Genomic DNA, 130,014 nt, shown 5'->3' with positions numbered 1-130,014 from the left:
TGACCAAAGCGGTTTCTGTGCTGTAGCCAGGCCTCAATCTGGACTGAAAGGAATCCAGATAATCGGCTACATCCAAGGACCGTCGGAGCTGAGAGGCTACCACTTTCTCAACAACCTTCCCAATAAAGGGGAGGTTGGAGACTGGACGGTAGTTATTCAAAATGGCTGGATCCAGTGATGGCTTCTTCAGGAGGGGTCTTCAATGCCGGTGGAAAGAAGCCCTCCCGAAGAGAGGCATTCACCATCGCCTGGATCCAGCTCCATGTCACCTCCTTGCTGTTCATGACCAGCCAGGAGAGGCACGGGTCCAGTACACATGTGGCGGCACTCACTGCTCCCATGGCCTTGTCCACTTCATCAGGAGCAACAAGTTGAAAGTCAGTCCAGAGATGTTGTTCAAGACCTTCCCCCAGTATCCTGGCTGGCTCTGCGCAATTGGAGTCCAGGTCCATCCGAAGCCGAGCAACTTTGTCCACGAGGAACTGGACATATTCCCCTGCTCTACCTTGTAGGGGGTTATCCGCAACCCTCCCATTTAGGAGGGAGCGGGTCACCCTAAACAAGGCGGCAGGGCGTGACTCAGCGGACGCTATCAGAGGGGCAATATAGGTGTTCTTGGCTGTTCGTATTGCCGAGAGGTATGGTCCGATGCAAGCTTTTAATAGTGCTCGGTCTGACTAGGATTTACTGGACCTCCAGCGGCGCTCTAGGCATCTCTTTTGGCGCTTCATCTCCCGGAGGTCCTCGGTAAACCAAGGGGCCCTCCTGGATCCACTGCCGCGGATCGGCCGTAAAGGTGCAATCCGGTGGAGAGCCTCAGACGCTGCCTAGTTCCAGGTAGCAACTAAGGTCTCCACCGGACTGCGGGCGAGAGTATCAGGCATAACACCAAGCGCTGTCTGGAAACCCTGAGGATCCATAAGACGCCTGGGGTGGAACCACCTAATCAGTTCCTCCTCCCTACAGCGGGGGATTGGTCTCCGAAAGTCGAGCCTCAGTAGGAAGTGGTCCGACCATGACAGGGGCAAGATCTCACTACCCCTCAAACCAAGATAACAGCTCCACTGCTCCGAGAGAAATACGAGGTCGAGTGTGTGACCCGCTGAGTGAGTCGGACCCTGGATTACTTGGGTCAAGCCCATGGCTGTCATGAAAGCCATGAACTCCTGCGCTCCATCAGAGTGTTCGCCAAGCAAAGGAAGATTAAAGTCCCCCAGTATCATAAGTCTGGGGAACTCAACTGCCAGCTCAGCTACTGACTCCAGGAGCGAGGGGAGGGCTGTCATCACACTGTTGGGAGGCAGGTATGTTAACAACAAGCCCACTTGACCCGCAAGGTCCAACTTCACCAGCAAGGACTCACACCCGACAAACTCCGGAGCAGGGATCCTACAAGGAACTAAAGACTGCCGGATAACAATGGCCATTCCCCCGCCTCTTCTCTGGGATCGTGGTTGATGAAGCACCTGAAAACCCTCTGGGCACATTTTGGTGAGGGGGACTCCTCCCTCCGGGCCCAGCCAGGTTGCAGTAATACATGCCAGGTCTGCCCCCTCGTCTACAATTAGGTCCTGGACGAGGGGAGCCTTGTGAACCACAGACCTGGCATTTAGCAACAGCAACCTGAGACCAGGGTCCTGACTACTCACGCCATCTGGCCTTGGAGTGGAACTCACAGGGCCGGAAGGAGGGATCCCTCTGACATAGGGAACCCTCCTTCCCCGGTAATGGCTCGCCCTGAAGTTCCCGCCATATCTGCCCCTCCCCAGTATGACCCCAATATTCCGGCCCACTCCCGCATCTATGGTCCCTCCACCCTCTCCCCCGGCCGCCGAATTCACCGGCAGGCCCTTCGACACACATATCCAAGGGCTGGAACCAAGCCTGGGTCCCCCTAACACTTCTGCCAAAGCACTCAGTGCAGGAGGTACCCAGCTAAACTCCCGGCCCACCACACATACCCATACATACAATCAGTCAATCCCCACAGTACAAGCTATCTTTGGGCATATTTATTTATTTGATAAATTTATTTGCTGCCTATCTTGCTGCAGGGCTATGCTAGGTAGCTTACAACAGTAAAAACAAAAAAATGAAAAGAAGTGTAAGCCTAACGGTAGAAAAAAGTGAAACAATCAAATAAACAATGAAAACACAGTAATATAAGATTTAAAAAATGGGAGGGAGAAAGCAGGGCATACAGGGGAGGAGAGGTTTAGGTTTTAGGTTTATTAGATTGGGTTAGGTGGGTTTGCTATCAATCTAGTAGCCACTTTCAGTGTGTAATGTTATGCATGGGGAACAGACGAGAAGCCACATTCCAACAATGCTGGACTTTAAACCAACATCCAGTTTCCGGCCGACATCTCCTTTTAAGGGAAGCTCTCAGCCAATTAACAAATAACTTTAAAACACATCCCGGACTGGGCATATCCCTCAGCTGGAGATGAAGAAGAGCAAAGTGGACTCAATAACAGGTGCTTCATTCTGCACTGGACTCGACCCTTCCAATACCAATTCCCTGCATTGTCATCCCTCTTGCTCTTCTGGATCTCCACCCCAGTTCGCTTTTTCCAGCCCCCTAGCAACGGTCCCCTTCCTGACTTGAAGCTGGTCAATATATCGGTGCCACTGTCATCCATCCTCAAGCTCCACCCAATATGAAGAGGGACCCGTGACTTCTGTGGTATGTGCAGGCACCCATAGAGATTGACCAGTATTATTTTGGGCATATACTCAGTCACCTTGCTCAAATGTTCTGATTGTATTTTCCCAGTCTGAAAGGGTTTCTATCAAATAATCAGGATGTATTCTATCTAAGTTTGATCTCTGGTGGCAACCCATAAGTAATTCGGCTGGGCTCCTACCGGTGGCTACACAGGGAGTGATGTGTTGGTTGAACAAATACTTATTATGTTTCTCCTGATAGTCCTCGGGGCCCATCTAGGTCAATGCCTCTTTTGTCGTTCACACCATTCGTTCTGCCTGTCCATTACTTGCAGGGTGAAATGGCGCAACGAAGGCATGATGTATTCCTTGATTTGATAGTAATACCTCAAATGCAGTTGCCATAAATTGAGGCCCATTGTCCGATACCAACATGTCCGGCAACCCATGTGTTGCAAACATTTTGTTTAATACTCTGGTAACAGCATCTGTCATAGTTGACCTCAACATGGCCACCTCCAGCCATTTGGAATACGCATCGACAACAATTAGAAAAGACATTCCATTTATTGGCCCTGCAAAATCAATGTGAATTCTAGACCAGGGGCCTTTCAGTGTTTCCAAGTCCCATGGTGGTGCTGAAGGAGGTGCTGGTCAATTCCTGGCATGATTGGCACAATGCTACCCACTCCACGATATATCTATCTATATTTGGCCACCACAGATAGCTATGAGCCAATGCCTTCATCTTTACAATCCCAGGGTGGCCTTCATGTAAAGTCTCTAGCAGTGATTTCCTTAGCCTTGAGGGCATCACTATCCGGTCCCCCCAGAACTGGCAACCCTTTTGCACAGAAAGTTCATACTGACTTGCACAGAATGGCTTAAACTCTACACTTCCTGTCTCTTTAGCCTATCCCTCCACACCCAGTTTAACACTTGCATAACCGTTTGATCTTTTCTTGACTGGTTTGCCACTTCCACAGCTATAACCAGTTTTGATGCTCCTGGAGCTGGATCCTCCACTAGATTTGGTGGGAAATGGCTTAGGCCATCAGCATGGCCCAGTTCCATGCCAGGTTGATTATAAGTCTGTACTTATATGCTGCTAAAAACTCCATCCAGCATGTCATCCTTGGGGACAGGACCTGTGGTTTTTGCCGTCCCCTGCAATTAGTCAATTATGATCTGTTACTAAATCAAATTTCCTTCCATAAACATATTCATGAAATCTCTTAATACTGGCAACTGCAGCCAACGCCTCTTTATCAAGTTGGCTATAGTTCCTCTCAGCTGATGATAGCATCCTAGAAAAGAACGCTATTGGAGCTTCATGATTGTCTGGAAGGTGATGACCTAAAACTCCCCCAACTCCAAATGGAGATACATCACACATCAGGACTAATGGCAGGTGTTCATTATATTGGACTAGGACAATCTCCGAGGAAATTAATTTTTTCACCTCCACAAATGTGGCCGCTTCTCTGTATCCCCAAACCTGCAGAGCCTTTTTTCCTAACAGCTGGTGTAGTGGTTCGGCCGCAGATGCCTTCTGTCACAAAAACACATTATAGAAATTGAGGAGTTCCAAGAAGGCCTGAAGTTCCATCTTATTCTTTGGTGTTGGCGCAGAATGTATTGCTTGTACTTTCTCTTTAGTAGGGTGCAATCCAGACACATCAACCAAGTAACCCAGAAACTCGATTTGATTTACTGCTACTTTACACTTTTTTTCCTTTACCTTTAGCCCAGCCTCTTGGAATCTTTGTAACACTAGTTGCAGTCATTCAAATAGTTCAGATATACTGGCAGCAGATATGAACATGTCATTAAAGTTGGGGAAAACTTCAGGGATGCCGTGTAACAACTGTTCGATCAGGCTTTGGAACAAACCTGGGCCATGCTTACCCCAAACTGTAGGTGACGACAACAGAATGTGCCCGATGCATTATAATAGTTTGGGCTTCTGCAGTGGCATCGTCCATGGGGAGTTGTTGGTTAGCTTGGGCCAGATCTAACTTTGCAAAAATCTTACCTTCCCTCAGCAAATGTAATAGGTGCTGCACCACTGGTAGCAGATATGCATTCTGTTGAAGAGCCCTATTCAAAGTACATTTATAATCAGCACAAATCCGGACTGACCCGTCTGGTTTCACTGGTGTCATGATCGGGGTTTCCCACTTGGTGTGGTCCACCAGTTCCAGTATGCCTTATTGAATCAATTTATTCAGTTGTTCGTCAACCTTGGCTTTAATGCAAACGGCACTCTTCTTGGTTTCATTCTTATTGGTGCCACTTTAGGGTCCAAACTGGGTACCCCTATATTCTCCCAATTTCCCATCAAACACATCGGCGAACTCTTTACTCAACTCTCTGATGGTCTCTCCCAGAATTTTGTGAACCCCAGTAATACCTAACCCCAAGGCCGCAAACCAATCCAGTCCCAGGAGGTTAGGCAGTGAGCCTTCTACGACAACCAATTGAAGTGGCACAGAGAAATCTTTATATTCTACGTGGAATGTTCCACTTCCTTTGATAGGGATATTATTTCCCTGATAATCTCTCAAACGGATAAAGCTTCGCGTAAGCTTCCGCTCAGCTCTGTGTGGCCACAATCTTTGAGGGATCTGCTAGGATACAATTGTTGTTGCTGACTTCCATCTGGCAGGGCAATCCTGCAATATGGATGGTAATGTAATTTTACTACTTGCCAGAAACCCAGTTTGATTGCTATTAGTATTTTTATGACGCCACGTAGCTCTCGGATGGTTTCCGCCACAACCTATGCATGAGGAGGACAGCCTCTGATCCTTGGTCACTCTGCGATCCTTGTTGGCTTCCCTCAACCGATGGATGTCAGTGTGATTATCTTCCTCATCTTTAGTGTCCCCCTGCAATTCTGTCTCTCCCCCATGGACAGTTGCCCCCCTTCTAGCCATCTGGCGGCTGCCTGACTTCTGTATCTCTTTAGTTGATCTTTTCGATGATTCAGTGGCTTGTACCTCCTCTACTGCTGTTTGTAGTGTTAATGTTGGTTTTGCCAGTAATTGTCTCTGTAACCGAACATCCCGAACTCCACAGACCAATCTGTCTCGAAAGGCATCGTGTAAATTGCTAAATTCGCAGTAGATAGCTCCCTTCCGGAGGGCCACCATATAACAGCTGATAGACTCACCCTCCGCCTGGTCCCTATGGTAAAAAGCATGTCTCCTAACAATTCAAGATGGTCGGGGGGGCATAATGTTCCCGCAGTTTACCCAATAATATGTTCCAAGGAACCGTCTGAAGGGGTTGGGGCGCAATGAGGGCCCTTGCTGTCTCAAACACTTCTTTTCCACATATGCTCAAAAAAAGTGCTCGTTTGCAATTATCTGCGATATTTGTATAGTCATTAGCTTCTAATATACAGTCAAAAAGGATTAAGTAAGAATCCCACATCTATGTTTCAGGATCAAACGTTGCAAATTGTGGTGGGTTAGCTATTATCTTTCCAAAATGAAACAGTCGCCACTCACACGTGCCTCTTAATTTTTGTGGCCTCTCAATTAGCCGTTCTCAATGTTGGCTCCAAGCCGAGGAATCCCACCTTTGTCACCAATGCAATGTTGTGCGTGGCAAACAGATGAGGAGCCACATTCCAACAATGCTGTTTATTCAAGATAAGAGCATATTATGAACCAACATCCAGTTTACGGCCGACAGCTCCTTTTAAGGGAAGCTCTCAGCCAATTAACCAATAAATTTAAAATACATCCCGCACATGCATAGGAAAAGCCTCTGCTCATGCCTGCGTGGACATAACAGTATTTCCTCATTGGATCCCCAGGCCATTTGGCAGAGTCAGGTCTTCAACCTCTTGTGGAAGGATAGGAGGGTGGGGACAAATCTCACCATGGGAGGGTACCATGTTCCAGGAAGTGGGTTTTAGGGCAGATTCTCTTCTGGATCCCAACAATCAGAGTTCTTTGACTGACAGGATCCATAGCAGGCCATATGATGTAGAGATGCACACTGGTGGTTAAGGGCTTGAATAATCTATGAGTATAGCTTTCCTGTTTAGCTGCTTCATAGCCCCTTGCTAATGTTTTCAGGCTGTTTGTCCTAATGTGAAAGAGGAAAAAGGGATTATAATCTGTGGGTTTCCTTATTTTGGTAAGCCTCTCTGCCACCTCTTTCATCTTTGCATGTTGGAGACAATATACATCCCTTGGTAGATTGTCTGATCTACAAATTGCTGATTCTGTTCCTCTGAAAAGTGAGTCACCTATTCACACCTTTTTTATTTGGGGAAGTTTGAATCTTGTCCTGTCACTGGAATATTTGATGAAGTCTCTTCTCCGGTTGTCTGCATGTTTCCTTCCAGCAGGGGAGCATATGAAATCGACTGCTCCACTCTAGCAGGGCTGGACTGAACGGAAACATCAGAACAGAAATCGGGAAAAGATTTCCAATTCAAATTAGTCTTTCTTGCTTTAGTGCACATTAACAACAGTATTTGAACAAGCATCTTTTTATTTAAAAAAAGCCTCAGATGCAGAACTTTGACGTTTCAGCATTTAAAGGAGCAAATTCAATATTTTGACATTTGGATTTTGAACATATTCACATTTAAATGGGACCTAGGTGTTATGGTTTGCAGGTGAGAATTGTCAATAAACAACAACCTTGACCCAGCTATAAATATAGAAGGAGAGGCAAACAGAGAAGTTCAGAAGCAAGGGGGGGGGGGGGAGAAAGGAGGCAGCAGAAGGAATGGACCTCCAGAGAAAGTAATGGGGAAAAGAACTACTTCAAAAGGAGTAAGATCGCCACCTGCTGGCTGTTAAATGTAGCAACAGAGAAGAAAAATAGGTAAGTAGAAGAACATGATATTTAAGAAGAAATCGTCAATGTATACTAGATAGTAATAAAGAACGATGTTGTAAAGTGTAGATAGAGTTCCTCAAAGTGGTCAATATTAACTCCCAATGGCTCAGTGGAACTATCTTATTATTTGTAGCGCTATTATTTAAAGTAATATTTATTACATTATTTAATTATGAGTACAGTATCCCAAAACTTTCTCATACCATCAAAAACCTTAATAAAGCAGGATTCCAATTCACAGAATGGTTTACACTATGTACATTGCAGCAAATATGACAGTATGCTTTCACAGATCTCTAAATGAAATATATGGTAACAGTTTCTTAAACTTGTACATTGAAATAAACACTGAACAGGTTCTAAAGTTAGAAGTATTTAAAATATTTAAATACATATTAAAAATACTTAAAGAATTAAAGTGTGGCTTTATAATCTCCCTCTCTCTTTCTCATTATGTACTAATGAACATATTAAATAAGATATAGAATTCTTTATTGGCCAAGTGTGGACACTTTATTGGACACACAAGGAATTTGTCTTTGGTGTATATACTCTCAGTGTGCATAAGGAGAATAAAATACATTCATCAAGAATAGAAAGATACAGCACTTAGTGATAGTCAAGGTTACTAATAAGCGATCACATTGTATTAGGAAACAATTAAAAACAATATAAATTGTAAGATACAAGCAATATGGTTATAGTCATAAGTTGGAAGAGATAGATACTAGTAAGGAAGACAAAAATAATAGTAATACAGTCTTAGTAAATTATTTGACAGTGTTGTGGGAATTAGATAAGTAGAATGATGGCATTCGGGGAAAAACTGTCCTTTTGTCTAGTTGTTCTGGTGTGCAGTGCAATATAGCGTCATTTTAAGGGTAGAAATTGAAACAATTTATGTCCAGGATGTGAGGGGTCTTTGGATATTTTCACAGCCCGCATTTTGACTCATATATTATACAGATCCTCAATGGAAGGCAGGTTGGTAGCAATTGTTTTTTCCGCAGTTCTAATTATCCATTGAAGTCTGTGTTTGTCTTGTTTGGTTGCAGAGTCAAACTAGACAATTATGGTGGTGCAGATGACAGACTCAATAATTCCTCTATAGAACTGAATCAGCAGCTCTTTGGGCAGTTTGAACTTTCTGAGTTGGCGCAGAAAAAACATTCTTTGTTGTGTTTTTTTGATGATGTTTTTGATGTTAAGTGTCCATTTTAAGTCTTGAGATATGATAGAACCTAGAAACTTGAAGGACTCTACTGTTGATACTGTGTTATCTAAGAGGTGGTAGTATAGGAGGTAGTAGTATAGGAGATTTTCTTCTGAAATTCAACACCATTTCTACAGTTTTGTATGTTTAGTTCAAGATTGTTCTGGTTCAGTGGTGGGGGTTCAAACATTTTTTACTATCGGTTCTTTGAGTGGACTTTGTGCGCATGGTGTGGCTTTGTGGGTGTGGAAGGATACTGCAAAATCCCATTCCCTCCCCACCCCACTAACCTGCTTCCCAGCTCCATTCTCCTGTTCAGGGCAAGAAAAGAAGATCAGCTGGGAGACTGGGAGGCAGTGGGGGCGGGGCCAGCCTATTTGCCGGTTCTCCAAACTATTCAAAATTTCCGCTACCAGGTCTCCAGAACCGGTCAGAACTAGCTGAATACCACCTCTGTTCTGATTGTACCACAAGGCTAGTTGTTCAACCTCCCGTCTGTATGAATAAGATATCTCGTCTTTCAAACATGGATCAATCAGAAAGACTAGGGTTGAACTTAGCACAATTTAATATCAAACATTTACAATAAAATGCCTTGAAATTTGTTTTAATGAAAAGCTTATTTATTAACAGTGCATTAGTGAATGAATTGATGGTCTCAAATTAATGGGATTTAGTAAATTAAGATTGCAATAGTTCTACTTATGCTTGGATCCAACTCTTTATTAATTAGCATAGTTCCCAAGGTTATCTGGCTTTGACGTACTTATTTTTGATAATTGTTGAACTCAAACAGAAACTGAACTTGCTAAGTACTTGTCACAGCAGCTAATTTGTCCTTTATTACTTCTGAAACATTTGAGAACAGCTTATGGCTGATTGATAACTTATCATGGATTTTCTTTGTTATTTTCTTAACAAAACTTTAAAAATCACTCAACTTCTTTTGTTTTCTTTTTTAAAAGCAAGGGCACAGTTTTAAATCTAATTTAAAAATTGCCCTTCTATCCTACACAGCAAAACAAATGTAGATTTTTGGTATGAATCATATAGGTAGCCAAAAGTAAACAAAAAAATCACTAGAGGGCAGTTATTGGGAAGAGAAAGCTAGGGACACAACAGTAATAACTCTGCACATAATTTCTGGATCAATATTGACCCTGTACATCATGAAGTGGGTGATTCTGACACTGATGTATCTCCATCTATCAGAGGGAGTGGAGGGTGTGTGTGTTTCAATCAATTGTGATAGGACTAAGGATCTATCAAGGTTGGCTAACTGAGGACAATTTCATGGCAAAGTTATAATCTTATTTTTTAATCTTATGTCAAAAATTAAAGCATAAGGCTTTGTGAATGTATTTCCTCTATTTCACAAAGTTCCTTGTTTTAATAGCAACTAGAAAGTTTTGACATTAGCAATTTTCAGTGATAATGTAGAGGTGATCAAAAAGGAGGCAAGAGTAACACAGAAAGGATAAGGAATATATGCTTCTAGCTGATCCTGAAGGAGGTGTTTTTTGTATTCTGTGCAAAAGAAAAGAAAATCCCTCTAGGACACTCCTCCACCCACCCCCCACCCCCGGAAAGAAAAAAGGGATGCTGGAGGAAGGAAGGAGGAATCTTTCAAGAAAATGTGAAGAGAAAAGGCATGTTGGAGTAATTCCTGAAGAAATAAATGGTCCATCCTGCTCTGAAATGCTACTGAATCTGAACTGGCATTTCTTATTAACTAATAACAAATGTTTGTGAATATTAAAAAATACAGATTCATAACCCCCCCCTTTTTTTTTAAAAAAAAGATGATTTTTGTGACTTAGGAAATAAATGAACTCATTAATTAGTTGTTGAACTCAACAAAGATAAGGTATAATTTAACATCTCATTTATGAGGTAAGATTTTCCAAGCTGACAGTGTCCAGATGTGTTAAACAACAGTTCCCATCTTTCCTAATCAGCCACTGGTTGTTAGCTTTCAGAAAAATGAATTGAATAAGCGTTGCATGCATTGATGTCACTGGAACATCCTTTTTGTTTTCATTATACCAGTAATGGGTTTCCCCCTTCCTTTGACACTCCAACTGAACTATTGTTTCTATTTCTGATATTATATGAATAGTCAGATTGACAGACTGGTAACAGAGAATATCAAAGATGGATTTAATTTCCATAATACAATTTGTTCTATTTAAAAATGATGTGTTCCTGGATATGCATTGAATTATTTCCCCAGTAGATCTTTTTGAACAACAGTTATTGTAGAACTGAGAGTGAGATCATGCTCATAAAGAAAGGTTGTAAGAAAATAATTTCCCCAGAATATTAAAAAATAGAAATCATATAATTATATAAATAAACTGACTTTATAAATCTTCCCTGAATGTTTAAGGCTCTCACTTTTTAATCCCTTCAGAAAGAACTCCAGAGCTAAAAGTCTGTAGCGATTCTCAATCATCTAGGTCATGGTTGTCCCAAAGGTGCTTTTTCAGGAGGCAACTGGACTTTCTTGTTTTTCTTTGAAGATGTTTTGCTTCTTATCCAAGAAGCTCCTGTGAGAGCTGAAGAAGCTTCTTGGATGAGAAGCAAAATGTCTTCAAAGAAAAACAAGAAAGTCCAGTTGCCTCCTGAAAAAGCACCTTTGGAACAACTCCAGAGCTAGTTTGCTGTTCATCTGTTTCTGTAATTGAAAACTTTAGCATATTTATTTTGTAAAGGAAATCAAGCTTCACTGTTCTTTAGAAGGACTGAAGCTCAAATACTGTGGCCACCCAATGAGAATTGAAATCTCATTGGAAAAGACACTGACGTTGGCAAAGATTTAAGACAAAAGGAGAAGGGGACGGCAAAGGATTAGATGGCATGAGAGTGTCATTGACACAATGAACATGAATTTTGGCAAATTTCGGGAGACAGTGATCCATGGAATTGTGAAGAAGCAATTGAACAACAACAAAAGTAAATAACACATTTACTTTTTTTTTGTCCCTCCCTCCCTCCCAGCAATTATTTTTGGATATCCAGTAAGAAGAAATTATACAAATCCGTTTCCTGGTTCAATACTTGTAAACCTCCTTTAGGAAATAAATCATCCATCTATTCCATTTCATGTCCATGTCTTCGTCCATTTTATTGCTTACAAGGGTTAAAACTCCTTCAAAGTAATTAAAAAATTATCCATTGCAGCTTGTCCTTGATGTATAAATTGATTACTTACAACAGGATTTGTCCATTTTATAAAGCAGTTTATCTATTTCCCCCTCCAAAAAAATAGGCAATAGAAAGCACAGTAACTTCTGTTATGGAATTCTGCTCCCTTCTTTTCTTATCAGAAAATGTCAAAAACAAACACTGGTTTGGTTTGGTTGGTTGGTTTGGTTTATTGGATTTATATGCCACCCTTCTCCCAAGGACTCAGGGTGGCATACAACATTAAAAAAACACATATTACAAGTTAAAAAAATTAACTATTTTCTTATTATATCAAACTATAATTCCAAATCAGTCTGGACCCTTAAACCCATATTTATTTTATCATATTCATTAGATTTGTATCCTGCTTTTATTACTTTATTAACATTTAATTTTTAATTAACTTTCTGAAATCCATATTCTGGGCATTCTTTTGCTGTTTAATCAAAAAATTCATCTGTTCCAAAGGTTCTTAAAATCAAATTTGTACCATCTTCCTCTAAGGGCGAAGGGGACTCATCCAATGAATATAGAAAAATCTTGCTGATCTGAAAGGTCTTTGTCTGTCCAATAGAACAACAACAATAATAAAAAGAAATCCAAAAAGTGATTAGGAAATGAGGCTTGGTAGAGGCTCATGTCCATCAAAGGCTGTGTTGCAGGGATGAGCTTGGTAGCATCCTAACTCCCAACTGCTCATAAGCTACCCACAAAATAGAGGTGGGTTTCTACCAGTTCACATCGGTTTGGGTGAACCGGTAGTAGTAATTTGGCCTTGGTCGCAGAACCTGCAGCAACCCAGGCTGGCCACGCCCGTGAACCAGTTCCCCAGTCACCATTGCTGGCATGTTTTTTAGTAGTTTTTCATGTTCTTTGCGCATGTGCAGAACAATTTACAGTAAACTGTGCATGCATGCCCAGTGCACATCTGGTGTGTGCACATGCGAAGCAAAACCGGTAGCAATGCTGGTAGGAACCCACCCCTGCCACAGAATGACAATTTCTGTAGTCTACTCAAGAAAATTGGTTATCTGGAAATGTGAATCATCTCAACAATCTCTCCTCCCTTTGGAGAGCTTTTCCTGGACTGGATCCTGCACCAGGAGTAATTTCCTTGCAAATACAATCTTGTAATTCAGTGGGATGTCAGCTCACCATGGGCTCAGTGGAAGTCATTGTGTAGTATACTAATCTATGATTACTAAAGAAAAATGTGGAAATCTAGAATAGTAGTTCAGCTTATGTTTCTCACAGATAAATGAAACATGAAAAATGTTTTTATAAAATATATGAAGGACTAGCAGAAAATGTGAATTGGAAACATCTCTGGCACATTGCTCCAGTTAAGAATCTGGGGTTCTTTTATGTCCACAACTGGGAATGGAAGGATGAATTGACACAGTTATGTTCTGGAATATCAACTTTCATGCAGGACAGAACCATCATGCAGTTTTCCAAGGTTCAACAAAAAATTTAGCAAGCATAAACTAAGAATTCTAAAACGTAATTCAATCAAAAGTAACATTGTCCAACCTTACTAGAGCAACTGGTCCTTACTAGAGCAACTGGGATTATTCATTCATTTTCCATTAGCTCTTAAAACAATGGGAGCAGCTTCCAAGGAAATTGATTATAGTTTTTTCCATTTTGATATATTACCATGTATTATCTTTGCTAGTAGGTAATGCTTTGTGAAGCCAAATTCTATTTGTTTTTTATTTAACATCAAGGGCAAAAATTCAACTGAAAGTAATTCAAACAGGGGAAAATTAATTCCTATTATCCATAAGAAAAGGTATGTTGGCATTGGCTTAGTATAATAAGATTAAAGAGAGAGATAAGGGGCACAAGAACAAAGAGATTAAATAGCCGAGAACAGTTGCCTTGGATATAAAAGTGGAGTCACCGTAGCCTAGCTGTTGGCAAAAGTTTTTGATTCCCTGAGATAATTCCCCAAGAAGCAAAGTATCATGAAGTGGTTGATCCTGGCATTAGTTTATGTCCACCTGTCAGAAGGTTTTCATAGGTGAGTCTCTCAGCTAAAACCATACATTAAATGAAAATAGAATTGAAACAATCTAAAGCACATCGCTTTTAGTCAAAAAATAATGGCAAAATTATGTTTTTACCATTCCATGGGAAGGTTTAGTATTCCTGCTTCTTCACTTATTCACTTGTTTGTGTAGCACTTGGTTGATGGGATATTATTCTAACAAAAATATTAAAAGTATACAGATACAATAGTTGTGATAGTGAAGGATATTCTGGCTCTCTTTCTTGGTATGTAGAATCATTCTGAAGAAAGGAAAATCCATTCGTGAAAATATGAGAGAGAAGGGAGTGTTGGAAGAATTTTTGGAAAAATACCATATTGATCCTGGATTAAAATATCAGTTTAATAAATTCAGTGCTACGTATGAACCAATGACCAATTATTTGGACGTGAGTATTTAAACCACAGAAATCTGTATTTTCCTTTCCTTCATCTGACTTTGTAACTCTAGCATTTAAATTTATTATTGGCACATTGTGATAGCTCTTCTCAGAACCAATCAATAGGATGTTATTTATGTATAATGAAGTATCACTTAATTATTTCATCTTTCCTTTCTCCTATGAGCAATTATAAATTGACTTCTGATGCCTGAGCTCAGGAAAGAACTCAATCCATTTATTTATTTAAGTCAATTTTGATGCTACCTGATTATTCAGCAACATATTTTTCAGATTAATATTTTTTGCTGGATATTATTTTTTCTGATTATTATTCAGCAAAAATAGTTTTCTGTATTTTTTTATGTGACACATGCCAATCACAAACATGTGGTTGTACCACTGTTTCTGACAATAATACCCAGATATGCCTATCTTGTTAAAGAGTAACTTAATGTAATATGTATTTGGGATAGTTTTTTTTTACTATGACTGGTGAGCATTCTGGGTTAGGGTTGCAATTTCTCTTTATTGATTTACTCCAATTGAATAAAAGACAGCAACCAGGCAAATAGTCTGTGCATAACTTACTCTGAAAGAAGTGAGATAGTCTACAACTGGAATAATAAAACCATTTATTTCTGGGTAAGTCACATTAGGGACGCGGTGGCTCGTGGTTAAGATGCTGAGCTTGTTGATCAGAAAGGTCGGCAGTTTGGCGGTTTGAATCCCTAGTGCCGCATAATTGAGTGAGCTCTCATTACTTGTCTCAGCTTCTGCCAACCTAGCAGTTCAAAAGCACATAAAAATGCAAGTAGAAAAATAGGAACCACCTTTGGTGGGAAGGTAACAGTCTTCCATGCGTCTTCAGCGTTTAGTCATGCCGGCCGCATGACCACGAAGATGGCTCTTCGGCTTTGTAATGGAGATGAGCACCACCTCCTAGAGTTGGGAACGACTAGCACATATGTGTAGGGGGAATCTTTACCTTGGATCCAAACACTATGTTTGATAGTAACAAGAAAACTTGGTTTAAAGCATCATACAGTACAGTGTACACTCTTCAATGAACACGTAACCAAAGTTTGGTTTATTTGTCCATTTTATATTCACTAAAAAGATAAATAACCCTTCAGATTTTAAAATGTTTTTTCTCTTTTTCATGGAGAATGGGCAATGTGAGACTAGAAAAAAAAACCTGTTTCCTAGGGCTGCCAAGATTTGGGCTGCAAAAATCTGGAGACTGTTAGACAGCCAAAAACACTGCACTGTGCCTCTTTGCTGTCATGTTGTAGTCATCTGAATGTTTGTAGCCCTAGAACAGGTTCTTCAGAGATACTTTTGAGGTCCCACTAGATGGCAACATTTCAGAGAAGTGACTGGAGGATGTCTCTCCTATTTGATCTCAAAGATGGGCAGGTACTGCCAGGGAGCGATAGTACCTTACTTATTTATGGTAGTTACCAGTACTCCAAAGTTTTTGTGAAACCTGTCTCACAAATATTTTCATTTGACAGTCTTTTTATTTTGGAAAAATAACCATTGGGACTCCACCACAAGATTTTCTTGTTGTTTTGGATACTGGCTCTGGTGTTCTGTGGGTACCTTCTACATATTGCACAACAAAGGCCTGTGGTGAGTAGTCTACTCCCTTGTTGAATGTTTGCTTCTAGAGAAAATATTTATTTTTATAAATATAAACCAAATATATTTCCCCTTATTTTAAACCATTTATACCTTGTCCATTGGTAAGGAACCCTTTTGGGGTTGCAGATCAGTGGTGGGATTCAATTTTTTTTACTACCAGTTCTGTGGGTGTGGCTTTGTGGGTGTGGCTTTGTGGGCATGGCAGGGGAAGGTTACTGCAAAATCCCCTTTCCCTCCCCACCCCACCCCGCTGCTTTCCAGCTCTGTTCTCCTGTTCAGGGCAACAAAAAAAGATCGGCTGGGAGGCAGTGGAAATGGGGCTAGCCTATTTGCCGGTTCGCCAAGCTACTCAAAATTTCCTCCATTGGGGTGGGAAGAAGGCGGGGCTTAGCAGTGAGAAGATGGAGTTTCAGGCTACTCCTGAAATTCCTCTATACCGAAGGATTTTTGGATGGGTTCTTTGAACTCTAGCTGTCCCGTAGTAGACGACAGTGAAGGTGAGGAGAGACCCAGGACCTCAGAGACACCCGCAAGTCTCTGGGGGGGGTATTAACTCCTCGTGCCAATTCCTTTTTGGATTAGCTGCGTGCTAACTGAAACTGCAGGTTGCCCCTAAGAATGGTAGAAGTGATGTCATCTGGTAAGCTGATTTTATTATCCAAGAGAGACTGTTCGCGTTAAAAACTTAAGATAACTGAAACCAAAGAACAGGAAAACTTAGCGGCGAATTGGCTTTTTTAATGGATTTATGGCTGGTGGTTACTTTACTTCTTAAATGCTTCAAGAAATTCCTCGACATCCTCCCCCCTCTGAATCTCCCTAAGTGGATCGTAAAATTTATTTTCTACTAATTAGTCCGTCACGATTCGACACTTTTATTACTTTATTACTTCGCTTTGTTTACGATCAAATAAGATTGCACAGCCTGTAAGAAACTAAGAAGTCTGTGGAAAAAAAAAAAAGAGCTTGCAATTTTTAACTGCGACACATCATGGCGTCCCAAAATACCTCTAAGATTTCATTTCAGATACTTTTTTCTGCATGCAGAGGACTCTTTGATTCTTATCAAAGACTGGAAAGAAAATTGGATCATCTGATTTTAAAATATGAAGCAAAAACTGAGATCGTTGAATGTTTAAATGCTCCTGAAATACAAACGGAAAATGTGAGAAATGGTGTCTGGTCTATCTCAGAGGAAGAAAGGAGGGGGGGAGCTATAAAGAAGACTCATTTAAAAAGACAGAGTGCAGGAGGAATGGAAAATCCACCCTTGAGAATTAAAGTTAATTTGGAGAATTTTGCAAGCCTAGGACAACATTATTATTTCATCACTGACATTCAGAGCCCAAAGGTGCCAAAATATCTTTGTCTGGATTTGCTTATGAAAACATTTGGTAAATTTATCCAACACGTGGCAATTGGCTGGAGAAGATCTTGCTATTGGAGAGACACTGGCTGATAGATGGAAGAACGTAATTTAAAATCTAGCTAAATCTGATTACCTTAATGTGTAATAGATATAGCTGAATAATGACTGATATGGATAGTAATATATATAATTTGGAACTGGCTGATAGATTGAAGAATACAATTGAAAACTAGTTAAACCTAATTGCTTTTTCTTGTAACAGATATAGTTGAATAATAATTGATATTGATAGTAATGTATATAATGTGGAGTTGATATGACAACTAACAATTGGAAGATTATACATAAAGAGTATTAACTACAATAATTATCACTATTAAAAAACTAAATAAAATACATACAATTAAATGTTAATCAACACTGGGAAAATGTTATGATATATGATATAATTAAATATTATGGATGTCCAGCTAAAATAGGATATGAGGATTTGATGATAATAGAGGATTTTACAAATAAGTAAATGAATTGTCAGCATGTGTTATGGATTAATTATGTAATGCATAGCTAAGGATGAAGGATGTTTAAATAACCATAGGTAATTAAAACTGGAGGTATAATGATGTTGATATGGTAAATATTCGAGTTAAGATATTTGAATTAATATGAGTTAATGGAAGAGAAGCACCAAAGCATGTTGTAACCAGTTGATATACTTCTTTTTTTTCTCATGATAGACACCTGTGTTTTGTTTTGTTTTCCTGCCTTGTCTCTTGTCGTTTTTGTCTATTTTTATATATATATATATATTTATTTTAATTTTTATTTTTTATCTGTCCTTTCTTTCTTTTTTTCCCTTTTTTTTTCCCTCTCCCACCGGTGTGGGCAGGGATTGTTCAAGATTATTTCTTTCATCAATATTTCTAAATAATAATTACAGTTAAATGAAAATGGATATATAATAATGTTTTAGTTAATATGAGTTATATTGGTTGACTGTGGAGGAGATGTACCAAAACTTATCTGTAATTGATTGATACATTTTCTACAGATGTAAAGAAAGATGTGTACCTGTTTTAAACTAAAATTAAAAAACATTTATTAAAAAAAAATTCCTCCATTGGTTCTCCAGAACATGCCAGAACTGGCTGAATACCACCTGTGTTGCAGACCCCCAACTCAGCCTTCTAGTCAGTGAGTGGATCACTGAAGGGAGGGGAGCTGAACATTTGGGCTCTTCCCCCCCCCCACCGTTTTAGGTGGTTTGAGGGGGTAAAGTTAGGAATTAAACAATTTTACCTGATTATGGTCTTACCTGCACCCTTATCTTTGTTTAAAAATAAAACAAAAATAGTTGGTAGCTACAGTACAGTATTGGATTTTCCATTTCATAACTGCGTATTTCATTTGCCAGGGCAAAAATGACAATCAGATTATCAGGGAAAAACAATCAAAATTCTAAGTGTGTGACTGGCTCAAAATGATTAGAGCCATGATCAGCTCTAGACATAAAAGTTTTTCACAGGAAGTGCACTTCCTAATACCTTGGGGGATTATTTTAAAATGCTGAAGATTGTCATGTTGCCCATAGTTCTGCTTTGATTTGGGTCTACAAAAGAGGATAAGAAACAACCTTATTAGTACAGGTCAAGATGTCCTCTCTTGACCTGTACTAATAAGGTTGTTTCTTATCCTTGTCTTTTTGAAAAAAATGCCTCTTTCAAACTCTTTCTACCACCCTACCATTTCAGTGTGAGCAATTATTTTGATGTGGACTTTTCCTACAACATGAGAGAATGAAAAAGTGTGGGTTAGTAGTGAAGTAAAGTGTAGATCTGTTGTGATTTAAGTATAAGGAAAAATATATTTCACTATACATAGAGCAAAGCTTCTATTTTTTCTTGTTTTCTTATAGAAAAGCACAGTGTGTTTAACCCAAGACTGTCATCTACTTATTACAGCAATAACGAACAAACTTACAACCTGAGATATGGATCTGGTAGCTTGAGTATAATGCTAGGTTATGATACTGTGCAGGTGAGTGGATTTTAACCAAATTGTTAATTTCTTAACTATGCAACACTGATTAATTCATTAGAATTAGCTCTTATTATTTACATTTACATTTATTTAGGGGGGCAATGCATAAAATAAGCATTAAAATGACCATAAGTCTAAAGAGAATAAACATAATGGAAGTAAATTGGTATCATAATAAAAGCTACAGAAACAGTGTTCTGATTAAAATAACATACTAATCTAACACTGAAGGTCCAACATTAGATTAACCATCACACATATAATCAGGGTATCTCTTATCAGCATCTGCAGGGGAGTAAGAAAAAAAAAGGCAATATAACAGAACTGCAGCAAGCAAAGCCCTGCCCTTTTCGTATTTGTGATCAGCAACAAAAACACAACATCTTGATTCTTTCATCACTTTCCATAGACAATTCTGTTTTCACATATGGATAACCTCAACTTTTAGCAAGCCACTACTGCCCTTGCTGGACAGTGGCAAGCTATTCTCATGCTATTGCAAAGGAAATGATATGGAAGTCACCAGAAATCAAGCTTGACTAAGACATTATGCTCACCATACTGTATATCTTTATTATAGAATCACAGAATCATTATCTTTATGATAAAGATATGCAAATTTCAAGAGAAAGTGCAGAGTTGTTTCAATGCTATGAACTACAAGTGAAATCCATTTTTCAATCTTCTCTTTCAGATCCAGAATATTATAGTTCAAAACCAAGAGTTTGGATTGAGTGTGGAGGAACCCAACTATCCCTTCTACTATAGCGACTTTGATGGGATTTTGGGTTTGACCAATCCTACTCCAAATACCATGGGATCAAACACACTCTTGCATCAGATGATGAGTCAAAACCAGATTTCTGAACCCATTTTTAGCTTTTACTTCTCACGGTAAGATTAACCGCATTATATTTGTGCCATAGCATGTAAGTATAATTATGGTTTTCTTCCAGAATGAGTTACCTGGAATACAGCAATTTACTTGTATTCCATGGCTCAATCCCATCATCACAAATATATTCAAGTTCAACATTCCAGCAATGAATGATATTGAAAGAGAGGGGAAGCATCAGGATAAGAAAGAGGTTTAAAATTATTTTTTAATTAAATCATTGCTGATTTAAAAACCTATGTTGTTAAGTGCAAGCAACCAGAACAGGTTCCAGGGTTTAAGTCAAGAAGTTTGTTTACTGTTGATTCACCAATTCTACAGAGATCCCCACCTTTTCTTGGGAAAGCCTGATTTAATCCTACATGTTTAATCTCATACTCTTCCCCTCCACCCCATAGAGTCCAAGGTGTAGAGTGTATCTCTTAACTCCTCCTATTGGGACCTCCCTCATTTCAGCTGTTGATTCCACCACATGTACTAAGGATTACTTTAGTCGCAGTATGAGTATAAGAAGAAGATTTGTACCCTCATTTGCACCTCTAATTATATTCTTATCTCACAATTAGAATTGTGAAAAGTTGAATTTTCACCTTTAAAAACCTGATTCTTAGTGGAGTGGGCGGTTAAGTGAAGGGCGTGCATGTCAATGGGGGAACCTGAGATGGGTGGCTATTCAGCATTAATGCACAACAATGTGTACTCAGTTTGCTTCTTTGTTATTTTGTAATTTTATTCAATAACTGTTTTTTTTTAAACTTTCTGGCCATATTTCATGGTGAAAATGATCCTAGGACAGAGGTGAAATCCTCCCAGTTTGGCTCGATTTGGCCTGATTCAGCCGAACCGGCAGAGGCAATTGGCATCAGTTCTCTGAACCAGTGCAAAAATTCCTGATGGTCCCACCTACGTCCACCTGGTCACCCTGTTGTCACTCACCTCTTCCGGCCGCTTGACCTGCCCACCCAATCCGAACGTTTCTCCCTTCGTCCACAGCAGAGCTGCTGCAGCCTGTCCCTTTAAGGTAGACCCATGGAGTGAGGGGGATGGGGGGGGACCATAAAGGAAGCAGCAGCTCTGCTGTGACCAGAGGGAAAAACGTTTGGATTGTCTCTACCACAGAATTCAATGTTAAATGTAGCAGAGACAATCCAAACGTTTCTCCCTCCAATCACAGTGGAGTGGCTGCTCCCTTTATGCCCCCAGCCCCTCCCTCCCAGGGACTATTTTAAAGGGACAGGCTGCAGCAGCTCTGCTGTGAATGGAGGGAGAAACATTCAGATTGTCTCTGTTTTACATTCAATATTAAATGCAGCATTCACTAATGAGTGACATCGAGTTGACCATGCCCACTCAGTCACTGGACCCCACTACCAAGCCATGCCCACAGAACCGGTAGTAAAAAAAATTGAATTTCACCACTGTCCTAGGGTTATTTACTCTATACAAAAAGATCACAAGCAGATGAGACGCTATATCTAAAACTCTTTCTTTTGCCCATTTTTTTCTCTTTCCTCTCAGCCAACCAACTGTTCAGTATGGAGGAGAACTTATATTGGGAGGCACTGACCCCCAGATGTACACTGGGGAAATTACCTGGGCCCCTGTGACTGAACAGGCTTACTGGCAGATTGGTATAGAAGAGTAAGTGATATTTTTTTCTTCCTGATTTGTATCTGATTCCATTTTATTTGAATGAGCTGCTTCTTCACCCTTTATAAATGATGGAAAGATAGTCCTCTCACCTGTTGGTTAGGTGTATTAGAGTTTTGGCAGAACTGATTAATCCAATACTTATTTGCTACTTCTAAATATGTTTGTGGCAAGGAAAACAGGCCTTCTGCTGCCTAGGGTACAAATTTGGAAAACAGATGGGTATATCACTTCTCACCATCCACCCATCCAGCTAGCTAGCCAGTCAGCCAACTCCTCAATTGGCAAGTACTGTATCTGCCATCCTTGGGCGGAGTGCAGATCACTATAAAACATACCGGTATTGTAACAATAGCAATAGCACTTAAACTTATATATTGCTTGACAGTGCTTTACACCCCTCTCTAAGCGGTTTACAGAGTCAGCATATTGCCTGCAACAATCTGGGTCCTCATTTTACTGACCTCAGAAGGATGGAAGGCTAAGTCAACCTTGAGCCGGTCAGAATTGAACTGCTGACAGTTGGCAGAATTAGCTTGCAATACTGCATTCCAACCACTGCCTCATCATAGCTCTTATTGTAAATATAAAACCAACAAACAGTCCAATGAGCAAGAATCAGTCAGCAGCAATAATAATAGTAACAATATTCATAATATCAAATCATCTTAATAAATCTAATTATATAATGAGTAGTATTATAGTTTTATTTCTAAGAATAATAAAATATTTTAAAATAACTCATTAAAAAAAGGGTTCATAGTTGAAAAGAATGAGATGTAAATGTCAAGTGAGTCTCTTATTAGGGAAATTTTAAACTATTACTGCATTCAGAGGTCTAGTAAGTTTAAATAAGAAATAAAGAAAAAGAAAAGAAAATATTGCTTTAAATATCAATAACAAATAAGTAATTGTTTTTCCAAGAACATGGAATGCCTTATGAGTGTTGGCTTACATTTATGGAAAAAAAATGATAAAAACCCATTAGCAATACAATCCTAACATGTTTGGTCAGAAGAAAATGCTACTGAATTTAGCAACTATACTGCTGAACAAATATGTTAAATAACCTAATTTGCTGTGGAGTATGCAATCTGTCTAGAAGATACATTCTTTCACACATGAATCTATCTAATGTTTGAAGCTCATTCATTTTGCTTTTTTGTTGTTATTACATTTGCTGGTAATTGGCTTCCAAAATTTCTAATAGAGATCTTTCCAAGAATCACTTGCAATATTCATGCCTATTTGCTTCTATAAATACAGCAGAATCAGAGGTGGGTTACTGCCGGTTGGGTTTGGTTTGGTTGAGCCGGTAGTGGTGATTTGGCCTGGGTCACAGAATTGGCAGTGACCCAGGCTGGCCACACCCCCAAACTGGTTCCCCGGTCTCTTCTGTCATTGCCAGCATGTTTCTGCACATGCACAGAACAATTAACAGTCAACTACACATGCACAAGGAACACATGGTGGGCACGAGTGAAGTGAACCAGTACCAGCCGGTACAGGAACTCACCCCTGAGCAGAATGTTTAGTGGACATACTAATTGTAAAATATTGAGCAATATTTATGCAATATTCATGGTCATAACTATGGTGCCAATATTTATGGGTAATCCTCCATGAAGATGCACTTCTGCATTTAAGTGTCCCACTGATTCTTAGGCATATGTAATAGTCTTGATCAGCCTTCCTCAAATTCATGCCTTCCACAATTGTTGGACTTTACAATCCTGAATCATCATAGCCTTTGTGGGTTAGCCAGTTGGTAATGGCTAACAGTAACAGAGTTGTAAGGTATCTTGGAAGTCATCTAGTCCAATCCCCTGCTCACGCATGAGACCTGTGCTAGGGACTTGAATCGCCAAACTGCCGACATTTCTGATCAATAAGCTCAGTGTCTTAGCCACTGACCCACCTGACCCACCCGAGCTGTATGTAGATTAAGAATCCATAGGCTTTTATTTATTTTACCAATTGTAGTCTGCTTTAGGTGTTTGCAATGGTTTTAGTAATATTCGGTGTTCTCATTATTTCTATAGATTTGCTATTGGCAACAAGGCTACTGGCTGGTGCAGTGAAGGCTGCCAGGGCATTGTAGACACGGGAACAGTTTTGCTAACTATCCCACAACAATATTTAACGGATTTCCTTCAGGCTGTAAATGCTGCTAATGATGGTTCAGTAAGTAGAGGAAAGAATCTTGAACAAATTTTGTGATTGTTCAGGGAACTGTTACCATTACGAATAGAGAAATCTATTAATTTTGATTTCATGCAGTTCCTCATTTTCTTATTCTTATGTTTGTTTTGGCTGATTTTCACAAAAGGATATGAACTTGTTTTAGGTTGTTAAAACATCTACGTGAACTATATGCATTTTGGAGTATGTACTCCAAAATAACAGGGGGTTGGAGTGTTGCATTCTATTCCTTACGACATACCTTTTTGTGCACACTTGAACATGGTTGGGCTACAACAATATAGAATACAATTTTTAAAATTGCAAAAAAAAGTTTTGCTAGCAAGTAAGCTCAGAAGTATAAAATTTAAGCCTACTCAAAAGAATGCAAAAATAATTATTTTTTCTGTCACTCTAGTGGCCATAAATAATCTGAATATCATTTTATTGACCCAAAGACATTTTGCACAGCTTAACAGCAAGTTTGACAGACTAAAGAAAAGAGATAAAGGTTTATAATGCTGCTGTAACCTGGCCAACCTCTCTTATTGCCTCAATTTAACCTTCCCTTACATTTGTTTTTTCACAGTATATCGTGGACTGCAACAATGTCCAGAATATGCCTACCATTACCTTTTTCATTAATGGTTCCCAGTTCCCACTTCCTCCTTCTGCTTATGTCTCCAATGTAAGTGTGCTTTTCTAAATTCTATGTACATAGGAAACCAGTTCATTTTAAGATTAATTGATGTTCCATACCTCAATAGTAATGTCATGTAGAAACAGCATTATGCTGATGCTACTTTATTTATAATGGAAATATGTCCCTTAATGTGGAGCTATCAGATCTGTAATACTCCTTGTATAATTCAGCCAGAATATTTGCAGATGACACAGATGGCTGCTCTTGAAGAATTTGCTGCATATTGAAGCACATATAATATGGATTTTGTACCATGTCCTTTCAAGCAAAATTATAGAAAATTATACTCCTACGCAATTGCATAATAACACGGAGAACTTAAGTTAGACAATGTTTTTATGTCGTGTAGTTTAATCACAATCCAAATCCAGATTCCAGTAAAATATGATTGTTGTTCCTTCTTTTCTGCAAAAAGGGCACAATCTAAAGCAATTTGTTTCTTTTACAGAACAATGGCCGCTGTTCACTTGCAATTGAGCCAACATATGTGCCTTCCTCAACTGGGCAGCCTCTATGGATCCTGGGTGATGTCTTCCTTAAAGAGTATTATTCTATTTTTGACATGGGAAACAATAGGGTTGGTTTGGCAGCATCAGCCTAAATGAATTCGAATTTTATTTCTGGATTAATGGAACTGATTTCTGGATTCCAACAAAATATTTCAAACTAAATTTGTACAGCAAATTGTATGTTTCTCAACTGAAACTCAATCTTAGCCCCTTTACATAAGGTTTGTTCATGTAAGATCCATTGCTACAAAGAAATAAATTGTACCAAGACAAACTTGTGTTTGTAATATTCATTCTTTAACAATGTATATACTTTGGATTTCCTTCCACACTATATTGTTTTTTGTCCACAATGAAATTTCATCCTTTTCACAGTTGTTTTTTGTAGTAAGAAAAAAAATGGGAAAAGCTGGTTCAAAATATGGGAAAATGAAAATGGAAAATAATATGTCCTAACTGCAAAATGTCATAATTGAGATAAAGCATTTTGGTGATGAAAGTTTTTTCTAGAAGTATTTTTACCAGGATGAAACAAGTTTTGCAATACTGCCACCTAATGGACTTTGGTCCATTTATTGGATCAGTCAGAAGTTTGAATATTTCAGATATGAACCTTTTCTTCCTTGTCCCAAGCGTGTTTTTTCAAAAGGCAACTGGACTTTGTTTTTCATTGAAGACATTTGCTTTTCATCCCAGAAGCTTCTTCAGTTTTGACTGAATGGTAGAGGATGGAAGGATTTATACTCCTTGTAATCATCTGGTCATTAGCACTCCTTCTGAGACTGTTGAGGCCACCTGAAGGTTTGTTTATCTATGCCCTCAGGATCACCTGAATAGTGCAAATGGGCAGAATTGGGCAGAATGGGACAACTTGTCTCGGCCATGCTGTGGGACAGCTCACTGTGAGACAATTCCACAATTCCATTTACTTATTTAAAATAATTTTAAAAGTTATTTTAATTTTTGTCATTCACTTTGTCCCTCCTTTGACATCTTTTCTTTAATCATTATATTGAATATTTGATAGTACTGTAATTCTTGTTCCGTAGCAAGATGAGTTGGCCATGGTAAGTTGCTCCAAGGTGAATTGGTCGCAGCAAGTTGGCTATGATGAGATGGCCATGGTGAATTGGTCATGGTGAGTTAGCTGTGGTGAGTTGTCATAGATCCTTCTTGCTGAAAGAACTGTATTGTAATCAGGAGATATGTAGATGGTGTCATATCCCTCCTCCCCTGTTGAGAGAGGGCTGTTCAATTTTAATGTAGATGCTTTGACCCCTCTTTCAAACCAGTGGCCTCTCTATCCAGAATTTGGACTGTGCTGATTTCAAAAGAATGCCCTTTTGTCTTTCAAATGCAGGTGGACTGCTGAATCTTGTCTTGATGGGTTTGTTCTCCTGTGTTGTGCCATGTGTTTATGAAGTGATTGTTTTGTTTCTCCAATGTTAAGATTACAGATCTGTACATTGTCTCACTGCATTGAAATGCATGTCTCACTGCATTGAAATGCATGTCTCACTGCATTGTAATGCATATATAAGTGATATATACTGTAAGACTAAATGTTATTGCTATTCATACCCTATATATCCCAAAGCTTGTTCAAAAGAGGTGCCACATAATCTAATAGAACAGAAACAAAAGTAGAAAGGGTTTTTTTTTAATAAAAAGGGATACTTCTGGAATATTTGCAATTGATTACATTATTTTGGTAATATTTTCTGCATTCTTTAATTGATATTACTTATTCTCAGCTCTGTGATTTTCTTATTAGCTTATTTAAGTTATTCCAGTTTGGTTTCCAATTTGAGCCTGACACCTCCCTTGTATATTTCTGTATGTTGTTAAACAATGCTTGCAAAGTAAAGCAGACATGGCACAATTCTCCTAAGCTTCAGTAATTGGCACCTTGATATCTTTATGTACCTTAGACATTTTATTAGAAACAATATTACCACACCTATTCATTTTGTTTCATTGAGACATATTTTTGTAAATGGCATCCAAAACTTTATTGTAACACATAAAATATAGGGAGTCTATTAGAACAGCTGCAGTACTGAAATATATTTTCATACACTCGACCACTTAATTGAGATCTTTCTTTTCAGGATATCATCAACTTGTTTATTCTATTACTTTATTGAGGCCTTAAGGGTGAATTATATATCAACATGCTGATGGATGAACAAATATTTTCAATCAAATTGTAATTGGTCAATCAGTGTATTTTGGGTTGGAAATCTGTAGATTAAAAACTTTAGTGAAATGAAAAATGTACTTCCCCTTTCTTATAGGGCATATTCATATGATATAGGAAGTGCTATCTCATTAGCATTTTCTCACTTAAAATACCTTCTAAGGTCACCAACCGTTGTTACCGTTGTTACATCAAAATACAGTAATGAGGAAAGACTTTCTATCATTTCAAAACAGCTGGATGATCCTATAAAAAGAGTACAAGTCTCTAAGTGTGAAATGTCCAATGAAGAAAAATATCAGTACATATGGTAAAAACACACACAATAATTATTTAAAACATTTATTTTTAATTTTGCTGCCTAATTGTTAGATGGGCACATTTAATGTTGAAAGATGTAAAAAATAACTGCTTATCTGCTGAAGCCTAAATTCTTGTTAGAAACATCATTTTATTGTTGTATACCATATAACATTGGGCTCGATGCAGAGGAACTGATGATTGGATTATTGAAATGAAAAGAACATAAGATTACTATGCCTCTATATTTCCCTGAATATGGTCTAAGTTTACACAAGCTGTAATAGATGAAGCCAGAAAGAAAATTATTCTGAAATGTCTGGGACTGGAGACTTCAAATAGAGGGGAGCAATGAATAGCATTTGCAACATCAGGGGAGAAATGGAAGTAATGCTGGGAAACTTCTGTGCCTGGGAAACAGCATCACTCCTGTTTTCTCTGCCTTATACATAAAAGAGAGAGGGAATAATCAGATAGAGAAGCTGGTAATCAGGAAGCGCTAAAAGATATAATTTTATTTGTTTGGTCTAGGGCTTCTTGATATTGTTTCCTTTTAAGAGTAACATTTGTTGAAAGGAGATTATTTACACTTAGGTTTAAGTGGCGGAGACTTATTTCATATGGGAAACACTGGTTTTTATAGATACAGTCTTCTGATTTCATACCATAAACACTGGCTTAGTGGTTTAGGCTTGCATGAGTAAATCTTAATAGTTGAGATTGAAGCAGGATCACCCATGTAGTTAATGGAAAGTGTTATGGATTTATAGCGAAGTTAGTGTACCACCCATGTGTTCTTCTAGATCAGGGGTGTCAAACAGGCAGCCCATGGACTGAATGCTTCATGTGCAGGCTACACCCATCTGAGCTCCATGAAGGGAAAAAATGTCACGTTACGTTACATGATGGCAACGTGACACAAGTTTGACATCCGTGTTCTAGATGTATAGATATGTCTTAAGGCAAAGACACTTCTGCATAGCCACCAGCCTCCTTCTTCTTATCCTCTGCAGTATCTTCACACAATTGGATGAGCATCTTGGCTGAATTCTATCTTCCCATATTGTTGGCCATACCCCAACCTCAATTATTCCTCCTCCTTGCAATATTTATTGTTAAAAGCAACTAATTGGTTATGGCAAAGGGTAATGATAAAACTATCCCCTCCACCACACAAACATTAAGGAGGATTCAGATAGTAGCATGGCACCATGTGGCCTTTCCATCTACTGCAAAGGGGGAAATCCTAGGAACCTTGACAAAACACCTTCAAAGGAATTGCTGCAAAATAGCCATTATTGGTTTTTTTTTTTGTTGGAGCAGGAGGTGAACCAGTAGTTAATCGGCTCAGTTTCCCAAGTTCCCTGAAAGCTTCATAACATCATGGGGCTAAGAGGGGTTTTACAAATCTGATTCGGCTTCTCCCTTTGCATGTAGAAGGGGCTCACAGTAAGATCATCAGGTACTTAGAGGAAGGGGCTCATGATTCACAAGGAGGTCAGTATATGACCACCCATCTGTACCTAGACATGTTAAATCTCAATCCTTTGGATTAAAGGAAGGGTGATTCAAGTGCTTTAAGGAAAGATACAACTGATTTACAAGAAATTCATGAGTCACCTGCAGATTCAATACTATTTATGTGGATTTAAGTACATGGCATGTTACTATAAACAGATGTTGATAAGTATCAGACACTATTCATAAGCACTATATATTATACTTATAGTATACAAGTAACTAACCAAACTTCCCCTGTGAGCATAGCAGAGTACATTATATAAAATCTCTACCCCATTGATTTCACCAGATTCCTCAGATTAAATAAAGGACCAACCTCTAATGGGTAGAGATTTCTATTTCTACAATCAAAGTCACAATCAGAACTGACATTCAGCCAGTTCTGACCAGTTCTGGCGAACCAGTAGCGGAAATTTTGAGAAGTTCAGAGAACCGGCAAATACCATCTCTGGTTGGCTCTGCCCCTATCTATTGGCTGCCTCCTGAGGCAGAGCTGATTGGCTGGGTCTTCTGTTGCCCTGCACAGGAGAACGGAGCTGGAAAGCAGGTTAGTGGAGTGGGGAGGGAATGGGTATTTTGCAGTATCCTTCCCCTGCCACGCCCACCAAGCCACACCACGTCCACAGAACCAGTAGTAAAAAAATTGAATCCCATCACTGGTCACAATGGTAAATTTTGCATGCTACAGTATAAGACAGCCATATTCATATTTTTGTTTTGTTCAAAGCTAATAAAAGGCAAATCATGAGAACAACCCTCCCTTATTTGTTCAGAATCTCTCTTTCTTGAAACTATCCAACTCTTAAGAGTTTATGCTAATTTTTTGGGGAGTAATACAGCTGAAATCAATGGGCATTCCTCTGAGCATACAAGTATAGATTTGCATTGTTAAATTAACAATCTTGTCATGACTGGATTCAACTTATATGTATAGATATTCTTACATTTGGCCATTTTATGTATTAATATTCAGAATATCAACTTTCTTTCAGTAGCTCATGTTCTCTTTCTTATACTATCCATTCTCCCATTCTTCCAAAAATCCATTTCCAGTTTTCAAACTCATGCCCATAATAAAAAATAATATAAGTGTAACATATAGAACCTAAGTAAAGTAAACTGACTGTCCTTCTCAATTAAAAGCAAAGGCCTAAATCTGAAGTCCCCTTTAAGCTTGATAACACTTTTTCTTGCTTCCCAGCCGTGCCTCCCCCCATTAGCTCAGTAATCAGTCAACTCTAGACCAAAGAATTGAATTTTTTATTCTTTATTGGCCAAGTGTGATTGGACACAAAATTTGTCTTTGGTGCATATGCTCTCAGTGTACATAAGGATAATAAAATACATTAATCAAGAATAAAAAAGTACAACATTTAGTGATAGTCAAGGTTACTAATAAGCTATCAAATTGTACTAGGAAACAAGCAAAAACAATATAAAAAACAATTGTGTTTTTTAAAGAATCAATGGATTTTCCCTCTCATTTTAAAAATGTGAGTTATTCCTATTAAATAATTATATTATGTATTTTAAGAGATTGAAGGCATAACAACATTTTAGCTAAGGTGACCAGATGTCCCGATTTCCCATGTCCCGGGGCGTTTTAAAAAAGTCGCGATTTTCTGGCTTCATGTTGAAAGCCCAGTGGCTTAAGAAATCCTAACCGGGGCAAGACAAAAGACACTCTGTCTAACCTCTCTCTCTCTCTGTCTCAGTACTTTCATTGAAGATATTAAAACTTTAAAGCAAGAAAACGGACCCCCCCGCCCCTTTTACTCACTTTTATAAGAAAAGATGACCCAGTACCATAGAGCTCCAGGAAATACTTGGCTAGAGAGATAGCGAGTGTTCCTTCCTGGATTTTCCGGAGGGGAGGGGCATGGAGGTTGGAGGTCGGCTCGTGTGGAAAAAATGGTGGCAAAGTTTCTTTGAAAAATATTTCCCTGACTAATTTCACCATTTTAATTTGCTCAGTTCTTTGTATTAACATCTACATTATTCTAGATTGACTTGGAGTTCCTGCCTGCTGGTAAGTGAGCTGGGTTTTTTTCTTTTATTTTTTTAATGTATTTTAAAATAATATTTTATTTATTGTGCATAGGATTATTTAAAATAGTTTTATTCTGTTTGGATTCTTTTTTTAAATTGTCTTAGACTATTTAAAAAAAGATTCTATCCAAAATAAATGGAAGTGAAACCATTTTTAAAAATTCTATGCACAATACTTTGAAATGTTTTACTTCAATTTATTCTGTGTGGATTCTTTTTTTAAATTGTCTTAGACTATTTAAAAAAAGATTCTATACAAAATAAAAATACCAGCTGCAGTTATTCACTTAAGAACTGTGGCAAGAAAGGTGATATAGTGACCAAAGTTACAATGGCATTGAAAAAAGTGACTGATGACCATTTTTCACACTTAGCGACCATTTTCACACTTAGCGACCGTTGTAGCATCCTCATGGTCACACGATCAAAATTTTGATGTTTGGCAACAGATTCGTATTTATGACGGTTTCAGTGTTCTGGGGGTCATATAATCACCTTTTGACAAAGTCAAATGGGGAAACCAGATTCAGTTATGTTACTAACTTATCAGCTGCAGTTATTCACTTAAGAACTGTGGCAAGAAAGGTGGTATAATGGGCTTAGTGACCAAAGTTACAATAGCATTGAAAAAGTGACTGATGACCACTTTTCACACTTAGTGACCATTTTCACAGTTAGCGACCGTTGCAGCATCCTCATGGTCACACGATCAAAATTTTGATGTTTGGCAACAGATTCGTATTTATGATGGTTTCAGTGTCCTGGGGTCAGATAATCACTTTTTGACAAAGTCAAATGGGGAAACCAGATTCACTTTGTCACTAACTTATCAGCTGCAGTTATTCACTTAAGAACTGTGGCAAGAAAGGTGGTATAATGGGCTTAGTGACCAAAGTTACAATGGCATTGAAAAAAGTGACTGATGACCATTTTTCACACTTAGCGACCATTTTCACACTTAGCGACCGTTGCAGCATCCTCATGGTCACATGATCAAAATTTTGATGTTTGGCAACAGTTACAATTTACATCTGTAAATTGTAGTTATGTTGAAATAAAAAAAATATTATAATACTATTTTTGCATTGTATGAAAATTTTTGTTACTCCGTATAAATTTTTTAAATCAACACCCCCCCCCCCCCTCAAAGCTGTCCCTCTTTACCAATCTGAAAATCTGGTCACCTTAATTTTAGCCCAATGTTGGAAGGATTTAATGTCATTGTTTGTAAACTCGAACAAGATGCTATTATGAAAAGTGTTACCTTATATGCAAGAAAGAACCAATAGTAGAAATCCAGGATGATGCTTAGAAAACGGAATAGGCGAATAATAATAATAAAAAAGAACTCCAAAGGCTATGAATTTTCTGAGAACAGCTCAAATTTAAGGCGGGAACTCTCTGAACTACAATTCCCAGCGATCCACGCAAGAGGGGCGGAGCCAGAAATGGTTGAGTGCTGCCCTCTTTTGGGTATGCCTAGGAAGTTGAGAAACGAGAAGGTGACAGTAAATGAGGGGGACAGAGAGCTGACAATTAGGGGTCCCGGGACGGCGGCGAAAGTTGTAGAAGGAAACTTCTGCAACAGGTGGACTACTTGCTGCCAAGAGGAGCGGTCCAAGGGGAGCCGAGCAGCAGACGAGACCAAAACTTAAGTGAGTTGGCGAAGCGGCTTGGCGGTAGCGGCGGGCTTACTTTTTCTCCCTTAAGAGATTTCAGCGGTTTCCTGACCTTCACGGCAGGGTGAGTAAGGAGGGTGGGAAACATTTCAGACGGGCCGGGCAGAAAGGCTGAACACTTTGCAGTGCCTCTAGCCGGTGTTAACCGGGGCCGGCAAAAGTAACAGTAACCCTTGCCGCCGCTGTCTCTACCCCCCCCCCCCACATCCGCTGGTTGGGGCGGCAGCGATGGGTCCGGCGCCTGGTTTGACCCGAAAGCCAGCAGGTGCAAGAGGGCGAAGGGAAAGAGGATGCAGCGTAGGGGGCAAAACCTCAAGCGGTTCCCGAGAGTCGGGGGAAACGGCGGGGGGGGGGGGAACGGCGGACGAACCAGCGGACTAGGCGGAAAGCCTCGAACTCGGCGGGGCGTCCCCTGCTTCGCCTCTGGTGAGCGGCTCCCGAGCAACTTCAGGGAGGGCCGATAGACCCGGAGCTTGGAGTCCTACCACTCAGCACTTGGGGTCACGCGTGGCGACAGGGAGTCGGGGTGGATGGGTGGGAAGGAAACCCGGGAAAGAAAGTTCCTTGGACCTCCCTCCTCTCCGTTTCCCCCCCCCCCTTCCCCCAGGCGGCGAGAGTTGCACTTCCGAGCCGGTGGCAGAGCCGCAGAGCAATTGAGGAGGAGGGAAAAGCCGAGAGCGGCTGACTTCGCCCGCTGCCAGGCGGCGGAGGCGGAGAAGGGTGGGCGCTCAAATAAGAGAAAGGAGGAAGCGGGGCTTGGAGGTGGGGCTGGCCCGCCTCGCCTTCTCCGCAGCGCCGCCAGGAGATTACAGGGATCCAAGGAAGCTTTACATAACTGTTACTTCAGAAAGTGGGGAATTTCGGCGGAGGCTACCGAAGTTCCGGTAGTTTTGCTCTAGCCGGCAGGAATAGGAGGATTCCTGCCTCGATTCCCCCCTGGGCTTCGTCCCGTTCGCTGCCTTCAAGAGACGAATCCCGAAAAGAGGCGAATTTATTTCTTTCGGCTTGTGAAACGGAAGTTCCCGAGGAGAAGTGCTGGAAGGCTTCTCGTTAGCGATAATTGACGTTTATTATTGTCCTGACAAAGTCTCGGGGAGTTCCCACGTGCTTTAGAGGTGTGAAAAAAAAAATGCCGGCCTCGTCATCCAGCGCCCGGCCTGCCTCAGGCGCTCTTGGATAGTTAGGGCTGTTTTAGGTGTAATTGCCTCGTGCTGGGGAAGCTCTACCATGTGCCCTGCTCCCCAAACCTGCCGATGAGTAAACAGAATATAAGTCTTTCCTAGTGTGGGAAGGAAGGTCCCAGTTTCTCTTGCAGACACCCGCTTTAGTGCTTTCTAGCAATGGTGGTTGTACTGGAAATGTAGCTGCTTGGAGGTTTTGTTTTCCAAGGGAGTTTACAAATTTGTACAAGGGAGGGGGAAAAAATGACTGGGCGGCAAACTTCTATCAGAACTTTATTGTATCAAAAATATCCTGGCAGATCAAAGTTAAGATCTAGGAATCGCATACTTGGGCTGCAAAAAAGATGTGATCATCATCACTAGTAGCCAAAAAAAAAAGTATCTTAGAACATTATTGCCATCTTCTAGTTTACTGTATTTATGCAGCTCTGATGCAATATATTTATTAAAAGCGTTTCCATGAACTTTCTAATAGCAGTAAATTTAATGAAGGTGTGAATGTATTTATAGCTTTGGTGCTAATATAAGTTGTAATTTATTGCTGCTGCAGTGCTTTAATGCTCTGCATAATCCTTAGATTTCTGAGAAGTACTGTACTCAGAATATTTTGTTAATGCCTGTTACTTTGAGGCTTGCACATTTTTTCTTAATGAACATAGGGGGGGGGGGGGGGAAGAAACCCTGAACAGATGGTAGCTCTGTGGACGCATTTTACTGTTGGTTGTGCTTTTAATTTCCTCTACCATATTTGTTTAACTTCATGCATGGCTACTTCCACCACCCGTATGGGGGCTGGAAAGACAGGTCTCTGCCTGATTTTTCTTGAGTCTATTGCTTTCCTTTTCTGTTTACAGATGCTATATATGCAGGTCACACAGTACTGGATAAGCAGATGCAAGTAACATGTCCTTTGGAGAAGAATTAAAACAAAACACGGAGTCCTGAGGATTCCTAGGGCTTGCTACCAAGATATACCACATATACAACCTCCATGGCCATAAAATCATCTGCTGAGGAGTAGCTGGGATTTTATGGCTAGTAGAGGCTAATCTCAAATTGTATCTTCTCAACATATGCATAGTGGGTCTAGTTTCTGTACTTTTGTAAGAAATGTGACTTACAGGTGGGAGAGTTGAGTAATCTTTATGGCCATCATTGACTAGTTTGGACGTGAAACCTCTGCAAAGCTGGGATTTGATTGTTTTGGTCTGTCCCTTGTTGGAGCATCTTCATTCAGAAAATAAAGCTGCTTGGGAGTGTCCATGTAGAGTTTTCTGAGTAGCTGGCAAGACTTACATCTAGGAAACATGCCTGTTTCAGTCTGGATAGCATAGATTTTTGGAATTGGAGGTGTATGTCTCCAGTTCCTATTCTCGCTAGATATATTTTTCATCTTTTACAAACACGGAATGAAAACAAGCTCTCTTAAAAGCTAAGACCTACAGCCTGTTTTGTCCATTGTGTTCTGGGAAATTTTCTAGTGTTGGCTTCTCTGTGTATATTAGAAGTGATAAATGTTTGCCAAGGATGGAGTTTTTTTCAAAGGCAGTTTTAAAAAAAAGTAATTATAAAACTAATTTTTAAAAGTTAAGTTTACATTCAGTGGTGTTAGAAAATAATTGGCAGGAATATGCAAATTCAATGATTTTAAATTTGGGCCACACATTTAATTAAGTCATGGTTTAACTATGGTTTACCGAATCTATCATAGTGGCTGCCATTATGCAGTATGTTGAAAAACTTGCTAAAGTGAACAGACTTCGGAAAATCCCATTCCTTAGTGAAGCTTTGTTGTTGTTAGTTGCAAAGTCGTGTCCGACCCACCCAACCCTTTGGACAACGTTCCTCTAGGCCTTCCTCTCCTCTACCATCCTCTAGAATTAAGCTCACGTCTACTACTTCGGTGACTCCATCCAGCCACCTCGTTCTCTGTCATCCCTTTCTTCTTTTGTCCTCAATCTTTCCCAACATTAGGCTCTTCTCCAGTGAGTCCTTCCTTCTCATTAGGTGGCCAAGGTATTTGAGTTTTATCTTAAGGATCTGGCCTTCTAAAGAGCAGTCAGGGTTGATCTCTTCTAGGTTTGATCGCCTTGCAGTCCAAGGGACTTGCAGGAGTCTTCTCCAGCACCATAGTTCAAAAGCCTTAATTGTTTGGCACTCAGCCTTGCTTATGGTCCAACTTTCATTACAACTTACATTGCAACTGGAAAAACCATAGCCTTGACTATGTGCACTTTTGTTGGCAGGGTAATGTCTTTGCCTTTTAATATGGTGTCTAGATTTGCCATAGCTTTCCTTCCCAGGAGTCTTTTAATTTCTTGGCTTCAGTCCTTATCTGCGGTGATCTTGGAGCCCAGGAAAATAAAATATATCACTCCATTTCTTCCCCATCTATTTGCCAGGAATTGAGAGGTGGAACTGCCAAGTCTGAGCATGGCTCTTGTATTTTTAAAATCCTGTTCAATGTATTAAGCAAAAAGCAGCCAAGCTATATTACTACATAAATTATTAATATTTTAATCATGATTTAACATTGTGTTTATTTAGTAAACTCTGTTTAAACAAACTGTAGCTTGGCATGAAGCTAGCACTGCCCAATTGTTGTACCAAAGAGAAATCCATCTGATGCCCCTGTTATTTTTCCACATTACAGAAAAAGCTGAATGGTTTAAAAACTAAAAAATGGCTTATTTTTCCTCTTACTCACAATGTCTAGATTACCATATTTTTTGGAGTATAAGATGCACAGGAGTATAAAACACACCAAGATTTTGAAGAGGCAAATTTAAAAAAAAGTTTTTACATGCTGTAGACCTCCCAAAAATGGCCTGTTTTTTGTGAAAATGGCTCCTTTTTTGTCAAAAAATGTATGCATAGCCTTTAGGAGGCTTATAGTGTGCTTCTGGGGCTGGGGGGGGGGGCAGAAACGAGCAAAAAATGTCCTGTTTTTTACTCATTTTTGCCCTCCCCACCCCTCAGGAGCACTCTGGAAGCCTCCTAAAGACTATGTATGGCCATTTTTGCAAAGTGGGTGGGGTTTTGGTAGGCTAAAAATGAATACAGATTCAGTGTATGACGAACCCAGATTTTCACCCTCTTTTTTTAGTTGAAAAAAGTACATCTTATATTCTGAAAAATACGGTAAGTGGTGAAAAAAATGTGACCTTTTCTTTGTGACCTTTGGAAGCATATAGTATGAAAAAATGCTAGAGTGAACACACCTTTCATCAGCTTTGCATTTAAGGGCTCCTTAGATCCCCATAGGTAGCTAGGAAGTGTATTCAAGTGAAGCATGAACTGATATGGTATAACAAGTAGATAGATAGCTCATCATCGGTTCTTGCTTGCTCATCAAACTGGAAGGAGCTGTCGGTTTTGCATATGGCACAACATTGAGAGAAAGAGTCAACAGTTAAACACTGAGAAATATATCTCAATTAACTAGAAAATAGCAGAATTAAATGTAACAGAGAGAAATTCAATTTTTTCACTTAGGAAACAGGTTTACCAGAATATGGTACATGGTATTTTGCTTGATAATACAATAGTCCTTTGGGAAAAAATATTGGAATAATTTATTTGCAAACTGAATATAAACCAGCAATATAATATGATTATGGAAGGGACAAATGAAATTTTAGGTTGCATCAGGGGAAGTATAGTTTCCAAATTACAGAACATAATCCCATGATTTTATTTTACTTTGGTGAGATCCCATCTTGAATATTCCGTGCATCTCTGGACCACATACTTTAAAAAATGTTCAGACTGGAACAAGTTCAGAAACAAGCAGTAAGAATGATTAGGAGACAGGAACCAAATCCCATGAAGAGACATTGAAAGAACTGAAGATTCTTAGCTTTGAGAAGACCCATTAGAGGAAATTTGATATACATCTTCAAATGTTTGAAAAAAATGTGGGGTTGGAGTTTTATGGGGGTGGGATTTTGATTAAAGTTGGGTATGGGCCAGTTGCAGAGGTTTGAAAAGGCTGATTTGTTGTGTATTTCTTTGCTAGATTTATATCTCATATTTTTTATGAGTTCAAGCTAGCTTACATAGGGGTCATCCTCCATTATTATTCCCACAGCAGTAAAAGGCTGGGCTAAGAGAGATTGATTGACTTAAAGTAACCCAATGAATTTCCATTGATGAGACAGACTTGAGCCTGGATTTTCACTCCTAATCCAGCACTGTATTCACTACATCACAGTGGCTCTCTTATTATACATATATTGTGGTATGACCAACAAAATGTTGAGTTGCTAAACAATCTGCAGTTAAAAACAGAGTGGGATTTAATTATAGTATTGAAAAAAATGTTTAGAATTAAAGTATTTTCCTCTTTGTCACCAGTAGAAATAGTATTTCTTACATAACTGAAATAAAATGGGACAACTAGTGGAATTTAGAATGGATGCGTGAATATATTCATTATTCTTTATTTGGTGTTATTTCACAACTTGATATTAAACATAGAGACTTTTTAAAAAAATACATATTATTGAACAACCTTGGTATTCTTTTCTGTTGACTTAATGTATATTTATTTATATGTAATATATAAAGGTTACATGATTCATGAGCCACATTTTATGTGACCAAAGCAACTATTCATGCTATCTTGGTATCAAAGAAGAAGTATCTAATTATTACAAGGAGAACAAGAGGAGATGACTTTAAATGTTGACTCACTAAATGATAGGTAATTGGCAGAGTTAATTTGATCTCCCAAAATAAAACTTGCTATTACTTGTGTTAAAGCACTACTGCAATAAGCCCAGGGGTATATTATCCATCCCAGAAGTATTCGCTGTGCCACCAATATAATTTTATGCAACGATTATTCAAATACAGCACAATATTGTCACCACATGCTAGAACTTTGACTCATTCTGTGCCTTATCCTATTATGGCTTGTGAATCCCTCTTTCTTTGGTGCATCAGTTTTTTCATCTTGGTTAACATTCTCTGCCATGGACTAAAATAGTTTTAAAAGAAATTATTGTAGATGTGCACTTATATTAAATTTAATGTTACATTCTATTTTCAGAATTTGGTGGTGAGCCTTGCTTTTTATCTAACCAAAACATCACCCCCTGACTAAAGAAAAATGTTGGCATATTTTCAGAAGCAGATGTTCTCAACAAATAAAAAAGGAAAGATTTAAGCAATAAGTGATGTTGAGGGGCAAGCCTGCCCAATAAGAAGTGAACTTTGCCCATGGACAAGGAATACTGACTGTCTGCTAGGAGAGTGAAAAATGGGAAACAATTGAGTATTTTGGAAGAAAATATTTGGTTAATTTTATGTATTTATTAGACTTTACGTCATTTTAAAATACATTTATGAGGCTTCTCAACTCCAAAAAATTTAGTGCAGTGTGCAAGAATAAAAACAGGAAAGAAAACAACCCAATCAGCAAAAAATGATCAGCCCAGAGGGGAAAACCCCATATTCTTTTAACACTATCATATCCTTGAGCCCCTCCTCCCCATCCAAAGTCTAGGCAAAGAGCCAATTCTTAAGGGCATATCTATAGGACAAAGTATGGAGACCATCCAAACCTTTGGGGAGGGGATATTGTTCCAGAGGGGAGGTGTCATAACAAAACAGATATAAAAAGGAATATTGTTTATTGCCTGTACTGTGGTATTCTGAACCAATTGCAGTTTCTGAGTAGTCTTTAGGGCAGTGCCATGTAGACTACATTGTAAAGTCCATGCACAAAGTATGAGTGACCACGAGTGATCCCAGGAATAGGCTCAAATGGTACACAAGATGAATTTGTGCAAAGCCCCTCTTGGCCACAATTATTTTTTGAGCAGGAGCTGAAAGTACAGGAGGACTCCCAGATTATGCACCATTTCCAAGTGGAGAAGTTCAATCTCACCCAAAACTAAAGGTCAAGGGCTCCAGATCCAAGTGCCCCAACACAGCAGCTGCACTGGCTACCTGTTGGTCTCCGGGTGCGCTTCAGGGTACTGATGACCACCTTTAAAGCACTCCATGGTAGTGGATCTGGGTACTTGAGAGACCGCCTTCTGCCGATCACCTCCCTACGACCAATTAGATCGCACAGACTGGGCCTCCTCCGAATCCCATCTGCCAGTCAATGCCGACTGGCGACCACACGGAGGAGAGCCTTTTCTGTTGCAGCTCCGACCCTGTGGAACGATCTCCCCGTTGAGATCCGTACCCTCACCACCATCCAGACCTTCCGCGCAGCCCTCAAGATCTGGCTCTCCCAGCAGGCCTGGGGATAGGTTTCCAATTCACCCGCCCGAGTGTTTGATTGCTGAACGAAAGTTGTGTTTTTACTATTTTTCTTTGTTCACATTTTGTTTTGTTTTTTTGACACTGCACCCCCCTCCCTTGTGGTTGTAAGTCGCCCTGAGTCCCCTCAGGGAAAAGGGCGGCCTATAAATCCCAATAAACTCATAAACTCATAAACTCAGTCTTGCTAAGGTTGAGCCTGAGTCTGCCCCCTCCTCCTATTTATGCTTCAGCAATCTCCAGGCATTGGGACAAGACTTTGGGGACATCACTTGGTCAATTTGGGATTGAAATATATACCGTAGCTAGCTATCATCACAGTACTGTACCAGTTGACAGATGACCACACCCGGTGATCTCATGTAGATGTTAAAAGGAGGTTTAAAAACATTAAACATTCTGGTACCTTATAGATCAGGGGCTTTGGGTTTGATCTTTCCTTCTTGTCAGTACTGACTGCAAAAACAAAGGAGGAGAAAAGAACAGGGCAGAATACTCTCGTCAGACTAGTAGACAATCCAGAAGGAATAATAGTAGTAATAATAAATTCCTTGTGGTAAGGAAAACATTACACAGTCGATTTGAGGGAAAAGTGAATAAAGAGATAAAAATAACATTTGGCATACAATTTGGAACATTAAAAAAAGAAACAGAAGGCTCAATTTTTGGCTGCTCAGGAGCAAGCTATTCAAACTAATGCAATCAAGGGCAGAATGGAAAAATCAAATGATTCAAAATACAGATTGTACAAAGAGGCAGAAGAAACAATAGATCACACTCTGGAACATCTGTAAAAATTACAATGTGTCAGTAAATGAAAAATTGGTGCGAAATAGAGTTGAAAATGAGCAGGTTTGTTTGTTTGACTTGTATGCCGCCCATCTCTGCTAGAGGTTTACAAACATTAAAAGACAGAACATCTAAACAATAAATAATAAATTGTGGGATTTCCAAATATAAACTGATAAGTAAGACCTACCAGATTTAACTGAAAAGAATAAAGTGCAGATCATTGATGTAGTAATATCAGGGGATCATAGACTGAAGAGAAAGAAGACCAGAAAGTATCAAGTATCCACACTGGGATATTTTGATGCAGCCTCACTTGTACCTTTCATTCCATAAATTCACCGTGCCATAAAACACACCAAATTGTTGGAGAATATCCTTTCTATTTTGTGAAACTCTTTCCATTGTTTCACTGTGAATGTTGCTTTTAAAAAAATCTGTTGTGTATTCCTGATACGTGCAAATATTTGCCTTCCACTTTCAATATATGGATATTGAGATACTTTCCGAATGACACTGGATGGCCCAAATCCAGGAATTCTTATCTGCAGGAAGCTGTAGGAGGGTGCAAATGTAATTTTATTTTCCCCTTTCTTTCCATGCATCCATAGTTATATCTTAATGTGTTATATGATACTTAAAAAACAGACTGGTTTCATTCTGCAGTGTAGATTTGTTAAATAAATTGTTCTTTGGAAATAAAAAAGATACTCAAATGTTTTGATTTCCTTCCCAGAACCCAGAATGATTAGTATTTATATGTGAACAATATTCTTGGCTACATTTACTAAAACTTTCTTTTAAAAAATCAAATTTTTAATGATCATTTGTAATATAAATTAGTACCAAAGTGGAAAACAGATGATTTCAAGGGGGGGGGACCTTGATTTTCTAATAAATACTCCCTCTTGTCATAATTTCTCTACTATCAACAAAATTACCAAGTGTTGATAATTATTATTTTAGTACTTGACAACTAGCAATTTCCTTCAGACTTGTGACTCTATGTGGTTTTGATCTCACTTTTGAACTTTGTGACATCATTCAATCAAAAAATGTACAGTATATGTACAAACCAACTGGTCTATATGCCATGTGAAAATATGCTTCCATTGTCTAGATTCACACAGCTCACTAAGCCATAAATCAGGTTTACAAATCACATCACTGTGTTCACAAGTGGAGCAAATCAATTTAAGGATGCACAATTTAAGGAAAAGGCGGTCCAGGATTGTTGTAATCCTGTAACGTTGATATTGTAGCAGGATTTCTTTCTACAGAATCCTTTTAAAGTACAATATCTGGTCAAGGACTAGAATGGCAATTGTCTCTCGCCACTCAGATTGTACAAACTTTAGAATTTTTTAGTGCTGAGCAGGCTTTGGTGAAGCCTAATGATTTTTGTTCGTTGCTTTAATGGCATTAGCTGAGTTTTCCAGAGTTGCCTAGCAGCTGTATAGTGCATTTGGCACAAAGCCTACTGGGTGAACGGCTGACCGAGACATGGACATCATGTTTTAGAGTAATTGACTTTAAGCTCTCTTTTAGATTGGATAGACAAGCTTTTTCTCCGGCAAAGCTTTGAACTGTTTAATGGACATGGTAGTGAGGTTCCACTGACATTAGGTGTGTATTTATTGATTTTATGCGATTTGACACTGCGCCTTTCGAAAGTGACTTTGGATGGCTCAAAGTGTATTTCCTCTGTGTGTATGTAGATGGTTCAAAATCCAGGATATTATAGTAGCGATTTCTTATGATTCAGGTTTCTCAGCAGATTTTCCATCTGTTTATTGATAAACTATCAAAAGTCTTGTTTGCAGAATTAAGGTAACATGGGAGTTTTTGCAGATATTTATCTTGAGAAAGGGACATATGCTTTCTCTTAGAGCAAATTATTTTAAGGTGTTTTAATTAGCAAAAGGATATACTTTCTTAGATCCTACAGGGCTCGTCTATGAAATTGTCTATGAAAAGCCTCCTTTTATAGAAGATCTGTATTTTGCACTATTGAAGGAGGACTGATAAGGTATCTGCAGACCCCAAATCCTGGGAATAAACTATTTCAACTCCTCCCCTTGGGACAGTGCTATAAGCCTTTGCGGGCCAAAACAACTAGACACCCGACAGTTCCCGCCCCCAGACTCTCTCTCTGCTAAATACCTAATTCTTGAAGTACTGTCTAGGTGTATTATTCAAGTAGTATGGCTGTAGCATTATTATTTATCCTTCTGACTCCGATGATGATGATGATGATGATGATGATGTTGTTATTGTTGTTGTTGTTGTTAATCTTTGGTGAGATTCACAGCCTTTGGGGCTCGTTGGTAACTCAACAGCTCGAATCCTAACCAAGGACCTAGGAACTGTTAAGGTAACATCGGAGGATATAAGCTGTCCCAGGTAGGGTGGTTTTTTGTAGAGTCAGAATGTTCAAGTCCGATAAATTTAGAATTTCCAAATAGCGAAGTAGCTCTTTAGGTATTGCTCCAAGGGCTCCAATTACAATCGGGACAACACTTGATTGCTTTTTCCACAGTCACTCAACTTTAATTTGCAAGTCCCGGTACTTTGTGATTTTTTCTTGCTGTTTATCTTCAATTCGTGCATCTCCAGATATTGCAATGTCAACGAACCATACTTTTTTCTTTTCAACTATTGTTATGTCAGGTGTGTTGTGGGCCAAGTGCCTGTCAATCTGAATTCTGAAGTCCCACAAGATCTTGATTTTCTCATTCTCTAAAATCTTCTGAACCTAATGTTCCCAGTGGTTTTTGCTGTACTCAAATCCAAACTTTTGGCACAATTTCCAGTGAATGATCTTAGCAATGCGGTCATGGCGTTGTAGGTAGTCAGTTTGTGAAATTTTACTGCATCCACTGATCAAGTGGTCGACTGTCTCATCTTTCTCATTACAGAGGCTACATTTGCTGTTGGTGGTAACATGTTGAATTTTTGCCTTCATGCAGTTTGTTCTTGAGCTGCCAAAATAAAGCCTTCTGTTTCTTTTTTCTGTGCTCCTGATCTTAACCAGTTCCAAGTTAGCTTTTGGTCAGCTTTGCCTTCAATACTTTTCAAGTATTGGCTATGCATAGCTTTGTTTTTCCAATTTTCAGCTCGCTTCTCAATTACTTCTTTCTTATATTAAGCTTTTGACTTAGTTTTCTTTAAAAGGCCTCCTTTATTTACTTCCTTAATCAGTGGTTCTTCACTTTTCTGGATGTAATCATTCAAGCTGTGTTTTTCTTCTTCCACAGTCTGTTTTACTTGTAGGAGTCCTCGACCACCCTCTTGGTAGATATAATCAGTCAACATCACTTTTAGGGTGCAAAGCATGATTCATTGTCATAAGCTTCCTTGTTTTTCTGTCCAAATTGTCCAACTCCATCTGGGTCCAGTCAATTATTCCTGCAGAGTATCGAATCACAGGTATAGCACAGGTATTTTTGGCTTTTATGATGTTTCCTCCATTCAATTTGGACTGTAATATCTTGCAAATTCATCGAATGTACTTGGCTGAAGTTAATTCCTTGGCTTTATTATGCATTAAGTCAGAGGCCTCTAAAATCCCCAAGTACTTGTAGCCTTCTTCTGGTTTTAGTGCCTTTATCATTTCTTCATTCTCAAGTTCTATTCCATCATCTTCTATGACCTTGCCTGCTTTGGTTGCCATTGTTACACATTTGTCAATTCCAAACTGCATACCAATGTCTTGGCTAAATTCTTTTGTGCTTTCAATTAATAAATTCAGTTCAGCTTTTGTTTTACCAAACAGCTTCAAATCATCCATGTACACCAAGTGCGAGATTTTCAGTCCTTTCTTTGCAAGTTCGTATCCATAGTTCATCTTCTTCCAAATGATTGTCAGTGGTAGCATTGAGAGTATAAAAAGTAGAGGTGAAAGGGAATCACCCTGGAAAATGCCTCGTTTAATTTCAACTTTACCCAGTACTTCTTCATTAGCTATAAGCTTCGTTTTCCAGAGATTCATTGCAGTTTCCATGAATTTTTGTATGTTGCTGCTGATGCCAAAGATTTTCAGGCATTTCTTGATCCAGCTATGGGGAACTGAATCAAATGCTTTCTTATAGTCTATCCAAGCCATGAACAGGTTGGTTTGTCTTTTCTTTGAATTCTTTAGGATTAGTTTGTCCATCAGCATTTGGTCCTTTGTTCCTCTTGAATTTTTGCAGCATCCTTTCTGTTCTACAGGAAGCAAGTTATTTCTTTCCAAGTATCCATAAATTTGGTTTGCAATGATACCAGTAAGGAGCTTGTATGTTGTTGGCAAACAGATGATTGGCCTATAGTTTCCAGGATCCTTTCCTTTTTCTTTATCTTTTTAGATCAAAGATGTCCTTCCAGTTGTCACCCATTCATCATTTTCAGGTGTTTTTAAGATCTGGTTCATTTGGGCTGCCAATCTTTTGTGCACACTTGTAAGTGCCTTTAACCAGAAGCCATGTAACTCATCTGGTCCAGGTGCACTCCAGTTCTTCACATTTCTTGACTGTCTTTGCACCATTTCTTTTGTTATTTTCACATCTTCCATTTTATGCACTTTAATAGAATCCTCAATCTGTTTGATCCATTTTGCATTTCTGTTGTGCTTCTTGTTGTTTTTCTACAAATTCTTCCAGAATTTCAAAGCTTTCTCTTTATCAGGCTTTTCATTTGTTGTTACTCCATCTCCACTTTCTAAGCTCTTATAAAACTGGTGCTGATTTGCTCTGAACTGTGAGTTTTCCTTGAATTGAGTTACTCGGTTTTCATATCTTTTAATCTTTTCAACAATGGCAACAACCCTCTGCTTCAGCTCTTCAATTACTATCACAATCTCTTTATTCTCCAAATTGTAACTTGCTTCCAGGCTGCTTTTCACCTGCTTGTTCTTTAGCTGACCTTGCCTTAGGTTCTTCAAGTTGCTAAAGTCTCCACGAAATTTTTTGATCTTCAATTCCAACCAAATTTTCCATTTAGGCTTCCTTTTCTTGCCTCTTTGGTTCTTTTGTATTTTCAAACCCAATTCTTGGTGGTTATGAAGGCTGCTGCATACATCAGCTGGTTTGTTTCAGCTAATGGTTTGAATGGTTTGCACAGCCTCATTGACCTTTTTTAGTACATTTCTCAATTCTTTTCAGTTCACTTGGTTCAGCTTTGGCAAACGTGTTCTTTCAGCATCTTCCCTTTGATGCTTTATTTTCTCAGCTAATTGAGCAATATCTGTTGGTGTTTGTTCTTCAGTGCTTCCTTGTTCTTTATCTTCATCCATTTCAGCATCTTCTTCCTCCCTTTCTTCCTCAGTTTGCTTTTGAGTCTGCAAATCATTCTTGATGTTACTCTTCTTTGTTGGTATACTTAGACCATTAGTTGCTTTCTCTTCGATTCCTATTAATTCTGCTGTAGTGAAAATTTTTTGGCTTAGAATTACATGTCGTTGGTCCATTAGCCTTTGTTCACTGATATTACAGCCCGTGTGGTTTACGTTCCAAATATGATACATTTGTTTTTGAAATCCACGTTTTGCTGGCTCAGACTGATAGTAAGCTTTCATAATAGAGATGTTTTCTTCCCTAGTAAAGATTTTTCGCTTTTTCACTTTTTCTTCCAGTAGCTTGTCAGCTCCATGCCCTGGTTGCCTAGCAGAGGGAGCTGAGCCTTGTAGCTCATTTTGCGCAGAATGCCCAGGAGCCATAGCATTCAACGGAACCCTTGTTAATCCGGGCAATGGTTCAGCTGGCATAAATTTCATTTTTGAAATTTGTCTGGCCCTTCACCTGGCCCTTCACCTAAGACCTGTCTGATATGGTTGTAGCTGTTCAGCATATCCCTTAGGATCATTAGAGCACACAAGCCCCACCACCATGACAAGGTAAAGCTCCTCAGAGGGGATTATTATTATTATTATTATTATTATCATCATCATCATCATCATCATCATCATCATCATCATCATTATTCTATTGCTTTGCATGCACACTGAGAGCTTCTGCACTGAAGCCAAATTACTTCTGTATCTAATCACTCTTGGCCAAATGAAGTATTCTATATTCTAATATATTCTACTATTCTATATATAATGATGAAAAAGAGATAAACCTTTCTGGCTAATAGCATGCTTGGTTTCTAATCTGAACAAAATGCAAGAAGAGAAGTAGATTCATTTAGTGATGGCTTGAAGTTATGACCTCACTGAAAAAAGTAACTTGCAACTGATCTTTGCACTTACACCTGTCACAACATCCTTGCAGTCATGAGATCAAAATTCAGGCACTTGGCAACCAGCATATGTGTGCAACAGTTGTATCATCTGGAGTGGTGGTGGTGGTAGGGGTCATGTGATTGTCATTTGTAACTTTCCCAGCTGGCTTTAGACAAGTAAAGACAATGGGGGGGGGGGAACAAGATAACACTTATGTCATAAGCCATAAAATTGGTTGCAACTGGCTTAATGACTGTCTTGTTTAATGTTGGTCCTCCCAGGTAAACCAGACAGAAACACTGCTAGATGAGCTGATTTCACTTTATTGTAAGCCTACATTAACAGAATCTTTCAGGTCTGAAGGTACGAATTTCCCAACCTTACTTTTAATTGCTTGATCAATTAGAGCAGAACATTCCTAAGTTTCTTTCTCCGGCCATTAAACCACTGGGAAACACTCCCCCCCTCTCTTGTCTGATTGTTTCCTAGGCAGCATCTCTTCTCCTCATTCTCCAAGGTCATCCACCCATTCCATTACACTGACAGACGGAAATTCCAATTTAACATATATTGTTATAAAACAGAATGCTTCCACGCATTTCGGCAGCCCATTTCTGATGAACTATCAAATTAACAACTGCTGCCAACAGATTAACAACAGATTTTAACAAATGGGTTACTTCTCCTTACAATACAATGAAAGAAGATGGGAAAGTAGATCACTTACCTTCCTGCTAATATGCAAAAGGAAAACTTACGGAACTCTTACATGTGAGGTAATCTGTAGAATCAAAATTGGGACAATGGGGCAAACCCAAGAGAGCCTTTGGTTTGCCCCATTGAGGAAATAATCATCTCATTTTCTTATGATGCTGTATTGTAGAGGTATACCATTTTAAATGAAAAGTGTATTGTATTTTAAAGAGGAAGGTGATGGCTATATTTTCCATACATCAATTGAGAGACAGTTTGGTGTAATAGTGAAAGACATTAGTCCGGAAACTGTAAGCACTTAAGAAAGGAAAAAGATGATTAATAAAAGCCAGCATATAATAGTCACAAATAGGTTATGCCAGACAAATTTTACTGCTTTTGGAGAGGACATTTACTAAATTAGAAGCCCAAGGGAATTCTGTGGGTACAGTGCGCTTTGACTTTGGTAAGACATTTGATAAAACTGGCCATAACCTCCTTCTGGGTAAAATGGGACAAATGCAGTTAGTTGAACATCTGTAGCCAGCACTTGGTCCTTAATATCTAGAAGGAAGGAGTTATATAGTAGGGTTCTTTGAGGTTTTGTCTTGGGCCCAGAATGCCAAGATTTTCATAAATGTCTTGAATAGGAGGATGCTCATTGAATTTGCAGGCAACACAAAACTTGGGGGATTCTAAAACTTCAGAAGATAGACTCAAGATTCAAAAGAATCTTGATAGACTTTAACATTTGGCCCTATTCTACAATATGCAGGTCAGTAATGAAAAATGTAAAGGTAAGGAAAGTCAGATGCAAGTGCATGAAATATGGCGCACTTGGCTTAGCAACAGTACTTATGATAAGGATTTAGTGTCCTGATGGAACACAGATTAAGCAGGAACTACAGCATACTGCAAGTGTAATCTTGCCGTGTTACCAGGCAATGCAAGCTTAAGCTTTATCAATAGAGATATATTGAGAAGTGATAGTTCTGTGTTGCACAGGTTCATCCAATTCCAGTTGCCATAGTTCAAGAAGAATGCTGAAGAAGAGTGGAGAAAGAGTGCAGAAAATAGCAGCAAAGATAATGAGAATCTCGGAAGAACAGTTAAAGGAACAGGGCACACATAACTTAAAAAAATAAAATAAAAGGAGAGACATGATAGTGGCCTTCCGAATCAATGAGTGGAAGCTTTACCAAACTCAAAATAAGGAAGAAGTTTTTGGCTGTTTGAACAATTTGTGAAAACTTCCTGTTTCCTAGAGATATGGGTGATCCATTACTTGAGATTTGCTGAAGTCCTGAAAGTTTGTTCCAACACTATGATTCTGTGATTTCAGATGACAGAGCCTCAAGCTATGATTCTGTATACTAAGCTAGGGCTTAAGCATAATTCATATTTGATATGATTCCTGATATGTATGGAAAGTATGCTATTTCCATAGACATTGTTGAAAAAGTAAGGATTTGTTTAATGTACTACATTGTTCTACCCTAATTTTGTGCAGGGAAAAATCAAAAGAATCATTTCCCTAAATTCTCCAGTGATAGGATGAACTGTTCAACAATTCATTGGCCAATCAGTAAACAGGTTTTGTTCATATGTGTGCTTATTTAACTTAACATATTTTTTATTTATTCTGTCACTACTGCAAATGGCAGCAACAGAAAACTCACTGGCATATTGTGAAGAATAAAAAATGGAAACCAACTCCTTAGGTATTGCAATTTTTGTGGGTCACAGAAGGAAGTGATGAAAAGGACAGAATAATAGCAGTAGACTTATATACCGCTTCATAGGCCTTCCAGGCCTCTCTAAGCGGTTTACAGAGAGTCAGCATATTGCCCCCAACAATCTGGGTCCTCATTTTACCCACCTCGGAAGGATGGAAGGCTGAGTCAACCCTGAGCCGATGGGATTTGAACCGCTGACCTGCTGATCTAGCAGTAGCCTGCAGTGCTGCATTTAACCACTGCGCCACCTTGGCTCATAGAATAATAGCAATAAATCTTTTTATTTGTATATTATATCTCACAGTACAAGGTTAGGCCCTGAGCGGAAGCATTTTCTCATTACATGTATGCTTTTACATTCAACTCAGATGATTGAAGGGGAAACAGATGGACTGAAAAGGGAAATACCCTGTGTATCAGGCCAGCAGATAGTGAGATAGAGAATAAGCCACCAACATCCTACTTTGATGTTTCTCTGCTGTCATATTTACAGAATGTCTTCTTTGAAAACAGCTCTTATTTCACTATTAAATGACTGAGAGCACTTTATTATCAGTGTAATGTACTCTCAGTATTCTCTATCAGTTAGCAGCTTGGCTGCTATCATTTTACTAAGTTTCTGAACATTCTTCAACTATAGCCTTATAGAAAGCTCATGTCCTAGAACTTTGTAGGATCCCTCAAACATTGTGGTTTCTGGAAATCTATGCCTTTTCTGGCAACTTAGCATGGATAACTGACTCAGGGGCAGCCACATCTGGTGCTCCAGACATAACTGAGCAAACGAACTACTTGCCATTCTTATTGTTTGGGAAACCATGCACAAATACAAGCCAAAGATTGCTCCCATAATTCCTCTCTCAATGCAATTCTGAAAGTCATGCCAGAACTTTGCTTCCCTACTAATAGTAGATTTATTTGTTTCAATTTAACATCATGTTCATGTTAACTGTTCAAGGGAAATGCCTATATTCTTGGAGTTAGATGCAAAAAGCAGTAATGCTATAAGTCATCCACAGGCTCCTCACCCCTCACTCAAGAACTAGATGACTTCTCACAACTGTTGCATATATCTACAGAAGACAACCTAAATCCCCTTCAAAGGTTTTTACCATCTTGTTTTCCAAGACTTAGGGAATGTTTCAACCCTTCTTTCTAATGTAAAGTTATCTATTTTCCTCAAGGGAGTAATCAGGGAATCATTCCCCCAACTCTCTGTCATAGGAGATAAGATGTTACCTTCTGAGATACCATAGGTTAATGGCTTAAATATTAAACATTACATAAACATTAGCCAGTTTGGTCCAGTGGTTAAGGCACCAGCCTAGAATGCAGGAAATCATGAGTTCAAGTCCTGCCTTAGCCATGAAAGCAAAGCTGGGTGCCAGTTACTCCCTCTCAATCCAATTCAACTCTCAGGTTGTTTTGTGGAGAAAATAGGAGGAGAAAGATGGGTATGTTCCTCGCCTTGAGTTATTTATAAAAATAATAAAGGTAGGGTACAAATTAATTAAATAAAATAATGCACTAATAAGTAAATAAGTAACTGAAAAGGGTCTGATAGGAAGGACGGCAACCCCTAAAAAACAGTGCCTCCTATCCTCAGTCAGAAAGATCCTGTGATTGATAATATTGAAAGGTATTGAGAGACCAAAAAGAATTAGCATGATTTTTGGAGAATTTAGTTCCCACTTTGGTCAACCATTAACACAGCCAAAGAAGACTCAAGCTTATACAGTTCAAATCAAATCAAGGGAAAATTAAGCAGGTTTACTAAGAGTAAAACTGGCAATTACAATTATAAATTTTACAGAATTGGACTCTTCATATGTCATGAAATTGATTTGAAAACAGAGATTCTTAGCATACGTTATTGAAACGTGCAGCTAAGTAGCCCAGTATATCTACCAATCTAACTGCAATCCTCTAATTCTATGCTCTTTAAGTACTTCCAAAAATGAAAGAATAGAAGTAGCTACCGTATTTACAAAAAGCAGTTTTGCATTTCTTCCTGGGAACATCCATGCAAAAAGAAGAAAATTGTCTCACACTCAAGCCTCAAGCAAGCAGGCATCATATTCAAAGCATCAGGAGAAGAGGAGTGGGTGGAAAAGGAAAAAATATATTGTCAGCTTGAAAACATTTTCCTCATCCTAAATCAGTCTGTTCCACATGTATCATTTCTCCTACACAATTGCTCACTTAAAGCAAAGTGAGGCTAAATTTCATGTTACATGAAAACACAAAGCAAGTGGCTATCTTTTTGTTTATACATTTGTTATGTTTACAAGCATACTTAACCTGGTTAACACTATTTTGAGTCATAACAAACAAGCTGGTTTCCTATACTACCTGCTAAATCACAACAAAAGAGCCCTAATAAAGTTTAACACAGATTAAGTGTGGCATGCTGTGCAAATATATCTGCTGGGTATTTCATTGACATGGGTAAGTGTGCTATGTGTCTATAAGAGCAAATTCTTCTACATTCCTAGCACCAATAGATGGACTACCATGAGATGTGGTGTTGGTTACCAACTTGGCTTTCTTCAAAAAAAGAATAGAACAAATGTATGGAAGTCATGTGGATTAACAGCTATTAGCCTAGGTGACAGCATGGCTGCAGAGAGACTAATGGGCTTCTTTGTGCAATTGGTTGGCCTCTGTGAGAACAGACTGCTGGAATAGATAGGCCAAGACGCTGATGCAGCAGGGCACTGCTTGTGCCCTTCCTTCCTTCCTTCCTTCCTTCCTTCCTTCCTTCCTTCCTTCCTTCCTTCCTTCCTTCCTTCCTCCCTCCCTCCCTCCCTCCCTCCCTTCCTTCCTTCCTTCCTGTCATTTGGAGGATTACAGCATATGTTACTACTTGCATGCAAAAAAGCAACAAAAGAGCTACATGCACATGTATGCATTACAGAGTTTAATTATTTTGAATTATCATAATATAGTTATACTATGGATTAATGGTTTAATAAAGGTTAAGAGTGGAATGCAGATAGAGCAATGTATGGAATTTAAAAAGTCAAGGCCACTAGCAATTTGGACCTGCAAATAATCATGTTTTCTTTTTAATTTTTGCCAGACTCTATAGCTCAGTTATAGGAGGTTACTAATTTGGTCTGTCCTTGACACCTAAGTGGGAATATAAAGTTGTCTCATTGTGAATATGAAATATTCTGCATTTGTAAGGTAGCCCACAAATTTCCCAAACTCAAACAGCAGAGTTCTGGGACTCCTCTAGATGCAACCTCCCCAAAATGCAATGTGAATTACACTAAGGAAAAAAAATCAGCCAGTTTAGTTGTACTTTCCTTGCCTACAAACTATGCAAAGCTCAATCCAGTCATGTCTGTGAAGTGAATGGCAATTCATGATGCCAAGTAAAAAATATGTGTAGCAAACATGGCCAAAAATAGAGGAAAGTTGTATTCTTTTCCAAACATTACCACATAATTGCTATACTACTTCAAACGTCTTCCCTCTATTTTCTTTCCATAAATTTTAGTTCAAATTTCTCTCATCATCCCAATATTCTAAAACAGTTTATATTAAACTTTGTAAATCTGCGGCTATTCACCCCAGTCACTTACAACATATTCCAGCAGCACTTAGTCAATGAAGTTATATAAATCTCATATTATTGTTGTTGTTGTTGTTGTTGTCATCATCATCATCATCATCATCATCATCACAATTGTATCACAGCGGCTAGTTGTTTTGGCGGATTTGGCATTGATTACTAGTCGGGCCCCACCCAGGGGCCTAGGACATCGTCATGTATTTTCGTAATATGCATGTGGATCCGACAAAGGCAGCTTTTTGCATTTGACTGATGATGATTTTGTCAATTTTTAACTGTTTTAAATGTAGTTCCAGTGCTTTTGGAATAGCACCCAGTGTGCCGATTACCACTGGAATTACCACTGCTGGTTTGTGCCATAATCGTTGAATTTCGATTTTTAAGTCCTGGTATTTCATAATTTTTTTCATGTTCCTTCTCGTTGACCCTGCTATCACCTGGTATTGCGATGTCTATGATTGTAACCTTATTTTTCTCAACCAGTGTGATGTCTGGTGTATTATTATTATTGTTGTTGTTGTTGTTACATCAGAAAAATGATGATACTGAAGGAAACTATAAGTCTAAAATGAACACATTGCTCTAGCAATTATTTTCTGGGAACTAGTTATTCTAGTATTCTGGAAAGAAACTCAAAATTCATTGATTTTCAGCCCGTTTTATTTTGACAACCCCTTTCTTACAATCCCAAGGTCAGAAATTTAGGATAAATCCCATTAATTTAAATTTTGGTGCATTCTTAAATGTTCCTATTCACCACAACTTTTCATTGTGAATATAAACCCTATTCACCACAACTTTTCATTGTGAATATAAACCCTAGGAAATGTCCATTTCTGCAATGTTTGGGATTTGGCCTAAGTTCTTCTGATGTATATTTGCATCAGAAATGCATATGAAATATTTGAACACTTTGAACACTTTTTGCTGAATACTGTTGTAGAAAGAAATATTGTAAATTTTGGAGTTAGGAAATCATTACAGAGTCCTTGATGCTCTCTGAGCTTGTCCCCCCCCCACTTTGCAGTCATTCATTACCTCACTAGGTAACATCATCAGTGCTGGTGAGTATGGGTTTGATCCCTGTTGATATACAATAGTTTGCCCTGATGTAAACATCTGCAAGCAAACAGCCAAACTCAGAGAAAACTCCACAGTTCAACGCCCGAGATACATATACTCTGTGTCCCCGTCCCCCCATGTCTTGTGCTAATCACATTGGATTTAGCATACTCCACAGTTCCTGATCCACAATCTCTACATCTTTCCATTTAAGATTGGCTCTAGGTTTTCTTTGGTTTTCCTCTTCTATTAGGCAATCATTATTAATAAGAAACTAAATTGGGGCACAAACCTTTTCAGCAATTTTATTTTTTAATATGTCAGTTAGATTGCAGAATCACTGCATATTTTATCATCTAACAACCAACAGAATACAAGCAAATTCTATTCAGCTGATTAAACTGCTGTTCAGTATCTGTTAAATAGTAGACTGTTTAAAGTTACACAGAAGCCTTAGGATATTTTCCATAATACTTAATTCATTTATATCCAACATCAGAATCACAGAATTTATTTTATAAGTTGAAGAAAAAACAGGAGATATTTTCTGCTACATTATCCAGCTGCAGGAATACACACCTTCTCTTCTTCTGCCTCCATACTCTTAGAAGACAGCTTTTGTGGCATCATCAGCAACTGAACCTATTGTTGCTTCATTCTTTTCACATTCTTTAAATTGATTGTCTGTGATTTGGGGGAGACAGAAGGGTCAAGTGCTTATACCAATAATAGGGCATGTTATACACATCCGAAGGCAAGGAAATTTTGTAAAACCTCAACCACAAATCTCTGTGGATCTAATTTCCTCCCATCCTTGAGACAAGAGCCTTAATTTGAGACCCACTGTCTCCATGACTTTCCTCTTGCTGTGACTCAGGAACAAGAGCAGCAGGATTGCTGTCCTCACAATAATGACATTTCTCTACACTGCTGCTGTCAGAGGAGGAGTGAAAAGCATGGGAAGACATTCTTCTCTGCTGTCTGTCCCTCTTCATCCATGGGCTGAGCATGGATCATTTGCTTCCTTTACTGGCTAGAAAGCAGGATTATGGCCCCAACAGTAGCAGCAGCAGGTCATCACCATCACCACATGGGAACTAAATACAGATCCCTCCAGGGCTGATGGCTGACTGTAGCTGTTGTGGTTGAGAGGCGTGATACTGTTCTCCAGCAAGTGCAGAGGGTAAGAGAAGGTGCAGTGAGTAATAAAGGAAAAGCAATGGATTCAACACTGTGCTGTGAGAGACAGAAGAAACTGAGAAGACCTCCTTCCCTGACCTTCATTCCGCTGACAGAATTGCAGCTTGGCCTGGATGCTTGGCTATGGGGTACAGACAGAAACGCAAATGCGAGAAGGAAGACGTGGGATAGGAAGGAGGCTGAGGTTGGTGTGATGGAAGGTGTGGATTGTGCAGAAGTTACGGGTTGTGGAAGGTATTCCATGAGGATGGTTTCTGAACAAATGAAAAAGAAAAGAATAATTTGTCAAAGGGTATTGGCTCTTTGGCAGCCCAGCCAAAAGTGTTCATGGAGGTATAGACATAGCAGGATGTAGGAAGTTAACACCCACCCCTCTCCTAGAAAAATGAAATATTCTAGGAAATATTAAAAAGGCAGAATATTATATTTTCCCTAAGGAGAAACATGTTTCTAAAGACAAATTCAGAGCCTCATCTCCCTGGCCCCCACCAGCATATATTTTGGTGCCAACCTATCTACAAGACAAAGGCTGGGCCAGCTTATCTATGACACAAAAGACATGGCCCTCAGAACATGATAGGATTAGCCCTCACTCAAGATCCAAACCAGGACAAAGCCATTAAGCCATAATAGGAATTGACCAAAGCCTCTTCATTACATCAGCACCCAGCAAGATTCAACCAGGCCTGGGAGTCTGACAAACAATCAGAATGCATTTCTTACACAGGAAGAGGAAGCTCCAAAGTGAGGCCCAAGAGTGGGTATAAATCTATCTCCCTTTCTCACCCATGTGCTCTTTTTGCCCAGGACCTTAAAACCATGTGGTCATGTCCACCATTAAACCATCTTTCCAAGCAGCCTCCATGTTTCCAGTGTCTTTCTTCCCACTTGGAACTGAACCCAGATGGACATTTCTTCCAACAAGGACGAGAGGGCAACATTTCTTTAGTGAGTCAACTACAGGTCATTGGCCTCCCTGAGATGACTCCTTTGTGCAGCACAAAAGGTTTATGCAGCATACTGACTTTTGTTTTCTGATGGAAAAAGTTTCTTTCCATATTTTTTAAAAGTCAGGGGCCATCTTAGAGCAAAGAGGCTATTAAATGAGCCTAGGTTATCAATAGGAAAGAACCAGATGATGGTAGCAGAGGGTAGCAAAGTTGAAGCCCACAGAAATTTTGAAAAGGACATATAAATAAACTTTCTGTCTAAAAGTGAGTTTTGTGAATTATGTATAGTAAAAATGTACCTTGTGTGCATTCATGTACTTTTGTTTTTTCACATTAATTAAAAAAAAAACCTAGTGATTGAGTCATTGGGTTAGAGAATTGCTCAGCTTCCTAAATCAATTAAAAAATCCTAATAAATCTTCCTCTACTACAATGTTGTTTAACTGTCTGGTTCAGGAAAATGTTTGACCGGGGATAGTTTTTCATATTGTGGTTGCTGAAAAAAGCCCATCCCTTTTGCAGCTGTGCTGGTTTTCCAGTGAAAATGGTGATTGCTGATTGAATATTATGGTATCACTAATGAACACAGAAATTAAGAAAGAAAGGCAGTTGCACTTGGCAAATGCATGTCTAGGCAAAGAAGAGCAAGTGGTGCTTGTAAAGCCACTACATTGTGGCAGTTTTTCTTTGAGCTGCTTTTTATGTCATGCTCAATAAGGCATTGTTAGATAAACTATGACTTTGTGCGGTGCACAAACCAGTTCAATGAATAAAATGGATCCCTCCAGTGCTCGCATTCCTGTGTAATAACCTAAAGACTTTTTTATATGCCTATAATTCTCAGTTACACTGACCATTGGCTTCCTAGAGCAGAGGTGTCAAACTCACATCACGGCGGCATCATGTGACATATCAGGACTCCCCCCCCCTTCACTAAACCGGGCATGGCGTGACCAGCAACTGATGCATCCAGCCCGCAGGCCAGGAGTTTTGCAGCCCTGTCCTAGAGGATTATGGGAATGGTAGTCCAATACTTCAGAGCGGCACAAGGTTGGGGAAAGCTTCTTATGCTGTGGCATTAACACAAGACAGATTCACACATTGCATTGATTGGTTTTTAATCTACCTTGTTGTATGAAGCCAGCCAATCTGGTTATATGGCTTACAATGATTTAAATCCAGATACATTTAGAATTGACTATAGCTTAGTCATAGTATTTTGCAACAAAAATAATCTTCACTCAGAACTTCACTTCTGTACTCACATATGCACAAACTGCACTGCTTCTTTATTGTAATCCTTTGTAAATAGTAATAAATGTCACTGACTAACCTCTGTGCTCCAGATATGTCTGGATCAGTTCCTATCTTTATTCACCCTCTGACATGCACCTATAAATTTATTATGTCATAGACTTTATGGAGCTGAATATTATGTGAAGTAAAGCTTTCCTTGATTTGCTGGATTAAAGTAAAATGTTATTTTAGTGTTTGACCTATGTAAGACCCTCTTTCTTTTCCTTGATAAAGGATTGTAATGTAAATATTTGGAGAGAAAGATGAGAATGAACTTTAGTTGCTCTGAAACATGATAGTAATTTATCTGTAAACCTCATGAAATTTTTTAGAAGATGTAAATGTATCAAAGTAGTGGTCAGTAGAATTCTTGTTATATTATTTTTTTAGAAACCTATTGGCAGTTGTTACTTGTAAATGTATAGTCATGAGAAGAGGTCATGAAGAGCAAAGGAGAAGTGCTTGTGAGTTTGATTTGAGCAACAGTCGAGGTCTTATTCGGAAGTTAAGTCACAGTCTGTTCTTTTCACTTGTTTATTATTGGGAATGAAGGACAGCTGCAGCCCCTGAACACAAGGGAGATTAATACAGTCACTGAAATAATTATATAATGGTAGCCCTCCCAGTAGAGAACTGCATATTTAAAAATATACTGCCTAGAACTGTGTGGCATACTTGCCAAATAAACCAGGAGAAACAAAGAGACAGTCTATAATTTCCGAGAGTCTAATTTCTCCCAAGTAAGTTTTTAAAATGGTTTGTATACTTGTGAATTTAGTATTGGTATAGAACTAGTATGAATGGTCTTTCAAGAAACTGAATGCAAGACAAAATAGTACTATAAGTTGAGGAATATATTACACTGCAAATGTTAAGGAAGTTTACTTAGTAGTACTTTATAAGAAATGATAATTTCAATTCATTTCTGATTATTATAATTATGTGATCAAATATTCTTATATTTTCAGTTCATTTTCCTGGCCCATGGGATGTGGTTGAAACCTGGAATCGTCATTTTTAAATTCTAATGCTGCTATATATAACTCCTTATTTTCTAAGCCATATCTGATGAGTGGACATACATTTCATGGCATATGCAAGTGGGGATATTATTTCCTCTTGCAGCTTTGTATGTGTAACAAAATTCAATTCTGCACTTTTGTGGTATTTGTAAATTTAAAAGAGAATTGTAATAAAGGAGTTGGATTTATATTTGAAGCTGCCTTAAAGTCAACACTGAACCTGCAAAAAGAGGAGTACCAATTGCCCATGTAGACTGTAAGGATTGGAAGGACTACTATGTAAGAGGCAGAACCAGTGGTGGGTTCCGAATCCCAGTGCAAGAGGGCCCGGCGTTCACCACATGAACGTGTGCAGTGCGCGCATGCATACTTACTGTCTGCGATGCTCCGTGACGCCTCCATGACGCTCCAGCTGCTTGGCGGAGCGTCACGCAGGCGTTGTATGATCCGTGCGCGGAAGCCCTAAAGAGCTCAAATACAAGTAAAGATGGCAGATGGGCCCTCTGGAGCACCATACCGGAATGGTACCCGGTGCTCCCGTCAGGCACCAGTACACCTTTACCGGGGTGTACCGGTCATAACCCACCACTGGGCAGAACTCTAGAGAATACATCCATCAACTAGCAGTCAGAAGACATGATGAAACTCACTAATCTTACATCACATGGACAGAATCCAATATAGTTTCAAATAGAAAACTGTAAGTATCCGAGATCAAGGTAAATCCAAAAATACTAGAGAAATCCTGGAAACTTGGCATTCAGATAAAGCAGCTATTAACAGGTCTATAGAGATAAACAACATTTACACACCATTCAAGAGAGACAATAAAAAAGCTAAAAAGGAAACAAAAAGACCAGAACACCTTCTCACCAACTATCGACACCCAGGTAAGCAGGAATTAACATTAGAAAAACAAGTAGGAAATAATGCTCTAATCAAGGGACTATCAACTCAGACAATCAAGCAGTAAATTACAAGGAATTATCTAGGAGAAAGGCACCCCCACCAATACTGACAGGACAAGCCAATATAAACAAAGAACCTGTGCATATATCTACTGCCTTCTAGTACTAAATATGTTACCTAGTTGGGTAATGAAACATCTGCAGGAAAACAACCAAACTCAGAAGCACCAAGAACTCCACAGTAAAAGAAACTGTTTCCCCACTCAAGATGCTACCTCCCCCAATAAGTGATAACAAGTAAAGCTGGCTCCATCATTTAACTCTCTGAGTCCAGCACCATTCCCGAGGCCACAGGCTAGGCTAGCTGCAGGGTTTCTGACATATAGTAATGATATATTACAGTTGGTTAACTGGAATGGTCAACCACTGTCTTTACTGTATGCAACCAGAGGTTCTGTGCATATAAACACTAAGCAACATTTTTTTGTGTGTGTGATCAGGAGTACAAAAAGTTGCTTGAAAAAACATTAAATCTGGCAGGCTTCTGTTGTACGTAGAAAATAACGTTCTTATGCTTTACTGATTTTCTTTCCTAATTTAATTGTAATTTCTACAATTAAAGCAATCTGATGAATTTGCCCCAGAGAAAGCATGTATGCATGCATGCATGAATGAATGAGGTAGTAGTAAAATTTAGTCTTCAGTATGGAAGAGGGAATCATGTACTTAAATGGTACAGCACATTGATTAGAAAGAAAAGAGATATTAAGTTATATGCGGTGCTCAACCTGATTAACACTACTATGATATTGGAGTCCACAAGTGACTTTTGATAAAGCAGAGTAACTTGCGTAAGTCACTTCTATGTATAGAAATTATTTTGTCCTAATTTGAGAAAGACAGGAAAATTGTTGTGGACATTCATGCAAAAATCCAAACACAGGATTATTCAAGAGCTGGCACAAAGTGTCACTTTAGTTGAATAAATACATGCTTAAAACTGCATCCAGTTTTGGTCACCAGGAGGTAAAAAAGATGTTGAGACTTTAGAAATAGTGCAGAGAAGAGCAACATAGATGATTAGGGAACCAGAGGCCAAAACATATGAAGAGCAGTTGCAGGAACTGGGTATGTCTAATTTAATGAAAAGAAAGCCTAGGGGTACATGATAGCAGTGTCCTGATATCTCAGGAGTTGCCACAAAGAAGAGGGAGTCAAGCTATTCTCCAAAGCACCTGAGGGCAGAACAAGAAGTAATGGGTGGAAACTAATCAAGGAGAGAAGCAACTTAGAACTAAGGAGGAATTTCCTGACAACAATTAATCAGTGGAACAACTTGCCTCCAGAAGTTGTGAATGCTCCAACACTGGACGTTTTTAAGAAGTGATTAAACCTTTTGTCTGAAGACGTGTAGGGTTTCCTGCCTAAACAAGGGGTTGAACTAAAAGACCTGCCTTTCCAGCTCCTATGCTATGCTATGCTATGCTATGCTATTCTATGCTATTCTATTTTATTCTATTCTATCCCTGTCTAGTCTAGTCTTTTAGACTTGATTTATTTATCTAGGTAAAGATAAAGATTCCCCTCACACATATGTGCTAGTTGTTCCCAACTCTAGGGGGCAGTGCTCATCTCCATTTCAAAGCCGAAGAGCCAGACGTCTGAAGACGTCTCCATGGTCATATGGCCGGCATGACTAAATGCCAAAGGTTCAAGGAACACTGTTGTCTTCCAAATTCAAATTCAAATTCAAATTTAATGAATTTATATGCCGCCCAATCCCGAAGGACTCCGGGCAGAAATCTTACAGAAATACATCAAAGATAAAAATTAAAAGAAGAGAGAAGAAAAGCAGATTAAAAAAAACACTTCATGCACTCAATCTAGGCGGGCTGGACCTCATTCCTGAGGTCAACAGCCCCAGGCCTGCTGGAAAAGCCAGGTTTTAGTAGCCTTTCGGAAGGCCGAGAGAGTGGGAAGGGTCCGGATCTCTGGGGGTAGATCGTTCCATAGGGACGGAGCAGCTACAGAGAAGGCCCTCCCCCGAGGAGTGGCCAGATGACATTTTCTGGTTGACGGCACCCGGAGAAGGCCCATCCTGTGTGATCTTATAGGCCATTGGGAGGTATGTGGCAGAAGATGGTCTCGCAGATATCCGGGTCCTAGGCCATGTAGGGCTTTAAAGGTGATAACCAGTACCTTGAAGCGCGTTCGGAGACCGATAGGGAGCCAGTGCAGCTTGCGGAGAATAGGTGTAACATGGGTGTATCTCAGTACACCCAGTATCGCTCGCGCGGCTGCATTCTGGACCAGTTGTAGTCTCCAAACACTTTTCAGGGGCAGCCCCATGTAGAGCGCATTACAGTAGTCAAGTCTTGAGGTGACAAGGGCATGAGTGACCATTTGAAGTGCCTCCCGGTCCAGGTAGGGCCGCAACTGGTGCACCAGGCGAACCTGGGCAAAAGCCCCCCTAGTCACAGCTGAGAAGTGATGTTCTAATGTCAGCTGTGGGTCCAGGAGGACACCCAAGTTGTGGACCTTCTCTGAGGGGTGTAAAGTTTCACCCCCCAGGCTTAGAGATGGAATATCTGGACTGTCCTTGGGGGGCAACATCCATAGCCACTCGGTCTTGTCAGGATTGAGTGCAAGCTTGTTCACTCCCATCCAGGCCCTGACAGCTTCCAGGCACTGGCACATCACTTCCACCACTACACTGAGTTGGCACGGGGCAGAGAGATACAGCTGGGTATCATTCGCATATTGGTGATATTTAATCCCATGCCGGCGAATGATCTCACCCAGTGGTTTCATTTAGATATTAAATAGGAGGGGGGACAAGACCGAGCCCTGCGGCACCCCATATTTAAGGGGCCTAGGGGTCAACCTCTGTCCTCCAACCAATACCGACTGCGACCTGCCCGAGAGGTAAGAGGAGAACCACCATAAGACGGTGCCTCCCACTCCCACCTCTTCCAGCCGTCGCATACCATGGTCGATGGTATCAAAGGCCTCTGAGAGGTCAAGGAGCACCAGGATAGAGGAATGTCCTCTATCCCTGGCCCGCCAGAGATCATCAGTCAGCGCGACCAAAGTGGTTTCGGTGCAATAACCAGGCCTGAAACCAGACTGAAAGGGATCTAGATAATCTGCTTCATCCAAGGTCCGTCGGAGTTGAAAGGCCACCACCTTCTCAACAACCTTCCCTAAAAAAGGGAGGTTGGAGACTGGACGATAGTTTTTGAGGATAGCTGGGTCCAGAGAAGGCTTCTTAAGGAGGGGTCTTACCACCGCTTCCTTCAAAGGTTGCGGGAAAGATCCCTCCTGCAGAGAGGTGTTCGCGATCCTCTGGAGCCAGCCTCGAGACCAACCAGGAGGGACACGGGTCCAGCAAACAGGTGGAGGCACTTATCGCTCCCATGGCCTTGTCCACTTCCTCAGGGGTGACAAGCTGGAACTCACTCCAAGAAATCTGATCAAGGCCTTCCCTCGGCATCTCCGCTGGTACTGTCCAATCTCCACTGGTACTTCCCACCAAAGATGGTTCCTATTTTTCTATTTTCATTTTTACATGCTTTCGAACTGCTAGGTTGGCAGAAGCTGAGACAAGTAATGGGAGCTCACTCCATTATGCGGCACTAGGGATTTGAACCGTTGACCTTTCTGATCCACAAGCTAAGCGTCTTAGCCACTGAGCCACTGTGTCCCTCATTTTTTTAATTTACACTAGTTTTAATATTAAATAGAAAGGGTTTTGCTACTTGTGCCAGCCTTTGCCAAAGAGGAAGCTAATAAAACTTCCATACATTCTTGTGTGCTTTGTGAAGTCTCAGGTCATCTCTTTGTTAAGGATGCTGCTATTCAATTTTCTGGGTTTGCAATTAACACGTATATTTCTGCAGACAAATTGTTTTTTTGTATCAGTAGAATAGTTTTAACTTCTGGTACTAGAAAGCTCATTATATTTTGTTTTTAATTGCATCTTGGATAATCTATTATTCTATTTATTGTTCTTTGAATCAGAGTTTTGTCTAAATTAGAAATATCAAAGTGGCTAACAATGAAATATGGATAAAATAATGAAGTTAAATGATTAAGAAACATAAACTAAATATATTAAAAAACAGTAACATTAACATATTTAAGTTTATTTCAGCAAGATAACAAATGTGAAAAGCTTTTCTCTATAGAAACATTTTTGACTATGGGCAAAAGAATAAAACAGGGATATGAAGGTAGCTTGGGTTAGGGTTAGGGTTAGGGTTAGGGAACTGTCTCTAATTTTCTACTTATGCCAGCATCTAATGCCTCAAATATAGATGAGTCTTTATCCTCACCAAATATAACACGTTACCATGAATTTCTGCAATAGCTTCCTTATACATGCACTAAAAAAAGAATCTGTCGGCCTTATTCTTCTGCATTGTCCTTTCTATTCATCTTAGTCTAAGAATTTATTTACACTGTCTTTTATCCAATTATCATGGACAGCTGCATGACAAATATCCTATTCTTCTCCTTGAATATGTGAATACTATAATCACATCTAGCAAACTTGCACAATTCAATGCAGTTGATATAGCAATTAGTTATAAGATTGTTTAGTCTTGTACTATAAATCGAAGTCTTTAAATGTTTTGTTCGTTTTACATAATAATAGTAGAATAATAATATATCATTGGTGATTAACTACATTGCTTCCTTTTATACTTCTTTTGATTGTACAGATACTCCTCATTTAGCAGCCCCACTTCAGACTGGTAACTCAATTGTTAAACAAAGTGGTTACTAAGTATTTATGATCTTACTTCAGCTTTCTTTCTGCTTTACAGACTTGAGAAGGTAATAAATGTGAGGATTGATTGTAAAGTTACTTTCTCATCACCATAAATGCAAATGGTTGCTAAATGAGGTAGTCAGTAATCAAGAACTACCTATATTGTACGGTTTGTTTTGGTCAACTGCATAATTAGTCTAAGTCTAACTGCTATTGCTAATTATTTATTATTATTATACAATTGTATCACAGTGGCCAGTTGTTTCGCCAGATTTGGCATTGATTACTAGTCGGCCCCCACCTAGGGGCCTAGGACGTCGTAAAGTATTTTCGTAATATGCATGCAGATCCAAGTAGTGCGGCTTTTTGCATTTGACTGATGGTGATTTTGTCAATTTTTAACTGTTTTAAATGTAATTCCAGTGCTTTTGGAATAGCACCTAGTGTGCCAATTACCACTGGAATTACCACTGCTGGTTTGTGCCATAATCGTTGAATTTCTATTTTTAAGTCCTGGTATTTCGTGATTTTTTCATGTTCCTTCTCAGCGACCCTGCTATCACCTGGTATTGCGATGTCTATGAGTGTGACCTTATTTTTCTCAACCAGTGTGATGTCTGGTGTATTATGCACCAGTATTTTGTCCGTTTGTATACGGAAATCCCACAAGATCTTGACCATCTGATTTTCAGTGACTTTTTCAGGCTGATGTTCCAACCAGTTTGTTGCTGTTTTAATATTATAATTTTTGCACAAATTCCAATGGATCATTTGTGCTACTGAATTGTGCCGCAATTTATAATCAGTCTGCACAATTTTTTTACAGCAGCTGAGTATGTGATCAACAGTTTCATCAGCTTCTTTGCAAAGTCTGCATTTCGCATCATCAGAGGATTTTTCGATTTTGGTCTTAATGGCATTTGTGCGGATAGCTTGTTCTTGTGCAGCCAGGATTAGTGACTCTGTTTGTTTCTTTAATGTACCTGCTGTTAACCATAACCATGTTTTTTCACTGTCCACTTTATCTCCCCCCCCCCCAGAAATTGGCCATGCAATGCTTTGTTCTGCCAACTCTCCATTCTTGATTTTATCACATCTTTTCTGTACTCTTGTTTCGTCTGTTGGACCTTCAATAGATTTTTGTTCTTTACTTCGATTAATAGATGTTCTTGACTTTCTTTTAAATAATCAGCCAGTGCATGTTTTTCTTCTTCAACTATTTGCTTCACTTGTAATAATCCTCTGCCACCTGATTTTCAGGGCAGGTATAGTCTATTAGTATCACCACGTGGATGTAAACTGTAGTGCATTGTCATTAGTTTCCTGGTTTTTCGGTCCAAAATGTCCAAATCAGCTTGTGTCCAGTTAACTATACCAGCTGTGTATCTTATAACTGGTATTGCCCAGGTATTTATGGCCTTGATTGTATTTCCACCATTCAATTTAGATTTCAAAATTTTCCTAACTCTGTTGGTGTATTCTCCCCTGACAATAGTTTTTACTTCTCCATGCTTGATGTTATCCAACTGCAGAATGCCTAAATATTTGTAGGCTTCATTTTCATTAGTTGGCCATTGGGCATTTCAATTCCCTCACATGTAGTGATTTTGCCCCTTTTTATGGATACAGTGGCGCATTTTTCCATGCCAAACTGCATTGAAATATTGGTGCTGAATACTTGGACTGTGTTTGTCAGTGATTGGATTTCTATTTCTGACTTTCCATAGTTTCAAATCATACATATATAATAAATGAGAAATTTTTTCAGCTTCTTTGGCTGTTTGGTAGCCTAATTTCATTTTTTTTAAAGATTACTGATAATGGGATCATTGCGATGATGAAGAGAAGAGGTGAAAGTGAATCACCCTGGAAAATTCCTCACTTGATATTAACCATTCCATAGGTCTCATTCCCTACTGCCAACTCAGTTCTCCACTGTTTCATCGCCTTTTCAGTAAAAAATATTACGCCTTTTTTGCTAATGCCAGTTGTTTCTAAGCATTTTATGATCCAACTATGTGGCAATGAGTCGAATGCCTTTTTGTAATCAATCCAGACCATATTCAAGTTCGTTTTTCTGTTCTTACAATTTTCTAATATCATTTTATCAATTAGGAGCTGATCTTTTGTGCCCCTGCTCCTTCTTTTGTTGCCTTTTTGCTCTACTGGCAAGATGTTATTTGTTTCCAAATAATCCATAATGTTATCTGCAATAATGCCTGTGAGTAATTTGAAGGTTGTTGGCAAGCATGTTATTGGTCTGTAGTTTTCAGGTATTGTTCCTTTAGTTGCATCCTTCTGAATCAAGTATGTTTTTCCAGTTGTCAACCATTCATCAATTTGACCATTTTGTAAAATTTCATTCAGTTGCCTGGCCAATATTGCATGTAAACCAGTCAGATATTTGAGCCAGAAACCATGTAATTGGTCCTTTCCAGGTGATGTCCAATTCTTTACTTTTTTTATTCGATTTTTGACCATCTCAGTTGTTATTTCTAATACTTGCATTTGCTTGTTGCCAACGCTTTTCTCAAAGTCATGTATCCAATTTGCTTCCTTATTGTAGTCCTTTGCATTTTCCCACAGTTCTTTCCAGAATTCAACTGTGGTCTGCTTTTCTGGTTTTTCACTTTTGGTGTCACCATTCACATTAAGACTTTGATAAAATGCCGTTGGTCTGATCGAAATTGCTGATTTTGTTTATATTGGATGATTCGTGCCTCATTATCTTTCAATTTTTCTAGCTGTTGCTGTTATCTGCTGTTTTACAATCTCTACAGCTTCATTGATGTTTCTTGTATCCAATCTATATCTTCTGATTAGGTGATCTATGATTTTGCTGTTTTTAAGCCATTGCTCATGCATGTTCTTTAAGTTGCTAGCATCTGCCCTTAATTTTTTGACTTTTTGTTCTAATCGGATTTTCCACTTTGGCTTTGATGCTTTTTCCATTGTGCGACTAGGTGCTTTGATTTTAATGCCTAGTTCTTTAGTGACTATTACAGCTGCACTGTACATTAACTAATTCATTTCCAAGATGGATCCCGGTTTGATTGTTGAAAGCACCACATTAACCATTTTCATAATAGGGGCCAAAATTTTCTTAGGCACAGTTTTTAATGATGGTAAACGTTGCCTTTCTTCATTAGACAGAAAATGCTCCATGATCTTGTTCTTCAATTCTTTTTGTTTTTGAGTTAGTTCATCAGTTGGTTCAATGATATCTGGTTCTGGTGGTAGTGTTGTTATTTCCTCCCCGACATCTTCTTCTGGGAGTTCTACTACAATGTCTTTAGTTGTGCCTTGAGTATTGGTTGTTTCCGCTTGTGATGTTGTTTTTTTATTTTTGCAAATTGCCTGAATTTCCTCAAGTTCAACTTCACTAAACACTTTATTCCGTATAATAAATCACCTTTGATCTGCTAGCCATTGTTCACTAACATTTGAATCTGGATATTGTTGTTTCCATAATTCATACATTCGCTTTAAATAGCCTCTTTTTTCTGGCTCTGAGTTGTAATAACAGGCCATTATGGCACGATTTTCATCTGCACTATTGGCTGGTCCACTTGTAGCCCACTTGTCGACGGATGCCCAGGGATCTCAACATCCACCGCGGCCCTTGTTAACCCGCACGATGACCGGTATAGAACTGGGATAAGCAGAAGTTTGATACTGTTAAAGGTGTTGTTGCAGGAGGGAAAGCTGCCTTTTGCAATTGACTGATAGTGATTTTGTCAATGCTGATGATTTTGAGGTGTGCTCCAGATGTTTTTGGGTTGCATAAAATTTGCTTTCCTTTGCCACAATTGTTTTTCTGTTTGCAAATATTTGTATTTTGTGATTATTCCCTTAGTTCTTTGTGTTCTATTTTGCTGGCTTATTATTATATACATAACAATGTGAATTCACAGATGGCTGTTCTTTAACTGGTATTTTATTTTTTTGTATCCTGTCGTTATTATTTTTACAAATAACTCAAAAGTATTGGTCTTCATATACATCAAGTTTTCTCAATAAACCTAGGGAGTTATAATGTATTGGCATAGTATATATCAGACTTGTGGCCTTTTGTAATTGATTTTATCAATGCACAGATTTTCTAAGTGCCATTCAAGATTCTACAGCAGTTTTTAACTCTGTTGCTACAGAGTAGTAATATGTAGTAATATATTGCACTACAATATGTAGAGTCTTCAGATTGGAATGGCATATAAATATGAATAAGTAAATTATGACATGTTTGAGAGACCAAAAACATGAACTGGATTGACATTGTTTTTTTTTAATTTCAAGAATATTTTGTAAAATCCTTTTGTGCCATGATACACTTGGCAACATTGCTCAGCATGTACAGTTGGAATAGTTAGCATGTTGGTGCTGCCAGGAAACCAAAGTCTGGAGAAAGCTCAGATGATGGTGTAAAATGACTACAGCTGTGTCACAAGTGGATGAACTCAGGACTTTGTTTTGGTTTTGGAACAGGAATTTTTAACTCTGTTACATCTATTTTAGGATTACTTTTCAATTTTCATCTATTTTCCACTTTAAAAGGTAGGAGAATAAAATCAGGCAGTGTAGTCAAAGACGATTCTTTGAACTGTAAAAAAAGATAGAGGGACAAAGTTTGGGCTTATAATCAGTAATGTAAAATGTTTTTCTTTTAATTCCTTTGTCCCTTCTTCGTATTCTTCCCAAATCCCCCCTCCCCCGGAATTCCCAAGTATTCCCTAGTATTTCAGTTAAAAACATTCATGTAACTTGAATTATACATTGTTGATTGTTGTTGAAAAGCTCTTAAAGTTTTTAAAGTTTGTTAAAATAAAAAATCGTCAGTGAAAACATTAACATTGAATGAATGAAACAAACACATGCTATGTAGGTAGTAATCAGGAATGTGAAGAATGTCATAGGATTAACCAATGCATCAATTGTTTTCTGTGGAAAATCATGTTGGTAGTCTCTCAAATGAGCCCGTCCACTTTATTTGGAGTTATCATTCAGGATCTGCCACCTACCCAGAGTGGTAATGTTTTCACTGTACTAAATATCTCAGCTTCTTCAAACTGTGGTATTTGAAGCATGGAAGGAAAAACATTTGGCCTCTGACCCATTTACTTGTTAACAACACAACAGCCTACATCGCTGGAATGCCTGGGCTAAAACATTCTCACAGTTGAGTTGCTTATGGGCAGTGCTGTACAACTCTTGCTATTATTTGCAGCTATCCTCTGGTCTGTAAAACTGCAAAACTGTTGCAGAGGTTATTAATAGTTTTCTTCTCCTCTTTGAGCCAAGGGAGTAATTTTCTACCAGTCATCATATCTAGTTATCATTGTATATCTCAACCTGGCTGAAACTTCATGGAAGAATTCTATTGTGTACTCTTGGGCTTAATAAAGATTCCAATAACCTCAGTTGCTCCATAGTTACTTTTAGAATGATTTCATGGGGGGGGGGGGGGGAATCAGGTACAGTTAAAAAAAAAGTCCATGACCAAGAATTAGTATACCACTGTCACTCTGTTCTGCAAAGCCCAATGACAAGACAGTGAGAATGGAGATCAAATCATAACATTCTTTTTAACTTAAAGTACTCTGAAAGCTGTACTGTTTCAGAAACATAGACTACTTCACCTATGGCAAGCCCATTCTCCATAGTGAGGGGGGAGGAGTATCCAGGATGGGTGTTGACTTTGTCCTCTCATGATTGGATGAGTCAGATAAGCTCTTTGGGTAACGCCCCCTGGCCAGCAGGACTACCCATTCTTCTGACTCATCTCCTCAAGGAAAAGTTGCACTACTCAGTAACTCCAGTAATTTACAAAGGAGTAAGGAAAATAAACTTGGATCCGGCGAATCCTGCCTCCCTTCATCGAACACAGCCTCCTCCTGCAAGGACTGGACTGCCACAAGCCCCCTGGGGCGGCACGCTGCCCTGGCCACTGAGTGAGACGGAGTCACTCAGGGAGGACAATTGCCGGGCAGGCAGGAGGAGAGGGCAATATGCTTCCTAGAAGCAGCCCTTAATGCAGAGGCTAATCAGGAGCAGAAGCGCTCCTCTGCTCCCCTCGGGTTGAGCCACGAAGCTGGCTAAAATACCCTGGAACACCTGTGCTGGCAGCCGACAAGGTGAGAGCCGGAAAGGCTTAAAAAGAGCTGCGGAAGACAGGGGAGAGAGCTGCAGCCATGGCAAGCCTGCAAAGGCAAAAGCCATTTCCATGTGCTCCAGCAAGGAGGAGCCGTTTGAATTTGGAGCCGGGGCCATCTTGAAACCACATGGTCCAAGATGGCTGCCCCCAGCAGCTCAGAGCCTCAACTCTCAGCCCTCCAGCCACAACCGGAGGCTTGTGGAGCCCTTGAAAGGTGAGAAACCATCGCAGAGGCATTAGCCAAGGGCGGGGGATGCAGCAAAGGGCCAACAGGAGGCTTGTTAAGGGAGTTAGAGGCAGGCGGTGGATCCCCCCCCCCTACTTCCTAGATGAATCAAGACTGCACGGAAACCCCCCCCCCAACCTGAGAACTCCTCACCTCCCAGAGGAGGATTCCCTTCGGCTTGGTGCTTCAGAAATCCTGCCTAAAAGCCCGTTCTCTCCCTTTCTAACTGCATAGTAACAGGAAAAGCCCCCCCCCACCCTTAAGGACACTCTCCTTTAAGGAGGAGAAAGAGTCTTGGCGAGAATGCCATCAGAAAAAGGCTTCCAGCAAGAGCTGTGTTTTTTGGGGGGGGCTAAGTCTCCTTCACCCTTAAGAAAATTCTCCTTGAGTAGGAGAAGGAGGGGGGAGGGGCGGGAAGTCCCTGAGTAGGAGGCAAAACAAAAGCTGTTTTTTGTGGCTAAGTTCTGAGGGCGGGGCGATGGCAATTGCCTTGCAAAACCATTTGGAAAGAAGGGGGGAGGGGCCCCACGTGGCAAGCCAAGGAAGAGTATTCAGCCCCCAGGGAGAGACAGAAGAACCTCCAATCAGGTTAGAGATTACCCCCCTCCCCCAAGGCTTTCCAAGGGTGGGGGTGAATAGGCAAAGAGCAAATGCTATACAATACAATACTATGCAATACAATAGCAGAAGGGGCAGGAACCTGGTAGGTCTTCTAGCCCAACCCCTCGCCTAAGCAGAAATTCCTACACCATTTCAGACAAATGGCTATCATTACTAGTCAGCCCTGTAGCTCAATGGTTAACAGCTGACTCTGTAAACCACTTAGAGAGGGCTGAAAGACCTATGAAGCAGTATATAATTCTAACTGCTATTGCTATTACCATCCAACAGCTGCTTAAAAATCTTCCACTGTTGGGGCATTCACAACGTCCGGAGGCAGGTTGTTCCACTGATTAATTGTCTAACTGTCAGGAAATTTCTCCCCAGTTCTAAGTTGCTTCTCTCCTTATTAGATTCCACCCATTACTTCTAATTCTGCACTCAGATGCCTTGGAGGATAATCAGGTTGCCTCTTCCCTGTGGCAACCCCTGAGATATTGGAACACTACTATCACGTCTCCACTAGTCTTTCCTTTCAGTAAACTAGACCTGCCACAATTCCTGCAACCGTTCTTCATAGGCCTTAGCCTCCAGCCTGATCCCTCTGTTGCTCTTCTCTGCACTCTCCCTAGAACCCCCACATCCTTTCTACATCATGGTGACCAAATTGAATGCAGAATTCCAATCTGGCCTTTCCAAGGCCTTATAAGGTGGAATGAACACTTCACGGGAGCTTGATTCTATTCCTCTGTTTATGCAGCCAAAAACTGTGTTAGGTTTTCTGGCAGCTATTGCACACCGCTGGCTCATATTAAAGGGTGGTCCACCAGGACTCCAAGATCCCCTTCACAGTTACTACTGTGGAGCAAGGTATTCTGTACCTGTGCACTTCACCTTCGTTGCCTAAAGGTAGAACCTTACCTCTTTGAATCCCATTTCCCTAAGTAGTGCCCAATGCTCAAGGGTACCAAGATCCTTCTGTATCTTTAGCCTGTATTCTGAAGTGTTGGCTATTCCTGCCAGCTTGGGGTCACCTGCTAACCTGATGACCCCCCCCCCCCATCAGCATTTAACAAACAGAGAGCTAACAGTCATTCTGGCTCCTTCTCATGACCGCTTGAGATAACAGCAGTTCTTAAAGAAACAGTACTACTATCATGGCATTTATTTTGCTATCCCAAATGTTAGCTTACACACCTAACACCCTCATTCAAATCACTGATGAAGATGTTGAAGAGTACTGGGCTCAACCTGAGCCTTGGGGGACTCACTGCCCTCTTCCCTCCATGAAGAGGCAGTCCCATTGAGGAGTATAGGTGTGTGCACCAGTTACCAAGGCACCTGGTGTGACTAGGTCTAATCCTCAGTCTTCTACTTTATCTAGTAGTAGGTTATGGTCTACCTTATCAGGACTTGCTGAAGTCCAAGTTAACTATATCAATGGCATTCCTATGGTCCACTAGGGTTGTCACCGTAATCTAAGAAGATTTGTAGATTTAGATTTATTGAACATTTATAGGCCGCCCTTTTCCCTGAGGGGACTCAGGGCGGCTTACAACAATGGGGGAAGGGAGTGCAAAACAAGACATAAAAGAAACGTGAATAAAAAATTAACTATAAAACACAACATTCATTATGGCTAGTCTAGTATGATCTGTTTTTGACAAACCCATGTTGGCTTTGGGCTCTCGAGCCGGTTTTCTCACTTTCTGAAGGGGGGGAATCACATCAGCAATTCTATAGTGGTTCTCCGGTACTCCAGGAGCTCTGATAGATATAGTTTCAGTTGTTTGGAGATCTCATCCGCCAGCTCCTTCAGATCCCTGGGGTGTAACCCGGTCCTGGGAATTGGACCTTGCCTAAGATAGACAGGTTACCATTTCTTCCCTATCTCATCTTGGGTCCCTAATCTGAATTTGGGGTGCTGTTTTTGATAGGTTGGATAGTTTATCCCTGCTGGTAAAGACAGATGCCAAGCACGAGTTAAATAGTTCGGCTCTACCCCTGCTGCCTGTCACCTTCGGGCCACTTTCTCCCAGCAAGGGACCAATTGTTTCCTTAATCTTTCTTGGTTTTATCAGGCGGGAAGATGCCCTCCCTTTTTGTATTTCATTTTATTATTATTATTGTTGTTGTGATTCTTGTTATTATTATTATTTTACCTTTGTGGCAGGCCTTATTGTGAGCCTTAGCCTCCCTCTCTTCATCGTTACACACACTCTAGTGGCCGCCCATTAAACTCCATCGGTGTTTACATTCAGAATATCTCTGCGCTAATCCTAGCCATAGAATCATAGCACCCTTATGGCCGGGGGGGGAAAAAAGGGTCAGATAGGCTGGTCCCCATGCCAGAACCCACCACAAACTCAGAATGGGATGCCCGACTATGAGAGATCGCAGAAGCACCTCAGATAGCCTATGAATTTAGACAACTTTCGCTGAGGGCAGAACATATAGCAGGGGTGGGATACATCAGAGCCGACTGGCTCAGCCGGACCAAGGGGACAGTTTGGAGCGGAAGCTGCAGCCAGCAATCTTCAAGGAAATGGCAGAGTGCTTCGGACACCCGGAGATCGACTTATCCGCCACGCCCTCAACGCTCAGCTCCTGAGGGTCATCTCCAGGTACCAGACATGGGGGGGGGCAGAAGGGGCGGACGATCTGCGAAGCCCCTGGACCAGGGGTTGTCGGTATGCCTTCCGCCCTTACCCCTGATCCCCAGGGTCATATGGGAAACCCTTCGGGAGGGGGCAGAAGGGGTTCTCTTGGTGCCTCTCTGGCCCCGGAGACTGTGGTTGCAGAGCTCCAGTCGCCTTCAACGGAGAGGCCATGGAGATTCCCCCTGGAGGGAATATCCCTTAACCAGGGGTCGCTGGAGCACCCAGACCGTCAATGGCTCCAGCTGACCGCTTAGCTCTTGGAACGGAGCATCCTGGGGAAAGACCCTCCCCCCCCCAGGGTGATGCAGACTATCCAGACTGCCCGCACACCTTCCACAGAGCGTATATATGGCTCCATGTGGCAGGCCTCTGCCTCATGGTGTAATTCCCTGGGGCACAATCCTAGCCAGGCCTCAGTGCCTCAGATCCTGGACCTCTTCCAGGCAGGCCGGGACAGAGGGTTAGCTTCTAACACAATTAGGAGACAGGTCCCAGACTTCTCGCCAGTTGTCCTGCGTGGCAGGAACCAGAGCTCGACTCACCTTCCTGTGGTCAGACAATTCCTCAAGGGGGCTTCCAACCCCAAACCGCACGCAGCGTTCAAGTACCATTCCTGGGACTTACACAGGGTAGGGGACGCTCCAATAGGTGCTCCATCTGAGCCTTTACGAACAGCTTCCCTTAAGTTCCTGATTCTCACGGTGGCCTTTCTGGTGGCCATCCCCCCCCGCCAGGCAGATATATGAACTGCAAGCTCTCCACCGGGGAGGGTCTCTGCTTCCCCCACTAAGACAGAGTGGGGTTACGCCCTTCATCCCAAGGTGGGCTTCTGCTTCCATCAAACCCAGGAACTGATTTGCCCAACTTCTGTCCAGACGGGGGGGAAAGAAGGGGCTCACTCTGGGCATAAGGAGGGCCCTGAGGATTATCTCAGGAGAACCAGGCCAGTCAGGAAATCCGAAGCTCTGTTTGTTTCCTTCCAATAGGGGCCTGGGTAACAGGGTGACTTCCACCACAATAGGTAGGTGGTTGCAAACCTGCGTTGCCACTGCATACCAATCACAGGGCTTTCAGACACCAATCATATCACAGCTCACTCCACGCGGAGCGCAGCCACATCCAGGGCCTGGGCCACGCAGACAGCCCTGGCCGGAATCTGCAGGGCAGCCACGTGGGCTTCCCCCTCTCCCTTTGCTAGGAACCATAAACTGGACTCTTTTACCCCGCAGGGCAAAAGCCTCTTGGACGCAGGGCCTCTTGGACGCAGGGCGTTGCAGGTGGTTCACAGGGCGGAGCCCACGCCTCAACTGGCACAAGCGGGGGACATGGGGCCTCTGGGGTCTCCCTCCCTAGGGACGTGCAGGCTTTGGTACGTCCCATCCTGGATACTCCTCCCCCCTCACTATGGAGAAAGGGCGTTGGTACTTACCTGATACGCCTCTTCTCATAGTGGGGGGAGGAGTATCCAGTCCCTCCCTGACTATGTTTGTATGACTAAGTTTTATGTTCACAGTTTTATGAAGTTATATAAATATTGATGTTGAAGACGATAAAAGCTAAGAACTGAATTAAGAGTCTGGAGTGAATGGTGCAACGAGTCGGATGGAGCTCTTCGTCAAAAGAATGGGTAGTCCTGCTGGCCAGGGGGCGTTACCCAAAGAGCTTATCTGACTCATCCAATCATGAGAGGACAAAGTCAACACCCATCCTGGATACTCCTCCCCCCACTATGAGAAGAGGCGTATCAGGTAAGTACCAACGCCCTTTTTCATTGCTATCATTTTAATTTATTTTACTGAGAAGATTTATAAAATACATTTTAAACTAAGCATTACAAATAAAATATAGCCAAACAGTAAAAGAAACCCAAACAACCTCTCCTCCAGATATGTTTAAATTACTGTGTTGTTATAGTGTATTTTAATTTATCTTGCCCTATTTGTTAATTTGTTCATTTATTGCATTTACATCTGACAGCTCCAGGTTTACAGATGGTGTCCCCTAATTTACCTGCAGAGTAATGATTGTAGACTAAGAGAAAGTTAACTAAATTAATCTAAGAGAGGTTCATCGTGGTCTAAAGCTGATATCTTAACCGCTATACCTGTATCGTTCTTAATTAGGTAGATCTGTATCTCTAACAAAGGAAGAGCTAAATAATTACTTCACTTAAGTGTTTGTAAAGAACTACAAATAGCCCTTCAATGGTGTGGAATAAATACTTTTAAGTAGAATGAAAATAAATAATAAATAAATCTGTCTGCTGTTAAAAGGAAAGCTGCTTAATTGTTAAAAACAAAGTAGCAAACAGATTGCATTGGTTGGGTTTTAATAAAAGATTTGCTGTATGGATGGATTGGCATAGTCTCTTATATGTTCCTCATGAGAAAATGAAACTAGCTACAAGCCTGAAACAAGTCTGTAATTCTTCTGTTTAGAGAAAATTCCAGTGTATACTGAGGTATAGTTGGAGTCCACAGAATCAATTCCATGCCACTACAGCAGGAATTTTTTTTGGGAAGCGGTAGAACATTATATGCTTCTACCTATATGCTCAGATATCCTCTTCCAGGTACTAGTGATCTTATAAAATAGCTACTTTCCATTAGGAAAGTACAGTACATTTTTCTGAAGAAAACTGAGGACAAAGACTCCGTCCGTACCTGATAGAGTTTCTTTTCCACAAAAGTATGCTTGTCCCAATGATATGGTGGTATGGAGAAAAGAGACTACTTAGAGCTGCTCACCCAACCCTACCTATTTAGCCTGGCTAAGCACATCAGAGAAACCAGCCTGCTGCGACTAAATCCTGAGTCTTGGAATTCTTTTCTTGTGATTCAGGCTTTAGTGAGATCTGTCAGCATCTGAGAATAGCCTAAACGTCACCAGAAATCAACTTGGTGCCTTGCCTCTCAGCAAGTGCTTATGGGATATTGTTTTCTGTTTGTTCCCCTAAGTAGGATTATGCAAAAGCTGGAGTGTTGCTTTCTGAGGATAATTGTAGATGTTGATCTGAACTTTTTGGGGGGTTCTAATGCAGTATTAAACTCAAGTTTTCTCACTTTTGGAGAAAAGTGACTTGCAATCTGGTACACTGCGTAATTAAGAAGTATTGCAGACTTCTGCATAATACAGGGTATATGCAAGCACAACCATCATGAGTGTGAGCTTATAATGGTGGCATACTACTGTTACTAGTAGTTTTCCTGCATTTACAGTATGAACAATTCCTTCTTTGAATGAGTAAACAATTGATTCCATGTGGGAAATTTGGGTTTGGTCTATCTGTGGTTGATACTAATGGAAGGCAGTTCCAATCTGCTGAAAGTTGGCATTTCAGGGAATGCCTTCTTGATTAGGACTGAGCTCTCTGAGTTTAGTAACTGAAGCCTTCTGTATTTTCCACGGTTATTTAAAGCTTCCAATAAGGGAAGAGCTAAAAATAGTCTCTTCAGCTGGTCCTTGGAATATGTACAGTGAGTGGCATGCCTTGAGTGTCCTCTGAATCTCATACTCAAAGGAGAAAATGTGAGATGTATCTGATAACTAGTAAAATGTACTTTTCTTTGGCACCGTTTTTTATAAAAATAAGCTGGCTGTTTTACAGATTTCTTGCATTTCTGGTTATGAGCATGAGGCTTCTGGCTAGTCCCAAGACAGTCCTATCTCATCTCCTACATACTTAGCATGCCAAAATATTTGCTATCAGTGATTCAATATATTTGTGAGCCATGTACATCAACTATATAGTGATGATTTCTTTTTATAAAGAAATCTGTATTTCTGGTCTGTATTTATTTAGTACATAATTATTTCAAGCAGCAGGAGAATTATTTCAAGCTTTGAAGACATGGCTGGTACCCCATTTTCTTTATATATGACTTACAACACTATTTAAAACAAAAATAATAATAAAGTTCTTTGGAAAAAAGATGAGCCTCCTTTGCAGCCTATACTCACTTCTTACAAACATGGTTATGGGTCTAAATGTGGCTAAATGGAATCATGTGTGTTTCTTTGTACAGATATCTGCATCTGAATGACAAGCAACACATCTTACACAATTGACTTCCCCATAGGATTAAGTGTAATGTGGTAAAGGAGAAATATCCACATGGATGTATTTTTTACACGTGACTGACTTACCATGTTGAGAAATCTTCATGCAGTTGATATTTTAGGCACCTACAATCTCTCTAGTTGAATGAACTGAACTTCAACATTTTCTGGTTTTCTCAGGAAAACATCTTTTGAGTAGCAACAACAGAAACCCACATCTGTACTTGATGTGTTTTGGTACTGCTTGAGACCTTACTAAATGCCTTTCCTGACAAAGCCTTCCATATGTCTTTGATTGTGATTCCAATTTATGAGAGGTTTTCAGTGGCTTTCTGAATGTGAGATGTTTTGTACAACTTATGGGAAAATAATTATCTCCCATGTAAAAATTCTTCTAGAATATTACTATTTACAAATGGTGGTCAAATAGCTATCTTATGCAAGCCAATGTGCTGTTATTATTATATTTGGTCTTGGATTGTTTTGGTTTGATTTGTGTAATAATGTTCCACCCTCCATGGTTTGACTGCATGGTTGTTCTGACTTCTGGAATTAACCATTCTACCATCTCTGGAGCAAGTCATTGTTTCTATTCTTTTCTTTATATATTCTTAATGATTTATTTAAAAGATTTGTATGGGTGCCCATCTTCAGAACCTTGGGAACGTCATGGATAATTATGCTCATGTGGTCCATTGTCCTTGAGAGGATGTGTGCGAGACATATGGAACTATAAGAAAGGGTCTTATAATGTGTTGCACAATTATTTTTATTATAGTTGTGTTGGAAATCACTTGGAATAAATGTTAGAAAGAGTGAATTATTTTAAACACTATATATTAGTTTCCTAAACCACATGATTATTTGCAATCATGATGATTCTTTGGCATTAAGGTTAAGCATACCTTTCAACAAGGAAGTGAAAAAGACATTCATTCTGTATATAAGAGCCTTGCAGTATTCAAAGAAGAATCCTACAAAATAAGAGTCACATGGTTATGTTCTTCACAGATGATAATAATCAGTCTTCCTAGGTCTAGGAAGACAGAGGAAGAGAGATCTGTGTTTGTTTGAATTAATATAACAATATACAGTTTGCTGGATCTCTTTGGTCATGCCACTATGTCCTGACCAGCTAGTATTCTTTTGCTTTTCCACTGTCAGAATGTAATAGGACATTCAGAGGGTGTTGAAAATGTAGGCAGGGCAAGGTATTGCTATACAGAGTTATTTATTGTGTTCAGTGTAAGGGATTTATCTATTTGTTCATTCATAGGAGGAGAGATCACTTTTGTATCACTCAAAGTCATGCGATTGGCAAATATTACCACTGAGCTTGTTAAACTCAACTCTGCTTTCCTCTCTGGATAAAGAAAATGTACAACCTTTTGAAGTAGAATTCAGTTGTTGAATTTTCAGGGGCCTGTTTGTAAATGGAGATGACCTTTTCAGTCAAAGTTCCAAATGCTCGTCAGCTACTAAAGATCACATGAAAATATGTCAGGAAATGTCAAATTCCAACAATGGTACTTACGTATAAATACCATCAAACATCAAACCATTCATATTTATATTGCAGTGCAACATGTATTTATCTGGCAGTATGACTCATTGAACTCAGTGGAGCTTTAGATAGTATGAATTGGAATGCAGGTAGTGTTTGCTTAGTGACCATTCAAAGTTAGGACAGACTTCCCCAGAGTTATTTATCCCCTGGTTCCAGAGCTCTGTTCTGATTTAAGCTTCCCAAAATCCTTGTCCTGACAAAACCCCTTTTTATTAAGCTAATGTGAATTCCTCTCATTCACATCCAGCAAAGTCCTGACAGTCTTTCAAGGGTCAACCACAGACCTTATCAGGCTTGGACAGCTGCCAGGCAATGCTACACAAGAAAATACTTGGCAAGGAGTCTCTGAGGGTCTTGAACAATTAAATCTTCACACTAATTAAATAAACTACTTGTCTCCTGCAAACTCCACTCCCCGTTCATTCCTCTTTATTCCCTATGGGAGGGGCCATAACACCGTCCACCTGTGTTATTACTCCTGAGTCAGCCCTTGTTCCAAAACTGTTCCCTTCTCCTGGCAGCTCTGCACATGCACACATCGGGAACAGGCTCCAGCTGTTCTTCTGCCCCACTGATCTCCAACTCCGAAGGCAGTTGATAACTGTCGGACGGCCCTGGCCCCATCTCTGCGTCTGATGCAGAGCATTCATCAGAGCCTTCCCCAAACTCCAGGACTGGCCCATGTTCCTCTCCAACTTCCTCACTGTCTGAGTCTGCCACCTACTCCACTGCCCACTGGTGGGCCACAACAAGCTACAACAATGGCAACTTCCCTCCTTCATTCAGGCGATTTCATTTTGGCAGTTCACATTTAAGGTTATTTATAGGGTCCCATGGTCATGTGACTGTGATTTTTTTGGCATTTTTGGTCAGTTTCTACTATTTACTTCTGGTTTCCAGCATGGATTATTTTTATCCATTGAAGAAAATGGGTTTGTGTAACTACTATGGCTTCAGTTAACAACCACATTTGATTAATGATTGTCACAAAAAAAGTAATTAAATAGGGCACAATCACATGGTGACCTAGTTAACGACTGCCATGACATATGACAATAATTCCAGATTCAATTCCAGTCATAGGTTGAGGACATCTGTGGTACTAAAAGCTTGACCACATTTGCTAAATTGCTTTTATATGAAATCTATAACATTATTAGGCTAAGAGGAATTCTATCTATATTAAATTGAAGTGCCTTTGCCAGGTTTCCAAATTTTATTTTGAAAATCTGAAATGAAAATAATTCCATCCAGATGAGGGTAGACTAGTAATATTCAGTAGAGATTCTAAAAATATAAGAAGCCTGTTTTTTCAACATCAGAAGATGTTCATGTTTGGAGGTGGGGGAGGAAAATGTGAACAAGGGAGGTGGAATTCTATGAAGAAAAAATGGGCAGGAGTAGAGGTTTTAATTCATTCTCAGAAGCCAATCATTCCCAAAGTGACAATTTCTCCTGTTGTTAAGGAAGTTTCAGGACTGTTTCTAAGTAACTGTCCACTTATTGTATGCATTTGAGCTGTCATTGGGAAATAAGTGGACTCTGACTTGTATGTATTTTAAAATTGTGCCAATTAAAGTAAGGATTAAAGAAAGTAAATTATGCTCTTATTTAAACTTGGCCCTCTAATTAAACCAAAGTTTTATAGTTTAGTCCCAAAAAATAACTTCTTTTGCACAAATGAACTCAAAATGATCTCGTAATTCAGTATTCATTAACTCAATCTACATCTTTTCAGTAGTTGTCTCAGATTGATACTGGTATGTTGTTAAACCTCTTTAGGATTTTGGACTTGCTTTATGTTAATATGTTTATATTTAAATCCTTGTACTTTACATGGTTAGAGGAGTTTTGCCAACCTATATGTATGACAATGCTAATGGATAGGACATTATTTCTCAGGAGTGAGATGAGTTTGCATTTAGTAAAGTGCTCTTAATTGTTAAAACAGAAAATATTAAAGGGATATAATTAAATACCCGAGTCATGCTTCTTTGGCAGAATGTAAGTGGGAGAAAGAATTTTAATAGAATTGTGAGAATCTCAGTTTGTATTCTAAAATGGAAAGTGACTCGCATTCCACAGAGGCAAACTTGAAAATCTGATTTCAGTATGATGAATGCAATACAACTGCAGCTATGACAGTATGTGGGGAACCACAGAGATAAAAATTGTTTGGGTATTTTTGTTGCACTGACTTGCTGAAATAGAGCAAATACAAGATTACTATCTTCATTAGGGAAATATAAATGTTTATTTCTACTTCTGTACAGGCAGCATTTGAGAATGAAAGTAGCATTTTTTTGGCTTTATTTCATTTCATTCCTTTTTATTTCCTATTTTGGCTTTATTCCCTACAGACAATATCAAATCCAGTGTGTCTATAAGCACAAATTTAGCAAGTAGCTAGATAGTTTGGAGGAGGAGTTATGGAGACTTGCTGGTGACTCCTAACACAATTCCTAGTTGGTGGTTTTATAGCCCATTGGTAAGTTTAGGCCATATCAAGATAATGAGCTAAATAGTCATGCTGTGTTGCAACTTCCTGTCTCTATGGTTGCTAAACAATTATTTTTTAAAAAGTCCTAAAATGAGGAAATTAAGGGTTCTAGTTGAGAATTTCAGATTAAAGAGTTTACTTGACGCAGAAATAAATAAGGAAAGGCTCCTTTTCTTCATTTTGGAAAGTAGCAGACAGGAATAAGCTATTCAACCAAAGCATTGGTTACTGCATGTGAGTCACATTTGACTATATGAATACCTTTTCCAAAACAACATATCAAATTTAGAGATTAATTTAATTTGGTCAATCCTGACATTCAAATCTGAAATCTTCTGTAACTTGTATGAGTCAGGAATGTCAAACCAATTAAAGTCTTCTATTTTGCTATCACAAATTGTGGTGCATTTGAATTAGTCAGCTAACCAAGAATCTGTATATCACTAATCGAGTCCTGAATTTATAGTACTCCTATGATTGTATGAATTAACAATATATGGAGAGCAATATTTTCAATGAAACAAGAACTTTGTCTTATTTTTCTATTGTTGAGAAATTATTTAATGTGGAACATTTTCTGACTGGTGTTAAAAGCAGGAACTCTGTTTAAGGCAGTGGTTCTCAACTTTTGGGTCGGGACCCCTTTGGGGGTTGAACAACACTTTCACAGGAGTCGCCTAAGACCACCGGAAAACACATATTTTCAATGGTCTTAGGAACCGAGACACCAATTTTATGGTTGGGGGTCACCACAACATGAGGAACTGTATTAAAGGGTCACGGCATTGGAAAAGTTGAGAACCACTGGTTTAAGGCAATGTTGTAGCGATTTTCTTTTTGTCCTGAATTAGAGAATTAGAATTAGAAAACTGATAATAATTCACAAAATTCCTACTGCAAAGCTTTAGGCTCTTTTGCTGTGTTTAGAAGCAAAAATGTAAGTTATTCATTGCTAAAACAACCTCTTTGCTGTTGTTTCCTAGATAAATGATTCAAAGTTGAGTCATAACCTGATGAGTCTAATTATTAGGAATTCATATTTGAAGTTATTAGAATTTTAAAAGGATTGGTCAGGATAGCCTTCTTCTTCCATGTGAAGTTCTACCATCAGGCTTTTGCTTAAAGGTAAAGAACCATGTGATTGATTCATGCAGAATAACTTTTTAATCCAATAATTTAGCCAAGATTGTGGAAACACCTTTAGCACATGTTTTATTGGCTGTGAAGCATGCAATGTGGCTAAAATCCTATGTCTGTCTGTTTGGAATGCATTCTGCTGGCCATTGTGAAGCTTACTTCTCAGTGACTGTGTATGATGTTTAAACTGCCAATAGGATTGGTTGACTGATGGCCTACTGAACAGGGGAATAATTGCATTTCTCTTAGTAATCCAACCTAAATTTTTCAAGGTAGAAAAAATGCCAAGTTTTATGTGTAATGTTTGGAAATGTTGGAAATGTTTATTTCACTTGTATGCCGCCCTATTCCCGAGGGACTCAGGGCGGCTAACAAACCAAAATAGGGGGGGGGGGAATACAAACAACAAACGAGACAAAAAACAAGTTAAAAGATAAACAACAGTCACAACAAATTCGAGTGGGGCTGGGAACTCATCAGCCCCAGGCCTGCCGAAATAGCCAGGTCTTAATAGCTTTGCGGAAAGCCTGAAGGGTGGTGAGGGTCTGGATCTCCACGGGGAGATCGTTCCAAAGGGCCGGGGCAGCCACAGAGGAGGCCCTCCCCCGAGTGGTCGACAGACAACATTGGCTAGCGGATGGTATTCGGAGGAGGCCCGATCTGTGGGATCTAATTGGTCGTAGGGAGGTAATTGGCAGGAGGCGGTTTCTCAAGTACCCAGGTCCAATACCATGTAGGGCTTTAAAAGTAACGACTAGCACCTTGAAGCGCTCTGGAGCCCAACAGGCAAGCAGTGCAGCTCGCGGAGGATAGGTGGAACGTGGGTGTACGGTGCACCCACAATCGCTTGCGCGGCTGCATTCTGGATAAGCTGAAGTCTCCGGACACTCTTCAAGGGCTGCCCCATGTAGAGCACATTACAGTAGTCCAGTCTTGAGGTCACAAGGGCGTGAATGACTGTTCTGAGGGCCTCCCTGTTCAGGTAGGGACGCAATTGGTGTACCAGGCGAACCTGGGCAAATGTCCCCCTGGTCACAGCCGACAGATGGTGTTCTAGAGTCAGCTGTGGGTCCAGGAGGACTCCCAAATTGCGAACCCTGTCTGAGAGGTGTATAATTTCACCCCCCAGCCTGAGAGATGGAATACAAGGCCAATCTTTGGGAGGGAAAAACACAAGCCACTCGGTCTTGTCGGGATTGAGTGCAAGCTTGTTCACACCCATCCAGACCCTGACAGCCTCCAGGCACTGGCACATCACTTCAACCGCTTCACTGAGTTGGCACGGGGCGGACTGATACAGCTGAGTATCGTCCGCATATTGGTGGTATTTTATCCTGTGCCGTCGTATGATCTCACCCAGTGGCTTCCTGTAGATATTAAATAGGAGGGGGGACAGGACCCCCTCTGTAAGGAGACTCCACCCAAATATTAATAACCTTTTAATGTTGTGTGTGTTTGTGTGTGTGTGTGTGTTTTTATGAACTGGAACTCTCTTATTTCAACCTGTGGTCCATGGACCCCTGGGGGGCTGCGCTATCATCACAGGTGGTCTGTGAAAGCTTGAAGAAATGTTATGATTTAAATCTTGAGTTAAGTCTTGGTAGTCTGTGCTCATGTTCCTTGGCACAAAAGGTATTTAAAGGGGGTTGTGGTGAAGAAAAGGTTGAAAACCAGTGCTCTAATTCAACCAGAGATTATACAGTTGGATCACTTATAAGGGAAAGTTAATTTCTCCAGTAATGTGCATTTCTCTGCTTAGAATATTATTTCAAGTGCAGTGTAGTGCTTAGAGCAGAGAAAATGGGTGTCTCTTTGGATATTCTGGGATCTAGGTACCGTAGTTAGCTTTTCTAGTGTTTCTTCACACTGCATTTCTTGCTTTGAGAAGCTAGAGCATTTATTTATTTAATCAGTGGGCTTCCACAGCAGTGTTGTGTGTGTTGGTTTTGGCATACATTTGAGAATGCTGCCCTCCAGTATGCTTTTTCTCTGCTTGTTTCTTAGTGGCACTCAGAGAAGGAAATATAGAACAAAAAAGAGAAAGTAATGACAAGATTCTCTGCCTCCCCCCCTAATTTTCTTTCTTTCTTTCTTTCTTTCTTTCTTTCTTTCTTTCTTTCTTTCTTTCTTTCTTTCTTTCTTTCTTTCTTTCTTTCTTTCTTTCTTTCTCCTTCCTTCCTTCCTTCCTTCCTTCCTTCCTTCCTTCCCTCTCTCTCTCTCTCCCCTCCCCCCCCCAGCATTTTGTAATTACTAGACCCTGCTGGGACCTTTGTGCTGGCAAAGAATTTTGAAATAGATCTGATGGTGAAGTTGATTTTTATCATTCATAAAACTTCTCTTGTCAGCCTCAAAGTAAATGTTCTTCCAGAATCAGAAATGTGGGGGTGAGAGTTGATATTCTGCAACATCTGTTTTGTCTTGGACAAACTGCAACATTAGCAACTAGAAATAGAAGAGCTTCTCTGCAGCTCGGATAAAATTTTAGTATGAATCCTGGGAATATTAGAACAGTAAGAGTGTATTGAAGAGAACTCTAAGCATACGGTCTCACTTAGAGTAAGCATCTCATCCCATTCTTTACTGTTATCTGATTGCTTGCCGGATCGCTCCTTGTACAAATCATCATCTCATCTTGAGGCAATCATTCCCATCCCTGCTATGATCAAGCAGATCTAAGAAGTGGAGCTACACATTAATAATCTCTGGAACTAATACAAAAGCTTCTCAAAGTAGTTGATCCACATTTTGCTAATCTTGTAGATTTAGTTTAATTGAACATCTGAGCAAACCAGTATACTGGACATTCTTAAAGGCCAAGTAAGAGAGCAATGGTGGTTCTCCTGCTCTGCCCAAGTTCAGAACTGTGAGGCATCACTCTTTTCCTCCAAGAATCCTGAACTAATTTTGTAAGCTACCATCTATATCTGGGATCTCCAACAGTTGCTGAGAAGGATGTATTTGTCATTTGCAAATAGTGATAACTTATGAAATTTGTGGAAGGCAGTAGTCTTTTTGAGCTTTTCCACTATTTCCTGCAAAAAAAAACACACCTTCAGAACCCCTAATTTTACATTCACAAAGTTTGTAACACTATTATTGAGGATTAGCAATGTACAATTCTGAATTGAATTTCTCAAAGAATTAAAATCCACATGCTTCTTTATTTGAAATAGATATGTCACATTGTGCTTTAACAATGAAAAGTGCAATCAGATCAACAACTAGAAATTGTGCTTTTTCTCTCTCAGCTCCTAAAGAAGAATGATTTAATATCATAAGCCATGTTGCCTTCTTGAGTAGAGTAAAAGCTCTGTAATCTAACCCATCCCTAGGCATTTTGAACGTGCTATATATAGTTGCAGTCCTCTTAGAAGTTTATTTTTGTCTGTCTTCATAAATACATTTTTATTGTCATTAGTCACTTCTTTCCCCCCTCCTCACATCAATGTTTGGAGAGTAGAAAGTTCAAAATTGATTTAATTTGAAACAGACAACCAAGCCAGGTAGAAGATTTATTTTTCAGATTTGTTCCTGCACACTCTAATGAAGTCTTTTTACTACCCTATATTATTGTATTTATGTGTTTTTAATTATCACGTGGGGACTGTCTGAGTGAACGAATGAGTGTGTCTGATTCGGAGGGCCTGTCAGGGAATGCGGGAGCTATAGGTGTGGTTGGTGGGACCACGGACACGGGAGTGGGCCGGAGCATTACGGTCGTAACGGGGAGGGGCAGATATGGCGGGGACTTTAGGGCTGGCCATTACCGGGGAAGGAGGGTTCGCTACATTACAGAGATCCCTCCTTCCGGCCCTATGAGTCCCACTCCGAGGCCAGATGGCGCGAGTAGTCAGGACCCTGGTCTCCGGCTGTTGTCGCTAAATGCCAGGTCTGTTGTTCACAAGGCTCCCCTCGTCCGGGACTTAATTTTAGACGAGGGGGCAGACCTGGCATGTATTACTGAAACCTGGCTGGGCCCGGAGGGAGGAGTCCCCCTCGTAGAGATGTGCCCAGAAGGATTTCAGGTGCTTCATCAGCCGAGAGCTCAGGGAAGGGGTGGGGGTGTGGCTATTGTTATTCGGGAGTCTTTAGTACCTCGTAGGATCCCTGCTCCGGAGCTTGTCGGGTGTGAGTCCCTACTGGTGAAGCTGGACCTCAAGGGTCAAGTGGGCCTGCTGCTAACGTACCTGCCTCCCAACAGCGTTGCAGCAGCCCTCCCCTCGCTCCTCGAGTCGGTAGCCGAGCTGGCAATTGAGTTCCCCAGGCTTATGGTCCTGGGGGATTTCAATTTGCCTACGCTCGGTGAACACTCTGATGGGACGCAGGAGTTCATGGCCTCCATGACAGCCATGGGCTTGACCCAGATAATTCGGGGCCCAACTCACTCTGCGGGTCACACGCTCGACCTCGTATTTCTTTCGGAGCAGTGGATTTGTGATCTTGGTCTGAGGGGTAATGAGATCATACCCCTGTCGTGGTCAGACCACTGCCTACTGAGGCTTGACTTCCGAAGACCAAACCCCCACTGTAGGGAGGAGGAACCGACCAAGTGGTTCCGCCCCAGGCAACTTATGGACCCTTTGAGGTTCCAGACGGAGCTTGGGGTTATTCCTGATACTCTCGCCCACAGTCCGGTAGAGACTCTGGTTGCTGCCTGGCATTCGGCAGCATCGGAGACCCTCGACCGGATTGCGTCACTACGGCCCCTCCGAGGCGGCGGATCCCGGAGGCCTCCTTGGTTCACCGAGGAGCTCCGGGAGAGGAAGCGCCAGAGGAGACGCCTAGAGCACCAGTGGAGGTCCGATAAATCCGAATCGAACTGAGCACTCTTAACAACCTGCACCAAGGATTACATCAGGGCACTTAGGGCAGCAAAGAGATCTTATATTGCCACCTTGGTTGCGTCCGCCGAGTCCCGTCCAGCCGCCCTGTTTAGGATAACCCGTTCCCTCTTAAATAAGAGGGGTACGGGGGACCCCTTGCAGGGTAGGGCTGAAGACTATGCCCAGTTCTTGGCGGACAAAGTTGCTCGGTTTCGGTCGGATTTGGACTCCACCTTTGCAGAGCCAGCCGTGACACGAGAGGACGATTTGGTAGACCATCGCTGGGTTGAGTTTCAGGATGTTACCCCTGGGGACGTGGACAAGGCCATGAGGGCTGTGAGTGCCTCCACCTGTGTACTGGACCCGTGTCCCTCCTGGCTGGTTGCTAACAGCAGGGAGGTGACACGGGGCTGGACCCAAGCGGTTATTACCGCCTCGCTTCGGGAGGGGTACTTCCCCGCCACACTTAAAACGGCGGTGGTGAGACCCCTCCTGAAGAAACCATCTTTGGATCCAGCTGTACTTAACAACTATCGTCCAGTCTCCAACCTCCCCTTTATTGGGAAGGTTGTTGAGAAGGTGGTGGCCTACCAGCTCCAGCGGTCCTTGGAGGAAGCCGACTACCTGGACCCCTTCCAGTCCGGCTTCAGACCTGGTTACAGCACAGAAACCGCTTTGGTCGCATTGACCGATGATCTCTGGGGAGCCAGGGATGGAGGCCATCCCTCCATCTTGGTTCTCCTTGACCTCTCGGCGGCTTTCGATACCATCGACCATGGTATCCTTCTGCGACGACTGCGGGAGGTGGGGGTGGGAGGCACTGTTTTGCAGTGGTTCTCCTCCTACCTCTCGGACAGGTCGCAGTCGGTGTTGGTCGGGGGACAGAGATCGACCATGAGGCCCCTAACATATGGGGTGCCGCAGGGGTCGGTCCTGTCCCCCGTACTATTTAACATCTACATGAAACCGCTGGGCAAGATCATTCGGAGGCACGGGATAAGATACCACCAATATGCGGACGATACGCAGCTGTATCTGTCCGCCCCGTGCCAACTCAATGAAGCGGTGGACGTGATGAACCAGGGACTTGAAGCTGTTAGGGACTGGATGAGGGCTAACAAGCTTGTACTCAACCCAGAAAAGACCGAGTGGCTGTTGTGTTTCCCTCCCAAAAATTTGGCTAGTGTTCCACCACTCAGGCTGGGGGGTCAAATTTTACACCCCTCAGACAGGGTTCGCAACTTGGGAGTCCTCCTGGATCCACAGCTGACCTTTGATCACCACCTGTTGGCTGTGACCAGGGGGGCATTTGCCCAGGTTCGCCTGGTGCGCCAGTTGCGACCCTACCTGAACCGGGAGGCTCTCACAACAGTCACTCGCGCCCTCGTGACTTCTAGGCTGGAATACTGCAATGTGCTCTACATGGGGCTGCCCTTGAAGAGCATCCGGCGGCTTCAGCTAGTCCAGAATGCGGCCGCGCGAGTGATTGTGGGTGCACCTCGGTTCGCCCACATAACACCTATCCTCCGCGAGCTGCACTGGCTACCTGTTGATCTCCGTGTGCGCTTCAAGGTGCTTCTTACTACCTACAAAGCCCTTCATGGTAGTGGATCTGTGTACTTGGGAGACCACCTCCTGCCAATTACCTCCTCTCGACCCATAAGATCGCATAGATTAGGCCTCCTCCGAGTGCCATCTGCCAGCCAGTGCCGGCTGGCAACTACGCGGAGGAGAGCCTTTTCAGTAGCAGCTCCGACCCTCTGGAACGATCTCCCTGTGGAGATTCGTACCCTCACCACCCTTCAGACCTTCCGCACAGCCCTCAAGATCTGGCTATCCCGTCAGGCCTGGGGGTAAGACCATAGTCCGCCCCCACCCGAATGTTGTATGAATGTTGCTTGGTTTTAATTATATATTGTGTTTTTTGTTATTGTATGTCTTCCCCTTCCATACAAGTTGTTAGCCGCCCTGAGTCCCCTCAGGGAAAAGGGCGGCCTATAAATAAACTCAACTGAACTGAACTGAACTGAAGTCAGCTTGCAGCAGTTTACAGCATTGTATATTGATGCCCCTTGGAGCTTATTACAGAATTTTCAGGGGTTTAAACTATTCAGACATATAAGCAGCATGGTGGCCTAGGGCTGAAAATGCTGTCTTCCCACTCAGAAGGTTGAGAGTTCAATCCTAGGCAGTGACAGATATATCTCTATCATGGTGCAAAGAGAAAATATCTGCTGCAAACTCCATGGAGGCATTAGGAAGGGCATCCGGCCGGTAAACATTTAGCTCCATTCAGTCGCCCGACCGTATCTTGAAGCAAGCGATTATAGGGCCATAAAAAAATAAATTATCCAAACATATGTTGGAAAAATCATCTCAGCCAAGACTGCAAGATCCCCCAAATTCCTCAGTGATCTTGCTGTTTCATCTTTTTTTTTGGGGGGGGGACCCTGATCAGTTTCTTGAAGAAACTCTTAAAGAGCAAGCAAGAGAATAATAGAAGAGATTTCATGGACAGAAATTCTCAAAAGGAGCAGTGGTGGCTTAGTAACGTCCAGAAAATGAAGTACTGAAAATTCGTAATTTGTAATTTAATAAATTTATATGCTGCCCAATCCCGTAGGACTCCGGGTGGCTTACAAATACGAGAATAAAACAAAAAATAAAAAATAGGGAAAAGACAAGAACAAGTTTAAAAGGAACACAACATACACTCAACTTAGATGGGGGCTGCACCTTATACATGGGTCAACAGCCCCAGGCCTGCCAGAACAGCCAGGTTTTGGTGGCTTTCTGGAAGGCTGAGAGAGTAGGGAGGGTCCGGTTCTCTGCGGGTAGATCGTTCTACAGGGCTGGAGCAGCTACAGAGAAGGCCCTCACCCGAGGGGCTGCCAGCCGGCATTGTCCGGTCGACGGCACCCAGAGGAGGCCCAGCCTGTGAGTTCTTATGGGCCGTTGGGAGGTATGTGGTAGGAGGCGGTCTCGCAGATATCCAAGTCCTAGGCCATGTAGGGCTTTAAAGGTAATAACCAGCACCTTGAAGCGCGTCCGGAGACCAATAGGAAGCCAGTGCAGCTCACGGAGGATAGGTGTAACATGGGTGTATCTAGGTACACCCGATATCGCTTGCGCGGCTGCATTCTGGACCAACTGTAGTCTCCGAATACTCTTCAGGGGCAGCCTCTGAAAGTTCCTCTGGGCACCATTCCAGTGAGAAGAAGGAAGTGTGTGTGTGTGTGTGTGTGTGTGTGTGTGTGTGTGTGTGTGTGTGTGAGAGACCCTCTGGGAACTGCCTAGAGTTGCTTATACAACGAGATGGGCAGCATATTATTTATCGTATGGCACATTCCCATCACATTTCAATTAAAGAGATAAAATTATAAAATATGAAATCTAAAATCTAAAATATTATAAACATATATCTAGATTACAGATATAATTTTTGCTTCTTTTGTCATGGCTAGGAAATCAGTAAAGTCTCCATCATAGGCTCTGTTTTGGCATTCTGTCACTATATGTTGGATATAGAGCCACAGTCACTATTCGATGATGCTATTTTGCTTCACTTATAGAAAGTAGTCAGCACATCTTCCATGGCCAGTGTGAATTAAGTTCAGTGTAGTCCATCTCTCATGGGGCTGGTCAAATCCCACTGTTTTTTTCAAGATGCAAGGCAAACTTTGACATTGTGTGTGGGCAGTTTTCTATTCCATGCTGTTTTCACATACTGTGTATGTCAAATCATCATCTACAAGTACTTTAGCAATAGAAATAGCTGGATATTTGAATCTGAACCTGTTTCGCTCCAGGAATGCTACATCGTTCAATATTAGTAGTTGGGAGTTGTCAATAATCTTCAGGTATTCTTGGAACAGGCCATTTTTTGTATTACTTCTGTGAGTGGTATATGGTTCAGAAAAGGCAACCAGTATGTGGGAGTAGTTCAGATGATCCCACAAACAATCTTCATTGACTCATGCAAGTGTGTATCAATCCTGTTTGTGTAAAGATTATTAAGCATATTGGGGCCAATACTTTGCTGCTGAACAAATCAACTGAATGCAGATACCTGTAGTGCGTCCATTGCCGAACCCCAACTAGTGCCATCCAATTTGTGCAGCATGCTATTTATACTTCTCAATTTGGCAACATACACATTTAATGAACAAACACAAACTTCGGCAACCTTTGTGAATGTAACAGAAACTTTCAATTGAGATAAAAGTTTTAAGAGACATTTATAGGATACGGGCAGTGGACAAAATTTTCAAGTAATTCACTTGAAGGTTAAAAAATGCTAAAGCACAAAAAAGAAATGTTGCTCAAAGTTGGAAGAAATAAAAAGGGCTTTTTTGTTATGCTAATAGAAAAGGGAATTAAAAATTCAAGAGTTAAGCCTGTCTTAAAACATTTACACTGCTCAAGATATGATCATGACTGCCAAATGAAAGCAAGATGCTTGAGGCAGTACCAACATCTTCAATTCTGGCATTCTTGTTTGATTTTGAATAGTTTACTCTGTGCTTATTCTGTTTTAGACCCGGTTTGTGGATACAAATTGCACAGGCCACCTTGGGGATGACTGTCATTGGCAAATTCAACTTTCTTATACTGACTTCTGATATCATTTGCCAGGACATTTTGTAGACGCCTCTGTGGGTTGAATTTAGGGAACAAGGTCAATATTGTCATGTGTGTGTATGTGTACGTGTGTCTGTGGGTGGCGAGAAAATTTATTTAAAAGTGGCCGTGTAATTTTATATGCTTGAGAAGGAAACTACTCAACTCCTTGTTGAAGCCAGATTGATGATTCATGATACAACCCTACTGAATAGATAACTACTGATATGGTTTCAGGTCCAATTTAAAATATTGGCTATTTGAAAGACTGCTTAAATGAACTTGCACTTTGTCTCAAGATCACATCCAGTCAGTTATGAAAATATGTTAGTACTACATCCTTTCCTTTTCAGACATAAATATTCTATATACCGGTAAAGTTCCTAAAGCTTGTTTATTTTCTTCAATATTACTTCCCAGTTTTGTTTCTGCTTGTTTGAACTGGGTTGTTTTGAAATGGTCTATAAAACAAATCAATACATTTGAGCTATTTCTGTTAGAGAAGAAGTAGAAACAAACACAAAAACAAAGGTGATAGATTGCATGGATGTTTCTCTGCTGTCAGTAGGAATTAAGCTCAACTTGAAGGAACCTTTACTTTTTGTTTTGTTAAACTCAGGAACTGAAGTTTTGAAATTTTTAATGCATTTATGTAAATAAAACCTACCAGCAAATAAATACAGGGAACAAACATCCGATGGCTCTGAAAAACGTTACCTAATCCTTGTTTGATTAGCTTTGATTATCTTGGCAAAGATGAATTTTCAAGTCAGATATTACAGATTCATTCATCCTGGAATTACCACTGTTATTCTGACATAGGCTTTTAATACGTAGCATAGATAGAATTTTCTCAGTGGATTTCCCTAACCACAAAAATCCTCCCCCAATCTTTTCTTTCATGTCCTGTCTATCCCATAAATTCATTCTTATTGTCTTCTTGCAAAGTTTATTGCTTCTTAATATTTAATGCTACATGGTAGTATTCATTGATTTTAACTTTTTTTTAATGCTTGTGTCAAATGCTGCTGACTTCCATGATTATCATGCTTTGTAGTAGGAAGAATGAATCTTCCAATATAAGGATTTCATACTATAATTTCCCTATAATATGTTAATACATAGCAATATAATGTGCAGGTTTTTATACAAGACATATGTCGTTAAAAGCATGCTTCAGTATGGTCAGATGAGTGACTTTGATTTTCTCCTTGTATGACTGTAGGAACCCATATTGAAGAGAGATTTGAAGGAAAGATAACATCCCATATGTACCTCCCCAATCCTTGAGGACATCAAAAAAGGCCCTATTACAGGTGCCCCTTCCAACTGAAATTGGTGAGTAACTATTAGTTCTAGCACCTTTCTCTGCAGTGAAATCATTGATTGTTGGAACTAGTGGTTGTCCAGATTTGGGGAGTTCACACATTAACATGTTTCATCTTCCCAAATCTGGACAACCACTAGTTCCAACAATTCTTCCAAAGTCTTACCAAAGAAGAGAATCAAGGATTTTGTTAAAGAATGATAAACCTTTTCTTGCTATTACTATTTATGTGTTACTATAATTCCTATGTTACTGTTATATGTTACTTTATGACAAGAATTGGTAAATTGTCATGAATTGACAGATTCTTAACATAATTCATTTGGTCCAAAGGTGGGTTCCTACTGGTTCGGACTGGTTCGGCCAAGTAGGTAGTAACTTGGGCCTGCCACACCCCTAAACTGGTTCTAGTGACGCCGGTGCCATCTTGATTTTTGGTTCTGCGCATTTTCTCCCCTTTTCTAACATTGTGCGCAGGCACAGACCTTTTTAGATGCAATAATTTTTTGCGTGCTGAACCAGAAGTAATGCTGGCAGGAACCCACCCCTCACTTGGTCCCATTTTTAGCCAAGCATAAAAATAACAGAAATCTCAAAGGGATTGCCAAACTCTGTCATTATTTAATAATCTGACCTCAGATGTCAGGCAAGAACAACAAAATTTTGTGAAATTTAATATCACAACACACAAACACACACACACACACACACACACACACAGGCGCACACACACTAATGTAATCTCTTTCCTAAATAAAACTTTTCCAGGGCCATTTTTTTTCTTTATACATTTCTGCTTCTGTTGTGATTTACTTTGAAAGAACATAAAAAATAAATTTCATAGCTGCAGAACATTGATAAATTGTAATGTACTGTAAGAGATATGGCCTCCTGAAAAATTTTCAGAAATTACAACTGCTATAAAAGTTAGTAATCTGTAAATGACTGTTGTGAGCATGCTAGTTATAAAAGAGTCACACTGGTTATTGATTCATTTCTGTAGTTAATTTTAAAACACAAGCTTTGCCTTTAAGACTATGGGTAGGTGGACAAATCGGAACATTGAACGACTGTTTTTTCCCCCAAACAAACCTGCTTATTAAATAATATCTTAATCAGATATCTGCTCCATTCCTAGCTTTAGGCAGGGTCAGTGGAGAAGATATTTGTAGTATGGCACTAAATTTCCTTCTTCACTGGTATCTAGGTTATTATGTTTACAGCCCTCGGAGAAGGTTATGAAGTTCTCAATAATATTCAATTGCTTTTAAATGCATATTTATTCATTTATCAAAAGCAGTTTATCTTTTTCATCCAAAAAGACCTGGTGAAATAGAACATAATAAAAGAAAGAAAGAAAAGGGAATGGGAGGAAAAAAATCAGAAGGAAGGGAGGAACAATAAATTCAGTTACAGATAGTCCTCTACCTATGTTCATTTGGTGACCATTTGAAGTTACAATGGCATTGAAAAAAGTGACGTAATCATTTTTCCCACTTATGACCATTGCAGTATTCCCATGGTCATGTGATTTGCATTTGGATGCTTGATAATTGGTTCACATTTATGACAGTTGCAGTGTCCCAGAGTCACGTAATCCCCTTTTGCAACCTTCTGACAAGCAAAATCAATGGGGAAGCCAGATTCACTTAACAAACGTGTTACTCACTTAACAGCTGCAACAATTCAGTTAACAAATGTGACAAGAAAAGTCATAAAATGAGGCAAAACTCAACAAATTTCTTACTTAACAACATAACTTTGGGGCTTAATTGTGGTCATAAGTCAAGGACTACCTGTACTATTTCATAAATAGTCTATATTATGATTATGAGTCTGCTCCCCTTTATAAATGATATATTAACGCATAGTTTTTATTTATAAGGTTTTAAAAAATCTTTACTTTGTTAGCTGCTTTGAGAGATAAGGCATATAGAGTTCATAGATTGCACTGATCATCATTTGCTTGACATTTCACTCAAATCATTGCTACCTTGAAAGGTATAAATAAATGTTTTTCAAACTTGGCAACTTTAAGTTGTGAGCATGCTGCCTGGAGAATTCTGGGAGTTGAAATGTTCATGTCCTAAAGTTTAAGTTTGAAAAACACTGGTCTAAATGGTGACTATGGATACTTTATAAACTACTATCTCCTCTCTTACTGCTATCTTGCACACTGTTGTTCAACATGCGATTCTGGTTTGGAATACCAACTAGAAGAAGCACACATGGAGTGCCAGAAGCCAGGATCTTTTCAACATGATGTGAATACTCTGCATCTATGCCCTGTCACTAAGTCTCTTGGTTCTTTAAAGAAGAGGAAATAATCATTTTATTACCAGATACATCATTGTTATATTTTTATGGTTTTCAGTTTGGTCAAGATGACTCTACAAAATCACTTTAAATCTAATTTCCAGCTTTCATTTTAAAAAGTGACAACATGCACTTCACAGCTGCTAATATTATGGAGTCCACTCAATGAAGCAACTGGAACAGAGTTGGCTCATTTTTCCTTCCCAACTAGTGAAGGGAAAGTCCAAAGCAAAAATTTTGTAGATAACTGTGGTATATAGGCAGAGCAATATTTTTGCACATTGGTTGATATAATCTTTATGTAGCTATTTACAGCAGCTACTTTGTTAGCTGTTTAGAATTCTGGATGGCAAAAAACAGGATAATGCAATCTCCTCTCTATATTGGCATAGCTATGATCTGAGGAAGAGCAATATACAGTACTATTAAGATTCCTGGCCTCAACACATCATTAGCTAGTTATGTGGAGCTATCTTTTCTGTACAGTCCATGGCAGCACCCACTGGTCTTGTGAACATATCTTTTCTTAATGAATTATTTTCTTGGTTCACTTAAAATAAATGTTACATTTAAAGTTTAAAGGAAAAGAATTCACAATAATAATTTGTGAATGAAAGGGGTTGTTTCTCATGCGCTGAAGAACAGAACAAGAGGCTTTTGAAAGCAAGTGAGTAAACTTGGTATAAATAATGGTGGCCTCATCAGGTAAAAGCTTTTAGCCAAACCTGTATGATCTAGGAAGTCAAGTAGGATCTGTTTAGCATTTGGATGGGTACAATGTGAGAATTCCAGGCTTATGGGTTACAGTGGCAAGTTGAAAAAACCCAGAAGACAGTGGCAAATCATGTCTGTAATGTTGCTAAAGAAATGTTGCATGGATGAACTGAAATTGTCTTTACTTTTATGCTGCTAGAAATGAATATATCAGTAGAAGGTAAAATTAATGCAAGCAAGCGACTCAGAGATGCCTTCCTTTGATTGTCCTTCATGCCTCTGTAGTGCACATATTCATTTAAGATGACTTTGAAATTCTGGGCAGGGAAGGTCCTTGATTAAAGAGAACCTCCACCAGAGACACTTCACTTCTGTGCATGAGTGGTATCAAGAAGGGAGTCAAAAAGACTGGAGATCCTAAGCATACATATTTAGCAATAGGAATAGCAGATTTATATACTGCTTCACAGTGCTTTACAGCCCTACTATGTGGTTTATAGAGTCAGCATATTGCCCCTAACAATCTGGTTCCTCATTTTACCAACCTTGAAAGGATGGAAGGCTGAGTCAGCCTTGAGCTAGTCAGGATCGAACTGCTGACAGTGAGTTAACCTGCAAAACTGCATTCCATCCACTGTGTCACCAATGCTCTTTAGGAATAAGATCCTGAATCCAATGGAATTTACTATAGAATAAGAGCAGATGGGTTTCCTTGTATTTGGAACTTAACATAAAGAATCCAGTTAACTCATTTTTGTTACATATAAAAGGTTAAAACAGCTCAATATTTAAATAAATTCCCTAATTTCAATCTCAGTTTACATGGAGTAAGGGGAAAGTGTTAGATCAAGTGATAATTTTGCAATCAGTATGAAAAAGGAAGGTTTTTTAAATTGTAGAAAATCAGTTATTTCTAGCATTTGCCATCAGTTTTGGTGTAGATTTTTATGGTAAATCAGGAAATTTTGGAAAAGCACTAAAAATATAAAATTCAGCTCCCCCCCAACAGTTCTATTTTACCATTGTCCAACCTGCAAAAAAAGTTGGGAAAGCGTCTCATAACTTCCAGCCACCTGCCTTCACTCATAAAAATAAACATTTAGTTCTGTACAATTCTGGAGATTATACGCCATTGCCCACTTCTGGGATTTTTTTTTCTTTTTCTTCCCAGTCTGGTCTATAACTCTGGAATTTCCTGGGTAATTTCCCACCAAGTGCTATTCAGGTTCAACTCTGCTTTGTTTATTTTTTGAGGGGAGGGGGGAGGAAGGAGATAATCAAAGTCATCCCCAAAACTCTGGCAGTTGTGACAGTTTTCACCCATACTGTAATGTTTGGAAATTATGACAGTTGCAGTCCCAACATATCCAGAGGGTACCCAAGTAGGGATGGGGCTGTGTACTGACCATTTTGCCTGAATTTACATGTAATGAAATGTTGAAAAGATGGAGCATTTCTTTGGACACCAGAGAGCTTCCATTCAAGATTAGAATTGCAAACTTTGAGCATCGCTCAAAGTGATGCTCTTAAGGGGCATATTTTACACAGTGTCAAAAAAGAGGAATTGCATTGCTAATCAAGGAAATATTTTCATGCAACTTGCACATGCAAATTTATATGTATAAATACACATTCAGAAATAGTGTCTAATTTTAAAGAAACATCTTACCAAGAAATGCCTGTTCAGCCCAGTGTATAGAGAGCAGTACTAGAAGATAAAACAACTATATTCTGCTACTGAACAACAGGTACAAGCAGGGCTTTCTGATCAGTAAATCAATAAATAGGCCACCTGTTAGAGCTAAGTAAAAGGTAAAAACTACCAATTAATAGCTGGAGCACGAGCCAAAAAAATGAGAAGAATTTGCCTGCGAGAACCTGAAGTTAAAGAAACAGGCCTTGCTTGTCCTGAATAAACATGATCCCTCTTACCCCATGAGCGATACGATATTTATCATAATTACAATTCTAGTGGGAAAGGCACAGTAATTGTTGATGATATTGAAGAATCTTGAATTTTACCAATAACTTTCATGTTCTATTTCTTGAATGAATCTTTTCAACCTCTTTTAACAGTTTGGTCTGCTCTGCAATAGTGCTATAGGATGATTTGATGAATTTCGAATAGTATTCTCCATGTTAGTGTTTTTAGTACATTCTTAAATGCATGTTAGAAGTAGGCTTCCAGATGTATTTCATTAATTTGTATGAAAAAATAAGAGTGTCCATGGTGGCGGGGACACGGCACATGATGGGGGCCCTCATGCTTAATTTTAAACCTCTCCTTGCAAATATTTCTGCTTCAAAGAATGTGAAGCGTTACCACTACATTCTTCTGGCAATCTTTTCCCTTTTTTCCACTGCATTGATGTATTTTGAGTTACCCTTTATTTTGTGTTCCCTCCCTCCCTCTCTGATAGTTCAGTTTAATTTTTCAAGGCACACGTCAGAAGTGATGCTATTTTTAGTAGATATTTTTTTAACCAGGAAGTAATAGATTAAGACCAAAAACAGCAATTTTGAGACTTTCACATTGCCACCATTTTCCCTCCCCAAACTGCCAAAGCAGTTTGAAAGCAATTGAGATTATTATCACATCTGTTGGCTTGAAATGCTAAAAACAAGGAACAATTTTTTTGTCTGGCATCAACAAAAATCCCCATGGTCATACTCTAAACAAAAGGAAGGGCAGAATGAAAGAAAGAACCAGTAGCCTGCATCCTGTGCAGAAGAAAAAGGGGAACTGATAAAAGTCTTGTCAGTGTCATCCCTCCTGATAAAATTTGTGCTACTGAGGTGGAGTTGCAAAGTTGTCGAGCAGCATTTTATAGGAATGCTTTTATAGCAGTGATCTCCAACCTTGGCAACTTTAAGACCTGTGGACTTCAACTTCCAGAGTTCCTCAGACAGCAAAGCTCTGGGAGTTGAAGTCCACAAGTCTTAAAGTTGCCAAGGTTGGAGACCACTGCTTTATAGGACCTGAAGCCTAGGAGCCAGGACAAAGAGTGGGGGAAACAGTTTCCTCCATTGGAGAAAGAGCATCATGATCATCTCAAAAATGAAAGCTAATTTTGTAGTAGTTTCAAATATTATGAAGCTGAGCTGGTAAATAGGTCAGCTTAGTTCTCCAATTACTGAGGTTATAGGAATTCTATTCTTAAACTTAGCTAGAATTCTTCTATGGAAATTCCTCTTGTATGTTTGGATAAGAATTGCTTGAGGGGCTGGAGTAGTGATTAATAGAGAGGCATAATAAGGTTGTGAAACACTTTGGATTCCAAAGGAAAAAATATGCTCTGGAGAGAGAGGCTGTGTGCATGCAGCTTCTGTCAGCAACTCATGCTTTCCTGGGATTATGCTGCAGCTGAGGAAGGTTGTCCTCATTTAGCAATCACTATTGGGATTGGCAACTTGTTTGTTAAGCTAAATGGTCACTAAGTAAAATTGCAACTGTGTTTATGATTTTACTCCAGCTTTCTCTAGCTTTACAGAACTGTGAAGGTTGTAAATCTGAGCATTGATTGCAAAGTTACTTTTTCATCGCTGTTATATCTGGTAACAATTACTAAATGAGGCGGTTGTTAAACAAGGATTGCCTGTAATTGTTTTGAGGAATTGTTTATAGATGCTACATAAGCATCCCAGTGCTTAGAATCCAAAATACTGCAGCGCCTGAAAGCATATTTTATTCACTTTCTCTGGTTTACTCCATTTTTGTTTTAAAATCCATGTTTTTTATTGTAAGAGTCAAGAAAATAATTGTAAAAAGAGCCAAACTTTATCATTTTCCCAACGTAAACTTTCCACCGATGTCAGAATCTCACAGGAATTCACAATGGAATAAGGAGAAATCAAGAATATTCCTATTCAGAGTGTTAACATTATGTGAAAGAAAGTACATCTTCTTAAAGGCCCATTTAGAAGGACTAGGGGTGGCATGTTAGCAGTGTTCTAATATCTCAAGGGTTGCCACAAAGAAGAGGGAGTCAAACTATTTTCCAAAGCACCTGAGGGTAGAACAAGAAGCAATGGGTGGAAACTAATTAAGGAGAGAAGCAACTTAGAACTGAGGAGAAATTTCCTGACAGTTAGAACAATTAATTAGTGGAATAGCTTGCCTCCAGAAGTTGTGAATGCCCCAACACTGGAAGTCTTTAAGAAGATGTTGGATAGTCATTTGTCTGAAATAGTATAGGGTTTCCTGCCTAGGCAGGGGGTTGGAATAGAAGACCTTCAAGGTCCCTTCCAACTCTGCTATTTTAATTTCAATGACAATTTCTAGCTTTTTAAATCTATCCATCTACATTTTGGTTGAATCTTAAAATTCCTTCTTTTATACCGAAGTTTTGATAATACTGAAAACATTTCTGAGTAATTATGCATAGACTTCTTCTGTTTTCAGTTTATTCATTCATTTATTTTGTTTATTTCTTGCCTTTCCTCCAAAAGAAATCCAAGAACAATTTACACGAGACTCTTCATTTTATTCACACAATAGTAGCCCTGTGTGGTAGATTGGGGTGATTGACCGAAAGTCACCTCATGACTTCCTTGGTTAAGTGGAGACTTGGGTCATACCTTAATGACTGAACCACACTGGTTTTCAGATCTCCTATCCTATCTTCTCCACCCCTCCCCTCCCTGTCCATCCTGTGAGTCAGAGTGAAAGCAGAAGCTGGTGAATATTACATAGGGTGAAGCCAAGCAGAGCCAGAAGAGCTATTTAAAACTTATCTTGGTTTTGCAGTTCTCCTTGTCTTTTAAACAGCCCCCTTTGCTCTGATCAAGATCTTGTGATATAAAGGAATTTCCTAAAGGGAAAAACCTGGTAAATTGTTGACCTGCAATATTGATGATTGTAATTTTTATAATAAATAACATGGGATGTGTCAGTTAGAATAGAGCTGGAAAGGACCTTGGAGGTCTTCTAATCCAATTTCTTAAAAACCTCCAGTGATGAAGCATGCACAACTTCTGAAGGCAAGCTGTTCCACTTGCTAATTGTCCTCAGTGTTAGAAGGTTTCTCCTAATTCCAGGTTGCTTCTCTCCTTGATTAGTTTCCATCCATTGTTTCTTGTCTTACTTTCTGGTGCTTTAGAAAATAAGTTGACCCCATCTTCTTTGTGGCAGCCCCTCAAATACTGGAATATTGCTATTATGTCACCCCTAGTCCTTTTTTCTAGTCACACCCAGTGCCTGCAACCATTCTTCATATGTTTTAGTCTCCAGCCTTTAATCATCTTAGTTGCTCTTCTCTGCACATTTTCCAAAATCTCAACATCTTTTTTGTAATGTGGTGACCAAAACTGGATGTAGTATTCCAGGTGAGATCTTACTAAGAATTTATAAAGTGGTGCTAATACTTCACTTGATGTTGATTCTTTGCCTCTGTTTATACAACCAAGGATTGTATTAACTTTTTTGGCTGCTGTTGCATACTCCTCTCCATTACAAACTATACAACAATGAAAGAGCAATTGTGATTGTAGCAGTGGAAGGAAAAAAATATTTTTCCTGAAAATTTACTGAAAGGAACAAATATTTTTCCTGAAAATTTACTGGATTGTTAATTCTGATCATTGTTAATTCTGATCATTTTAAAGATAATCTGTCAGTAGGGATTCAGCCAAACTCTGGATTTAGGAATGAAGCACTGTTCATTCTGTTAGCAATTGAAGCATTATTCTTTTATGGCTGATAGCTAATTTTGAATAGTTTAACAGACTGAAAGGAAACAAATGACAAATTATGAGAATAGTAGTGCATAATAGCAACAAGCAGAATTTTTACAAGAAAGACATTTCCAGTCTGTATATCTCCTGCAGAGATTTTATTTTATATAAAAATAAAGAGAAACAGTTTTTTTTAATATACCACTAAAATATCTATAAAGTACGAATAGAAATCTGGCAGATATTTTTTACATTTTATGGTCTTTTGGCTGTGGTGTTTACTTTTTCACTCCCTTAGAATTTTGGGATGTCTTTAGTTCCCAAAATTTCTCCAGGTAAAATATATATCTAATGAACACCACAGTAAGCCATGAAAGTTTATGTTGCATCAAAAATGAAGGCAAATTAATTTTTCTTTCCTTTCAATGCAATGAAGTGCACTGTTTTATGCTACCACTTAATTAGCCAAACTGAGTATAATTCAAGATGGTGTTATTAAGGGCTTCATGGCATAGGGCTTAGCTGCTTGGGGGATCACTTGTTTCCGAATGTTTCCGCTTATCAGGGAAGGTACGGTTGAGTTGGCAAGCTTTGGGTCCCATTGATTAAACAATGACATTGTCTAGAACCCAGAATGCATGCCTTTTTTGATGTGGTGCCCTCTAGAATGACATTGCTCCAGGAGAGCCATATAATTCCCACCCCAATGACAATCAAGAAACTATTAAACATTTGGTTGTTCTCCCAGCCTTGGGATAGGATGGTTGTGGAATTGCTATGATTTTGATTCTTTTGGTATTGAGCTAACTTCCTGGTTGGTTGTGGTTTCTTTTATTTTTTACTTCTCTTTTAATTGTAAGCTACCCAGAGTTGCTAAGGTGTTGGATTGACTTCAAATCAAATGAAGAAAAACTAAATAAATACATAATAAGAAAGTATTCTGAATCTCCTACCAATTAGAGCCATTCCTGGATTAAGTTATCATGAGTGAGAAGAAAAAAGCTTTTTCTTCCATACCACGCAAAATGTTATGCATTCTATCACGTCTCTCATCTTAATTGTTTTTTAAGCTGAAAAATCTCTCTGTAAGCCTTTTCTTAAGGGGTGCTACTCTTACTTTGATTATTTGTGTAGCCCTTTTTCTCCATCTTTTCCAATTATGTATATAGCACCATTTTAAAGGACAATGATTAATACTGTATACAGTGTAGAATTCAAAGAGTGATTTATACTATAAGAGATTAAACATAGGCCATTTTATACCCCTTGAAATCTGTCAGCACAAAAGATTGGGGACTGGTTTAGAATCTTGAGATGCTCTGGTTAAGGTAGTATTTATTCTTGTCTTTTACATGTCTTAATTATTTTGAGAGACATTGGGCTGTAGAAAGAAATTAATGGAAAAGATTGAAAGGTATTATATTATATATAAGTGACATGCAGAGGTGGGTTCCTATCGGTTTGGACCAGTTTGGCCGAGTAGGTAGTAACTCGGCTGGCCATGCCCCTGAACCTATCAGCGGCGCCGTAGGCCCCGGCCATCTTGTTTTTTGCTTCTGCGCATGTGCAGAAGCAATGTTTTTAATACTGCACAAGCGCATGCCTGAAGCACATCCCTAAGTGAACCAGCAGTAGAAGCCGGAACCCACCCCTGGTGATGTGGGATAGTTTTCTAGAGAGTTTTATTTTGTTTAAAGCCCATTTTCTTTTTTTCTCGCAATTTCTGAACAAGGGTATTCGGCCTGTGAATAAACCCTTTGTCCATTTGCATGGTAGTTGCTATGTATTGCCTGTGTTATGACAGCAAGAAATATGACAGCTTAATCTGCTCTGATAGGGTTTGTAAGCTCTTCACACTCCATGACTGAAGAAGGCAGCTTGTGAAAGAGTTGAGGCACTTTAAGGACATCAGCTTCACCAGCAGGGTGTAAACTCTTGGATGCATATTTAGGAATCCAAATAAGCAGCTGCATTCATTCTTAGAAGTGTTGAACAGGTCTGAAAAATCCATGAGGAAGCTTATTCATTGTAGGAATTTTCTTACTACAAATTATGATTGCCTAAACCTTAAATCAGACTTGACATTCTCCAAACACTTTCTCAGGTCAGTACAAAGAATGTCTATAGAGTTTGAGAGTAAGGGGGACTTATAACATTAGTGAGCATTGGTGCAGGAAAGCTTGGTGCAAGGTGTAAGAGTTAGTATGACTAGAAAACTCACGAGATGTATACTGAATGGCAAGAAATCCAACTGCTTACCCAGAATATTAGAAATGAATGTTTGAATTATATGTATAGAGTAAACATTATAGGCATAGAAAAAGCATGAGAAAGAATGGTTTCTATCTCAAACATCATCTCTTCTGTGAACTTTCTAAGCCACTGAGTCACATCCTCTATCACTCATTTATCACATGAGCATAGTAATCTAGACTTTTTAAATGTTAAATTTAACTATTCTGTGATAGGCAAATACTGACTGCAATATGAAGCAAATTATTAGGAAGGAGATAATCAGCAGCTTGTTCTGTGTCATCTCTCTTTCTGGACTTTTTAAAAAGAATTTCCAAATATTCTTATTCTTTTATCATGGGCCTCTTGAATTCTACTTATATCACATGCCAGAGCTTTTGGTAACCTGCCCAGAGATGATACAGAAAGAAGAAATGAATAGGTTTTTTTTAAAAAAAATCCCTACATGACAGATATTACTATAGAGGGAAGTAAGATTGTTACTTGATTTAAATCTGAAATTCTTCCCCCTCCCCTTTCCTTTTAAAATGAAAGCAAGTGATTAAGGAAGGTTATAGTTTTGGGATTTTGGATTAGCCCCAGAGAATTGAAAGTTCAATTTCACTCTCAGTCACAGAAACTCCTTAAGCGGCTGGCCATTTACTCTCTTCGATCCCAGCCTACCTCACAAAATTATTGTTGGGGGGGTGGGGGGTGGAAGAAAGGCTATGTATACTGTCCTGAACTCTTTGACAAAAGGCAAATATTAATCTAACAAGTAAATATAATTTCTTACAAAAGGAACAAAGATAATAGTAAATGAAAAGTATGTGTAACTAAAAAAGCAATTTTTAAAAAGAAAGTTATGTTATCATAAAATAGGACCAGTTTTTGGAAGAGAAATTTATATACATTATATAAATGTGCCCTTTCAAAGCTGTTTGTGGAGTCATTTTTGCACCAGCATTTGCACTTTTTAGATTTTTATGATGCTGCTTATAACTTGAAAAGTACAGACAGAAATGCATGCTGTTTATGCAAAAAATCTCACATTAATATTAATGAATAATCACTTGCTTAAAGACTACAAGCTTGCAGACAAATGCAAAAAACATATGATCAAGCATATGTACTGTACATATTTTTGTACATATTTTTGTTTTGCCTTTTTCTCCTTAATTTGAAAACTGATGCAACGAAGGCTCAGTAAAGTGAGAAAAGGAACAAGTGTTTTTGTATTTTAACATTTGGGAAATATTGGTGAAAACAAATTGTAATTTGTTGTGGGTAGTTTATATCAATTTCAAAAGCAATAGTGTCCTTCAGCTTGCTAATTGAGTGCTCTGGGAGTTTGAGATCTAACACATCCAGAGCTGAGAAGACTGAACTAGAAGTAAAAACTAGATATGCAAAATAACAGGTTGTAAGTCACTTGTTCTACTAGACTGATTAGAAGGTTCTTAATGTTGAGAGGTTTGTTAGACCAGTTTTAATCCCTTGTGCAAGTGATCGAAAGCTAGAATTTAACGCTAAATCCATGAGCCTCAACCCTTCCATTTTCTTCTTAGGGCTTTAGGTATCCCTAACAAACTTTGACACATCCCAAATATCAGCCATGGCATCTCGCATTGGTTTACGGATGCAGCTTATGCGAGAACAAGTACAACAGGAGGAACAACGGGAGCGCATGCAGCAGCAGACAATGATGCATTACATGCAGCAGCAGCAACAAATGCCAATGGCTCCTACCCCAGCCATCAACACACCAGTTCATTTCCAATCACCACCATCTGTGCCAGGAGAAGTCTTAAAGGTATAGTTGCAAGAATAAAACTTTGGTACTGGAGAACGAAGGAGGCAAATAGAATATCTTTTAAACCTGTTACGTTGCAAGAAATGAATGGCTGGCTTGCTTGCCTGTTTATTATTTATTTATTTATTAAATGTATGTGCCTCACATTTCACTATTGAGTGAGTCTTAACGGCTTACCAATATACCTGCTATATCAATTGGAAAAATAGATTGGAAAATGAGCAAGTTCCTTCATTTGAATTAAGCATTTGTGTGTGTTTAAATGCTTCCAGATGCAATTCAAGGTGCTGATGGTTAACTTAAAAGTTATTCATGGCTATTTATGGGGCCACCTCTTCCCAATTGTGCCTAGCCATCCTATTAGCTCCAACAGCAGAGGCATGTTCTGGGTCTCCCGTGAGATAGTGACCTTTTGTGTCATAGCACCTGCTCTGGAACCACTCCAATCCAGAAATCAAATTTTTGAAGAAATGAAAATCTGGCACTGCCATCAGGTTTGGGGCTCTGATATTATAGATAACTCATTTTATGGAGGGGTGTTTTGTTTTAGTATGAACACAGCCTGTTTCTTTCTGAAGATGTATATATTTGAAAATTATGTGATAGCTCTTCTATTTCTCCAATACTTTTTAGGTTCAGTCCTTCTTAGAGAATCCTACCACATATCATATCCAAAGGTCACGAGACAAGAAGGTCCAAGAATATCTGTCTGAAACTTACGGGAACAAGTTTGCACCGCTACTTGGTGCTCCTTCTCCCAAGCCGCCTCCTTCAGCCTCCCCTGGGGTGAGACCATGCCATGCCATGCCCTCTTCTGCAGGCAACAGCACTCCAAACAGTCCAATGGCAATGCTTAATATCAGCTCCAATCCAGAGAGAGAGGTTTGTACGTTCTTTGGGGACACAGGAATTGTTGAAGAGGCTGGGTTAAAGCTGTGGTTAGGAAGCACTCAGGTTCTTTACCCTCATCCTGTAGTCTGCAGGATGAGGGAAAAGTCCAGCTGTAATTCAATCACATGATTCTCTGATTATGTAACATAGATGGGTGAGTTGGGGGTGTGTGTTAAAGAATGAAAGGTGGTGTTTTGCATCACACTTCTGTTACAGGAAACTATCAGAGAGAACTTGGAGTTTGGGTGATTCCGCTGAAGCCTCAATCAGATAAAGTTGGTCAAACAACAACAAACCTACTCTGATTTGGACCCTGACTCAGCAAGTCCATCAGAGATGCTTGGGGTCTGTTCTTAGAGCAGCCCTGAGTCAGTTGGAATCAAATGTCGTCTATTCAAATCAATCAATGAATCAATCTTACATTTTCCATGTCTGTACATTTATATAAATTTTTGAAACCGCCATCAAAATGCATTTAAAAAAATTATGTCTGATAGCCTTTTTGTCCCTATTTTAGATAGATGATGTCATTGAAGATATCATGCAGCTGACAACTACTGTGGGGTGTCTTAATCCAGAAATTCATATGCCCAATACTGTGAGTATGCCTTTTAAAAAAAACTTTATTCCTAAGCAAAGAAGTGATCATTGGAAAAGGAAAAAAGCAACTGAAATAAAGTTGCATCTATCCTTCCTTTCTTTCCAAATAATTAATTTGGTGTCACTGTTTTATAGGAGACCAATAGTAATATTTATGAATGCAAACATTTTAAAATAGTAAACCCTATTTTCATAACATGTGTGAGATGACACACATACATTGTAAATATTTGAGCCACCTGCATATTATGAATGGGAGATACATGGTTGGGAAGAGTGGTGAAGTGTTAAAGGCCACAGGATATTCCTGTCCTCTATTGGCCGATACTTTCTTATCCTCTATTTTCTGTCTTAGAATAAATGTGCATTTGTCTCCCTTCCTTCGTTTTCCAGCTGCCTCTGTCCAGCAGCCATATGAATGTCTATAACAGTGACCTCCAGATGACTCCTTCTGTGGTGGGCATTACCAGCAGCTCTTGCCCTGCTGATCTCACTCAAAAGAGAGAGCTTACAGGTAACATGGCAGGTTGTGTGGCCAATGTGTATATGCCTAAATGGTCAGGGCAATTTTTAGTGCTTGCTTTGCCTCAGACTGTAGGTCAGCAGTGAAACTATTTATACACATGCATGCATGTGTTTATAAAATGAAACTTGTTCTGGTTGGCCCACTGCTTTTCATAACAACTTGTTGTGATATCTTTAGATGCTGAGAGCCGTGCTTTGGCTAAGGAACGCCAGAAGAAGGACAATCATAATCTAAGTAAGTGGAGGCTGGTTAAAACCATGTGGCTGAAATGCATTCTGCTATATCTCAGTAGCTCTTTTGTTGATCTAATTTGTGGTCAATAATTTAGAAACAGTATTTTTATGCACAAGCATGAGTGTGCTCTATTTATTATTCCGATGCAGAGAATGTAAAGAGATCAGTTACATTTAATGGTCATTGAATGCACGAGGAGCTGATTTACTACCCCGTGCAAAACCATGCTTTCATATAACTAATTTTATCATTTGATTTGCTTCACTATCTGATTGATTCATAGATTTCCCCCTCCCCCACTTAAAATGTCCTTTTTGGTTTTGTTTTCCTTCAAGGGAGGGGAGGGGTTTTTATGTGATATATACATTCATGTAATAGCTGCCTTGTTCAGGAAAAATGCAGTCACACATAGTTTTATTAAATTAAAATTTAATAATCATCCTCTTGTTTGTAATCATAATATGATTACAAATTGTTGAAAATAGTAAAAAAAAACTGTGGTATATTGCTACCCATGAATTAAATGAAGAACCCTTCTTTTCTTTTCTGGTCATATGTGGGGAAGTGACCTAACCTCTGATATGGTTCCTTATTATATTACCAGCCAGTAATAAAAGATTACAGCAAAAACCCTACTTGGTTTTTCTTTAGAAGATTGTAATATTTGGTATTTACAAAGTTTACAGCAGACCAAAAAGGAGCACAATTAGCATAGACCCATGATGGCAAACCTATGGCACACATGCCGGAAGTGGCATGCAGAGCCAACTCTCTGGGCCCGTGAGCCGTTGCCCGTTGCTCTTCCAGGTTCCAGTGCGCTGGCCAGCTGGTCTTCACGTGTGTGGCAGCACCAGAAACTGGAAGAACAGCCACACATTGCTCATTTGTGCCTCAGAAACCCAAAGTTCATCTTCCCGGGATGCACATGTGCACTAGGGAGCTGCTCTTCTGGTTTCCGGCACATGCGTGCATGTGCACATGCTCCAGTTTTGGCACTTGGTGCCGAACACTGGCATAGACAGGATTCAGATAAACTATTTTATGCACATATCCAGAAATTACATATCTCAAGGTACTTCCATTCCTTTTGCTAATACTTGGCCTCTCCCTACCCCATTCACTTCTGCTCCCCTATTATATCAATACTCTTTCTTTTTATACCAGAGTTCACGTACTGCATCCTTGTTATACTTAAACACACGAACCTGCGGACTTCACCTTATCTGTTCATGTGCACCCAAATCAGCACATATAATGCACCCTAATGAGTATTAAAACCAAAGAGCACTGCAGCTCTGTTATTCAGATGATTCACTATGCTGCTTGCTTCTTTTTAAGGTTTTGTTTGTTTTCTCTTTAATTAGATTAACACATGAAACATTTTGATTGAAAGAGGATGTTGAGGCTTTTGTTAGCAAACATTTTTGTTTTTAAAACTCAGATAATTCAGGATAGATAGCTAGAAATCAGTTAGCATAAGGTGTTGATACATCTTTTGCAGATGTTTGCAGACATATTTGCAGAACCTGACTATCCCAAAATTTTGTGAGGTTGACATTACTGAGATTTAGTGCGATGTTGCAGGAAGATGGCGGAAATGACCTAACTTAAGCATAACTTTTATTAGAGAACTATTGAAAGATAGATTTGAGTTGATCCTTAATGTTAAACATGTCTCGAAGAGCACAATGCTGGGGTCACTCAGAAGCTTTCATTATATTTAAATGTAGTATCAAAAATCTAAGTTGTTTGTAAATGGTAATTTAGCTTTGATGATTTAATCATAAAAATATACAGTTATTTCTACATATTGTTAAAAGGATATACTTAATGTTTTTATCTCAGTGTGTAAATTATTCTTAATGCTAAGTTTTTAAAACCACAAACATGAATCATTTAAAAAGAGAATCCAGTATTAGAATATGCAGAAAATGCCTCATTTGGAATGATATCTATCATAAAACATCATATATACATATATTCTACTCAGAAGTTCAATCAACTCTGATACTGAAATACAAAGGAAAATACATGAAACTGCATAAATCATTAAACACAATGGCTTATCAAAAAATTCAATGTGTGGTATCATAAAACCCAGAAAAGAGACTGAAAATAGAGATGGACAACAGAATGCAGTGTACATATTAATTTTTAAATACTTCTTGAATCAAGGCACAAAGGAAGCAGACTGTTGGAATGGAGTGGGATCTTCAAATTTTGATTCTATGTTGCTCAAAGAGCAAGAGAATTTTGGGAGAAATTTAAAGCAAAGAGGTTCAAAATAAAATTATGGAGAAAACAGAAAAATGATTAAAAATCACAGATGTGACAGATGTTGAAAAAGTGGTTGCTACAAGCACAGACTTTTCTAAGTTATTTGATTGATCATGGAATATAGATGTTTAACATTGAATATAAATACCCCCAAGCTAAAATTTAATTACTTGAAAAAGTTAAAATAAGCCATAATTTGCTTATAGGAAATCCACATTAGAAACAAAGACAAATACTCAAAATTACCAAAGACTTTCAATTTGATGGACAATTTAACTTTGGTTGACATATGGAGAAAAAAACCCCGCAATTATTGTACACTTATTTTTCAAAAAGGTACCACTATTATTGTTTTCAAGAATAGATAAGATGGATTTTGAAAAATTTGGCCACCAGGACCTCTAAAGTATTCTATTAAAGACTTTTTCTAATCACAACAGTGAATATTATTCTCAAAAGGAAACATGCAACTTTTAGATGGAGATTAATGAAATATTGTTACAGAAAGACTGGACAGTCAAAGACGGTAAAAAAAATAACAAAAAAAATGAGAATAACTTAAAAGCACAGATTTAAGAACAACTTGGGATACAAGAAAATTCATTATTACAGACTATTTTATTGCGGGGTGGGGGGAACAAAAGAAAATATAGGTGATTTTATAAGAGATTAAAAGAAAAGAGGATGAATTAAAGAAATAAATGTATAACAAACAACATGATTTTATTAGGAAGTCTGATGGAAATTAGTGCTATTGTAAGAATTTTCTTACTACAAATTATGATTACCACCCCTAAATCTTAAACAGTGGTGGGATTTAAATTTTTTACTACTGGTTCTGTGCGCGTGGCAGGGTAAGGATACTGCAAAATCCCCATTCCCATCCCACTCTCAAAATTTCTGCTACCGGTTCTCCATAACCTGTCAGAACTGGCTGTTTCATGGTCCCACCAGGAGGTATTTGATGTAAGCCTAGCCACCATGGTTTGGACCCATTGCAATTTCTCTGTTGCCTTGTATTTTTATAGGAAACTCAATACGGTAATCTACAGGAAATGGATTGTAATAGTCAGATAAGATCTGTCCAATAAAGGCAGAAATGGTAGGTTGTATTGGAACTGCTTTGTTGTGTGAGCATCTAGATGGATTAACTGTTGTTCCTGTATTGGGTTAATGCAAAGGGAGAAATTTAGGAGTAATTGGAGTAATGCAAAAGGAGGAATTTAATATTTTCTAAGGACATTCATCAGTATAGGCCCAGCCTTTCAAACCAGAGTTATTCTCCTTCTGTCATTGGTTGCCCGTTACTCAAATATTTTGTATTTTTCTTAAAATAAACATTATCTCGTTATTTACTTTACCCTCTTTATACTTGTTTTTTTGATTAACAAAGCTGATATTTTTTATAATGTTTAATATCTCATACAGGATTTTTCTCTCTCTCTTTTTCTGTTCTAAGTTGAAAGAAGACGAAGATTCAACATTAATGATCGTATAAAGGAATTAGGGATGCTGATTCCAAAAGCTAGTGATCTGTAAGTTCTAGTCAATGGATTGTATTTTCCTGTTCCCTCTTAAAGAGAGACAAGAGTCAAACTCTGGTTGCCTTGAGAAATAGGCAACCCAAGTAAAAGTTAGATAGGAAATTATTTTCCCATGTCTGCTGTGTTGAAAACTATATTTTATTTCTGCCTTTTAAAAAACACACCAAACTTCTTTAAATTTCAAATGAATAATTATCCAAATCAAATCCCTGCCTTTTTATTGTCTTTGTCAATACCTCTGGGGGATAATATAAGTGGGAAGGCTGACCTTCTACCCTGCATCTACTCTTTCTTCCAGGAAAAAAACATCCCTGCAGTACCCTGTTTCTAAATCTGTTTTACTCCAGTAGGCTCTGTACTGAATAGCTGCGGTTGGAGAGAAACAAAATACAAAAGAAAAGCAATTTTTAAAGGAAACTACAGATATGGCTAATCTGTTTTCCCCTCATGCCTGCAAACCCTGTTATTTGAATCCCCCCTGGTCCCCATTTTGTAGTGAGGTATAAGCCTTTGCACTGAGCCTAGATAGAATGAATTCTGAGTAACAATGCTGTAAAATGCCAAAATAGCACCAAGGGAGCAAGGCAGTATAAGAATAGCATCAGAAAGGAGCACCAGTGTTGTGCTCCCTTAAATAGCCATTGGCTGAGTGAGGAGTGAAAGCTGCTCCTTCATATTTCACACACCAGAGCTCTTTGCTATGGAAAGCTTATAAACAAACTAACACAACAGGCTACATTCAGATTTCAACAAGAGGGTTTGGTTAAAGATAGCATGTGATCAAGATGACACCTCATATGAATTTTAGATTAGAAGAACATTAGTCCTCCACATACATAAGTCCTATCATGTATTAGCTGTATGAAACAACTTTTGTTTAATTTCTTCAGTGTAATATTATACTCAAAATTTAGATTATAATCTTTGAAATTTATGTGCTCCGCTAAAAGGGATTTGTTTATGTGTCAGGACTGACTTTTCAAAACAGACCATCAAGCTTTAGTAGGCAGTTGCAATGGCTATTTTTAGATTTTTAAATATGTATAAAACAAAAGAACTGATTGCTGCAGTGAAGTAAACCAACTAGTTTTTCACAATTTATGTGACGTGACCCTGCTTCGGTCAGGATGGATTGTGCCATTTGCCAACCCCTAGTGTTTGTAGCCAGAAAGAGGAACTGTGATTACGAAAATGCACACTGGTTGGGAACCCTGCAGTTGTAATCCCAACACATCTGGAGAGGCTGGGTGAGGAAAGAGTGTTTTTGAGCAAGGATCTGATAGCCAGAGAAGAGTTGAATCTGTACTAATTGGTAATGTTGGAAAAGACATTTAAAAATTATCTGGCATTTAAAAATTATCTGGCAAGAAAGCCATGTTGAAATAGAAACATAATGTAGTCAATAATGCTATGGCAAAACTTGCAGGTGGTACACACCACTGATTATTTTTACAAAATATCCAGCTCTGATGGAGAAATAAATATGTTCTGTAACTCATGTAAACATGCAATATGGCTGGTTATTGGCACAGCTTAATTTCTCCTGGGAATGTTAATGCTATGACATTGTTTATTGGTTCCTATGAGTTCCATATGACATCTACAAACTGTCTTACAATTGGATACATTTTTTGGTACCAGTCTTGCTTTGTTTTCTGAGAGATTGCTTCATCCACCCAAGCTGATAACGCAGCTTAAAAGTCCAGCAATTGGGGAGGTGGCACATCTGATCTAGAGAAGTCAAGTCATTTGGCCATAGAAAGTGTAATAAATTTTATATAGTGTCTTGAATTACTGGCCTCTATGTCCATTTGTTTGAAAATCTTAATGAAAAAATTAACAGCAAGAGTTTTTCTAACTCTGGAAGTAATCCTTTGGAATGGCAACAGTTTTTTTCCTATGCTTTATTCCAGAGATGTGCGCTGGAACAAAGGGACAATCCTGAAAGCCTCTGTTGATTATATCAGAAGGATGCAGAAAGATTTGCAGAGATCACGAGATCTTGAGAATCATTCTCGGCGTCTGGAAATGGCTAACAAGCAGCTTTGGCTTCGTATACAGGTAAACCCCAATATCTTGTACTTTTTACTGCCTGTGGCATTTTTATGTGCTTATAGAAAGTGCTTTCTTTAATTATCTCACTGAAAATAGATTAGCTTAATTCTACTATTTGAATCAATGGACGCGGTGGCTCAGTGGCTAAGATGCTGAGATTGTTGATCAGAAGGTCGGCAGTTCAGTGGTTCAAATCCCTAGTGCTGCGTAACGGAGTGAGCTCCCATTACTTGTCCCAGCTTCTGCCAACCTAGCAGTTCGAAAGCACATAAAAATGCAAGTAAAAAATAGGGACCACCTTTGGTGGGAAAGTGACAGCGTTCCATGCACCTTTGACATTTAGTCCTGCCGGCCACATGACCACGGAGACTGGCTCTTTGGCTTTCAAACTGAGATGAGCACCACCCCCTAGAGTTGGGAACAACTAGCACATATGTGCAAGGGGAACCTTTACCGTTACTGTTTGAAAATCTTGCTTCGTGTTGTCATGCTAGGGAAAAACATAGAAGAGATTCAAAACATGGGCTACAAAGCCAATTCTTACAGTAATAGTCATTTCTGCGTGCTCACTGATGGAATTCAGTGATTGTGTGAAAGTCATACCATTTTTTTTAATACAACATTGCTCTCATATGACGATGTGGCATCCAAGATAGCTTTGTTGGAAAACAGTTTATAGAAATGCTTCATTTTCATTTTCTTTTTCTATCCTGAACTTCAAGTGCCATGGTTCCAAGTGCCCTATTTTCAGTTCCCTAGCATCTGATTTTGCTGCTAAAAAGTATGAGCACTTTTGTTTTGTTTTCAAAAATAAAAGTGGAAATAGAAATGAGATGCTCTGGAAGACAAATTACTTTCACCATACCCACCCCAAATAGTTTGAAATTGCATGATTAAACTGTGCCTCTTGGATCATCAAATAGATGGAGATTGTGTGGAAGACTGCAAAACCGAATGGAAGACTGGAAATGGGACAATTTGCCACTTTAAAAATTTGCCACTTTAAAAATTTGCCACTTTAAAAATTAAGGAAAACACCAAAAAATGGCTGATAAATATACCAGCTATTCCACTTTTGGTGCTTTCACCTGTTGGGAAGTTAGTTATGGTTTCTGAATTTAGAAAGTTGCCTATCCTTGTTTTACTCTACTTGGTGTAGGAAAACATTTAAATGATTAATAAGAGCATTTATAAAGAAAAATGCAAAATGAAACCAGTAAGGAAGAGATACAGAGCATATGGCTTCTGAATTTTCTTCCCAGCACCTTCACTCTAGTTCAGTGGTTCCCAAACTTGGCAACTTTAAGACTTGTGGACTTCAACTCCCGTGTGTAGCAGCACCAGAAACTGGAAGAACAGCCACACATTGCTCATTTGTGCCTCAGAAACCCAAAGTTCATCTTCCCGGGATGCACATGTGCACTAGGGAGCTGCTCTTCTGGTTTCCGGCAGAGCTGGCTGGAGAATTCTGGGAGTTGAAGTCCACAAATCTTAAAGTTGCCAAGTTTGGGAACCACTGCTCTAGTTCATCAGAATGGAGGGAGAGTTAAAAATGGAAAAATTGGCAACGTTCTTGATTACTGCCCAACTGTCTCTTCCACAAGGAACCATTAGGGTTTTTCTCTGGACTTTCCTCCACAACCATAACCTAGATTTGACATTTTGAACTTAAGTCTTTCTTCTTTCAGCTTCTCTCTCTGTATTGAATTTGACCTTGTCCCATTCTGGATTTGAAGAGTTACCCTGCTGACAAACCGAGTCTTGGACCCTTTGGATAAATTATTTTCAATTTTTTGTTAGATTGGAAAAATAAAAAGAAATGGGGAAAATAATGTAGCTGTATGTATTGTAAAATTTGCATTTGCCGTATGGAAGTAAAGACTGTTGTTTATTGATCATACTATACCTACCCAGTGTAGAAGGTCCCCAAGCATGAATCATAGTGTTATTATTTATTGCACACTGTTGTGTATTCATAGTAGAACAGAGCAGAGTGTCGGGGTGGCTGTGATGATATATTCTATGCTTTTCTTGTGTAAGAATTCTTTCTTTTGGTGCTTTGTTCTCAAGGAACTGGAGATGCAAGCTCGAGTCCATGGGTTACCAACCGCTTCACCTTCTGGCACGAACATGGCTGAACTAGCTCAGCATATGGTGAAGCAAGAAACTTCTGGAGAGGAGGGGACAGCAGAGCTCTTACAGCAACCACAACTGCAAGCTGAACAGGAAGCTCAGCACCTGCCTCACTTTGCTCCTCCTCCTCCTCCTCCTCCTCCGCAATCTCCTTATCATCAGCTGGACTTTACCCACAGCCTGAGCTTTGACGACAGTTGTAGAGGTTTCCATGACCCGCTGGACCCTAGCCAAAATGTCTCTTTCCCCTCCTTGTCCAAGAAGGAGTTAGACTTGATGCTAATGGAGGATACTATGCTTCCTGTGGCTTCTGACCCCCTGTTTTCCACTGTGTCCCCAGAGGCTTCAAAGGCCAGCAGTCGGAGAAGCAGCTTCAGCATGGAAGACACTGATATGCTGTGAACAGAAGCCCTCCAAGGAGATTAGGAATTCAATATTGTTTATTTGTGAAGTGAAAATTCTTCATTTGACTTATATGTTTAGAATTCCTCAAAGACTTATGAGGCTAATAAGAAATGGATCCTGAATCAGAGACGGTTTGTGTTCTGGTGGGAATGGGAGAACCCTTAGCACAAAGGTTTGTCCATAATTCTTGAAATGTTAATCCCTCACGTTTTCCTCTGCCTTCATTAGCCAAAAGTGAACACAATCTGTCCTCATCTTCTGTGACTGAATGATGGATATGGTCAGTCTGATTCCTGCAGACATTTCCTGTGCCCTGTGCTCTTCATACTCCAGCCCCACAAAGCCAGTTAGAATATTTTCCCAAATATTTGATTATGAACCACCCTGGACATCCAGGTAGTGCTGTGCCCTTTTTGACAAGCATCTTTAATCAAGATTTGGTATTCAAATGTCCAATAAATAACCTAAGGTCAACTGCGTCCCACCTTTTGATCTATTATCAACAGGCCAGCGGGAATGTCTTCTTTGGGTGTGCTTTCATACTGGAGTTCTTTTTTGTATTGAACAGAAACACTCAATATGTTCTTTAATGGGGTGGGGGATGTCACTAGTTAACTCTGAGTAATGATGGATGGTGATTTTTAATCCTTTGAGAAAGGAAGGGACTGTAATAACATTCACAGAACCTTTTTAATGTTTTCAGTTTCAATTAAGGCTGGGATACAACAGCCTTAATTAATGACTAGCACTTTGTTAGACCTTGATAGTTTTTACCTAAAATTCGGCTTGGGCCTCTCCACTGCTTTTTCTGAATCTTTTTTGGTTATCAATCCTTGACAGCTTAATGGCCATACAGGAATAGAAATGTATGAGCATCTGGAGGCATTTGAACAGCTTTTACTGCCACCAGTCATCCAAGAGACTGGGCAAATTGTTTTGCTAATTTGAACTAGATTTTACTTCTCTTTTTGTTGGTTTTTGCTTTTCAGTGGAAGGCGTGGGTGGTCTGATAGGTTGGTAGTATTTTTGTGTTTGAGAAGTATCAAGTGATATTATTTGATTTATATTAAGCTTGTTAGTCTATTCTGTTCCATACAAGCTTCCAGCTTGTATGATTTAAAGTCCTATTACTTTGTTTCTAAATTTAGGGCTGTGGAGAAACATAGATGAATGTATACTTTAAGTCTAAAGTCCACTTAATATGATTATTGAAAGAATTAAAGTAGAGCAGTCATAGCTCAGTAGTAAAACATAAAGGATACATGCATAAGAACCCAGGTTACCACTGTTTCCAAATAAATTTCTCTTGTAACAGATAGTAGGACTGGAGATCCAGTATAAATCAAAGCAGGTGGGATCTAGGCCACATCCACACCGCTGCTTTGCCCTTTCATTTGTAGCAATACATGCTGAAATACATCAGTTTGTTCTAAAGGCTGTGATTAATGGCTCTGATATTCCAGCCCTGACCATTTTCATCAAATGAGAAACATCCTCCACTTGGCATGCATGATATTCTGATTACTCCATATGCTGATTTTTCTCCCCCCCCCTTTTCATCACACTCTTGACTGAATGAACATTTCTGTATTTCTTGCAATTATGGATGGATGGTTCAACTATCAACCACTAGATGACAATAGTAAAGAAGTTTTGTACGCTTGGCTAATATCGAATGATTGCCCAGAGCACGCAACTACTGGGTCTGTGCTGTTGAAACCTTAAAGTTTGAGAAAGGTATTTTGTTGTAGGAATTGGTATAGGAGATGCATATTATCCAACTAACAGTATGTTAGAAGCCAGGTCTCCTAAGACCAAACTTCACTGGAAACAGAATTCCTTCCCAGGCAGGCAGGCTGGCTGCAGAAATACAAGTGGAGGATCATTTCAGTTGCACTTCTAAGATGTCGTGTGTATCATGTATCTTATATAAATTGCACATAGTATCCAGAAGCAGAATAGAATGGAAAACATCATCTTCCGAATGGAGTAGCTAAAATCATCTTCATGTTGCTTCACCTTCAGGTGAACAGTGAAACCCAGATAGTGACATATGGGTGTGTTCTATAGGAACAGGAATGGCTTTAGGTTAAGGCAAAGTAGGTACTAGCCAAGGATGCCAAAGCTTAGGAGTCACCAATATTACCCCTCCTTCCTAGTTACCTTGAAAATGCAAATCTTTGTGTTAATAGCAGGAGATACCATCCATCAATGCAATCTTGGGCTCCTATATAACCTTGAGCTAGCACTGTTGGAATGATTAGTGATTAGTAGAGGCCATAAGGAATGTAGAGGTGTTGAAGGGAAGGAGGGAGGAAGAACTGCTACAAAAAGGGATTTGAGCTCGGGCCAAGAAAATAACTTGAGAAAGTATCTCAGACAAGACCCTCATTAGTTCACCTGAAGATAAAGTGAGGGAGAGGAAACACATTCAGACTTGCAAGATTCAGCTATAAAAGGTCTGGCTGGCAATAAAAATAATCCTGACCTATATTTCTTTGGTTTTGTAGACTGGTGTCCCTTATTGGGCTAATGCTATCCTTGCACCCAAACAAGATACTATATAGATTTATTCCTAGAAAAACTCCTAGTCTAACAATCTCAGTGTATTCTGTCTCCTAGAATGTGGTATTTGTAGCTTTTTAGTATACTTTTTTTTAGTCAAAAATTTCTCACTGACTTTTTTTTTGGTCATTATTGCAACTGTTGCAATTCTTTTGTTTCTTAATAGTGAGGATGTGTTGATCTGCATTTAAGAGAAATAAAGAGAGTGGATAATTTGATTCAAGATGGAACAGTATGCTAGGAAAACCAAGTTTTTTTTAAAAAAAGAAAAAGACTTTTTTATTATCACACAGCCAGATATATCCACTGGATTTGGCATTTTTATCCAACTATTCAGTTTATTATTATTTAATTCTCTGGAATTTGTACACTCCCTGCTCTGTATCTCCAACATGTGCATTCTCATCTAAATATATATCTCTAGTCTTTTAGGGATGGATGGAGAGCTAGATAGTTACCTTAGTACATAAGTGCTAAAATTATATAGCCTCCAAAGAAATGAAAACATTATAGTATAGCTTGAAGGGCTGTACAGGACTACTACTTCACCTTTCTATTAAGGAAGACTTTAGGAAGGAATTCAGAGGTTGGACTAGTAATGATGTTAGTCATATATGAAGATACTTATTCAGTCATGTGGCACCAAGTCCAATTTAATTTTAGATTGTTTTGCAACATGATATTGGTGGCACAACTGGAAGTTCATTATTGTATAAGGAAATATCAGAATCAGAAAGCAGAGTTGGAAGGGACCGTTGAGATTTTCTAGCCCAACCCACTGTTTAAGCAGGAGACTCTATACCATTCCAGTCTCTTCTTGAAAACTTCCAGTGATAGAGTATTATATTTATATATGTATTTTATCATTCATGGAATCATTAAAAGGATAACTAGATGGCATTCTAGACTTTCAGTACCAGGATCTCTATGTTCCATTGTGTGCTCACAGAATCAGGTATTTAAAAGTATATCTCATAGAAATTCTGCTATACATTTATATGAAGTGCCCATGGAAGGATTATGGTCATTCTATAAATTCACTGTAGATCCTCTGAGAGGCTGTGTTTGTGTGTAATCTTGAGCTAGAGAGGAAATAGACAAACAGTGCCATTTTTATAACAATGTGTAAGCTTATGTACAGTGTAGGACATCCTTGGAGCCTTGTACCCACTGCCTATGAAAGTAAATTAATTTACGCAGTATAACAGAAGTTTAGAATTAGTGTTATGTAATAACCTAATGCTTATTTCAGTCACTTCATTCATCCTAAACAACACTGAATGTGTGAATTTGTAGTGGAATATTTTTTCAAACAAGGAATGTACTAAAAGATATATTGTTGTACTTCTAATTCATATCAAACAGTATTTTAAAAAACTGAATAAGAAAAATGAATAACTCATTGAAAGTCATTTGGGATTTCTGCAAATATTCCATTTTACTATTTCATGATGCATTGGGTCATCCTTTCAGTGCTACTTGCTTACCTAAGCAGAGAAACCATATGACCATATGGGCAGAAAAGCAGAGGAAACAGGAGAGATTTCCAACTTCCTGCCAGTTTCTCTACTGCTGTTGTGGGAAAGCTGGAAATTACTCTTCCTCCTCCTTGGCTGACCCTCAGAATTGCCGGCCACTTTGCTGGGAGTGGGGGATAACAAAAGGAGTTGTGGACTGTTGTGGATGGGTTTGAAGGGATCACTTGGAGGCTAGCAACAGCCTCTAATGCCCCTAGGCCAATTAGGGCTCAGCAGAGTGGTTGCTGGCCCTTTTCAATGTATCTGAATACACAACATGGACCCATGAGGAAACCTGCACCTCTGATTCCCATCCCAGCACATCCCCAAGGGACCCCACCCTCCAGGGAGGAAGAGGGCTCCCCTGTTGATTGCCAGTGCCTCCCAGTTAGCCCTACCTTGCCAATAGCATCCAAATCAATCCCCCCTCTTTTCTTTGCTGCCAACTCCTATTAAGACATTTCAAAGTTTAGCCTGGGTTCCAAAGCAGCCAATTGCCACTTGCCTGTTGGCCCTTGCCACCAGCTAATTGGGTGCAGAGATTAGAGGGAAGTGGGAAAGATGGTGGGGATCCAGCCTTCTCATCTTCCCTTGTGCCATACAATTTACAAGTTTCTGCCAAGTGGGGTCAGAAGGATAGTGTCACTGAAGCAGCCACAAGTTCCCCAAATTTCATTCCAACAGTAGTCATGAGTCCTGGCATTCTGTAAGTTAACCCATTTGAATTGCCTTGGTTCAATAATTGTGGTCCTATATCTCCCAATTTTGCCCTATTGGAAGTTACATACAAACAGACACAAGAGCTTTAGTAGGGCATAGATGTTATGAGGTGCTTCTGCAGATACATTATGTAATTATGTAGACATGTATTGTGCAGTGTGTGTATCACTGATTTCCAAGATTGGTTGCTCAGAAAGCCTTAAAGCACTTGTTTTCCTCAGGATTAAAAACTGTTTGTAACTCCTCCTTGTACAAGTCATAAAAGTGATATAATTTGTGAAACAAAACACCGAAAACTGGGTGAAAGATTTGTATGTTCTCTTTCAATAGCACTAGGCTAGCATCCACCATAAGGAAGTATATACTTTGAGTATATACTGTTGTTGTGTTAGAAATCACAAGGGTTTAATATAAACGGATGACATGCATATTGTGTGTAGATCCTAACTGGAGCGGAGAGAATATTTTTTCAATTTGAGAACTGCGAGGGGGAAATCCTTATATGAGAATTAATCTTACTTTTTGTTGTTAAAAAAATTCTTTAAGAAAAGGAAAAGAAAAATGCACTGTGCTCTGATTCTGAAATGTTACTACTGTTTTATAAATAAATGTTCAAAGTAATGGACTGGAACAGAGGGGAAACAATCATTAAATTTATTTATTTAATATCAGTTGATATATTATTTGCCTGTTTTGGAGTTGGAGGAGCTCATTAATGCATTAACACCACGTCTATTATAAATTTGCTTCTTACCACTGAAAGATAATATGGTGTGAGGAAAATGGTACCTTTCATAAACATAACTTTCCAATGATTTCGGTTTTCTTTAGTTGTCACAAAAATAACGTCGAAGAGAAAAATGGTATTATTTGTAATAAACCCTGAAAAGAACTATATTGTTATCCCTAAATGCTGCTATTTTAGGAAAAAGCAATACTTGAACAATGAGCTCATTTTGATCAAAGAAAAGATACGAGAACCATTCTATTGTTGGAAAACTGAGTAAAGAATGTTCCAATTACAGCAAGGATCTTTTGCTTAAAAATACTGTACTTCTCCTAATTTTTTTGATACTTATCAACTACATACTTTCTGCCTAATGGGAAAAAAACATATTTTGCCTAATGAAAAAAGCCATACAAATATCCTGATCTACTTTCAGTATTTTTCAATTGGAAAAATATTACATTTTTAATATTATATATGTATTAAATATTATATAAACCCTAAGGGGAAGGGTAGATTAGATTGTGGTTCACAGATTTAGGCTAAATGTATCATTTTCAATTTTAGATTTAATCACATCCTATTGCTGTGCATGTGTATCTCTTTGTCTCCTCAAAGTCAACGTCAAGGAGACAATAATTAAGATGGCCTTCTTACATTAAGTGGCAAAGTGAGAATCATTTTAAAAACCAAAGCAAGGGGGAGAAAGTCCTTCATACCTGTAACTGTTACAGTGGTTAAAAATTGGACTTGGTTTAGGGCAGGGATGTCAAACTCAAGGCCCACAGGCTGAATCCAGCCCACAGGATGCTTAGATCTGGCCCTCATGGCCGGCCTGGAAATAGCAAAGGACTAGCCCATGGTACCTCTACAGGCCAAACTAGGCCATGGGAGCCCCTTCCCACCCACCCTGGGCCCCCTTTTGGCTGGCAGAATGCTGCAAGAGGCCATTTGTCCCATCTCCCCGCCCCCCCAGCTGGCCCACAGAGGACAACTACAATGCTGATCCAGCCCTTTAAGAAATTCAGTTTGACACCCCTGGTTTAGGGGAATCCTGATTCAAATACAGCCATAATCATGGAAAGTAGATGACTTTGAACTAATCACTCTCTTAGCCCAATCTCAAAGGGTGGGTGCTGCAGAGATAAAAACTTCAAATCTAACAAATGAAAAAAAAAACTTGGTAAATCTATTTTCAGTCACCTTCCAAATGGTACCTGTGCTGGGAGTTCCCCTCTTTCCATTTTCCAGGACCACCAACTGATCAGACTGACTCAGCTCACTGTTAATAGCAGCTGGAAACCAATGACCTGAAATGAGCATCCAGGGAGAAGAAGAACCTCCAGATTTTCTTCTTTCCGTCTAGCCTACGATATTGAGCAAAATGCTTGCTGTTTCCCTCCCAATGTTTGGCTTATAATTGATGGAATAGCAGGAATCCAGCAATTGATAAAGGTCAATTGGAAGAGGAGGGGAAAGGGGAGGGAGGGGTATCTGATGGTGCAGTATATGAATAGGGACAGCTGTGTCCAGCTTCCCTCTGTCACACCTGTATTTCTGAACCACAAATCTTATTTAATTCTATAATTAAAAGCTCCCAAAAGATCTCTAAATTGTGTGAATGTGCCTTAAAATGGCAAATGCAGTTCAGCGCAAGCAAATACAAACAAATGCTCATGTGTGCATGCACACAGAAAATTCTAGGCATCATGCACTTTAAATGGAATCGGAACCGGTAGCGACCATCAGAAAAGGAAGCTTATGGTCATTGTAAATAGTTTAATGAAAATATCACAATTTGCAGCAAACTGTGCTTATGGACTAAGAGCACCAGATGGTGCTGTTGGCATGGCATCCAGGAGTTTTTAACTGCCATCTGGTTTCAAGCTCAGAATTTTCTTTTATCCACATTTCAGTATAATTTTGCTGTACTGAATCTTCTGCACAGCATATCAAATTGACATACTAGTAGTTGCCATTCCTTGCACTTTCAAAAAGAAAGACATGCAAACAAGTATTGAAACTGCTTTATTATAAGTTAGTTATTTAGCATATGAGTTTCTATTTCTCCCCTTTTAACATTTTTAAAGACTAATCCAAATCCCACAGAAGTTAATATAAGGGATGGGGAAGCAGCTATCAGAATGATCAATAATTAACAAAATACAATCTTAATAGCTGAAGAGTGATTTAGGTTAGTAATTCCATACACTTTATGTTTACTTAAAAGTAAGTCCTACTGGACGCAGTGGCTCTGGCTAAGACTCTGAGCTTGTCAATCAGAAAGGTTGGGAATTCGGCAGTTCGAATCCCTAGTGCCGCGTAACAGAGTGAGCTCCCGTCACTTGTCCCAGCTTCTTCCAATTTAGCAATTCAAAAGCATCTAAAAATACAAGTAGAAAAATAGGAACTACCTTTGGTGGGAAGGTAACGGTGTTTTGTGTGCCTTCGGCATTTAGTCATGCCGGCCACATGACCACAGATGTCTTCGGACAGCGCTGGCTCTTCGGTTTTGAAACGGAGATGAACAGCTCCCCCCCCCCCAGTCAGGAATGATTAAAACATATGTGCGAGGGGAACCTTTACCTTTACCTTTAACTTTACCCAGGTCCTATTGGGTTTAATTAGATTGTTTCTAGGGGAAAATGTATAGGCTTGAAGCCAGACTTTTGTCTTTTGGTCTTTTGCAATATTATATTGATTGACTAATTTAATTTACAAGTTACCCCACCTCAGAGTAAATAAATGAATCTAAATATCATATTTCACATGAAATGACCAAGCTGTGGCTGCAAGCCTATAGGTACTTTTTTGGAATAAGCTAATTAATGCTAATTGCCTTATGTTCTTTACCCTGTTTCTGTCTAGAGCCGTGGCCAGATGCATCACGCACTAGCACCGCCCATGCCGGGTTTAGCAAAGGGGGGGGGGAAGTCCTGATTTGTCATGTGACGCTGCCGTGACAACATGAGTTTGACACCCCTGGTCTAGAGCTTTTCAGTTGAGTATAATCTAAAATACAGACCAGTTTAGGAAGCACTTACTGGCATGATTGATTGTGAGGAGTTTTTGAAAGCATCATACCAATGTTAATTAGTACATTTTAAGGATCAGTTTAAGGATGAATTCAAAATCAAATTAAGTTTATTTCAATCAAAATTAGAGACCACAACAAATAAAAACAATTACAGAATATAATAGAAACTCTGGGGCATTCCAGACAAATGGAATGAAGTCTTGTGATGCTACAATTGAAATGAAATCAGTCTTGAAGTCTTGATTCCTTAAATAATGAGGATGCTATTGGAATGACCTTGTTTAATTCTTCAAGTCCGCAGTGCAGGCTGAAAACTGATAGTCGTAATTTTTAGTTATTGGTCAACAAATTAGCCCAGAAATGCCTAATGCTATTTATTGCTCAGCAATTGGTGAAAAACTAGGATGCATCACTGTGTCCAACAAGCTTCAATTGTTATGCAAATCTCCCTCCTCAAAGAAAGCTAAAAGAAACTACATTTCAAGCATTTTTCTGTCTGCTCCTAGTGTTAAGCTTCTGTACCTCATTGCTTTTGTTCAATGGTGCATTCAGTCTGTCACATTAGAATAGCAAGAACTGCAAGACAATGAATGTGTGACATCTCTACAAGAAGCCACATTACTCATAAAACCGGATACTGCAATATGCAACTACAGTGATACTCACTGCTTGTAGATAGAAGTTCCCCATTAATACAAGCACTGCAACTTCAGCAGCAGGAAATCGGGACAGAGAGAAGCATTCAGTAATTGCCCATTCCAATGGGCGATTAATCTATTTTAGGAGCAAATTAAAATACGATGACACTAAGGGATAGCTAGTGTCAACATCCCATGGTAAGGATGATGATGGGGTCATGTAAGCTATACCTCTTGCAGGTAATTTAATACATGGGCTGTGATGTCATCATACAATCCACATCATTCTCCAGCTAACAAGTATTTTTCTTCCAATTATGGTAAAACAAACATTTCAATTACATTAAATTAGATTAATATCCCTCATTGTGTTTCAAACACTTGTAAAGAAGTTCACAAGGATGCAATTACTTTAGTATCCCTTTTGTTGTGTTCCCCCTTACCTTAAAAGGTAAAGGTTCCCCTTGTTCCCGACTCTAGGGGGCAGTGTTCATCTCTGTTTCAAAGCCAAGAACCAGCACTGTCCAAAGACACACCCATGGTCATGTGGCCAGCATGACTAAATGTTGAAGGTGCACGGAAACCTTCCCACCATAGGTGGTTCCTATTTTTCTACTTGCATTTTTACATGCTTTTGAACTGCAAGGTTGGCAGAAGCTGGGAAAAGTAACGGGAGCTCACCCTGTTACAGAGTGCTAGGGATTCGAATTGCCAAACTGCTGACTTTTCTAATCGACAAGCTCAGCGTCTTACCCACTGAGCCACCGTATCCCACTCCCAGTACCTTACATCTAGAGAAATAATACCTTGGATATTGGTAGTAATATACAGCTTTCCAAACCAGTAGCCATTGATTATGTTCATAACCTCTGAACCTGATGGAAAATAAGGATGGGATTTAGTGAACTGTTTGGCACAGGACAGGGATCACAGCTGCTGACTTAGCTAATTATGTAAAGCAGTTGTTAATAGCAGAGATAGAGGCAAGCATAGAAAGAAAAGATAAATATTGAGTAATAAAGAAGAAAAGCTGGAAAGCCCAAAAGGCAAGGCAAGATGCCAAACAAAGAGGTGGTCATGGAGGTGGGGAACTAAAATGGTGAAGACGTAGCAACTTCTCAAATAAGCTCTGATCTTGTGATAGGCCTTAACTTTTCTGGTTTAATCCCATGGCCCAAAAATGCCACAAGAGGCTAGAAAAGAAGCCAGCCATGTTGGAATTTTGGTAGCCTGTCCCATGATGTCAATAGGGCACCTGGAGAGCCAACTACTTCTGTGTGCTATAGAAAAAACTACTACTAGAAATCCATTAGAATGTCCATAGATGGAACAACTGCAAACTTATTGTGATCTCCCTATCTTATCTCCCAAACCACAAAAGCAGAAAAATTGATTTGAAAGATTTTCACTACTTACCCAGCTCAAGAAATGTTAAATGCATCATTTTGAGTTTCAGCGAGCCGTTTCTTCCCACCAGACTCACACAAATGAGCAAATTCTTATGGCAGACTCATCACATCCAAACTGTCAAAGACTAACTCTAAGAAAACGTTAGTCCGTTTAATAAAGATAAAATAAAATTCTAATTTTCAGTAAGAAAAATAAAATAAAACTGTTTTCTTGTGCTATATATTTTAAGCGTTAGTAATAGTATAGTATGGTACGAAGCAGAGACTCTTTGCTTGCTTTTATATGACCACAAAGAAAAAGGAGTAGAGCAAATAATTATACGATTATATAATAATCATAAGGAAAGAAACCAAATATGTCAGAGATGTGATTTATGTAACTCAAATTATTTATTATGCATGTATATAATTATTTACTTTTTGGACATATTAGACCACAATTGCTTCAAAATGAAATGGGCAGCAAATAAATTTAATCAATAAAAATAAAATATTAAATGAAGATCTACCTCTCTGGAGGGGGAACTAATTTTGGGAAAAGTGGAATGAAAGAGCAGAAGTGGACGGCTATAGCAAGGTGAATGGACTTATTTACACTGGTGAAGGGTGCACATTGGAAGGACCAGGTTAGGGGCAGACCATTATGAGAAAATCTATATATTCACTAGGAGTTGACACCAACTTGATGGCATTAATTATTAAACAATCAATAGTTCTAGCAAAGGATTCAGAATCCCAGAAAAGCTGTTGAGTTCTCTGTTAGGGTAATGTGTTCATTAAAAGTCAGAGTGTTTGCTGAAAGTATGCAGCTAATACAAGTTCACTCTTTACAAAGCTGCAGAGATGGTAAGGCAATCTGAGCTGTTTAAAGCAAAATAGTTTCAGAATATGGTGAAGAATATTTATTAATTTTTATTCTATAAACTCTAGCTGCTATTATTGCAAATATTTAAAAAGGGTCAATTTAATCTGATTATTGTAAAAATGAACACCCACCTAGTAGATTTATACGTGAATGCTTCACTAACTTAAAGGTAAAGGTTCCCATCACGCATATGTGCTAGTCATTCCAGACTCTAGGGGGCAGTACTCATCTCTGTTTCAAAGCCGAAGAGCCAGCGCTGTCCGAAGATGTCTCTGTGATCATGTGGCCAGCATGACTAAATGCCGAAGATGCACGGAATGCTGTTACCTTCCCACCAAAGATAGTTCCTATTTTTCTACTTGCATTTTTACATGCTTTCGAAGTGCTAGGTTGGCAGAAGCTGGGACAAGTAATGGAGCTCACTCCATTATGCGGCGCTAGGGATTCGAACCACCAAACTGCTGACCTTTCTGATCGACAAGCTCAACATCTTAGCCACTGAGCCACTACATCCCTTTTTACTAACTTGGGGAATGATTTTTAAAAAACAGGATTACTAGTATTACTGCTCAGGACAAATCATATATTATGGGGAAATGTTACTAAAATACTAATGGGCACTCACATTCACACAAAATGGGAAAGAATTGGTAACTTTTCTCTGCAGATACAT

At 39.5% G+C, this 130,014-nt stretch overlaps 2 protein-coding genes across 3 annotated transcripts; both read left to right on the top strand.

Annotated features, from left to right (window-relative positions):
- The first annotated feature begins 13,831 nt into the window (after positions 1–13,831).
- Positions 13,832–25,625, top strand: LOC106540681 (pepsin B). The gene is made up of 9 exons (XM_014055883.2): positions 13,832–13,961; positions 14,224–14,377; positions 15,886–16,003; positions 19,300–19,421; positions 20,119–20,318; positions 21,838–21,960; positions 24,012–24,153; positions 24,740–24,838; positions 25,302–25,625. The coding sequence occupies exons 1-9, from the start codon at positions 13,906–13,908 to the stop codon at positions 25,452–25,454; spliced, it is 1,167 nt and encodes a 388-aa protein (XP_013911358.2). The 5' UTR covers positions 13,832–13,905; the 3' UTR covers positions 25,455–25,625.
- A 7,293-nt stretch (positions 25,626–32,918) lies between these two features.
- Positions 32,919–118,337, top strand: TFEB (transcription factor EB). 2 transcript variants are annotated; one of them, XM_014055882.2, is made up of 10 exons: positions 32,919–33,087; positions 94,349–94,461; positions 106,954–107,198; positions 107,832–108,080; positions 108,607–108,687; positions 109,083–109,203; positions 109,393–109,449; positions 113,186–113,261; positions 115,184–115,331; positions 117,396–118,337. In XM_014055882.2, exons 3-10 carry the CDS (start codon positions 107,001–107,003, stop codon positions 117,858–117,860), a joined length of 1,395 nt encoding a protein of 464 aa, XP_013911357.2. In that variant the 5' UTR covers positions 32,919–33,087; positions 94,349–94,461; positions 106,954–107,000; the 3' UTR covers positions 117,861–118,337. The 2 variants fall into 2 exon arrangements, with proteins under 2 accessions (XP_013911357.2, XP_013911356.2); XM_014055881.2 differs by having other exon boundaries at positions 32,919–33,175.
- Positions 118,338–130,014: the final 11,677 nt, after the last annotated feature.

The sequence above is a fragment of the Thamnophis sirtalis genome, unplaced genomic scaffold (genome assembly GCF_051295495.1).
Source record: "Thamnophis sirtalis isolate CommonGarterSnake01/CBP01778 unplaced genomic scaffold, rThaSir2_p1.2 scaffold_7, whole genome shotgun sequence".
NCBI lineage: Eukaryota > Metazoa > Chordata > Lepidosauria > Squamata > Natricidae > Thamnophis > Thamnophis sirtalis.
The sequence above is the reverse complement of the archived record's forward strand: the minus strand, read 5'-3'. Positions and strand labels throughout refer to the sequence as shown.

What these genes read in the sequence shown, in the direction of transcription:
- LOC106540681 (XM_014055883.2), top strand. Translation starts at nt 13,906, where the DNA reads ATGAAGTGGTTGATCCTGGCATTAGTTTATGTCCACCTGTCAGAAGGT. An exon ending in TTTAGCTTTTACTTCTCACG is followed by an intron (nt 20,319 to 21,837) that starts GTAAGATTAACC and finishes CTTTCCTCTCAG; the next exon opens with CCAACCAACTGTTCAGTATG. An exon ending in ATGCTGCTAATGATGGTTCA is followed by an intron (nt 24,154 to 24,739) that starts GTAAGTAGAGGA and finishes GTTTTTTCACAG; the next exon opens with TATATCGTGGACTGCAACAA.
- TFEB (XM_014055882.2), top strand. Translation starts at nt 107,001, where the DNA reads ATGGCATCTCGCATTGGTTTACGGATGCAGCTTATGCGAGAACAAGTA. An exon ending in TCAAAAGAGAGAGCTTACAG is followed by an intron (nt 109,204 to 109,392) that starts GTAACATGGCAG and finishes TGATATCTTTAG; the next exon opens with ATGCTGAGAGCCGTGCTTTG. An exon ending in GAAGGACAATCATAATCTAA is followed by an intron (nt 109,450 to 113,185) that starts GTAAGTGGAGGC and finishes TTCTGTTCTAAG; the next exon opens with TTGAAAGAAGACGAAGATTC.